This window comes from Ciconia boyciana, chromosome 12 (genome assembly GCF_034638445.1).
Source record: "Ciconia boyciana chromosome 12, ASM3463844v1, whole genome shotgun sequence".
Taxonomy (NCBI): Eukaryota; Metazoa; Chordata; class Aves; order Ciconiiformes; family Ciconiidae; genus Ciconia; species Ciconia boyciana.
The window spans coordinates 9499068-9611373 of record NC_132945.1 but is presented as its reverse complement, the minus strand read 5'-3'; the positions used below and the strand labels follow the sequence as shown (position 1 = coordinate 9611373).

At 47.7% G+C, this 112306-nt stretch overlaps 1 protein-coding gene and 1 long non-coding RNA gene across 4 annotated transcripts; both read right to left on the bottom strand.

Annotated features, from left to right (window-relative positions):
• Positions 1-13786: 13786 nt before the first annotated feature.
• LOC140658604 (uncharacterized) lies at positions 13787-22383 on the bottom strand. Its single transcript, XR_012044789.1, has 3 exons — positions 21808-22383; positions 15302-15639; positions 13787-13952 (listed from the first exon to the last, which is right to left on the bottom strand). It is a non-coding gene; the product is annotated as an uncharacterized lncRNA (long non-coding RNA).
• An 18356-nt stretch (positions 22384-40739) lies between these two features.
• Positions 40740-111718, bottom strand: GPC4 (glypican 4). Of its 3 annotated transcripts, XM_072876930.1 has the most exons (10): positions 101889-102061; positions 101369-101764; positions 79472-79630; positions 64972-65363; positions 54022-54187; positions 48172-48302; positions 47821-47967; positions 47286-47422; positions 44903-45078; positions 40740-43898 (listed from the first exon to the last, which is right to left on the bottom strand). In XM_072876930.1, exons 3-10 carry the CDS (start codon positions 79578-79580, stop codon positions 43690-43692), a joined length of 1467 nt encoding a protein of 488 aa, XP_072733031.1. In that variant the 5' UTR covers positions 79581-79630; positions 101369-101764; positions 101889-102061; the 3' UTR covers positions 40740-43689. The 3 variants fall into 3 exon arrangements, with proteins under 3 accessions (XP_072733031.1, XP_072733029.1, XP_072733030.1); XM_072876928.1 differs by lacking the exons at positions 101369-101764; positions 101889-102061 and adding an exon at positions 111343-111718; XM_072876929.1 differs by lacking the exons at positions 101369-101764; positions 101889-102061 and adding an exon at positions 99801-99897.
• Between the last annotated feature and the right edge of the window lie 588 nt (positions 111719-112306).

The window sequence follows — 112306 nt, the reverse complement described above, 5'->3', positions numbered from 1 at the left end:
GGATTTGAAGTGAAGGCTTCCTTGCTATTCCTCCTGCCATTTAAACACCAAGCAGAGGTACACTGGTAGAGGCAGCCAGAAATAGATCTGAAACTTCAAAAGTGTCAAAATTGAATCCTGATGAACTGGGGATTGAGAGAGAGCCAGCCAGCGCAGCCTGGGTCTCAAAAGTCTGAACACTCACCCAGGGCTTCAGAAAATAAGGTTTAGATAATAAAGTCATCGCTGGCGAATGCCATAACCCTTGTGCTTTGCTGGAGATAGTATTCTCTGCCAAAAGTTTTGGGCTGGATAAACTAATATTTTCTGATGAGAAATTGTTTTGCTGAAAGTTTCTGACTAGCTCCCTGTATCACAGAGCACCCAGATGTGGGATCACAGCCTTTGCCAGATAACACATTTCTGCACTGTGACACTCAGCCCGGGCCAGGCTACAAAAGTTAATTTACTGTAAGTTGCTGATAGTGTCACTGATGGTTTATCATTCCCGGATTGGTATGTCTTTAGCCTGATTTAAACTGGTAACAGCTTGGATTGCATTTTTAATTGTGGTTTGAGTATAGCTGTCTGGTTATTTGTATAGGCAAAAATACTGGCATCCCAATCGGGTCATAAACCATCACTCATCCAGATCATATAGAGGAACAGCTAAAATGCCGTGTATGTTACTGTCACAAGCATCACTCCTAATAATCATGTACTCCGTGAAATATAATTTTTAGGAAGTTGTGTTTAAAAAACAGATTGCGTTTCTGATATGCCCTGCCAACAAGGTATTTAACAGAGCTGCGCTGGCTCTAATGCCCCTCTTTTGCATCCTTTCAGGGACAAGAATAGATACATCACCATCATGACATTAGCAAACATGGAGACTGCAGACACTTCGTGAAATAAATTGGGAATGGCAGGCTAAGTACTTGAATTGACGATGCAGGAGCCACTGGGCCTGTCACACTATTGCTGGGAGAATCGACAGCGAACCTTGCTCTCTTCAGCATTAACGACTGCAGCTTCGTCAGCCGCACGAGCTGGGAGTACAGCTGCAACATCACCTCCACACAGCCCAGGTGAGGCAAAATTAAGAAGCTGCAGCCGTGCCTTGGTGGGTGATCTTACAGAACCCCTGCCACCCTGCTACTCAGCCTGCCGTGTACTTTGCCTGCTACTTTAAATGTGTTTTTTTCTCTCTAAATGCCTCAAATGCGCTGCAGTGTCAACCTGCCAGAGTGCCTTCATGAACAGAATGACCTGCCAGCCAAAGAGCTCTTGACCTGATCTTGGGCTTGATGAAAGAATGGTGGAAAAAAAAGAAAAAGCTTACATTAAGGACTAAAAGTAAAATATATAAAAAGAATGACTTACTTTAAACAAGAAACTGAATAAATAGGCAATCTATTAATGTATTTCTAATCCAGGAGTCAGGAAGAGAGTGGCATTTCAAGATATTATGTGTAAGCTGTGAAAAAGGGTGAACCAGAAGGAAGCACGACCTTGACATTCGGCAGACACAGGCTGTAGATCCAGAGCACAGTCTCCTCCACAAGTGACCCTCACCAGGTCTAACCCATCAGCATGGTGTGCTGTTACCGTACCCACCTTTTCTGCTGCTAGAGGTGCAGGCTCTGAAGTTCACCCAGAAGCACCAACTCTCCGAGTTTCCATGGAGGACGATGCCCCATGGCCATGCAGGAGGCACCTCGGGAAGCACAGACCCACCGGACAAACCATTGCCTGCAAAAGACTGGGCAAAACAACTGAACACTACATGTGTAGTCTGACAATAAGAAGGTGGGAAATGACCAACAGATTTCCCAAGCAAATCACGGCAAACCAATTTGTCAGGATAATTAGCATGGAGGCAAAGGGGAGCGGTAGATGTGATACATCTTGGCTAAGGAAGGCTCTTGACACCATCCCATTTAACTTTCGCATGAGCAAAAAGAGGAAATGGAAGCTAAATGAAAATTTACTGCAGATCTACACTCTCAAAATTATTATTTGCAACTCACCTTCAAACATAGCCCTGTACTGTAGACCGACTTTCTGCTGGCAGGATGGATAGTTCACCTACAAAACTGCAAATGCATGGCTGCATGGGGGCACGTCACTCTGGGCAACAGGATCACGGTTCAAGATGACCTCCCCAGACGGGAGAACTGGCCCAACATCACCATGGTGAAGTTCCATAAAGCCATTTGTGGAATACCACAACCCAACAAGCAGGTTGAGACAGCTCTCTAAAGCTGTCCCTTTTCCTCCTGGAGGAAGAGACAGTGCCTTTCCTTGTGAAACCTTCTTCTGAGCCTGCCTTGAGAGCTTCTCCTTGTACTTAAAACTAAGAGAGTATTTCCAGCAACACCTGGGTTTCATCCGTGCCTCATTTCCAGATGGATAGCACTGTGCCTTGCTCCTGCCCCTGTGCTGCTGCTTCCTGAGGGACCTGGATGCTTACCTTTGTCCCCAAGCTTGGGCTACAAGCCTTTAAGTGACTTTTGCAAGAGAAACCAAGTCCTAAAAAAAAAAAAATCTAAGTTCTTTTCCAAATTTTGACCCTACTTTTAAGTTTTTCCATTTTTAGTGGGTGTATTTTTACCTTTTAGCATGATATTGCCTTTAAAACACCACAAACAACACTTCAATAGATAAATAATTTAAAGAAAAGAAAATAGATGCTTTATCAGAGTACCCAGCTGTTCAGCCATCCGGCAGGGCATGCTAGACTGGGGATAGTCGAGGGCTGCGTGTAGACCTGATTGCCCATTAAAGAGGCACACATTTCACAATGCCGCAATCAAAGCTCTCTGGAGAATTAAGCATTGTGCCCACGTGTAATATGTCAGTTATTTGCCAGCAGGGGAAACACTGTAAGAAGTGAATGAGTTTTACTCTGTTCAGTGACATTACTAATGACTCATGCAGGATTATGGGTAACAAACCTTTGAAATGAGAGGTTGAGTTGTACACTACATTATACATCTGAATTTCATGGTATATTAGTGACAGTGATTGGTAATACAATATGATGGGAAATTGCTAACATCAGAGAGAAGTTAATACGATGCACTGCAATTTCTCAAAGAGTCCCATACTTTTTCTAGCACCACCCATAATCTGCTCATTACAGTTTGGCAAAGAGCAATCGCTCTCGTGGAGTGAGGGGCACCAGCACTCTGACAGCTGGTCATAAATTTGAATAGAAGATATGCAATCTGAAATGTTCATGTTTCCATGGATCGTTACCCAATTGTATCTCCTCTAAGAACCAGGTGATTTTTTAACATCCTGCGACAGTTTGTTTCTGCTGATAATTTCTCTCTCCAGATAAATCTGATGCCAGCTTATGTCTTATAGCATTTCTTCCCCTTCTTATTCTATTAAAATGGTTGATACAGTCTACACGCACGTTAACTAAACATCAGTTAATGGAGCGTGACTAAGAAGAATTAATATATTTACAAAAAGAAATATTTCTAGGCCATTAAAATAAGTGTAAAATTACTCACATAAGGCATTAAAATTACAAACGTGACCATAGATTTATGCTTGCAGACTCTGGCAAACCCTGTGGCCACACGTGTCCCCTCAGTCACTCCTGTTCCAAACAGCATAAGTAAATGTTTAAACTCTTTACTTGACAGTAACCTGGAATATTCTGTGGCTGTTTTACGAGGCCAGTAAATATCCATCTGACCTTCTCCATTTCTAGAAGATTTGGTGTTTCTTGGGGGAAGAGCCTATGAATAGAGGAGTGTCCTGGAGTAATGCCCCTGAAGACCAAACTCCACATATCCATATAGCAGATGCACCAAGAGCATCACTTTCGCAAGGAACTTGAAATGGGGAGTCATTCCCAGGGCAAGGTGGGAACACCAGTCTCCATGCCTTGTCCATACTCACACCAAACCCACCATTGCTGACATTCATTTCTTCTCTTCTGCCTGCATTGGTCGAGGTGGCCACGTGCGAATGTTTCTAGCTATTTCGAGGTTCTTTCTGAGCCCAGCCATCAGTGTGCGGAAACGCTCCAGGTTTAACAGCAAGAATGGCTTGTTTTTATGGTTCATTCATCACTGACACTCACCTGCTGACCTGTAGCAGAAATCTCTGCTCTTATAGTGCCCTGTGGAGCTGAAGGGATGAATAAAGGGTCATTTATAAGCTTCACTACCATCAAGTGCCTCAGTGCTTGCGTGCATCAGACCTGCCTAGGAGCATGGGGCTGATCAAGTAAGATACTGAGGTCAATGGGTCTGGGGCTGAACCAAAGTCACTTTTGCACGGTCACCCAGTCCTCCATGTATCTGCTCTTCTTCTGCCGCTGGTCTGCTCTGTGCATCCACACCTCAATTGACCAAATATCTCCCAGAGCTATTCATGCAAAGTCTCCAGCACAAAGGAGCCTTCATCTCTCCTAGAGGCCCCTGGTGGTACCTTGAGATAGGTAGAAGACAGAGGAATTACACATGCTGCCACTGATACAGCTCAGCTCCCATGCCAAAGCAATGGGTTTAAAGACTGCATTATTTGATTTAATCCTGCTTTTGCTGGAGAAGCTCTTGGAGGGAGGCCCAAAATACTTTGTGTGGCAAGTCCATTGAAAACCATAGCCAAGATCCCATCAGCGGGTAGGACAGGAACTGGATGGTAATTATGATGAGTGAATAGAAGACAGTATCTCCCTCCAGCGTTAAATTCAAGCCCTGACCTTTTCCAACATAATGACTAACTCAACCTTTACATAATAATGTGTGTGATATTTGGAGAGTATAACATATGTGTCATTTTAATTAATTGAACAGAAATAGATTCACAGAAGAAAAATGAATTAACCAATCAGCAATCACCTTTCCATCTATTTGATGTCAGAATAATTAGTTTATTCTCCTAATCTCTTGACCCCTCTAGAAATTGTAACCTTGCTGACCTCCTTGAGAATAGGAACTCATTTGAATAGCACCATAATTGTGCTCTGGGTGCATTATCATCTAGTTTAATTTTTATTAAGGTAATCTTATCCCTTCTTATTACGTCTTTCTCTGAAAGGCTGACCCAAACCCTGGGAAAGACTGCAGGACTTTGCTCAATAACATCAGTGTACTTTGGATCAAGACCATGGCCAGCAGAATCCTTCCTCCTAGAAGATGGGCTGGTTTTGTTAGCTGGAGGATCAGCAATAATTTTACCGCTGTTCTGTCTGCGGACAGCAATATTCAGACATGTGTCCTGACATTGGCAGTTGCAGACTGTTACCAACTAGCAAATGCTTAAACAAGATCGCAATTTGTTCCAGAATGATAAAATGACCCTATGAAGTGAATTACACTGTGAAAAATAAATGTAAAATACTGTGTAGATGCACAAATGATTATTTCATTATCTGGCCAATGTATGAACGACAGATACAAATTGTTCCAATCATAGAGTGATGAAAGAGTAATGAACAATGGGTTCTTGAATGAGCACAGGAAGAAAATAATGAATTGCAGTTTAAATGAAATCAGGAGTCAATGGACTGGATCACAGACTGTCCTTCAGACATAGGAATTCTGCATTAGTTAAACACTGTCACTTGGACAAACGTCCTTTAAGAGGAAGGAAGCTAAATGGGTCAGAGAAAGAGACAAATATGATGAGCCTGGCCTCCGGCTTGCTTTTAGCAAGCTGGACTGGAGCATTCCCATTCCTGTTGCTTTGCCAATTCACACACTGATCTACTAGAAATTAGCAGCTTGCACTCTGCAAAGCTAACAGACCATTTGTACTTTTGCCTTTTCCCTATTTTAACCTTGCTCTTCCTCTACTACTCAATCACTTTAAAACAACATCTGATGAGATCTCTTACACATAATTTGGGCATAGAATGAAGACCAAGACACCAAAAGCTTCTCGGAAAGAAAGTGTCAGTTACGTAGAAATAACATATGTGGCAAAAGCTCCCTTATTTTTTTGTTGGAAAACTTTCTGCGATAGACGGACTTATCTTTTCTTTTGTTCCGTACCAATAAACCAAGAATAAGCCAAGGATTTCTAATGTTATTTTCAAAGAAACATGTCACATTTCCTGTACCATATCTATCCATCACATTGCACGGCATCTTGTTAGATCTGTACTGAAGCTACATTTGTCTCATGAGCGCAGGACATCTGACCATTTTAGCTCGCTGTACAGAATCTCTTTACACTCTATGAAGACATCTTAAAAACCAGCAGAAACTAGCTGGTTTCACAGGCAGGGCTCAAACAGTCTCATAAACCAGCTCACCCTTCCTGCTGCTCTGCCCCTGCCACGGCCAGGGCCCACGCTGTTCCCCAGCATCTGCCCTCCTGCCCCTCACACAATAGCAAGCACAAAAGCCAGAGACAGAGCTTTAAGCCTACATGCCTCAGTAAAGGACATGGTGCTCTGGGCTGGGCATCCCTGAGGGAAGGTCATCTTTCCTCCCCTGGTGCTCAATAGCCTCAACACGTTTGAAAACAAGGAAGTCCCAAATCCACCAAGCGTGAGCACCATCAAAAGCCAGAGAGTGATGGCAAGGTGAAAAGCAGGGGAAAACAGGTTTGAGGTTTGGTTTTTTTTTGCCTTGCGGACAGAAATAAATATTTGTTGGACAAAAAACGAACGGAGAAAGGTGGCATCTCTGCTGTGTAAGTGCCTGAAAGGCCGCCTGCTTCTGCCTAATTCAATGACATCTTCTGTGAAGGGTTTCTCCCCTGCAAGGTCAGGATAAACTTCATGTGCCTGCTATGTACGTGTGAGACAACGTCCATAAAACACTATCCATCGCTATATGTAGGCAGCCTGTCCAGGCAGAATCAGACCACAACCAGCCGTACCACTCATAGCCCCTCACTCTTCCTCTAATCAGATTTATGTTTCAACAGATCCTCATGCTATGAGCATGAGCCTCTCAGCAAACTTCCCTGCAACTCCATAAGAGTGCCCAGGAATGCTGAAACACAGCCCAAGACAACCAGCCCAGCACACCACAGGCAGCGTACAGAGCTATGGGGCACCGTTAATGCATAGAGAGCAGAGGTAAAACACCTTCCTGGGGACCACGCTGAATACCGAGGAAAAAGCATTCCTGATTGACTCAGAGAGGCAGAATTATCCTCACCTGACAGATAAGTATTACAAAACACAATAAGGATTGCAAACTCCGGAGTATTTCAGTTCCTCCCTCACACTAGTTTTTGCCCTGTCCCAGGGGCCTTTCCCATGTGAAAACAACTTACAGCTCTGCCCCTGGTAAGAGCCTCAAAACAAGGGGGCCTCATTCCCCTGGAGTTTGATAAATATCCCCCTACTGAGCCGTTCAGCAGAAAACCCCAGCATTAGAGCCAAAATCAAACTGATCCAATGTGTTGTTATCACTGGCTTGCCATCAGACCTCCTAGCTGATTTTGGGTCTCAGGTCATCTACGGCATAGCATGACATGATCCTTCATGGTCTCCTCCAAGCCAACCTGGTGTCAGCAGTTCATTCAGCCAAGTGAAACTGCAGTTCAAACATCTGGCTCTGAATAGCCACCCAGCCACCACCTCGGATTTGAAACCAAACTGAAAATATTCCCTGGTGCACACCGCAGAGAGCCCCGCTCCTGTCTAACAGTCGGATCACCACCGTGCAAAAATACACGACAGCCTGCCTGGGTGATCAGAGAGGCCTGAGGTGGGCCCTGGCACGTGGAAGGATGCTCCTCACTCCCCCACCCCGGCTCCAGTCCCTGCTGTCCCGTTTGATAATAATCAACACAGCTTTGGTCTCGAAGACGCTTGGGCTTTGAAAGGCTTCAGTCAGGCTGAGTGCTGCTTCAGGATGCAAATAGTGAGCAACAGTGGCAGCACTGGGTTTTAGATGGGAAAACAAAATGCATTAGATAATTTTGGGTAGTCAGTCTAGAGATATGATCTGGCACGGGCTCTGAAGACAACCGGGACAGCCCGGGCACATCGTGTTAATAGTTCGGAGCCCTGAGACAAGGCGAGACCCCAGCTCCCTCGCCCGCAGTGTGTCTGCTGCTGCTGTCAGCTGTCTGCAGGGAGCCCTCGCCCTGCAGTGCGGAGGAGGCAGATCTGCCTTGCCGGCGTTCCCACACACCAGCCCTCTCATCCTGCAAAGCGTGACAGCCCCGAGGTGCTGCAGGAGCTCGCCACAAACCAACCAAAGTGCAAATTACAGAAAGGTACTCCTGTGCTGAAAGGGGTGCGCTCCAGCCCCAGCTCTCTGGTGGCTGAGTCCTGCCTCCCCAGCAGAATAACTGTGTCACCAGAGGATGTCAGCACAGCCTAGGTAGCACCAGAGACATCAGCAGCAAATGCTTAACGCGGGCTAGCAGTGAGCGCCCAGCTCAGACCTGACCCGTATTAAGGCCCACACTCTTTTGGCTTCACTGCTTTTATTATCCCGGTACTTTGATGACACTAGCAGAGGTACCGTCACCTGCGTAGCAGCGCTGTGAGCTGCACGCTCACCCTGCGAAACCGAAGCCGCCTGCCCAGCTGGGCTCTCACACAAACTGTATCCAACGTGCCTCCCTGGTGCGGGGTTCAGGCAGTGCTGCACTTCCAGCAGGACAGTCACAGGTGGGATGGACAAACAGCCAAGTCCCGGAGGCAAGCGGTGCCATCCCGCTGCAGTGCTGAGCTCTGCTGGCTGCACAGACACACTCATCTGAGACAGCGGATGGATCAGAGCATCCCTGCCAGCGTATCTCCGTCAAGGTGCTGCTGCTCACACCGTGCATGCAGCAGCTGCCAGATCTTAACCTGCAACATCTCTACCTGGCACCAAGCAGCATCGCTGCCAGAAAACCTGGGGAAGTGTTGAGTGACACCTGAACACGCCATCCCAGAGCCCACTTCTTATGCTGCTCAGACCTCAGAGTTGAAAGCAAACTGATAAAAACTGTGAGTCCCACAGCCAGCCACTCAATCTGTGCCACCAGCCCCCCTGGCTGGCCAAATTCCCCTGTGTATGGTGCTCACCAGCTTGAGAAACACCTCGACAGGCAGAAGCTGCTTGCCAAAGCGTCAGTCATACCTCTTCACCCCCCTCCATCATTACAGATTTTGGAAATAACCACAAATGCCTCCTTGCTTCGCTAACAGTGAGTGAGGGCTGTAACAGCGGGCTGCCGGGAGCAGCGAGGCGATGGTGTAGGTTGCAAGACTATGCAGGAGGGAGGGGGTGAGCGACAGGAGTCAGCCTCTTCACTAAGAGTAATCCACAGCAGGAAAACCCCTGGAAAACAGTGCACTCTACATCACCCAGAAAAAAGCAAGCCAGAAAAGCCAGTGCACGCGGTGGAGAACACAGCATCGCTTCTGCTGGGCGACACGGGGAGCGGTAAGCACTGGCGATGGGGAGGTTTGCAGGCTGTGCCTTACGAATGTGCCTGGGTACCACAGGGCTCTCTGTGTGTTTGCCTTTGTTGGGCTGGGTTTGCTCCGTCCTTGCCTCGGCGTGCATAGCTGCACAAGTAATGAATGCGCCTATTAAAATCCAGCCAGAACATTTGTCTCTGTAGCTGACAGAGAGGCTTCCACACCTCAGCGATATGCTGCATTTCTTTGTATTTGCTCTGAACGCTCCACACGCTCGGTTCAGCATTTTTAGATTCCAAGGCAGATGCACTGGATTGATTTCTAATGTAACTGTCACAATTAACTATACTTTGTAATGGTCTCAATGCAAACATATGAAGCAGACTTGGAGGCACAGATTTCGCTGTGTTACACCAGGGCTTCCCACATCCTTTATGTGGTTCCAGAGCACAGTGCGTCATTCTGGATTAATAATCGATAAACAGGAGCTTCAATTACCCAGCTGTACATCGAAGGACAAATACACTGTCAGTAAGTGGGCACAGCGTCATTAAAGTCATTACTGGTTACATCGTAGTCACTTGGTTTTCAGTGTTAAAGTTGATTAACCATTTCACTCAAACTTGGCTGGTTACGCAAAAACTTGCGTGGGATTCCAAAGTCTCATCAGAAAAAGAAAAAAAAAAAAGAAATGTGCACTGCTTGCAGTGCTCGACTCCTGGATGAGGAGTCCAGGGTGGCCTTTATCATCCAAAGGGCTGTTAATGCAGAAGTTAGAGATGTTCAGAGTGGGCTTTCAGCACTCGGCATTTCCTGGGTCCTACACCTTTTTTTTTCCCCCTTCTTATCGCTACATTAACACTTTTGTGTTATGGAATATTTATGATGCACACCACATGCTTAATGGATTTCCTCCTTTATTTGCAGCTAGCCAGCATTAACACAAGACTCACAGTATTCAATCTGAAATCCATCAAGGATTCCCAGGCTTAATATCACCACCACTTTTACTGATAAAGGAAATCTGTAAATCAAACTTGCAAAAGCAAAAACAAAGGCTGTATGGGAGCAGCACAAGCAGGTCGACAGCATCCCTCACATTAAAAGCATCTGGAAGTAATCTTCTGTTAATTGAACCAGTTCTAGAGCTGTGAATTACAAAGTAACTCTCTGCCTTAAATCATAGCCATAGTTCCCCAAAATAGATGCCATCACACTGTCACGCATTCCTCTCCCTATTGCCTATCCTGCAACGTGGGGATACATGAGCAAGGTGAGTGGTAAGATGGATTAGAGCTGGCCTTGGGACTCCAGCGGTACCCAAACCACTCATATTTATATCCTCTTGTGGGAGTAAGAAATCAGCTGAAGATCAGGCATGCATTATGGTATATTTGCTTAGATCTCATTTGCTGGGCACGAGCTGCTTGGCCTTGTGCTGTCGGCACAATTAGATGCAGATGAATACTCACCATTCCTCAACCCTGTCATGTCTTAGTGCACCAGCAGACCTCCTCCAAGCGCATGTACGGCGTAAGGGGTGTGTTGCTGGGGACAACGTGGATCATCCACAGCAAGGGAATGCTCTGCCCAGCATGATTGATCAGCTATTGCTGCCGGCTGACGTGATTTCCCAGAGTTCTCTGATGTGTTTGTGTTTATAGAAGTCATTCTTCCCTATCAACATTTTCCCATTATTATCTTCTACACACATACACACAAAAGTTAACCCTGAGCGTTAACAGAAGCAACATATCTTGCTCCTAATGAGACCACTGCAACCCCATATAAATCAATCCAATTGCATGAAGTAACAGCACAACATTTAGTGCCATTTAGCTGCAAGACGTGCACTGAAAATAAACACAAAGGTACAAAGACAAGGTGACGCTTTGCAGGTTCAAAAAAAATAATAATCAGTAGGTGGTACATTCATGAAAGGCCTCTAGAAGCCTTCAAGGCCATACCTTCTTGGATATACATTAGCACAGACCCAACAGGGTCAGCAGAACACCTAAAATTTTTGGGGAGGATCTAACCCTGCATACTTACCCTCTGTTAATGGCAAGTGTCCCTGAGCTGGTGTCTGGAAAGGAACCTCAGCAGAAGCCCCTGTGTGCACCCGCTTCTCCAGCTGCTTAAAGTAAAGTCTCAGCACTGGCAATGGCAAATTTGAGCTCCTCGTATTTCTTCTGTTGTTAGGCTCTGTTTCAGCAAGGAACCTCAGGACACGCCTAACTTCCAGCTACAGCTCTCTCCCTTTGAAGATAATGGGATAATCACACATTTAAAGTTAGATGTCTCTCCCTCTGTTGGTAAAAGGGGTCCTTAATACCTCCAAGTTTAAAGGAAGATCTTGCAATATTTCTATTCATCATCATGCAAAGGGCAGAAGTTGTAGATTTAAGTGTGGAAGGTAATTTCCCCTTCTGCTCTCAGCAACAAAGAGTAGTGCTGTAGGCTTTCCAACAGCCAATCCATTTTGGTACTTCACTGACAAGGTTAAAACAGTCAGAAATATATTGTGCCACACATGGAGCAGAGTTTTTTTTCTCATATGTATCTAATTTCTAACAAGATGTCGGTTAAAGAAAAAGCATTTGACAATCTGAGTTTGTAACCAGTGGCAGAGTCACCAAGTGGGAAGCAGAAGAAATTCAAACACGGGCTAATTTGCTATTTGTCGAGCATTTGATTTCCAATGAAAGGAACACATTCAACAAATCAAAGCGAACCTGACGGTGCAGGAGCAGAGCTGGGGGATGGCACATGGCTCCCAGGGCGCGTTCAGGAGAGAAACAGGGACTAAGGGGATGTCACAGGCTGGAGACAAACTACCCTGAGACAGCTCCACTCTCCTCTGCAAATCCCGGGTGCACAACTGGTCAGAAATGGGATGCCATCAACTCCAAAAGCACATCCCAGACAACTCTAGTTCTGCACTTACCTGGGTGCCTGCAGGTCCTCTCCCCAGAACTAACACTGTCTGCAGCTCACCACCGTTCCTGACGGTGAACGGTACCCAGCCTCTGACTGAATGCAGATGGGAGGCTGAGATAAACTACAAAGGAAACCCGATGTCTAAATCAGCACATGAAAAGAAGCAACCAGAAATAAACAGATTAGTCCGCACTACAGTGTTTCTGCTCAAAAATAGGAAAGGCTGCTGCAAACTTAGACCCAAGGTGAGGGAAAAGCGCTTAGGAAAGCAGAGGGGCTCAGGAGCACCACCCGGAATGGGCCCTGTTGCTCGGTGAAGAAAACACATGCCAGGTTTTGACGAAAAGCAGCTCCAGCAGAAGGTATCTCGGCAGGACGGGCGCCCAGCAGCATGCTGCGAGGAGTCCCCTGTCAGCACCGTGCCTCCCGCATCCAGAGCTTGGCTCCGGCCACGCTGCAGCATCCCACCTGCAAAGCGCAGATAATGCTCCCATGGCCGCCCGCCCTGCGCTTTGAACTCGAGGCTCGTTGCAGCGCAAGCCACCTCGTGCACAGGGACCCTCCGCTGAGCCAGCCCCCAGGGTGCCAGCATCATCACCCTGAGGAGCGGGTACCACCAACTGCGCCTGGACGAGCTGCAACCTGTCCCAGTTCCTGGCTAAACCCATGCCAAGGCTATCCCGCAGGCACTGCCGCTGCACACGGGCGGGCTGGAAACATTCGTCTTCTGGAGAAGACAACACTCAAAATCCCACGGCTTTCTGGCCCCCTCCAGGGGAGCCCGGCTCACACACCTGGGCACATCTTGCACATTCAGCCAAGCTTTTGCGTTGCATTATTAGCCTTTCCAGAAACAACATTTTGAAGCATGGTTCATTTTTTCTTTCCCCTGCCCCTCCAAAGACTAAATAATGGTGGCAGTGGAAACGGATCGGGTCAAAGCGGAAAACATGGTCACTTGATGTGACCTTTGGAAAAAATAGTAGGAAATAGCAGGCTGGGCAGAGTTTGAAATGCCTGGCCCCTTTTTGGCTGCTTGTAGTAATTAGCTCATACAGGGGCAGTGCCCTTGCAGAGCCCTGGCCCTGTGTGTAACGTACACCAGCGAGACAAGGTGCACTGTTGAGAAGGGGAGGAAGATGTGAAGGAGCCTGCTGAATGCATATTGATCCCACAAAGAGTGTTTAAGCTCCACCAGCGAGCGCAGAGCAGGGCATTACCTCCCACCACAAGTGTACCTAGTGCATGCCGGCATCCGGAGGCAGTGGAACGTCCGAGGGAGCGAGCTCAGTCCTGGGGGGGCAAGAAGAGGGGGAAAAAGCGTCAGAAAGGCTCCAGATCTACACAGATGCCAGGGCACAGCAGAGCGTGGCTGGTGCTGCCACCTCCCCAGGGGACTTCCCACACAAAGATGCTCTGGGGAGCGGGGGGAATCACATCAGACGGGGAATGCTCAAGACCACCCCAAGAAATCCTGCCCGCGGGGAGACCACAACCCACCCCACACCTATTGAGCTCGCTGCTCTGGCTGACCATAGGCCTAGCACGGGCAGTGCCGCTGTATCCCAAATATCTTCTGTCCACACTGCTGTCAGCTCTGCTACACATCTCCTGGAAGTCTCCAGGACCCACACACTGGGGATGACTGGACACTGCCTCCGTGGCTTCAAGACTGATGTTGCATCTGTAAGCACAATTTAAGTGTGGGTCAGAAAAATTATATGCAGAACCAGCAATTGCAACACTGAATTTGGACCGGCCTTGGTTGAAATTCAGCAGGTCCACACCATCAGATTTGGCTGGTGTCTGAGACAGACCCCGCCCCCGGCATTTTTAGATGACTTTGTGATAGTCATCTACTTCCCTTTCTACTATTTGCTTTACGCTTGAAAAAAAATGTTATCTCAGGAGTCCTTTGAACATTAAAATTTATGCCATGCATGCTACTGTCTTCAAATATTTAAAAATATTCGAAACGTAAGGACCTTGGCACAGTGCCCAGGATCCTGTCTTTTCGGATAAAAGTTTCAGATAACTGACACTTCCAATTACCATTTCTCCCTGAAGAGGTCATCTCTCTTTCGGCTCCAGAGCAGAGCAGGGGAGGTACCGGAGGTCCCCGAATTTCACAAAAGGTTAAAAAATCTGCACGGTTGCTAATTAAAGCCAACGCACTCTGTGTCTGACCTAGTTCTGCCTTGCTTTCAGGAGGCTTTACCTGAATATCTTTCAAACTACTTAAAAATTAAAATGGTTAATAATGCATCAGAGCCAAACGTTACCCAGGGGCTCACTATGTGGGGAATCTTAGTTTTGCTAGAGGACGGCATCGTTCATAGTCACTGTGAGTAGGGAACACCACCAGCCTGATTCCCTGCCTTTACTCCAACCGTGCGCACCTTTATGTCACTTATTGATGCCCCAAACCTATTTGGGCTGACTTTTGTAAATGTTGAAGAGCGCGCTGGCCGAATCAGGAGGCAGAAATTGGCTGAACTGTTAATCTGGTCCCCAACGCACCCATCTGCATACTCCGCTTCTCCTAAGAAAAACTTCTCCTGTGTATTCCTACACTCTCTGCTATTGCCATCTGCTCCCAATGTTTAATTTCCCGGGGTAAACAGCGGGGCATTGCCGAGCTCAGGAACTAGGGCTTAGAAATTTTCTTTTTGCTTCTGTGCCTTGCATTGACATCAGATGAAATACTTATTCAGGAAAGTTTCATTTTACTATATTTTTTACTTGACTGCCACTTAGTGGCAATGTGCAGTAATAGCTTGGCGAGATACACCGGCAAACCCACAGCCCTGGAAATCAATCTGGTGTTTCAGTGACTCTTCCCAGAGGTGTGGCAGGCTACTTGCTCAATAATTCAGTTTTCACTCAATGCATTTTCCACAGGTTATGAAGAAGGTTACGAAATCCCATCTGCTTTGAAAAAGCACTAAAAACATCAAGGTCATTATGAAGGCAACTTTCATCTCCACAGTGCTTTTCATTCATAACAAGGTTGGTGGTGTCCCCAGAACACACCTAGAAAGGACTTTCAGAGGTCAGGGCTGGAAGTGCTATGATGTCCATCAGCCCCCCGATAGGGCAGATACGGCATCGCAGGTGGGGCTGCTGCTGTTGCATCCCATGAGAAGGGTCTGTCTTCTGTGGGGAAAAAAATACATACAAGTTTCTTGCTGAAAAACCAAACTTCTGGAAAGCAAAGTGAGCCATTTCATACACCCCAGCACCATATCTCATGGGAATTCCCAGCGTGAGGGGAGGACACGTCCAATCTCCTGCTTGCCTGCAGTGTTGCGACTGCTCTTCTGAACCAAAACGGTTGGGTTTTCACGTTTCTGCTGAAATGCCAACATTTCCTAGGGAAAGAGTGGAAATAAATCAAGGCATTGTGATTTTACAGGGGGCAATAACAGCAGCACAGTAATTATCACAACAGGGCAGACTTTTAAAAAGTCAAGTGAGATTTTCAAGAGAGGAAGCTTGCACACTTTCTGCAGAGGCTCTGTGCTCGAAGTCCGGCGCCCCTGAGATGCGGCAACTTTCATTTCCATAAGTTTCATTTCTATCTCCATAATTGCACTGGAGATGTCAAAAAAGAGTATTTCTTTTTTGGTATTATCCATAGAGGTGGAAGAGAAGGGGCTGAAATTACAGCATACTGGAGCCTTCACATTGCAAACGCTTTAAGTTTCTCCTTTTTCTTTTTTTTTTTTTTTTTAACCTGCATTGATTAATGTCGAGACAAATTTCTTGGTGTGAAATAGAGGTAAGTCCTTGTAACCAGACCCTGAACTCAAAGTGGCAGTCACGTTATCTAATTTAAAAAAAAAAAGAAAAAGAAAAAAAAAGTCAGCCAAGCTAAAAAAAGTAATGGTAATACACAAACCTCACCCAAGCCCTCAATTTCACCTCTCACTCTAATCACAGCTCCTGCAGAAGTACAGCCTTGCAAAGTCACCCGAAGGGCTCTCCAGCACCCAGCAAGTACCGCCGCTTGCTGACATCCCTTGCACACGAACCTGGCACACACCGGAGCACTGGCAGCAGCCTTTGCCAAAGGGGGTGGCAATATGTATTGCCTTTTGCTCTCTCATCGAGCAGATAAGAGACACCATAACTCCACTTCCTTGCCGTATCTGAACTCATTTGGAGACCTCATCACACCAGAACCAGGTTGCAGCTCTGCTTTGCCCTGCATAGCTTAAAATGTCATCCCGAGGAGTGGAGGAGAAGCCCCCCCAGCCCATGCACAAAGGCACTCTGGACCTCTAGGTCCTGCTGTCAGCATGCCTGGGGACCCCTCGTCTTGCCCATGGGGAGCACAGCAGCACCCCGACACAGCAGGGTCAGAAATAGATCGAGGAAGCCATTTTTTTGCACTGTGGATTTCTTTGTTATGAATTTTAATGGTACTTCAGATTAGTTCGGCTGCTGAGAGCAGTTTGCATCCCATTTGAACAGCTCTACCTGTGCTGGCATTAAGATGAAATGTTTACTTTTCATACGTCTGCACTGTAAGCTGTGCTGCGGAAATCCAGCTTTTCAAAGCTTGAGCCTGCCTAAGAATTTAGATCCCTTTTCATCCACTTTATCAATTGTCTCCTCGATGAAACATTTTGCCAACATTGCAGATGATTTAAAGGCTCAGGAGCATGTGCCAAGAGACAGCCAGGAGCAGTCTGCCACAGGAACGTCCCCCAGCAAATGCCACAGGACCCTAAGCAGGGCGACTTCGTGCCGTTGCCGTTTCTGTCTGACGGTAAACCGCTGCAGGTGCAGGGACATCCTCATGGTCAACCTGCAGCAGCAGGGAGGCAGGGTCTGCTCTCCTGCTGCCAGCACAGTCTGCTCCCGATGTCCCTCCCCGGGAGGTAACGTTTTGCTCAGTGCACCTCGAAAAGCCCCGTTTCATCTGGCACTCATTGGTGGTCAGCTCATAACCATCCCACCCCCCCAGCCTGGTTGCAGCACGGTGATGCTGGACGAAGAGCTGGGCTCTAGTGGACATTTCCTCTCTGACTCGTGATATAGCACAGAGTAACGTCTAGCAGAGCGATCTGCTGATAAAGGATGAATAAAAAAACAGTCTCCACAGCTTCCATGACTCTGACTTTGCTGGGCTAATTTCCAACATATTTTACTCACTTTGAACCATAAGAAAGACTCGGATGGGCTTGCGTCTTGGCTGGTGCAGACGGCCTCAGCTTCACAGCCAGCCATCCCTAAGAGAAAGCAGGGTAACTAATGGTTTTGCTAACAATTACACGTAGCTTATCAGGTCTAGGAAGAGCCATCTATAACAGGCAGCTGCAGGAGCAGGTAACATTTAGTTCGCTCCTTGACAAGAAAGAGATGATAGTAATAACATGGAATCAAGAAATATAAATGCACACAGTAAAAATTAATCACCCAAGTGGGATAAAACACAAGAAAGTTGTCTGTGGTGGAGATTCAAACTCACAACATTTAAGGCACAACTGGTTATTGGGGGCTCTCTTGATCTAAAGATACTTTGCCTTCTTTGGGAAGATGCTTCAAAACATCCACAGGCCCTGGTGATTTCTGCTTGCCCATACGCAGCGAGGGGCAGAGGCAATGGGACCCCCTGGGAATGCACTTGCAATGCCCATTTCATGCTCCCAATGCAAAGTTCAAGGCACTTTGTAGGTGGGAGAGATTCCCCTCGCCAGCATCCTGGAGCAATGGGCTCGGCAGGACAGCCCTTTTCCCTTTGAGATAATATTTTAGGGGAAATGGGATAACTGCATTTTTGTAAAAAGAGCAGCATTAAAATTCTGCCGTGCTAGCCTTGCCTTGCCCAGGGCAAGTAATTTTTTTGACAGGTGAATAAAATATCATTAGTTTCTCCACTGTCATCAATCATCAAAGTGAAGGCTGGGCGAGTAACCTCTCCAGACAGTCCTGGGGACTGCATTAGCCCCTGGTTTCTAAAGAAGCAGAGAGGGGCCGAGCCGGGAGGCTCCCTTTCTATCTAAATGCATGGGAGGCAGACAGCTAAAACCTCTCCCCAACTCTGACTTTTTTCCCTAAGTGTTAGAAGCTGACAACAGCATAGAAATGGAGATTTCACGTTGTCACTCCAGCCTTGCCCAGCTATTTGTGGCCAGGTAGCCCAAGCTGGGCTATATATTGTATCGCGGCATTGCTGAGAGCAGTGGCATAAGTTAAGGAGAGAGAATGACAAATCTGAAGCTTTTGTCTAAAGGTCACACACTTGATGCTACTTTCGCATTTGTGTGAGTTAATTTACTTTAAAAAAAAAAAAAGAAAAAATCTTCACAACAAAGAAAAATGAACAGAAATCTGTCCCTGAGTCTGCCATGGCCATGAACTTCCAAAGCTATTGTGATTTCAATAGAAGAATAGGAGACACTGCCTTCGAAAATGCCATTGATATTGTAACAGATCATTGCCTAAATAGACCATAACAGCCCCCATTTCAATGGTTACTGAGAAACGCGTTAACCCCTTCCCGTCTGAGCGCCTGCACAATCTCTGCATGACACATCAAAGGAGACACACCAGATAGTATTAATTTCACACCCTTTTTCTCTCTCTGTCAGCTCCTCTGAGCTTCCCCGTCCCTTTCCTTTTCCACACTGCATCAGAGCTAGCCGCAAGGGCAAATCCTTTTAAGTGCAGGCAGAAAACCTGGGGTTAGCGCATTGTCTCACCCCCCCAGGCCCGTTCCCCAAACCACCCAGGAGAAGGCAGAGCCTTCCCCAAAGGTCTCGGGCTCAGTGTCAGTTGAAGTGCCAACACTTTACAAAAAGGATATATATTTTTTTAATATGTTTTAATTCCCAGTGGACCAAGCCCCAAACCCTTCCAACTCTGAAAGGGCGTTTGAGGAAAAATTAAAAAAAAAAAACAAAAAACAAAAAACCCCAATACTACTTTTTTGACCTAGAGCTCTTCTCTTCCAGACCCAGGGAGGCTATTGCAGTAGCCCCCCATTAAGCTCCTCTTTGAGGTTGCTCGTTTAGCTTGTTCTTAAACATTTTGCCATGTCCCACCGCTGGGACCTCCTGAAATACTAAGCTAAACATCTTTCAAAATGTGCCGTGCCTCCTTGTCACCTTGATGTACAGATCCTGGGGAGGCAAAGAATGAACGCAGGTTTCTTTGGAAAAAAGGACTATTTCCATAATGCTCCACATTAATTGAATCTCAGTCATTTAATTCTTTACTAATTGAATCTGGGACCACGTTTGCCCTTACTTAGCACGGGACAGATGCCAGGCTAACCGGCGCTCGCTACGCAGAGCATCCTCCTGGCTTTCCTGCGCCACGCTCTTGGCAAACACCACTCTGGATTTGTGACATGCTTTCATTTCTTCTCAGGCACGTACACATAGGTGTTACCTATATATGTGTATGAATAAATATGAATATAAATAAAGCATGCAAAACCCCCTAATTTCCCCTCTTATTCAGCTGTTCATCTTGAGTTTCGCCAGGCTGATTATTGTCTACTAAACGCTACCCTGTTATACTCCAGCTGTTCGCTGTTTCATGAGTTTAAAAGCTCCTTGCTACAGTGCTGCAGTCTCTTCTCCAGAGGAATATGAGTAAGAAAGACACAAGAAATGCCCCAGCTTTCCACGGGGTGAGGGCACCTGGCCCCGAGCCGTGACTCTTCTGCCTGCTGGAAGCCCATGACCGTGGCCCCAAATCCCTGCTCAGCAGTTTGCCACCCAAAAGCACCATGGGGCCACCAGCCACACAGGTACAGGGACCTTTTCTGGGTTTTCCAGCTGTTACCAGACAGCTTTGATTTAAGAGATAATTGCAAAATGTAAATACACTTTTTGGTGAGTCCTGCAGGCAATGGAGGTCGCGGGGAAGACACCCCTTGGACTGAGGGTTCATTAATCCTGCACAACTCAGGCTCCTCAGGGCCTTCTAGGGAGCTCCTCAGCTCCTTCTGACACCCCAGGGAGAAACTCACCCTGCGTGGAGCCTCCTGCAAGGCCGCAGGGCCCCAGGCACGTCCCCCAAAGGGGCTGGTATGGGATCAAAGCTCTTTGCAGCCAGTCGCAGCTGGACCAGTGGCTGATTTGGGAGGTGCCGCGGGGGCAGCAAGGATGCTCTCGGTGCCTGGCATGGACAAATGCAGCACAGAGACAGGCAGGGATGCTCTCGGTGCCTGGCATGGACAAATGCAGCACAGAGACAGGCAGGGATGCTCTCGGAGCCTGGCACAGGCGAATGCGGCGCAGGGGCAGGCAGGGATGCTCTCGGTGCCTGGCATGGATCAGTGCAGCCCCCACGCTTCAGCCTGCTTCGCTGCTAAGGTCTGAGCGAGGTCAAGAAGACACCAACTAGGATATTATTTGCTTCTCACTTCTGGGGAGAAGGTGGCTGTATTTTCATTTCAACCCCATTATCTATGAGCCTTAATTACTTTTACTTTTCCGGAAGATTCAGAGGCAAATAGCCATAAGAGCCTCCCCTCTCTGCAAACAAAAAGGCAACCAATTCAGAGAGTTGCCACAAAATGACTCCTATAGCCCCCTGTCCTGTTTCATGGAGGCCTTTGGGAGAACCCAGTACAATGAGAAATAAAGCTACACTTTGCAGGGCTTCAGTGGCAATTTCCTCCCCATATGTTTCTCAAGACACTCTCTTAATTTAGTTTGTCTATAATGAATTCTGTCATTATTCCAAACATCCATTCTCATGACCTAGTCTTATAGCATATCACCACCAAGTATCTTTTTTTGGCTATACAATCTCCCTGGGGAACTGAAAATTTTCTCCGTCTGCAGCACAACTATGCTGGGGAGCAGCCTGGAAAACAGATCCGAGATTATTCCTTTCTGTGTCAGTCATTTAAGCCTCTTTGTGTTAAAGTTGACATTTGTCTCGATGCTGTCTCAATAGGCCCCACTGGCTGGGTTTCATTCAGCGCTTTGAGCCGGGGGGGAGAACTTGCCTCTTGTTTTACTTTCAGGCCATTATTGTGCCAAAGCGTGAAGGGAGGGAGCTGAATAACCACAAACAGGTGAGGCGGGGAGAGGCTTTCTGTCTCCGCTCTCAGCTTGCAAGAGCTGAGCTCTTTGGATGCCTTTCAAAGCCAGGAGAAGCCAAAAGCAATAATCCCCACCATGGGAGCAGGCAGGAAGGAAGGGTATCTGGTGTTGGCCAGAGATGTCCCAGCGCAGGGGAAGCGCATTCCCGCCCGGTGACATCGTGGTGAGCCAGGGCAGCCTCGGCGGGGCCAGAAACACAGAATTTGAAAAATGTCCAAGCTCCACACCCACCTTGACTGGAGCTGCAGAGGAGCAGGGCAGCGAGGGATGCTTTTTAAGTCTACGCACGTGAAATGGCTGCTAAGAGTAAGGGGTCTTTTCATTAGCCACCGCTGCCTCTGCCTGCCCCCGTTAGCAATCTGTAGGTGTCAGACAGGCTTTTTGGCAAACCACAATCATTTTTCTTCCCTCCTCCTCCCTACTTTCATTTAATCAGCCTTGCAAAAAGAGCTATTATTTTCGCCTGACCTTCACACGACTGCAGGCTGGCTGGCAGCGGGTGGGTGCCAACAGGAAGCGCAGGGAGCATCCTCCATGCAGGGATCGGACGCGGATCTCCTGCCACGTGCTGTGCCTGCCACTCTTGGCCTTGGCTTCACCACCCGGTGCTTTCATGTGCATGTCTTCAGCACCAAACCGAGAAGGTGGCATTTTCCTGAGGCATCCCAAAAGTGCCCTCTCCAAACTGTAACCGGAGCGTCGCAGAGGTCCCTAGGAGCAGGAAAAGCACATGCATGCTCTTGGAGGCAAACGGGATCAACTGTTATTCTGCGCCCCCAATTCCATCCACCCTTGAATTTCATCAACAGCTCCAGGAGGAAGGTTTGGCTCCTGCAGTCACCCTGTTCAGGGCTCTCCGAGGGGAAAGCTCTCCAAGGCAGGGCAAAGCATCCCTCCTTTGGAGAAGCACAATTAGGCACCTGTAGTAACACCCCAGCAATATCTGCATCCCTGTCCTGGACAGCGTCCTGGCTCTGTCCCAGCCCACACTCACTCGCTTCAGGCTCCACGTCCTGGGGAAGTATAAGATGTTACGCCAGCATCACTCTGTAAAGAGAGAGAGGGAACAAGAGCACGTTGTTTGGTAGCATCAGGCTTTAGCCCCCGCAATTGTGTGAGCTAATCAGCGGTATTACATGCATGACTCTCGTGCAAACTTCAGACATCTCACCCCAAAAGCTCCTGTAACAAGGGATTAGGGAAGAGGCTGGGGAAGTTAAAAACTCTCCACTGGAAACTTGTTTCAAGAAGTTTACAGCCAGCTCCTGTTCAGAAAAGAGGTTGCTTTGTCCATGCTTTACCTCGCGAGCCCAAGGACCGTGCGCGCTTGGGGCGTGCTGCCGAATGGCAAACGCTCTCACCAAACAGCCCTGCGAAGATAAAAGCAACCAGCAGGAACGTGGTACCCCAGGTTGAACCCGTGCCAGGTCGAGGACAAAGCATCTCTACACATCTTGTTCTCTCATGGTGAACGTCCCGGTTTAATTCAGACGGTGGCACAGGCATGCAGGATCCCTCAGTGGCAGCAATACGCCCCAGAAAGCTTTGTGCAATGGAAGCAAGCTCATTCCCTTTAAAATATCCAGGGGCCACAGTCACTGAATAGGGGTATTGGAGGGAATATCCCTGACTAGGCTCAAAGGCATCAACTTCCCCAGCCCAAAATCTAAGTATTGCGTGAAGCAGAATGAATATCCAGGACTTCAGTGAAAAGGGGAACAACATTTTCAAAAAGGAGAAGAAAATATCAGCAGAGGCTGTTTACATCATGGTGATACAACTTCCCTGTAGGAACCATATGGGCAAATAACACCTGTAGGTTTGGTCCGAGCAGATAACTCAAGCAGCGCAGTGCTTATGCTGGCCCATGCAGGTCTCTGGAGGGAAGCCAGTCTTCACTCAGCATCGCTTCTGGTTACACCACAGATCCCAAGCCCTTGGGGATCCTCACTCAGCTCCTTCTTGGCTCCTCTTGTCTTGTCTTTTTGGAGCTTAAGCTCTGTGGGGACAGGGCACCCATAGCACCCCAACCACTGGCACTCGCGGCATGGTTGCACTGTGCATCCATCCCATGAGCAGGCACAGAACACCAGCACTCCCAGACGGGACCTCCGTGTCACAATCGCAATGGGTTTGGAAATGTTTGTGGTAGAAACAGCAATTTCTTTTCTCAGGGCCCAGTTTGGACCGATGCATGAAAGAAAAGGTTTCCCAGCCAACATTAGCTGGCAGAGCTGGTTCGTAATCAGCCAGGACAGATGGGAACACACAATGCCTTGAACCCAATCAAGAAAACATCCCAGGAATGCCTGTTAATGCGAACCTTTAGAGGGGTAAAATGGTCATTCAAATCAGAGTAGGACGATTGATTCCAACCTAAGAGAAAAGCACAAATCAAACTGATTCCTATCAGGGGCGAGGGGGGAACCCAGTTTGATCTGAAGCAAGGCTTGACAGCAGATGAATTCAAATTTTTTCACCTTCCAAGATAAACTAATATAATGGAAATCTGGATCCACAGGCACTGAGGAAAGCTGTATTAGCAAGTCCCATTTGGATATTTTGCAAAGCCAACTGAGGGGTTACACTCAAACTATCGTGGGCATCGCTTTCCTCCCAGGAAGGATCCTTTGCTTCCCTGCTTTACCTGTAAATCGCATTTACCCCCAGGTGTGTCACTGGAGCAGTAAATAAGAGCTGTCCCTTTGGAAGAGCTTGGGCAGCAGCTCTGGTTCATGTGAGAGGTCACCTCCCCTTCTTAAAATTTCCCTCCAATGCAGAATTATAATCTCATGTGTCAGTATGCATTTTGGTTTATAAAACAGGCATGCAACACATCTAGAAGAAAAATTGCACCTGTCAAATGCCCTACCCCATGAAATAAAGCTGTGCAATTTCACTTTTCACCTAGTAAATACCCAAGCGCTCTCCAGAGCGGCCCCTTCCAGTATTCAAATCTGTTTCCATTAATATTAGAAGTTAGGAGGGTTTGGGAGAAAAGGAAGGAATTGATTAAAAGCAGATGGTATTCATTATCTTGCTAATCACAATCCTGCAGGGTTTCTACACAGAAAAAAGAAAAAGAAAAAGCAACATCAAGAAAAGGTCATGCTAGGACTTTTCAAATAAAACATTAGAAAAATAACACTTCCAAGGATTTACTCCCCTCTCATGAGAAAATCAGCTTGTTTCATATCACAGCTCAGCCACGCTGGGAAAATGCCTTTGTGATACAGACATCATTCTCACATTTTGTGCTGGGACTGCGAACCTTTGCCGAATGTCTGAGAAAAAACCTGTTGAAAGGGTCATTACTGTGTGCACCGTCCCACAGCCTCCGGTGGCACTGCTTTACCTCCCAGCCTTTTCTTTTTTCCTAAAGGGAAGTCACAAATAAGCAAATAAAGCAAACAAAACCAAATAGAAATAAAACAAATAAGCAGTTTATTGGCCAGAACCAGCATAGTGGGAAAACCCAAGGATGGATTATGTTGAAGCTGATGGGCTGGAGTTCACTCAGAACAATTTTCTTGGGAGGATTTTTGCTCTTGGTATCTGATCCTGCTCCCATTGAAGTCAATGAAATCGTTGTTATTAACCGTCCATAGCACTGGGAAAGGGAGAGATGCCTATAACAAAGGCCTTGCCACTTTTTCACATTATAAAGTCACCAGATTCAAATGGGTCATATTCAGCTTTGCTTCAGGACAGCAGAACGGGATGCCATTCACGAGGAGGCGGCTTGCGAAAGAAAACCCCAGTGGTATTTTTCAGCTGCAGGAGCACAAGCTTGTTTACCACCACACTCTCCTCTGCCTTTTCAAAACCCACCAGTCCTTCACAAAAACTACCCAGAAGGTGTGTTAAACCAAACCTGCGGGTGCTCCTGCTCACCGCGTGCCCCTGGGTAGCTGGGGCAGGGGCTACCGGTGCCCCCAAGGCAGCAGCATCTCGGAGTGGGTTCAGCAAAGACAGGATGCAAAATCCGGGTAGGATATGCTCAGCCTCTTGGAATGAGAAGCACTAGGAAACCACCAGCAGTTGTAACTGACAATAGACTTTATTCTTTTCCTATGATTTCTTTTTTTAAATAGGAAGCGGTTTTATGACATGCGGCCAAAATGTTCCGCAAGTAGACATGGTGCTATGTAAGCCAAAAAAACTATGTGCTGGTGAGATTTTGTGGTCTTTGGGCTGAGATTCCTAAGGAGCTATTTATATGATAATTTATTTTTTAAACCACAATGACTCAAGACTGCCCTGAATGGCAGCAGATTCATTGTTAACAGTCTTTCCGTGGCATCTTACAAGGTACTAAATAGCTCAGAGACAACCAAGTCCCAAATATGCCTCACCGTCACTCCTGCTCCCCGTCTGGGGATGTACGCCACATCTATGCTGATATTTAGGCTTGACCTAAGGTTTTCATTCAACTATCCCCAGATTCTCCTGCTGTCATTTTCTTACTTTCAGGTCAGTCCTTTTGCGAGGCGAGGCTCTTGCCTGCAACGCATTTCATTTTCAAGAGGGGGTGAAAAAGAGTGAAATGGAAAGAGAGAAAGACAGATGTAGGTCTTGTTTGCAGGCACACATACAAGAAAAACAAGCAGACCTGTGAACAGTTAAACTTAGGAAACCTAGATTTCTGCAGCTTTCATCTGTGGGTTTTCTGAAGGCAACTAACCACGGCTGAGATTCACCCTACGACCTTCTCCCCGAAGGGACCACCTTGACTCCCCCTCCACCACTCTCCTACCTGTTTTTATGAAACTTAGAAAAGCTTAATCTCTTTGGGATACCAATCCATGTGTTAAACAGGGCTGGAATCCGGCAACTGGGTCAAAAGCTTTTCCTTTTTTTACCTAAGCAGTGTTTTCTTACGAAACCAAGTGAAAACCCCAAGGCCATTCCTTGGACACGTGAGGAGGCAGCATGCTATATCTTCATGGAGTAACGGCTGGTCTCTGCATCCCATGTGCATGCGGAGCTGCTGTATATACGTTAGGTAGAGCGTGACTGTGTGGAGCCTGCAATGCCCAGCAGCTGCCGAAATCAGCCCCCGCTGCAGTGAAGAGCACCAGGAGCCGAGCACCATGTCAGGGCTTGGCTCTCATTGGGAAGCGGGTGGTTTGGGAGGCAGGAGACACCTGCACGGCTTCGGACCGGTGAGTGCTGGTCCAGTACTGCATTTAACACCCATCTTTTCAGGCCCAAGCTTTGAGCGCTCCCACCACAGGATAGAAATAAAACCAGAGCAAAGCTGGGGCAGCGTGAGAAACAGCGAGAAGAAAATATGTTACTATAGCATCTCCCAAGGAGCTTGGCAATATTAAGAGCTGTCGTTTCCAACATCCCTGTGACGCAAGAGTTTGCTCCCCAGCCCAGAGGGTTAAAGTCCGACCGTGCCTGCACCAGGGCATTGCAGGTGAGGGCTCACCATTCCCCCGAGCTTTTGTTTGCCCCGTTATCTTGCCTGCAAGTCCAAGTCTCTGTGGTATTTGCGAGAGGAAAGCTGGAAAGCATATATTTCTGGTTAGCACTTATTAAGTAAAAAGATCCCAGATAAAAGAAAGGAATACTGTACCAACGCTGATGCTGCAGAAAGATAAACGGCAGCCTAGAGTCCTCCGGGGCTCTAAGTTATCTAGTTAAATAAAACGCCCCACTCTGCGTGCCGAGAACAAAGCGGGGTATGTGGTCACGGCAGGCTGCGCGGTGACCGCCCGGCGGTGAGCTCAGCGTGACACCCGGCCAAGAGAGACCACCACACCCAAGAGAAGCAAAAACCTCCACGAAACATGATTCTCCTCCATCAGTTTTTGCTTTAATAATTTTGTTTTATTTCCATTTAACTTCCTCGACCTGCAAGCAATGCTGCTGGGTCAATCTTCTATTTGCCCAAAGCCACCAGCCAAAAGCTCCCCCTTCTCTCTCACTCCTTCTCCCTCCATATGTACAGATGTATTTAGAGAAAAAAAAGAAAATACCACAAGACATCTTTCATTTAAACTTCATAGTCAGCATCACACACAACTATTTTGGAAAAGCACAAGGAAATACCCTGCTCCTCATACCTTTGCCACTGGAGCCCATTTCCATCCCTCCCCAGCTGAACATCATGAGCTGCTGGAGTCACACAACGTGCCACGATCCTTTGGGGGAGCCAAACCCCGAGTCACCCGGGTAGAGGTACAGGAAAGGCAAAACATCCCAGTAATGCTCCTGGTCCGGCTGGGCTGGGGACGGGTGCCTGAGCTCAGCAGGCTCCTTGCTGGCCCCAGCTGCAAACCTTTCCACGCATTAGTCTTTCTCCCTCACCCAAGCCACTTGGCTAGATTCAGTCTAGATCTTTAAATAATAATCTTTTGGGCTAGGACCAAATATGGCAAAACTTGAGCCGAAAAGGCCAGCTTTTCAAAGGAAAGCCTGCTTGCCAGGATAGGTGCAGCAGTCACAGAGGGGGGAGGGGCATTTATTCATCGCCCACAGCAGGGCCATCGAAATTCAGCCAGAGGGGGCTTCCTCGGCTGGAAAGACCAGCCAAAACAAATGCCAAACATATTCCTTGCAATATTGCTCAAAAATTTTTTTTTCTTTTTCAAACATGGTGATTTTGGGTCATGGGGGAGGTTTTCTGGCTGATGTGCTTGGGGAGTTTAGCCCTGGGAATCCACCCGCATTACTCCTGTACACGTGGCACAACATAACCACGTTATCCACGCCTGGGGAGAGCGTCCCTGAGCCCCCAGCGCACAGAGCAAAAGAGCAGCCATGGGAACTTCCAGCAGCTCCCTGGGCCTTGGGGAAGCAGCTTTGCAGGAAAGGCTCCAGCTGAGCACACGAGATTGTCCCCAAGACAAAATGCCTTTCTTCTTCTTTTCCCTCCCCTCCTCACTGAGTTGATGGGAAACTGTTTGCAAAACTAGAAATATCCCCTATGGAAAAGTCTGAAAGAATTCAAAAATAGTGAAACAGCTGCATTCTTTAAAAGTCACTGGAGTGGAATTTGATGGAAGGTTAAGATCTCCTCCACAGTGTTTTCTAATGCCTTTAAGAATTTGGTGGCAGAGATCTAATTTTCTGTTAAGTTCCACAAGGAGGTTACGAACAAAATCCATTGAGATAAAACCCACTGTTCAGTACTGCACACTTAAGGTTTTTTCTTTCTTTCTTCCTAGATAATCAAACCTTCACCTAGATACTAAACTGCAGAGGTTTAGCTGTAATTTTAAGATAGAGCTCACACACTGAAAGACAGATCATGTCTCGAGCATATTCTGAAACATACTTTTAGGTATTAATTCTGTTATGAAAGCACTAACATCAGCCCCCAACTTTAGACGGAGCTGGCTCTGCACTTACAACTGAGTTAATCATGCTGATACACATAAAAACTGCAGCGTACCTTCTCCAGGCACACAGCAGCAGGAGCCTCTGACTACTAGTTTGCAAGCTGGACTCACGGGTTTGCTGGTCACTGGGGTAAATTAGGATTTATTACCTCATTTTTGGAGATTGCCTTTAGAAATGGATAGTTTGCAATCAGGCTACTTTTTGTCCTGATTTATTTTAGTGCCAGAAGAGCACAGACCTGCTCTAGCTCCTCCATTCAGAAACCCTACGTATAAGGGTGGGAGGGATGGGGGGGCATGTTGTTTAGCAGCAAATGGACACCATCCCTCAACACAAAATCATCCCTGTAACAAAGACAATGAAGCTTTTTTATAATCCAAGAATGACGCAGTTTTACACTCTTCCAGAATAGCAGAAATGTAACGCATTGCTAAAAATCAGTATAAATAAGCCTGTGCTACTATTCCTGAACAGTGGTGCAAGGAGGCATAATTTGGGATCCTATAAGTTTCTAAGTCTCTACTTGAATTTCTTTTAACTTCTAACGACTGCCTGTGCCTGCAAACATACCCTACATTATTCATATGTGAACTGAGCACCAACCTAAGGTAGTTTATAACCGGGGAAAAGGGCTCAGCTTGAGTAACTGGAGTCATCCCTGGTTTGTCATCACAGGTACCGCAGCAATTACTTTAGATTTCACTAATGGCGTGTCTCATGGAGCCAAAGGAACTGCTCCTAGGACTGGAAAAAAAAACAAAACCCAAAAGCACGCAGCCCAGAAGTATCACATGCTGAATTGCTCAGAGACATGTCAGCGTTGCAAACTGCTCAGCACAGCGGCAAACAGACACGCCACTGACGCAGCAGTGCAGAAGTTACCATCAGTGTGCTCATTACCGTTTTGGTAGTCAATCTCCAACTGATGTTTGAGTTGGAAAGGCCACGGTGAGGATCAGCAATCTGTGGTTCAATGAAGTCCTGGAGCACTGGGAGCTCCCACTGCAAGGGCTGCAAACGCAGCTCTGACCTCCCTGGGCTGCCACCGCGCGCTCCGAGCGTGGGATGCTGGGATGGGGCAAGAGCCGCCGGCAGTAACGCGGGTGGGAGGACGTATCACTGCACAGCATCTGGCCCTGGCTGGGAAAGGCGTTCCTGGGGATTGTCTGAGTTAAATGGGAAGCTTTGGGTCAGACCCTTAGGGAGAGTTTCCAACCTGCTCTTCCAAATGAAGTCACCACGAGGCCCCGCAGCCTCCGAGGCAAGTCTCGGCGAGAGACTTTCTCAAGACGCCAACTGCCTTGATGAGTAATGTGCAGTGAAAGTAGTCAAGCCTGGCAGAGCGAGGGCCAGCTGAATACTTACGCAATTTAAATTGTAAATATGAGTATCTCACTGTTATTTACCTAGCAGATGAACACCACTCGGAGTGACTGATGCAATCATAATATTTGAACACTGGAATCCAGGTTCATGCATATGCATAACTGGCTCCTTTAATAAAGCTGAAAACTTTGACACACTCTTTTACCCTCCTTCTACAATCACTTATGCTTACAGTTGTCTCTAGAATTATGGCCATACATACGCTTCCTAATTCATCCCATCAAGAAGGGCACTACAGATGATGGTGCTTTATTTTCATTGCCTTAAAGATACAGGCTGCACCGCTTGAGGCCTGGTTTTTGCACAGGGAATATAATTGGTTTGACATCACAGGAATCTAATGAGATTTCTTTCCTGAGTGTGCAGTAAAAATGCACATTTCCTGTGCACCTCACAGTCCCCGATACAGATGTTCTGGTTCTCTCAACATGTCACATTACCCAGGTCTGCAGGAATACCAAGGAGTGAATTGCATTTTAGGTTAGTCAAATGAGGCAGGGGCAGCAAATTTATATGCTTTATGATGGCAGATTTTTTGGTTCCTAAGACAATTAGTGTGTTCACTTAAAGGAGGAAAAAAAAATTACAATGCAGCTCAGCATTAAAATATGAACCACCAAGTTTTTGGAGGTTTGCTCAGCAACCCGAGCTTGAGACCCGGCACACGCGGCTGGCTCACGCTAACGGGAGAATTGCCGTAATCCATCAGAAATGGCAACACATTGCACTGGTGGGGCCGTTGGTGCAGAGCAGTAAAGCAGGGGGTTAACGAGAGTGGAGAGTCCCGCAGCAGCACTTTCAGCTCACAGCTATCTTAGTTCTTTGCTGCAGATAAGTTTTATGTCTGTTCCTCTGAGGGGGTAACAGAGACAGCGAAATGACTTGCCAAAGATCATACAAAATATGTCTCATGCAAAACAAGGCATGAAACCAAGAATCGCTGATTGACAGTGCTGCAATGGCCCAAACAACACACTCAGGCCAAGTCCTCCTTCTGGGAAGCTCAACCGAGCACAAATGCTTCATTTTCCAAGAGCAGCTCTGCTCCAAGCCTTGCATCTCCCAGGCAGGAAAGGCAGCCAGCTCCCTCTCCATGGAAACTTAAATACCCAAAGTGGTGTGAGCAGCTCTCCCCACAACCAGCCACTTACTTACATGCAGAGAAGAGGTTTTTTGCAAGTCTGCAGAGCAGCACTGCATCACGAAGTCTCCTGTATCACTAATTTTTAGGAGGTTCTAGTAGGAGTGCAGACCTCGCTGTCCAGGGGGAGATTTATCCTGAATATTTTTCCTGAGCATTTCTGCAACGCCAGCACTGATGATGTAGCCGAGCAGCTTGGAAAGTCTGAGGACACGGATACTTTGAAATGCTAACACAACACAAATAATACTTTTGTTGATCGTTAGATCTATTGGCAGCCACATGCCAGTGCCCTGTACAGACACCCCAGGCAACCGAAGGGAACTCTAAATGAAAAACAAGCTGAGGTCAACCCGCCTGAGCACCCCAGGAGGACACAAGCCAGAGACAGCAGACGTTTCTAGGGGAGCATAGCCCTCGCCGACTGCCATCTGGGAAAGCAGGAACTCAGTTTTACTTGAATGCTACTCAGGATTTTGTTTTCAAGAGAAACTGCAAGGCAGGATACAAACAATGATGCATTTGTACGCAGTGGAGCCTTGGGGCTGGCACTGGCAGGGCAGGAGGTGCTCACAGCCTTGGAGCACAAACACCCAAGAGGGCACCAAGCAGCCCTGGCTGCTCGGGCCCCGCATTGTTCAGCATCGCAGGGCTGCACGGTGGGGTGGACGCCCTGGAGAACTCTCCCTGGGATGGGTTTCATGCTTTCAGGGATACAGCTCTGCTGCAGATCCACCCCAGGCATCCCTCCTGGATTTTATCGACTTGGTTAGCCCTCTGGAAATGGATGTAGGGATAGAAGAGCACACAAATAGCAGCAAGGTACCTTTGGCCCTTAAAAAGCAGCTCAGAGTCCAAGGAGCAAGTGATAGTTTAGGAAGGCTCATAGGTTTACAATTCCTCTAGTTTTGGCATGCTTTTCAGGCATTCAGTGCCAGCTGCCACACGCAAGGAACCAGGTAACAACCGCTCAGGTGCACCCTCTTCCCACAGCTTTCTGTTTGGCTTCAGGGTTACTGATCTCAGCCCAGCACGCACAACCAGGTGAGAAACTGAGACAGAGAGGACGGGTGCAAGGCTCTTGTCGGAGACAGCGAAAGGGAATAGCCTGAACAGGGAAGCAAGAGGTGCTGCTGAACTCCTGATGTATTCAGGTTCCTCCTTAAGGTGCCAATGACCTGGCCTCTCTCATATTTGTCTGACTCACCTGGAGAGTGTGTTGGCAGCAGCAAAGACCATTTCTTGCTGTGTGCTCAGCCAGTGCCCAAAAGTGGGACCCCGGGCCGGACCAGAGCTGCTAAGGATCAGCACAGCCCACACCCTAGTCACACCAACTGCGCCAGCAGCTCTGGGGTGCGCAGGCACCAGCACCCTGGAGCCAGCTTGTGTCAGACGCTGCAGCTGTATCGTGCTCTCCCCAATAAACAGAAGCTTAAAAATAAAAAGTAAAAAATCATAAATCATCATCAACAGCACTACTAATGCGCAGAGTGCACAAGGGCTTGGATCCACGCACATTATGCCTTTTTCTGGATGCTCACCAAGCACTACCCAAAAGGATGCTCTTGGAGTGGGTCGGTGTCGGGGTGCCAGCGTGCCCAGCCAGCGCCGGGGGCTGCAGCCCCTTGCCCGCAGCCCCGCCAAAGCCCACTCCCCGTAGCTAAGTTGGCAATGCCATCTAGTGCATAGAGGCAGAAATAGCACAGTGTCCGCGGGCGGGCAGGCATGCACAGCACCAGATGTGCAGTCCAGATGTGCTCTCAGCCAGGGCGGTGCAGATGGCGATGGCACCAGGCTCCAGCCGTGGTCCCCAGGTACTGGTGCCCCTGGCCGCGCTCACAACCCTTGTGATGCACATTCATGCAGGCTGATACACTGCCTGCCCCGGATTTTTCCCACCCCAAGGGATCCCAGCCTTATCCAGAAATCCCCACTTGCCTTGAGAGGGAGGGGAAATCCTCCCCTTTCCCCAAAGGGTTTCAATTGAATTGTTCCAGCTTCATCAGCCTGTGGTCTTTACGGCCAATATAGCTCAACATTTTGGCTCTCTGGCGTCACTCGAATGTAAAACATCTCCCACAGAAACATTTTTTTTCATGCAAGGCAAAGATTCTCAGTAACAAGAAACATTTTTCTTAGACATGAACAAAGGGTGAGGTTTCTTCAGACAAAGGAACCAAAGGTTTCCTTTTATTGAGAGCATTCTCTGACGCAGACTGAAATCTTTTGCATTTTGGGTTGGGGATTTTTTTCTGAGCGCCCGCTTCTTCCAAAAATATATCTAGGCTGATTATAATTTTCTTCTTGTGCAACTTTTCTGTAATTTCACCAGTGATTTAAAACAATCTTTTTTTAAATGGAAATCATTTGGCTTTTAAAAATATTTTTAACCAGAAAAAGATACATCTTTCACTAAGAATGTGTGACCTCTACAAGCAAAATATTTCAACAGCTATTGAAAACAGATACTTTGTTAAGAAAACGATGAGTTATGAACTTTTTGTTTTGTTGAAAAACAGGTCTATTTCTAGCTCTGTAAGATGCAGCTCTATCTCCAACTGTTTTCCTAAGTTGTTCTTCAACCTGATTTAAAGGAGACAACTTTTTTTTAAAGCTTTCCATTTTTTCCATACCTTTAACAAAACATTTAAGATGACTCTGTTCCTCATTACAAACTCTTCGCCTTTCAAGCGCTTTATACATTTAATAGGCACAAAAAGTCAGAGGAGGGGGGGAAATTGGTCTACCTGGACTTGATTTAGAAATAGAGTTTAATAGATAGACCCGGTCCACCCCACTCGTCACTGCTGAAGGTTACGGGTGTAAAAGCCAGGTTGGCTCCCCACTGTATACTGAATTAGCAGAATGATGTGGAGGTAGAGCAGAGGGAATATTTCACAGTGGCTACTGGTGTGCTCCCAGGGTTAAATCCACCTTGGCCATGCAAGGACCAGCAAAGCCGCTCTGTAGATGAAGCCGTAGGGGCTGGATGAAGCGGGACCCAGTGCAGGTTCAATCCGACTGCTGCTGGAGTCAGCGGGAGCCGCTCCACAGACTTGGAGCTAACTCAGGGCTTAAGTAGGAACTGGAAGGATAAAAGCTTGTGGGATCAGGCCTTAAACCAACAGCTCCCAACTCGGTACAGACTCAGAGAATGTCTAAAATAACCAATATCGTTACAGGCCCACATGTTAAAATAAATGAAAATCAATAATGTTAATAGACATTAATTCATGCTAATAGAATCACTGCTCCAAAAGCAGAGTTAATAAGCCCAACTAGACCACTACCACCGTCTACATATTAAAAAGATCCAAAACATTTAAATATTGACCACATTCCTTTGAAATTAATAGTATTTCCTTTGGATTACGCATTGATCTCGGCTGAGCCGTGCTTGACATCTGGAGCAGTTAAAATAGCAACCTGAACAGCCATAGTCTGCCACTAATTTTGAAAGGAGAAAACCAATTTTAACTTATGTGCTTTCATTAAAACCACTCTGCTGTCTCAGTGCTGGGCTCAGAAGAGGAGGGCCACGAATCCACCGCCTGCAGATTAGCTGAGCCGCAGCTGCTGCCGGCACCCGGAGGTGGCTGCACCACCACGTGCCGGCTTGCCCGAGGTTTACGGAGCTTAGCCCCGGGGCTGCTTACATGGGTCCCCGAAATCCCTGTCTTCCTGGAGGACGGGCACCTTGGGATTCTCACTCCCATGGTAGAGACATCATTTTATTGCTTACATGCATATAAGGAGTTTGTGTTCATTATGGCCAGGACAGTTCCCGTGCTCGGCTCTGTGCCATGGTCCTGCCCACCCCGCAGGGATGTGCAGCCTTGGCACAACCTTCATCACCACAAACTCCTAGGAAGCCTCCTGCATTGCCTCACCCAACCAGCGCGCACGTGGCAGTGGGGCTGGAGGGGGTTTTGGTGTTGGTGGGTTTTTTCCCCCTTTAAGGCTTTTGAAAACCAAAGGATAGAATACATTGCTTCCTCCATCCATCGAGACAGGACAAATATATAGGTTTGCTCATGGTTTTACTCAAGTTTTCCATGCACCTCACAACTGTATAGGTTTAGCAGCTCCTCACAGCTGGGGTTCATGCTTCTTTAATGCTCTAGGTGTGAGCAGCAAGGGCTTGAAACTGAGGAAGGGAGCAAACCCCCCTTGCAGTGCAATAGGGACAAATCCTGCCAGAAGAGGTTTTCCCTTCCAGAAGCCTCAAATTCATTTCTGGTTCCTGCGGCTGCCTGGAGGGTGCAGTGCAAAACCCATGCACAAACCTGGCTCCTGCGCCCTGCTGTCAGCTGCGTCTCCCTCCCATCTGAGCTGCAAATGAGATGCTCTCACCCTGCAGCGGGGTTCAAACGCCACCCTAAGAAGCATGCATTGGGTGAGCACGGCTCTGTCGGGAGGGTGGTCAGCGAGAGCCTCTGCAACGTTTGTTGCAAAGGTGGCCAACAAGAGAGGGAACCTGGGAAACGCTGCCTTCTGATGGAGATTGCACCACGTCACGGAGAAAACCACCACGGTAGCATGGGCCAAAAGGAGCTACCACCAGCCCCTCTTGCGAAAGAAGCTCCTAATACAACACCACGAGGCTGACCTCCATTTAATGTACTTTAAATAACAACAGAGTGAAAGAAAGGACAGGAAGCAAGTGGGCAGCAGAGATGCCGCTCAAGTGCTGCCCAAGGCACTCATCTCCTGTCTCCCTCTCATTTCTAACCATTGTCTGTCAGCTCCACAATGCTGGGAGCTCCTGGATGAGCCTCCGACTCACCCCTGCGCCCTGCCAGCACCAATGTGATGGAGCACACCTTCAAGGAAGGGAGGTTTTGCCCCTTTTCTAATCACCAGTTCGCAGTTAAAGGTGTCCTCCGTGGCAGGGCACGCTTGCACCGGGGAGCCGAAGGGCAGCCCTGCCCACTCATCATCCCACCCGCTACGAGCTCCCCAGGACCTCGCCCCATCCCTCTGGTCTGCACAAGGCTCCCCAACAGCTTCTCCTGCCTGTTATCATCTGTGCAAAGCACAGCCCTCCCCATGTTCTCCATCCGCGCTCCCTCCAGGCAGGCAGCAGCGAGCAGGGGTGTCATGGGGGGGGCTGACAAAAGACCAGCTGAGCTATCTGCTGTATACACATTATCCCTTTTGCTTGGAAGCCAAATGTCAGAATTATTTAGCGTGGAACACACATGGAATAGAACACACCTAATTTATTTGGCTAATTATTTTCAGACAACGAAGCTCCGGAAGACCTTTATCAAAGACAACAGCTTCTTTGTAATACTGACTCTCTTGGCCTCTGGCTAGCCGAGAGCCCTCGCTCTCCCACATAAACACTGATCCCCAACTGTCCCTGCTCAAACCTGAAAATCCCACTGCTATTTTGTAGCAACAAATTCTTATTCAATACTGAAGTGTTTTTGAATGCACAACAAACGAAAGAACTTAATGATGAACAAACAGTGATTATGTATTTTATTTTTTTTCCAAATTTGGATTTTTTTTTTCCTATGGGAAAAGTAAAAGTAGCAAAGCCATGACACACCAGCCAAAGTTCCCACTTGCCCCAAGACACAGAGGTGCTAGAGCCTCATCTCATTCCCCAAGACATTTTACTTGAAGCATCCTCAGGAAAGAAGCATGGCCTATGCTAGTGCATGGGAAATTCAGAGCAAACAACAAAGTAATTTAGGACTGTTTGAGTGAGAGCCACTTTTTCTTTTACTCCACTACCCCATGCATGTATCAGGGTGCCCAGCTCCTCACCTGCAAATAGCGCAGGGCAACCGCTCACCCCCAAAATCAGAGGGGTGGTATCAAGACATATGCATTGAAAGCTGCCTCCAGAGCCCTGCAATACAGGCATAGATTTATTTAGGATTGCAAATACAGCTCTGATACAAATACACTCCATTATGGGGATTTGTACGAAGGCAGTCATAAAAAAAAAAGAAAAAGGAAAAAAAAAAAAAGGCTCTTGGTTGAATCAGAATAGCTTTTCTACTGCAACAACCCAGTTGATACGTATCTGTGACCTCGCCTCCGTAAAAGAGTCCCTGGAAATGCAGATGCACCTCCCGTTAACGTCAGTGCAAAGCCTCCTGCAGACTTAACCGTCCTCAGATCTGCTTCTTGCAAAAGACAGCAAGCGCGTGTGTGGTACTGGCATGGGGGAAATGGCTGAACATGTACAACAATTAGCTTTCAAAATGTAAGATTTCAGCTATTGTTTTAGTTGCCTGTCCCTGGGGATCCTCAGCATTACTGTGTTATTGATGATGCTAAATGGGGTTTTCAACAAAGCTGGTTTGAAGGCTTGTGAATGCCAAAACAGCATTTCAACCCATTAAACTTCACAGACGAAACAATTTCTTCTAAAAATAATCACCAGTTCTTCCCACCAGAAAAAATAAAAGCCTGGCCAATTCCTAACGTGCCAAGTTTTCAGGCTGGCCTGATTTTTACGGCTGAGCTTGTAAAGCTCTGAAGAAAAGCAGGTTTATAATGGAAACACCGACAGAGCCGAGCTGTAGGTGAAGAGCAGCCACCCTACACAATAGGCCTGCCAGCAACCGCCGGCAAATGCATTCCACCTTGCTAATCCTGAATTTTCCTGTTCAGAGGAAAAGATGAGATGTCTTAACTCCTGCTAACATCCTCGCCATTATGTCGATGCAAATACACTCAGAGGCAATTACCAGCCCAGCCAAGGGCCAGCCATTGTGGGGCTGACAATAGCTGGTGGAGCCCTTCGGAGGAGAAACAAATACCCTCAACCTTCTCCAGGATTTTAAGTCTCATTAGTATAAATCAGTAACCCAATTAAGGAGGGGTTTAGCATATTGATTTGCATCAGATTACACGAATTAATGACACACGTGGGGGGGACAATGCGGCAGGACATGCTGGGAAGATGAACAGCTACGCAGGGGGACTGTATTGCCACAGTACATGAAAGAGGGGCATGAGCACTGCAGATTTCATGACGGGGATGAAGCTGCTCCCACTTAGCTCCTACACGGCAGCCGGGGAGACAGAGGCATTACCTGGCTGTTGAAATGGCTAACAACCTGAGGCAGGTTTGCTGATGTAAATTTTAAGAGCTCCTTTTTAAATGAAAACTCCTGCTTTAATGGTTACAGCCAGGTCTGGTTGGGAGTTAAACAGAGATGGCTTCCAGGGGAGACCACCAAGGTCCATGGGTGAGACACATTCCTGCTCTGCTCCTGCTGGGACATGGGGCACACACAAGAGGATCCACCACAAAGAGCAAAGATTTGGGGAAAAGCAGCCAGGGCAGCAAGGAAACACAGGGCAAAGCCAATGGGAGAGGGCTGGAAGGAGCCCTAAAGGGCAGAGGCCAATGAAGCAGAGCAGGTTCAGGGAGGAAAAGCAGCTCCACCAGCTCCCCACCAGCACCCAGCCTACAGCACATGGATAGTAAACAGAGGAAGGCAACACAACATTAGGATGTGCTGTCAGCATCCTCCCAAACCTGCCAGGTTTAGCAAAAGCCTCTCCTCCGTGGCCGCCTGCCCCTTCTGCACCTGGCAGGGTCGCCAGCTCGCGCCAGGCTCCCTAGCCCAAGGGACCACTGAAAAGGATGGTTCCCCCTTCCAGAGAGGGACAAAGGGACAGGCCATGCCCAGGATGTCTTCCCCTCCTCCCAGGGCGGGCAGCCCCTCCTTGCTCCAGTAGTTATAAAAGGGCTCTCAATCCATGTAATCCATTAGATACAAATTACAGCAATTTAAGCACACTTGACCCAGAATTACAGCAAGCCCATAAAGAGCTGTGTCTTCCCAGGCAATTTACACTGTTACAAGCCCTCAAACAAACCACAGCAGAGGATTAAAAAACAACAAGAAAAAAAAGCAAACCGAACCCAGAAAACATGATGCTTGAAACAGCATTATCAAGAAATGAAAACCATTACTGGGGTTGGTTTGTATTCAGGTGGTCCTAAAAATGCCAGTATTGCACAATCTCCAACCAACGTGTGTCTTGCAGCTACCTTAAACCATTAAATCACAGCCACTTGAACGAAGATGCCATGAAGCACAGCACTACGTAACCATTCGGGATGGGGACTGCAACCCCCAGCCCAGGGGACACAGGCAGGAGGGACAGTGCTGACCCAGTGGCTGCTCACCCTCCCGGGGTGGCTCCTGGCTGTGAGTCCCCTCTGTAGCAGCTGAGGTCAACACAGATCCCACCAGCCAGGAGGGTGACTGCAATGTTTGTGCATCAACTTTCACCTCCTTCTATGCATTTATTTATGTATTTGTAAATTACGACTAGCCCTAGATGGCATCCCAAGGAAGAGAAGCAGCAGAGGACGGGCCACCCTCCCACCAGCCCCGCATGTATCACACTATTGACTTATGGACCACTGCAGGCAGGTGGCCACCGGCCATCACATCAGGCACAGACTTGAGGCAGTGACACTCTGCAGTTATCCTAGATACTCAGCCTGCCTTACATGGAAAAATAAAGCCATCAGCATTAAAAAAGAAAAAAAGGTGCAAATGAATTTCTTCCAACAGTCAGAGATGGGTTTATCCAGGTTCGGGTTTCCTGCAGCAGCCATGCCCATCAGCTTCCACACACACAATCCGTGGTCCTCGTGGTCCCCAAGATGCTCCAGGACTGCCTGCGCCAGCAGGACCTGGGTGTCTGCCGCTCCTGGCTGTGGAGATGTGCCGGTGGCACAGGCCTTCCCGGGGACAAGAAGAAACGCTGCAGATCTGTGCCGGCAAGCGAAGGGCGTGAGCAGGGCAGCAGCCCCCGGCGCCAGCTGTCACTGGTCTGGTTGCCGGCGTCACCACGGGGGGACACTGCCACGTTCATACCGGAGGGCTGCACGAAGGTAGGAGGGAAGAGGGTGGCTTTGGGGGGAGGGTGGCAAACAGGGCCAGCAGTTACCGGGGGACACAAGATAATTAAAAGCATCCAAACAGATGGAAAGGATTTGTATGGGCCTTGCTCTGAAATGCCTGACACCAGATGCTGTCACAAGGAAGGAGCCAGGACCACGCCAGAGGTCTTGCCTGGTGCGGCAAGTCTTAGACCCAGCTAAAGCAATTAGAGGATGGTGACGGAAACTTCAGCACCATCAGGTCTAAGAAATGACCCATGTACTGAGAGGTTGCACCTTCCAGAATTAATACACCAACTTGCCCACGAGGACAAAAGCCAGGTTGGCTCAGCTAAGGGGCAGGAGCAGGACCCTGCTCTGGAGCCGCGGGAGGACTCCTCTTGCTGCCCCGGTCATTTGACCCGACTTAGGGCCACACCACCCATCACAGCACAAAACAAGAGCCTCTGATTACAACAATCTCATTTTTTGCTCTCCTTTTCCCCCTTCATTGCTACCAAAAGTGTAATTATGGAGGCTGGTCCACTGGAGAAACCCAGAGCAGCTTGCACGCGCATGCTGTCTGCGAGGCGGTCGCAGCAGGGAGCTGTACGTGTTAGAGCGAGAGAGGCACAGAGCTGTTAAATCAGGTCCTTTCAAGGGCTGTATTGTTTTATTCCGACTCTTTGGGAGACAGCACCACACATGCCACCAAGAACTCCACCCCTCTGGTTCATTTTGCATTTGAAGCTTGTTACCATTGCCATTAATTTCAATTATTAATTCTATGTATGGGATATTTTCTTTAAAACACGGTTGTAATGGCAACAGTTATGTGAAAAAAAAAAAAAAAAAAAGAAATACTTGAAGGAAGGGAACACATGCCTTCCTCAAAGCCAGCAGCATGCCTCATCCCTACCCGTATGGTTTAGTTTACAAGCTCATGTCAGAGAGCCGATTTCACACACAAACACAAAACAAAAGCAGGAACACAATTTCTGATCACCCTACATTGATGTTTACTCTTGTTTCCTGTAGCCCCAGGTGACAAATCTGTCCTTTATATAGCGGAGGATCATTGTGCTATTCACAAAGTCAACTGGACACGTTTAAAACTCACGGCAGGTCTTTGCATTGGTGGCTTGTACCAAACTAAGGAATAATAATTAGTAAGCAACTAGATGTAAAACGATAAATATAAATTCAGTAACGTTTTTTTCTGAGCAGAAACACCCGAAAGCAGGAGAATTTACAAGCAACTTTCTTACATATGAACACTTACGCCAAGAAGGGAGACGTTGGAGAAGTCAGCCCCTCCAAACACAAGGGCTTTTGTTCCACCATTCTCTGAGCTCTGAAGAAGTTTAATTTTTTTTTTTTTTTTTTCTTCATTTAACTTTGCCGGCCTGCCAGCTGGGTATAAGCCAGAAGGGTTATCCAGTCAGACCTTACTGCAATATATTTACAATGGTAGTGCATCTAAGGTTTGTTTATTTCGGGATTAAAATTCAAATGGCTAGAACCATTTAAATAATTAAAGGGCAATCAGAAAATGCCATGAAACCAAACAAATCAGGAAAAAGTCATGGAAACCATCAGCAATATTTAATTCAGAAATTCTCTTTGTTAGGGAACTTAGCTGAAAGAAAACAGCTGGATGTAGTTCAACCCTCTAAATTAAAAACAATCTAACAAGGTCTATAGGGATAACTCTTTCAGCTACATATTGGAGACCAGATTCACTTCTACCAAGTAAATGTAATAGCACTCAAAGCTAGAAAGGAAATTCCTCAGAACTGAGGTAGTTTCTAAGTATCAGCACATTTTCCAATTCCTCGCAAGGCAACTTAGCTATTTACAATCCATTTTTTCCCACACATAAATTTATAACTTTTTCAATTTTATGCTTCCGTGATTTATTTTCTAAAGAAAAATAATCTAGCCAGAATATCCCTACTCTACTAACATCATGTTTTAATAAATAACTGGCTACTTCTAGTAAAATTAAGCCTCCAGGATTGTTTATACCAGCCAAGAATACTCCATCTTTATAGCTTTGCAGAAATTTGGTGTGAAAATAAAGTTGAATATAATGCTGACCCTGAGCTAACAAGTAATTAATGCTTCAATATAAAAATAGAAAATTATCCTTACAACACAAGGGTGGAATAGAGAAAACCCTCTCTCTCTGGATTGCTCTCCTGGCCGGATCCCAGCGCCCAGCCAGACCTAAAGGCTACCTAAAGCAGGAGGAGACGTGCAGAACAATTTTGAGTCTTTCCAAAGACTTTGTTTTCCCTAAACTATTTTAAAAATTATTTCATCTCTTTTCTTAAAAATATACATTTCTTTTATTAATGAGTTGCCGTTCACCACAACACCATTCCAACTGCGACAGCACAGGTAGAGAGAGGAGGGTGTCTTGGGTAGTGCTGAAAAGCTACAGCCGCTGGGCCCCGGCTCCCAGGAGACCAAATACACCGAAAAGGAGGTGTCTTCAGCCCTGCCAGCTCCTGCCTGCTCCTACTCCCATCTGCCTGCAACAGTGCCGCGGGTCGCTGCCTGCCTGCTCCTTCCCTTTTGCCCCCCATTGGAGAGGAAACAAAACTCTTGCAAAAACAAACCCAACACCCCCCCACCTCCCCTCCCACAAAGTATTCCTTAAAAACAAAAAAAAAAATTTAAAAAATTAATCCAGCATCCATCTAACAAATTTGCAGACAAGACACATGTTGGCATTTGGATCTGCGACACAACAAGTTGCTTCCAACCGAACAAGTTTAATGCCTTATTCCCACGGGGGATGCATGTCAGGAACTGACCTACAGGAGTTACAGCTAATTGCAAGGATCCCGGGGAACAAACGACAACTCTTCTTAGTGTCTGCGGAACTGGAATTCTCTGTAGTCTCTTCCAATTTAACCAAACCTCCTGTACAGAAAGTACAACCTGCTCCTGGCATTAATGCCCTATGCAAATGGGGCACTTGGCACACTGACCAGCTCTGCCTTTACCTTCTGTTTTACCGCATAATAAAGACAAATTACTTCCACTTCTTTCCAGATAAGGCAACTAACATATGTGGATAAATGGGAAGTTAACTACATGAAACATGTTTTCTGCTCGTTGGGCAATTATTTTTCCCCCATAAGATAACATGATAAATAAAACCTGCTTCTGTACAGATATTTCTCATTTCAGAAACACATACTTGTTACAGGCCAAGAGAAGACCCTGGGGTTTTTTTGTTTTCGTAAGAAATATGGTAAAATAAAATAAAATAAAATAAAATAAAAAAAAAGAAAAGTGATAAAGACACAAATGCAGAGCTAACTACAGGCTTGTATATACATTTTTGTTATCCACCTCTAACATGGACTCTTGGTGAACGGGACAGACTGGTAGTCCCCGTTCCTGTTATTCCCAGAATAGCAAGGGAAAAAAAAAAAATCCGTATCTTAAAACCAGTGGCAACATAGTAAAAACTGTACACTGTTGTCCATTAACTTAAAAAGCAAAGTCCCTAGATGGTATAAAAGTGAAAGCAGGTGCCTTCTAACTTTGATAATAAAAGTCTTTCCCCCCGCCCTACGCTGCACAATTATCTCCATTGTCTTTGCATGGCCAAGAACAAAATGCTAAGGAGCAAGGCTGCTTGTGATAAACCGCTCCTGGTAGCGGCAGAAGTGTTCACGTTCTTATCGCTCTTGTTGGAGTTCCCAGTGACTTCGGTGGCATTGAACTCAAACTCTGGGGAGCACTGCTGGAGCTCGCAGCCGCTGCCGCTCTCCTCCCCGCTGCTCTCCTCACCTGCGGGAGACAAACACACGCTGTCCTCCTCTGCCGCCTGCAGTGCGATGCTTCACTTGCAGAAGGCAGAGGGGGGGGAAAAGGCAAGCAAGTGGATGTTTCGACATTTATGAGATGTAAGCGCAGGTCCTCTGGTTAGCGTGAGTTCCACGTGCTGTTCGTCACACCCATCCATACTGGTGGATGAAAAGCTGGACATAAGCCAACAATGTGCGCTCGCAGCCCAGAAAGGCAACCGTATCCTGGGCTGCGTAACAAGCAGCGTGGCCAGCAGGTCGAGGGAGGTGATTCTGCCCCTCTGCTCTGCTCTGGTGAGACCCCACCTGCAGTGCTGCGTCCAGCTCTGGAGCCCCCAGCACAGGAAAGACACGGACCTGTTGGAGCAGGTCCAGAGGAGGCCACGACAGTGATCCGAGGGATGGAACACGTCTTCTATGAGGACAGGCTTAGAGAGTTGGGGTTGTTCAGCCTGGAGAAGAGAAGGCTGCGGGGAGACCTTATTGCAGCGTCTCAGTACTTAAAGGGGTTTTATAAGAAAGATCGGGACAGACCCAATCTTTTAGCAGGGCCTGTTGCAATAGGACAAGGGGTAATGGTTTTAAACTAAAAGAGGGTAGATTTAGACTGGATATAAGGAAAAAATTTTTTTTACAATGAGGGTGGTGAAACACTGGAACAGGTTGCCCAGAGAGGTGGTAGATGCCCCATCCCTGGAAACATTCAAGGTCAGGTTGGAAGGAGCTCTGAGCAACCTGATCTAGTTGAAGATGTCCCTGCTCATTGCAGGGCATTGGACGAGATGACCTGTAAAGGTCCCTTCCAACCCAAACTTATGATTCTATAGGAACAACCCTCCTTGCACAGCTTGCCAGAGATGCTGGTTCCCACCCTCTTTACTAACACGCTTACGCATAGCTGAAGCTTAACCAGCTACACTGTGTTAGCATGAAATCCAATTAAAAAGGGAAAAAGAAAAAGCAAAAGGCAAACAACAGCAAACATACTTATGTCAATGAAGTCGACATCGTTCCCACTGTATGCATTCTTCAGCTTGTTGGTCATCACCCGCAGAGCCATGATTTGCCGGCGAATCACCATGTCTGGCTTGGTAATATCAACTTCTACCTCCGGGTTATTCACTTGACTTGCTAAGCCGTTTCCAGTCACCGCAAAGTCGTACCTGACAAAAAAAGGTTCCTGCTGGTACTGGAGCAGCAGCTCGGTGGGGCCCTGCGCTGAAGGGCGAGAGTGTGGGAACTCAGCAATGCCACCCCCATTTCCAGCCTGGGCGATATCCTGAGCCCAACACGATCTTCCCACATGCTAACCATCATGGAGCCCTTCTCTGGCTTCTTACCCCATCTCCCCTCCCTGCAACCTAAGCAGCATATGAAATTAAACACTGTTTGCATATACCCTGTGCCACAAAGGCAGGGGAATGACAATTTTCTCCCCAACTTGAAAAGAGGAGGAAGATCTAGGGTTTATAATAATAATGGCTTACAACAGCATAAATCAGCTCACTGCAGGCAACAGAGCAAAACAAGCTGCTGGGAAGCCCTGATGCCCAGTTAGATGACACTTTCGGGAAAACAATCTTTGGGGCCATAGTTATCCCAGAGAAACCTATAGTAACTGTTGGAGGCAGGAATGTCATTCTGGCTTTGCATAATGCACCTTAACCATCAAGCTGGGGTATTAAATGTGTACTTCTCATGTACTCTGTACCACGCAGACACGAGATGCAATTTCCCTAATAACCCCAGCAGAAGAAAGACCAGTGTTGTTGAAGATGAGATAACATAACCCCACGCATCAAAGCAGAGAAGAGCCGAGCTGCTCAGCCTGAGGAGGTGTGCATGCTCAGGTCTGAACATACATACAGCCTCTTGGTTTAAAAGACAGACTGAGCAACAAAACCCAAAAGAATACATCTCCTGAAACAGGTATTTGGACTATCATATTATAGAGCAGGGATATGACACTTTTTTTTCCTCCTCCAATTAGCTGACTTACAAGAAAAATCACTGTTTAACAGAAGAAAACATTACTTTTGCTTAGTTATGATGCCAACATCAGTATCACGAGAGACAAAAAAGCCTTTAGCACAATCTCCTGATCCTGGAGACCAGGCAGTGAGATATAATCATATGTGTGAAGGGCATGCTCAAACCCTGTCCTACATTTGGGAGGGTTTATTATTATTGCTGTTGTTGTTATAATTTGTGATCAATATTATATGCTGCAAAGAGGTCAGAGAGAGACCAAAGTGTGGAAGACTACTGAACTTTTAGCTTATTGGAGCCACAGAGAAAAGAGTAACAGCAAAGCAAAATATCTTGCACAACCCACATAGGATGGCAGTAAGCGAGGTCCAGCCTCCCCCCGACACCCACTTCTATCGCCTTGCCCAGTGCTGCCAAGTCTCCATCTCCACTGCTTACTGATGCCAGACCTCACACACTGGGCAAATCTGTCGTGAAAAGCCCTGTACAAGCTGCTGATAGACAAGACCTTGGGAGGGCAGAGCCATTTCTTGTCGCAGAGACCCAAATCATCGCCCTGGCCAAGCAAGGCAGTTTCAGGCATACACAAAACAATGCAAAATTTATGTGGTATGGCTCGGTCCCGTGCCCCCAAAATATCAAGGGCAAAAACTGTTATCACTTAGAAAAACTGCTGGAACACCCTGGATTACTTTTTTTTTTTTTAATGGAACATCCTGGATTTTGCTTATTTCCTCAGTAAGCAAACAGAAAAAAAGAAACTTCTATTTCCAAAATAAAAGTTAAACAGTTACATAAACCATATGACAGAAAACCTTTGGCTTATTAATGTGTTGGTAATGCCTTCCTTAGGGGAAAAAAAAGTTTTGTAACTATTTTTCCATAAAAAGCCTGCATGAAAACCACCGGCCCCCTCGTGCCACTGATCCCCGCAGCGGAGAAGTGGACCTGTCACCGGCCCCCACCGCCTTTGCCCTTGCTCAACAAGAAACACCAACTGGGAGCACTGGGGCAACAGTGCTGTCGGACAACACGAGCATCCCTGCTCTGCGGCCGTGATACAGGATTTTGTACAAATCACCTCCCCAAACCCATAGGCAACCAGTAAGAGGTTTAGGTCTGAGTAAAGATGCTGTTATCTAGATATACAGACTCAGTTCTCTCCTTTAAAACAAACCACCACGTAGAGCTTGGACAACCCTTTAGCTTTGCATTCAAACTCTCCCATCTACAAAAAAAAAGGGGTAACGGCAGCAGCCTGTCACAGGGGGAGCTGGGGTCAGTCCCGTAAGAGCAGAGGGCTCAGGGAGAGGAGCCAGCATGCTGGGAAAGGCTGGGGCAAGAGGGAGAGAGTTAACCGGGGGCGGCAGCATCACCAAACCTGCTCTTGGCGCTCCCGTTCCAGCACTCGTTCTCATTGACAGTGCCTACAGACATATTTTCATCGTTGCAAATGTTGCCAGGGAGAGATGACCAAAATTTTTTGGCTTGCTTCAGCTTCTCTTTCACATCAGTAACCTATTAAATAAAAGAAAAAAAGAAACACAGGACATAATCCAGAATACCAAACTCTCATTAAAAGTGAAGCTGGAAAGGTATTTTTTATCACAACAGACGTGTATAGGCCAGATCTTCATGTTGTGTGTTTTGATGGTTGATTTACTTTTTTAATACAAAATTAAACACCGCTCCTCAAACGCATATTACTCATAAGCCAAGCCTTTAAAACAGGCACTTTTCTGACATACAAGCGTTGAGGTAATTCACGTCTAGAGCCATGGGCAGATTACACCCCTCAGAGAGTTTAAGACAGCCAAGGAATATTAAGAAACCCTATAAATTACAAATGGAAAATTATACGCTGCAGTACACGGGTGTGAAGCGCCTGCATGGCACCGGCAGGATGAGGCACTCACCAGTCGGTCCAAGCTTGTGCCAGCGGCTGTAGTCGGCCGCTCCTCTGGGTTGTAGGGTCTAAAACGAGCACTGAAACCGCTTTCGGAGACGGAGCGAGCAGTCCGGCCCTGGGCAAGTGGTTTTGGCTGGCCGCATCCCTGGAAAACCTAGATGAGAGAAGGAAAGGGTTTTACGAAATGGGAGGTCACAAGAGCCTCCCTTCTCCAGGCTCCAACGCAGCCCCTGCCCAAAATAATACATCAGCTTTATATATATTTGAAAGGACATTAAAGAAAAAACCACATTGATGAGAACAGGGAAATAAAATGTATTGCATAAATAAAGCTCGAGTGTCCTCTTGGCCCATTTACCTTCTGAGACACCTGCATGCTGTTCTCCTGCATGTTCATGATTGCATCTGAAATCTTCACATCAATGGGGTCCATGACTGACTCGATGTTGAAGGGACCCTCCAGCCTTTCTGCTACCAGCAGCATCGAATCTAACACAAAGAGAGAAACAAAGGCTTTTAATGGAGGAGCTTCAAGGATAACAGATAACAAGGACAACAGATTGAATGCACAGACATTAACCACCGCAACATTGCTTCTGACCAGTGCACATCTCCAGGAAACATTTTGCTCCATTCCCAGAGCCTACAACTTCACCAGGCACTTACAGGCTGCCAGCACCAAGCCACGGGCTCATATACATCAAAAGCCGCATTAAGCGAGGGAGAGCCATCGCAGCCTGCCAAAAGGCAGCCTGTAATCAGCTCCTCCCATTAGAAGAAGTATTACTAACACCCTCCTCTCCATGCTTGTTTATTAAAGGTTTCCTTGTGTCATTTGTTTTTCAAGACTGCTTTCAAAGCTGAGAAAGAGAAAGCCGCCAGCTTCCTCATGCTGGTCCTGAACGCAAGACACCAACGTGAAAGGGCCCAAGATGACCATTGCTACCATCTCTCCCTTACGGAAAGCTAAAGGCTTTGCCGTGCCTGGGGAAGCCAAGGGATTATACCTTCTGGCATTGCATGGACAATTTGCATGAGGGAGACTGCGTGACACCAGCGTAAATGTTGTGCACTAACGATATACTTGGCACATCCTATGCAAGTGGAGATGGAAAAGTCCCTCAGCCAACACCGGGTCACTCCTCCTGTGCCAACATGCACATCCTCATCAAATACATCACTAAACATAGCAGCTACCAAACTTCCATTACTTCCTCTGGGAAATTATTATTATTATTGGCATTAAGGCTTTCACCCTGCATTGCATTTCAGCCCTCTCTCTGGTTCTCCCCTAGAAGATGCCTCCAGGTACACAACTTGTGCTAAGCACTCTTCTCTTCTTGCCCATCGCGACCTTTATTTAATGTTTGTTTTCACTGCAGTCCCTCAACCCTGGAGCACCCTCTTGGCTGGCCTCCTCTCCTGCATCACTTTGTGATGCTCTGCCACAAACTCATAATTTTCCAGTTGCATTTAATTCTTCAATTTTTCCTAGCCTGTGTGACATGGGAGGCCAGGGCACAACAGCCCCTCTGGCCCTGAGGAAACCCTCTCCCGAGGAGCTCCTCTCCACTCCCAAGGATACGCCTGTTCCCTTCCATTAAGGAGAAATGGGCGTTCCACAGTCCGGCTATTAATTTATCTTGAAAAGTGTTTCTCCTGACATTCATCCTCCTCCTAAGCGCAGAAGGTACTTTCAACAAGCGGAAAACTTCTGCGGGCTCTGGCTACCTGTTAAAGCCCTATAAAAATACTCCACATACTGAACAATTTAGTAATAGCTCTGCCTTAGCGCCTAAGTCATGTTAAACTACGCTAAAAAAAACACAAACTCATTATAAATATACAATTAAGCTATTTGTGTATTTAAATAATAATAGTAATAATAATAAATCCAACACCAAACCCCCCACCTGAATTGCAGACGTCTTCCTAGCCTGTAAATCACTTTTTAAAGGCAACCCAGTATTCCAAAGATTTGCTGGGTGTTAGTCAAGGGTTGAACAGTCGATCAACCCATCCTAAAAACCATGTCAGCTGGGACTCGCGCAGCTCCGCCAAGTCACCAGTGTTTAGGTGGTGAACCCCAGGAGGAGCTGGAGCCCCCAGGAAAGCCCCTCGCCCTGCAGGCACACACCACCAGCATCAATGATGGAGCTGGAATTTAGCCGTCAGGGACTACAAACAGGTCTGAACTAAATGCATTTAAAAAAAAAAAAAAAAAAAAAAAAGAAGAAGGTAATAACAAATGAAACAAAGAGTCTTAGACTGTATTGTGGTAGGCGCCAATAAAGTGATGCTTCAAATCTCTGAGTAATGACTGCTAGCATGAATATACCATTGTGCCGGAGTGGAGAAAAATGCTTTTGATGTGCTACCAAATGGAGACTTTTGTAAACAAGTGGAGCACAACTTAAATGTGTTCATCATTGTCAAAGCTTTTGGGGTTTTTCACGCACATAAAGAACATCCCGGCGCAGTTTGTAGGAAGCCACTCATTTCAAATAAAAATATTATGAATAGACAGATAATAAAACACACAAAATGCATAGTTTAAAAAAAAAAAAATCATTCCATTTTCTAACTGCTTAATTCTCCGAGCAGCCAGGAAAGGCCGCAGATCAATAAAGTGTTTGTGAAAGACTGAAAGGAAACATAAACCCCAATTCTTCTGGCTGTTTGGCGTCTTTGTAAACTTTGAGCCGGGCAGGCCATCCACAAGACCATGGGAATGTAGAGCGAATTGGGTCCTTTGTTAGCAGGGGTGCCATGGCGTTACATGTATCACAGCCCAGGAATGCAGCCTCCGCTTTGACTGCCGATAGAGAAAATGCATTCGGCCTCCAGCAGAGCTGCCAAAGCTGGCGAGAAAAGATAAGGAAAGTAATAATTGCCCTTGGAGAATATATTCAACTGGAGCTCTTCAGGAGCTGGGATAGATACTAGCAAGGAGCACTAAAAGAAATAAACTTTCATTAAAAAGGAAATAAAATAAAAAAAGAGGCGATGGAGGGCTCTACCTCATCCGCGGTTTTGATTTTGGGGGCATCCCGCAAACTTTTACCTCCCACCAGGAGCTGGCTGGTGTCCCCACCAGCAGTCGTGGTGAGCAGCGATTCCCTCTGGCAGCCACGTTTGACATTAATAGGGTTGGCTGGGGTTCAAGATAACGCTCGCACGTCGAGAGGGGAGGCACACTGCACCAAAACCAGAAACGAAGCTTCGGTGCAACTCACTTCCCAAAAAGATTTTCCATTATTGGGAGAGAGGAGTTGATTATAAATATCAATTATTTTGCACCGGCTTTGGTGCAAAATAATTGATATTTATAAGCCACGGTGAGGTGGCTCAGATCTGCTTCACAAAAAAAAGTCTGGCAGAGTGAAAAATGTACCCTGGCCATTTATTACAAACACACAGCATGACAAAGACTGTCTCTCCTCCCCCGTGATGGGGAGATAGAAGTGGATGGGGGGGACACCCACCCCACACCATATAGCACCATCCCTTAAAGACCCTTTTCCTCCTGCATACATCTGTCCTTGCTACTGGCATTGAGACGATCCTTGGCAATTCTTTCGCATTGTGCCACCAATAATCAGAAACCCGCATCTTCAGCCTCACTGTCTGACTTGAAGAACAAAAGGCAGTTTTCAGTCTTAACCCCAAGATCTGATTTAAAAGGGGAGGGAAGGCGGGGGAAGACCTTGACCATTCATTAACAACAATCTTTTTTTTTTTTTTAAAGGAGAAAAAAATTCTTTGCACACGAAGTAGTACTCCAGATATGTATATGGAGCCTGAATTCGCCATCTTTGAGCAGAGTAAACCTTCGTGGGGGGGGGAAAAAAATCATGAAAAGGCACTGGAGATTAACGCTGTTCATTCAGGAAAGCTCCAACCCCCCCCAAATAGCTTGTTTGAAACAAAGTATACCCCTGTCTAATTGGTGTATAATTGTGTCAGGAATAGAGGGCAAAATAATTTAAAGATAGTTAAATGGGAGAACAGAGTACAATTTGGTCATTATTTCATATGCCGCAACTTTAAATGGTAGCCTGCAGAAGTAAGGAAGTATAAAGTCTTCTTGTCTCAAAAAACCTACAAACTTTACATCCCAGTTTGGAAAAGCTTTACATAAGTGACTTACATATAGACCCACTAACACATGCACCCAAATTCATATATACTTGTAGCATTTGTTGCAAGTTCTCCCATTTAACTATCTTTAAATTATTTTGCTAGGTTCAAAATCTGTTTTTGACACGTAATAAATCATTGCCATAACTTAGTACTTAAACCCACGATGCAAAATAGCATCGAGCCCATGCAGGTGGGGGTTTTTTTGTTGTTGTGGGGTGCTTTTGGGGGTATTTTGTTTTATTTATTTATTAATTTATTTATTTAAAATTTTAAACACACACACAGGATATTTGTGACATATGCCCTGCCCCAAACACCAGATCTATTTAATTTAATTTGCCTCAAGTGGCAAATTGAGATAGAAACCAAAATCTGGAACATAACCAGCACCTGTTCAGTTATTAAACTGCCTAAAGAAAGCACAGTTCAAGTTTTCAGTATCCGTACTTCTCTGCAAGAATCAACCTAGAGTGCAAGAACCAAGCAAATACTGCCAATAAATATACTGACGCTTAATACCAAAGTTAACTAATGACTGGGCAAGAAGCCCCTTGGGGAGGAAGCACTGCAAGAAGAAAGCTTTGCTTCCAACCTGGAATCACATTTATTTATTTTGTCTTGTTTAATAATCTTAATTATTGTATGCAGTCCCTGATCAGTCTCGTGTGACAGGGCTTGCTGGCTTCCAGCGACGTTCATTTTTAGCTGCATACCACCTACAGCAATTAGCTGCTTGTGCTTTTGTCTGTTTTCTGGCATTATGACCTTCCCTTTCATGGGATTCCTCTTTTCTACTTGGACTAGATGTTTGCAAGTCTCCTGGCTTTGAGCTATTTCAGCAACAATTGTAGCTGAAATACTTAATATTCTCATGAGAAAGACGGCTGGGAGGAATGGGGGGGAGGGTGTCAGCCTCCCAGAGAATGACTTGGAAACCCAGTTTAGTGTCACATTTAACTCCCTATATAGAATACACAGGCAAAAAAAACGCCTTCTGAAAATAATACCCTGCACACATCCAGTTGGCACGGGCAGCAAAGTGAAAAGCCAGCGCACAAAACACGGGAAAACAAGTTCTAAGATTTAAATCTAGCCTGAAATGCCAATTATCAGCAATTTCCCTTTTTTATCTCACAGCTTAATGAAAGGAAAATCTTTTCTTTCTAACAGTCTTTTTTTTCCACGAGTGGGATGGGAAGAGCACTGCGGCCTTGTCAGTAGCGGCAGAGACTTTACATGTGCGCTTCATCACACATTAACTGGAGTGAAGCGGCTGCTCCCAAAGGATGCTCGTTCACAGATAAATCAAGCCTCCTGGAAAAGGAGCACAAATGAAAACATTTAATATTATCTATTGTCTGTGCTCCCAAAACGTGATGCATCGCTAATTCTACTGAGCCTTGACCCAAGGTAGAATTTAACGTTTCAGTCTAAATTTCATATATCAAATAATACCATTTCTAAGCACGGAAGAGAAATAACAAACAGGAGGAAGATGATGGCAAAAGCACTCGCACAGCGTCACGTAAGGCCTATCAACATTTCAAAAGGATGGTGGCCAAGCGCCAAATAAACTGTTTAAAAACAGATTCAGACACATATCCCATTCAATTTTCTTAATGTAAAATACAGGCCCACAGCTTTTCCCAAAGCTCACCCCAGCTGGCAGGGAGACTCCCAGACTGCTGAGCAAGAAAACTGGCTTCGAGAAGGACAGCTGTACGGTGACAACAATGTATAAGGAGTAGTATGGAAAAAACAGCTTTCACACACGCTTGGCTCCAGCAAGAAGAGACACTCCAAGCCTACAAGCACATGGCAGCTCCATCCTCCTAAAGCTTGCTGCAACAGACGTCACTGGCACAACAAAAGTCTCATTTATTTAGAAATTAATGTAAACTGCAAAAGGTGTGCTGTAAACAAAGACATGGAAGGAAAAGATACCCATCACAAGACACCTAAAACCCCTGCTATAGCTCAGCACAGCCACTCACAAAAGCCATTTAAGGTGGGGGACACAGTATCAGTATATACTCACATGCAGTTTTAACCCATATTGCCTTACCTATAAAGATATTCCACTCTGTGTCCAAGTCCCCTTGGTTGGCCAAGCAGCCTCTCATGACGTTAAAGCAGTAGTTGTAACAGGGCTTCACCGATACCAGACCTCGGCAGTATGGGCAGTACATCATCTTCAGCAGCGCTCGCGTACCCTGCGGCGTGGGGTTCACCTTTACAAGAGAAAAAGGGGAAAGGAGAAGAAAATTAGCTCTTGGTCACTTAAAGCAAAAAATGCCCACACATTTACTCCAGGGCAGGTGGGAACAGAGCTGTGCAGAGGAGAGGCAATAGGGTCAGCCACCGCTGTCTGGTCAGAGCTCCTCGGTACCTGGGGAGCAGATGAAGGAGTTTGGCTCACCTCCTTGGGTGTACCTGCCATTCCAGGGGTCACGGCCAGTCCTCCCCTCTGCAAAACATTATATGCTCCGCAATATACCCAGAGAAAGCTGCCCAGTATTGTGGGACCCCTCCCTGGGCTGCAAGGACAGGCACCCCAAGGGAACATGAAGCATTCGAGATTAGGGAAGGGACTAAAAGGCCACCAAGCCAAAAGGCGTAATGCAAGGCTGTGTTATCCAAGCCCCACTGCAAACACACGCTGAAGAAGACGATGCCAGGATTTCTCAGGAAACAGCGGCCGAGATGGGATGCCTGCCGCTATGCCTCCACCAAACCCGCCGGTTGCTCCGCCGCGGCGCTGCGGCTCGGCTCTTCCTGGACAATCGCCCAGCAGGGCTCTCCGGCAGAGAGACCGGCTCCTTTATCTTACATTCAACTCCTGCAACACAGCATTTACATGACAGACACCCGGGTTCATTTACACTCAGCACCCATCACGCTAAATAACACTGTTCCCCACACCCGAAGGAGGTGGGAGCTACAGCCCCGCAGCTGAGGACAAGCCCAGAGGACCCTGGAAGCCAACATGCAACTGCTGGGCGTGCAAGCGGAGCTATCTGCAGCAGTCACGTCATCCCCTGAGCCCTCGACAGGGCTATTTTCCAAAGTGACTCATGGTCATTCATGTTTGATTCACTCTCTGGCCATGCTTCAAAACACTCACTGAAACCATTTCCACCCAGCCAGTCTGAGGAGCATTAGCTCCAGCACCACGTACTAGTGCCGACCACGTGGTGGGTCTGCCTAAAGCACTAAACAGAGAAGCTCCTTCAAGAGCAAGTTTAAGTGTTAATTAGCCACACATGAAAATTGAAAATTAAGATGTGATCAGAGATATGCTGACAAAATAGAAGCGGTCTCTGGTGTTTTAGCAATGCGCTTGAGACTTCTTGTAAGGCATTTATGGAGAGCACTCTAAATAGGTTATGATCCAAGACCATGCTGAAGGAGGAGACACACACACAGAGCCCTGAGGAAGAGAGAAGTCATTCAACACAAATGGCTGGAGATGTGGATGGCCTCCACATCTCATCTGCTGGGGATCTGGAAACCAATTTCATAGCAGCGAGGATGACAGGACTGAACAGAGATGAATGTACGGGAGGAAGACCTGGCACCACAAGTACGCTGAGGGCCTTACTACTGCGAAGCCCATCACAGCACAAGGGCTACGGAGAAACTGAACGTGATCTTCTGGTGCAAAAACTAGTTGGCAGCACATGAAACTAGGAGGCAACAGATTTTAACAAAAACAAACCAGAAGACAAAAAAACCCACTACATAATCAGGCTGGCTTTGCTAATAACATCAGCAAATTTTTAAACCCTCTTTTCTTAGGAAAAGAGATGACAGATAGAAATCTGTTGTCTTTCTATCAACTCCAAAAAGATCATGGTTTCTCTTCAATGGGCAAGGAAACTGGGTAGAAAGGCAGAAGGACAATTTTCTGCAGTTGATGGAGCTCGGTGCTGGATTTTGGCTGGCCAGCAATGTTCATTCAGACATCAGTTTACCCCTCCTTTGTCATCTTTACCCCTCTTTTGTCCACAAGGAGCCTGTTTGGCTGAGCAAAAAGAAACTCAACGTAGAAAGCTGTTTGCGATAGTGGGGGAATCCAATTCAGATGTTTCAGAGCATACATACATACACACACACACACATATATTTTATATATATATATAAAAAATATATGTATTTCAATATATGTATTCCAAATATATATATATTTGGAAGGTGCAGGGGGAATGGGAGCCCCAGCAGAAAGCTCCCTATTGGGGCAGCGTGGCTTTAAAGCAGAGCTAGTTCACACACTGGAAAGAGCTCAAGCAGCAGAAACCAGCTAAATCAGATGATTTATAGTAGGAAAACTGAAAACAGACAAATGTAAAGGTATCATCTGTCATCTAGATGGTGCAGCCCTTGCATAACAAAAAAGTTGGGGGGGGGGGGGGCGGGGACGACACGGACACGGAATGGTCGGAAAGAGGGAATGAAGCAACACCTAACACCCAGAGACAGAGCTCTGAAGGATGCCCCAGTTTAGTGGTTTAGTTTCTCTGATAAAAATCTCTTCCCATGACACTTGGTAGGTGCCAGGACCTCCATGTCTAGTCCTGAGGCTTATCAGCAGATCCCAGCCATCCTAGCACTGCTGGTCCTCAAAGCAGTGCTCTGCATCCTCCTTGGGAAGAAAATTATGAAAAGGTTGATAGCACCAGCCAGGTGCTACAGCAGTTTGAAGTGGGAGGAGGAGCAGGAGAGTCCCCCAACCCTATCATGGAAAGCTGCAGCTTTATGAAAGGGAGTATGTGGCAGTGTGTTGCAAAAAATCACCCGCACAGCAGTGACCCAGTAGGCACCTTCCCATCTTAGGTTCCCGGCTCGCCCCGCGTGGCTGCAATCCTGCAGCATCTGCCCTGCTTTGATATTTCATAGGGGTTGATCTTCAAGAATCTCAGCAGATGCAGGGGAAACTGAAGCTGCTTTCCCACGTTCCACGGCGGACGACATGGGACGGGCACTTGGATTAGGTCCTTTGAACAAAGACCCAGGATGATTTTAAAAGCAAACGGGATTTTGCTTCCTTCCCTGCGTAGGCTTGCAGCTCTGAGCCCTACACAGAGCTGAGCAAATGGGTCGATGAAAAGACAAACCCCAGCCTGCAGTGACTGCCAAACCGAGCCCTAACTAGTGATGGACATAACCCACAGGGAAGCTGTTAGTTTGCAATACAGTTGCAGGTGAAGAGGAAGACAAAGGGGAAATTCATCAGTCCAGATCTGGCATTTTATGGTGTCAGAAAGCAACAGGAAGGCACAAACAGAGATCAGCTCTAAGAGAGAGTTTCAGGGAAAATTATGAGCAATTACACCTTCTTACAACAGTGATAAATGCTTAACTGCTGCATATCGCTGCAACGAGAACCTTAACCCCTGGCAAGGGGCCCTTACCCAGTCCAGACCAACTCTGGATCTGTCAGAGGGCTGTGCCATATGTTGCACTGGCAATTCTTCACAAGCTTTTAATGTTCGCTCTGCCACGCCAGGTGCAAGCTCTTAAAACACCATTGCATGTAACAGTAAACCCAGATATGCTTTGTTCTGGGGTTGTGTTTATCTTGGAAAGCAACTCAAGTTCACTCCAACTCTACTCTAGAATGACCCTCAAAACCAAAATGATCTCCTTTCTCATAAAGCAGAGTCCCAAAGAAAGCTTTATTTGCTGAAGAGGATTTACTCCAGTACATTTGAGCCCAGGTAGTAGTACGCTGTAGTGCACATACCCTGTAAAAGCTTATAATAGAAGTAAATGCACTCCAATCCCTTCCTTTTATCTTGCGAAATTTATTTCCTTTCCGTGGCGTTCCACACCACTGCAGCAATCCATCACACTGTGGTTTCATCATGTAAATTACAATTTGTCCATGTCTATACGCTTTGTCAAATGTGAAGATTAAAAGCTGCTAACAGATGTGTTTTGGCACCGATCTTCACATTCATATCAAACTTGCTCCTTAAAAACACAGATTTGCACACAATCCACAAAAATTAAGTGAAAAGCAAACAGTTCTGGGCTTTCTGGGCTTAATCCAAACGTTTCATTTCATATTTGTTGAGGTACCCCCAACTTACATTTACTGGTGAAGATACAATCATGTTCTTGTAAAAATGACATGCTCTTGATAAAATAAAATCTGGTTTTTGTTGGTACCTTGTCATATCCATCCCATTTCAGAGTCTCACATAAGGGAAACGGTTTGCCCTATGTCCTTAGCCTTTTCCAACTCGCTGGCAATTGCATCTGGATGCATACATCTGGTAGAAACTTCACCATTAAAGCACACACCTACCAAGTGAAATGCCTTGTTAACAGCCTACCACAAAGCCACCAAAACTCAAGAAAAACCAATCTGTACAAGCAGACAAAGTTCAGAGAAGCAACCAGCTTCTTATTCCCCTCCTTCCCAAGGCAAGGAATAGTTGAGGAAGGATGACAGAGCAACCATGGACGGACCTGTGGGGAGCTCCCACCAGCTGCCAGACAGCCAGACCGCATTTTATTCTCTCATTCCACCCTCAAGTTAACATTAAGAATGTTAATAACAACATTTAAAATCCTGTCAGCTTTAATAACTATTTATAATAACACTGATAACTCAGGCTTTCTTATTTTCCAAGCTTGCACAACAGCAGCGTTGCCATGCCAGCAGCACAGCCACCAGAAAACATAAAAATCCAACAATTTGAAAATAAATGCAGTAAATTACTTTTGATTTATACTGTGTTTTCTTTGCAAAAAACTGAATTAGAGCAATACTGCATAAAGAAGACTGAAGGAGTAGCTTCTCAGTGACATGGAAAGATGATTTCATGACTTCAAAAAACTAACTCCAAAGCTGACTGAAGGACTGTGGGATGCTCCAGGTGAGCAGCCAATTTAGACAAGCGAACTGTCGTCAATTTTTGGGACCAACACAACCTTACTTACATCATTTTTTCCTTCCCTCAATGTTGCGCAAGACCATCATCTTGGCACATGCCGGTCCAGACGTTCAGCTCACTGTGACGCAGAAGATCACTCAGGCGGCTCTTGGTTTGCTTCCCCACCCCAAATACTCCAATTAAAGTGTTTTGGAATTAACTATGCATTTAACCAATTTTGCTGGCATGGTGCAAGCACATGAATAATTTAGAAAGCATCTGGTTCAACCGCAGATTTGGGCCTCCAAGGTCTTGCACAAGGGAGCACATTTAGGAGCGATACTTGGGAACCGCACAGCTCTGTGCCTCGTCAGTATTCGCTACCTGTCTGCTACAGCTTTATCTTGCTGGTTACTGTCACCTCTGTGCGAGGAAAAGTTCAAGAGTACGTTTATACTCGATACCCCAATAGCTTGCTTTTCCCCCTCCCCAGATGTGACACTGCCAGAGAGGAACAGCAGAGCTGCTGAGAATCACACCGCCGGTCACTGACCTGCTCAGTCTTCACATTAACGTCGAAAGGGCAGCGCCCTGTGCTCTTCTTTCCCGCCGGCACCCCCGGCCCCCGCCGGGCAGAGGGGACCTCAGTGCCAAGCAGACGCCTCTTCCACCAAACACTTAGGGAGCGACGCCAGGGTCAGCATCTCCTGCTCTTGGTGTCCTCGGGACCAACGAGCTTTTCAAACAAGTCTTGTTCTCCAAAGCACCTGCCTCTCCCCAACCCAGAGACACAGCAGATAGTCAGGAGGGCTCTGTTTGCTTTAACGAGCAAAACAGCGAGAACATTTATCTTGGCAGCTACACCCAAAAACTTCCTTAGTTATCCCTCACATTGTTTTCAAAATTAGCAGCAGAACCAGAGCGTGTGGGGAGGCAAAGAAAAAAAAAGAAAAAAAGCCCAGTGCACTGAAGTGCTCCTACATGATGCCATCAGCTCCAAACCCACAGCCGCATCCACGCGCGCTCTCAGCACATTAAATCCGCGATGACTGCTGCTTGAGCACGCTTTGAAGGCTATGCCTAGCACAGACCCTCAGATGGCTGGAGCTGAGGCAGATGCAGCCACATTCTTGGCAGGTCTTCTCAGGGTCATCTTTGGCATGGAGAAGTGCTTGGTATTGTTTTCTGCATTGATGTTTGCCCTTGGCACATAGAAGGCAACGTCCTTGTGCACGGCGGCCCCTTGGTCTGGCTCCCTAGCTTGCAACTTGCTGCCTGGACAGCACTGCTTCTTCAGAGGCCCCTCTGCAACACCAAAAGGGCTCCTTGGCTCTTCTGGCTGGTTCTTGGTTGCCCATGAAGCAGCAGCATCTGCCCCCAGTCTCCTCTCAACGCATAGAAGGAACACATTTCACCTCTGTCACTTCCCTGGGAGGGTTTGCTCTTACGCAAAGGGTGCCCAGCTTTGCTGGATATAGGAACATGAACTTCTTCCTGAAGAAGGATTAAGGGCACATTCCCCTCAAGTCAAACCAAGGGCAAGGACCGCACAAAGGGAGATTGGACCTTTGCTCTCTGACTAAACTTTTAGATCCTCAAATGGTAATTACGAGGGGCACAACATTTACTGAAATAGGAGCTCAGTGCCCTAATATTTTTGATTATACAGGCCTTAATTCTTATTCATTCAGTGTTTTATTATTTTAATCACTGCTTCTCCTAAGCTAATGTCTGGTCCACATTCTGCATCCATGCTGAAAAGGGCAGGAGCCACGGTTCAGGAGATGCAGCTGGAGGGAAGGGAGCTCACGCAGGCCAGCGCTAGGTTGGTTTATGCAGGTTCAGTGCTTCATCTTGTGCTCCATGGATGTGTCATTAGAGACGAGGCAGCTCAGAGCAAAGGGGGTTAAAAACTCACCGGGCTCTCGCTCCAGCTTTGGAGCGCCTGCGGGAAGGCAATCACCTGCCCCCTCCACAATTCTCTTCCGTAAATGGTTTGAAGAAAATTCCCTCCTTGGCTGCTATCATCACACTTCATTTGGAAGAAATGCCGATACCAAGGAAGCTGAGCCTCCTCCACCCACCACAAACATCTCCAGCAGCTTCCTCTCGGCTGTTAATGTCTCGTGAGGACAGCAGATGAGGAGGTGGATGTATTCCTCACATGAAGCTGTGCATTATTTCATACGGCTCATATCTGTGCTTCCAAATTAAACACCATTTCCTGCATACAACTTTGAAGCTGCTGCCTTTCCCAGGGTTCCCAAGGATGGGCTGGAAGCCCCTTTCCAGCAGCCCAGCTGTTTTGGTGGCAACTACACCTCGTGTGAATTTCAGCACACAAATGCTTGTTGGGAGGTGATCTGGGAGCCTCCAGAGCTCACAGCAGTTCCTCAAACAATCGGACACATGGGCAAGAGGGAAAAGTGGTAAAAGAACCCTAAAACAACAGTTCATCAGCATAAATCTCCAGGAGGGCTGCAGAAAACTCCCACCACCACTGCAACTGCAGGAGGTCCCATCTGCACATCCGCATCTGCAGCTCTGTGGAGAGACAGCGATGCAAACGTAGGGATTCGATGTCACGCGCTTCGTACTTCATACCCCTCTGCTGCTGACCTCCAGCAAGACCTCCCCTCCCAGCCCTTGGGTCAAGCAGGCTCGTCCCAACCCTACAAAACACTGTCAGGGGGCTCAGTCCTTGGCTTCACCTTCTTCTCCCCCGCAACAGGGACCTCCATCCCATACCTGTAGTTGACTTGCACCCAACAAGACCCTGGGCACTTTGCCCTCAAGGGTGTCATGACCCTCAACCGGGCTGTGGGTTTAATCGCATGTAACTAATTAAGGGCACATCTCTGCAGCTTGAGAACTGCCCAGTTGCAGGTTCTCACCCTTTTTTGGCCGCTCTGGGCTCTGGCTTGTATTTGCTCCTTTTTTTCACCCCTGGCTGGGGCAGGAAATGTCACTGCTGGCAGCAATTTAACCTGGCTGATTTTAGTGCTTGTCGAGGGCTAAGTAGCAAGCGAGTGATTAGGGGATGGGCAGATTTCCGTCTCCCGAAGGCAAGGGCAGGAAGGTCAGAGAGAAAGCACCAGGCGTCAGCAGGCGACAGAGGGAAGCGCTGGAGGCCCCCAGCCCCTCGCAGCCCACCGCAGATGCAGGACCCATCTCTAGCAGGCAGAAACAGCATCCTGCATTTTCTTCTCGGATCTGCTGTTCAGAACGGACCTGCAGAATTCATACTTTTTTGGTCCAAAGGAGGGAATTTGAGGGGTGAAGACTTGAGTATCAAAATTGTGGGTTTTAGACACAGTTTGAAAAAAGTCTGTGCTTTCTCTCCATTGTGTGTTTGGGCAGCAGCACAGGGCTTCTGATCCATCCAATGATGAATTAAAGTTATTTCCTAGTATTCTGGCTCAGAAATCAAGCATACTTGCAGCTTTTCAATATTCTGTCTTCTCTTCCTTCACTCCCAAACTCACACAAGAACAATACCTTTCTAAATGCATCTCCCTAGTGAAGATGTAAAAATGTACAGGATCATTAAAAAGCCATCAAGGTTGTTCTACTGTAAAGTGCTCTTTGCTCTCCTGATAGCACCCCAGGAAAGTAAAAAGCAGCTGGGTCTTGCAGTAGTTTGTATTTCTCCTCCTGAGGATTTTCAATTAAACATTTTTAACTTGCTTGTTACAAAACGCATTAAAAGTAAAACTAATTTGCATTACTTTGGACATTTTTTCATAAAGAAGAATAGAAGATTTATCCCTCAAGTTAATCCCTGGTATAAGCAGTCATCCCACTACAACTCCTGAGTGAAAATAATAAGGAAGCAAAGTCAATAGAGTCATTATATAGAGCTCTGCAAAGCCGAGCTAATCTATTATGTAATGTGGGAAGCCCCCAAAACGCAACCACAAAGCAGCAGGCATAAAAACATCAGCTTTTAAACTCGCATATAGAATTTCACATTGTGTCTTGCAGAAACGTGATGTTAGATTTCCACTGAATGAGACTAAAACACTATAGAAAAGATTATTATTCCTTCCACTGCTGCAACTAAAGCTTAGGTATTCAGCAGCAGGGACTTTTGCTACTACTTCAAAAAGTCAATCTGTTGCAGGATTTCCAGTGCAACTTGTGAAACTGAAGTGGAAAGTGTGGTAACTGTGATCGTCCATGGCGTGTGAGCTATTTTTGCAGCTGAGCGGGTCTCTGGCTAACCTTCCACACTTGAGCAATTAATTCTAGAGTTGAAGGCAACTCTACACTTGAGGATCTTCAAAAGGGAAAGAGAAATCACGATGCCACCTCGGGTTCACGACTCTGATTCGTAACAGATGCGGGGACCATAGCCCTTGTGGTCCCATGTCAAGTCTGGAGACGTTTTGATGAATTCTGAGCAGATGGAGCATAAACACGATCCCTCATCCATGCACGTTTACTGCCTGTCAAATGATTGCATATTCCCGAAAACTGTACTGGGGCTTAGTGGACGGACCTCCCACCCGAATACTTCATCCGCACTCTCCAGCAGTGAAAACCCTTTTTCCCTTTCTTTCCGACCACATTGTTTTTTCTTTCCTACCACAACACTACACAGCCAGAAACAAGAGTCACCAAATTTGAAACCCCAACCAAGGGGTTGGCAGGCTTGGCCAGTGACCCGACATGGAGACACAACGGTTGGCCTCATCCAGCACCGACCCTTCCTCCCACATCTCCTTCCCACCACAGGACAGCATCCCTGAGGCTGGAGGACTTTGTGGTCTCCTAAGAGGGACCCCACACGTCACCCATGGAGACCCAGTGGCACGCAGACATGTCTCACGCGAGAGTCATCACTATTAAACGGGGACTCGAGGTGTCCAAGGACCTAAACCTGCCACTGCTGACTTACAACTTGTTCCTGGAGCCTGGATATATTAGTACAGAATCTCTTTCCTTGCTAACATTCTCTGCCCTATCGCACACATGCAGGCTTATCAGAGGCTGTGTTTCTCATTTCTTTTCAAGAAAAATTAACATGGAAGCAGATTTTTTTTCTTTCCAGAGAGACAGTATTTTAATATTATCCCTGTAAGTCAAAGCAATTTGAATTATTATCTCACTTAACGATGCTGCTTGTGCTGCCTCCAAAATTGCATTCTGCTTCTAAGAGTACCTGAACAGCTATTCTTTTCTGGTTTACTTTTCTTTTTTTTTTTTTTCTTTCCCAGCACTTAGGACGATTCAAACTACTACCTGCCCTTTCAGCCTGGCGTTTTATTACTCTGTAACCAGGTAGAGAGAAACTAAACCTCTCTCTGCCCGATTAAATGATTATACTAAATAAATCTTCTATAGCCCACAGGAAATGAGCTGAGTTTGTTAAAAGGAAATCACTAATATTTGTTATCTCACACAATCACTTTAAGGGGATTGTTGACTACCCCTGTTCCCTATACCATACAACTCAGACTAAGTTACAGACAAATCTCATGTCAAAAAAAAGCCACCCCACTTAAACCTCTCCAAAATGGTTTATAAGAAGAGGTAAAAATTTAAGTGACCAACACATCACAGCTGTTTGACCCCCCCAAAAAGTGACTTTACTATAGAAGTCTGAGGTCTAACTCATGCTGTGTGTCTGGCACCAAGTACAACTGGCTCCTACCCTCTCCATATGGCTCCAGCTTACTGTCATCATAAAAGTACTGTTTGCTCATGCTAACAGCCTCTCCCTCTGCCTGGGAGCAAGGAGCAAATCATCAGCTGCTCCGTAATAGATGCCCACCGCATCCATGACTCGCTGTAATTTGAAGGCAATATTAAGAAGAAGATACAGCCATCACACAAGCAAACATGGTTATTTCCAGTGCAGATGGTATTTAATTTCCTGCTTGTTGCTGTTCCCTAGACAGGAGGACAGCATCAACCTGGGGAACATCTCTGCTACTGGGCTGCAGCACTGTATGGTGGCATCCCCAGAACGTGACTCTACCACGCAACGGTACAGCCTACGTAGATGGAATTTGGTTCCACCTGTGCTCAAGTACCAGCAACACCTTTAGGTACCTCGTCAGGACAACAGGGAAAGACGCTACCTATCACTGATCCATGGGACATGGGAATAATCACAAGACAGAGCTTACCGCGGACACTTTGCTCACGACATCCCTCGCGACGGCAAGGCCCTGCGCAAAGGTGCGGGCGGCCACGAATGCTCGTGTCACTTGTAGCTTGAGCTTCCGTGGCACGTCCCCAAAGGGCTTCAGCTGCTCGGTGTACTTGCTGACGCACTCGAGGTACTCGTCCGTGAAGTGGTACTGGGGGTTGACCAGACGGAACATGCGCTCCAGCAAGCGCGCCCAGAACTCATTGAGCATCTCCTCCAGGTTGACGTTGCCACCCACATAGTACCGCTTCAGCTCCACGAAGAGGTCCTTGAACAGCTCCGAGTTCTGCATGTACAAACGGCCATACGTCCGCACGAACATGTCATTCAACGACTTCTCGGCGTTTTCGAGAAGTTCTTTGAAGAACTCTAGAAAAGAGGAAGAGAAGCCATGGTAAACACCGGCATTGGGTTGTGCGTTCACACACTTCTACAACCACTGCCATTGCTTAACTGGAAAATTTAGCACAATGAGACCATCACCCAAATGAAATGGAAAGTTAAAGGTCTCCCTAAAAATTTTCAAACCATTTATGTATCTCAAAATTCTTGATTACTCTTCAGAAACCAACCCCCCCAACCTCTCTCAAGATCCAAAGACTTGCATGAGTGAAATCTCTTTTGATGCAAACCTGAATTACATGACAAAAGTCAGCAAAACAAAAACGAAAAAAAAAGGCACACCAAAAAAAAGGCCAGTCTCTTATGTTCCCATTCAGCCATCTTAAAAGAAGCAATTTCAAAGCAAAAGACTATCGGAAAGCAAAATGAAAAAAAGTTTGTTTGGGTTTTTTTTGTTGGTGGTGGGGTTTTTTTGTTAAACAGACGTTTTGCGTAAATGGGTCTTTCTTTTCAGTTCTTGTCAATTCATTTTCTGGAATGATCATAAACCAGCCTCAAAAATCAACAAGTTTTAATACATTTTAAAAATAAACCCAAAAATCTACCTGTGGGTTCTTTCTCCCATCTTGCAAGTTTGTCAGCTCTGGGGCAGGGCCTGTCCCTAATTATGTAATTGGTGCTGATTGCAGACAGGGCTTCAGATGTTTGTGGCAGTACAAAAACACCACAATTAAGCCAGAATTTGCTCAAAATCCAAGGGCTAAACACTTGGCACAAGAACGACAAAGAGATTTTTCAGATGACAGTGGACGGATGGGGGCCCTTGGGTTTCATCACTTTCTAAAAGCAAATCCCCACTTCAGTTCACCCCCCGAGCACCAGACAGCCCGTGCCGGAGAGCAGCCACTGCCAAAGCGCCATCACCGCATCTTGGCAGTGCCACATAAGTCTCCGACACCGATAACAAGCTGACCATGTCTGGCACGTCAGATGCATCTGCCAGGTCAATTTAAAGAACATCCCCCGCCAAGACAGTGCCACCAAAGCCTTGGCACGTGGGTCTAAGAAAGACCACCCTACTGCAAAGCCTTTGCCTTGGAGATTTGGAGTAGATGGGTTAAATTAAAAAAAAACATAGGGGAGGGGTCCATTAAACCAAATGCATTTGGGCCATTTTGGAACAAAACTCCATGCTACTTGGCCTTGGGAAGGAGCTAAGGAGAGCAAGGGTAGGTGCCACCAGGACAAACCACCATGTGCCAGCGGTGCTCACGCCGGGCTGCCGCCCGTTTGCTCCAACCCCTCGGGGGACACCCCGGGGCGCGGGCGCAGCCCCTGCACCGCCACGCATGGCGCAGGCAAGGAAGCGTATTATTTTATGCATGCCACCAGCAATTGAGGATTCTGACCTCTGCTTTTCTGTGACTCATATTCAACAAATATTTTTTAATACAACATGCCTCTGTGGTTTTTTTAATCCTCAAAGGAGTAATGTTTAGAGCCAGAAGTTGTTAGAAGGAGCGGGGGGGGGGGCAGATATTTTGGCCCAGTGTGAATTTAAACCTTGTTAAAATGTATTACAAGTATGCTGAAGTTCAGATTTTCGTCTTCAAAGTGCTCCAGTACAAACAAAGCCTAACACAGAAAACATTTTCTGGAAAAACTGAAACATTCTTCAAGTTCCTGACGAACAAAGTCATGGGGCTCTGGGCCTGACATGGCTGTATATAATGCAGCCTCTTAGGAGCACAAAAGAAATGATCCAGGGAAGAAGAGATTGATTTCAAACACCCGACATGTCCTCTGTCCAGTATCAGCAGGAACCTCCACTTTCGTTCCCATGACTGGCATTTCCTCTCCAGGAAGATTTTTTTTCTGTGGAGTTTATACTATAGAGATTAGCTTAGTGTATATTAATTTCTAATTCACTTAATCATTTTGAAGGCTCACTTCCTTCCTTTGCTCAGACCTTTCAGCATAACCAAATAAGTTGTTTATTTAAATACTTTCATGCCAGGCACAAGAGCTGGCAGATGCATCAGTAAACTCTTCAAAAAGAATTAAGATTTTGAAATGATATTGATGGGAAATCTATTAAATACTCCCAACCACCAGTCTAAAGGAACCCAAAGCAATGTTTTAAGCCAGGAAAGTTATCTCAAGTAATACCTCCATATTATCATAACCAATTTATTCTCCTGCCCAAGCTTATTTTATTGGTTACACTCCATAAGTGGAAGTTGAATAAACAGTATCCAGGCTTTACAGCACTTCATCTCTTAGCAATTTTTCATGTGGGCTAGAACCAGGTATATTCATTAATTAACCTGAAAAAAAACTTGCAACCTAATTAGCAGCAAATACCTGTGCACCTGCAGTTTTCCAGCCAGCAGCTTTTCCTTCCCCAAAAGGAAGGTAAATAAAGGAAATGAAAACTTCCCACCAAAACCAGCCACTTCTAAAACCCCAACACAACGCTGCTGAAGGAGGCACCACGTACACGCAAAGCCGTCATTTCTGGTTCGAGCGCCAGCCAGCGTTTTCACAGGCAGAAAACACCCGTTGTCAAATGCCACTTTCCAAATAAGAAGGGGCGGAGGACAGAGGCGGCTGTGTGTCCGCAGCAGTCAGCACCCACCCTCCCGCCCCGCCAAGCCTGCCCGCCAGCACGCGCCTGCATCCCCCAGCCGCACGGGTGGGACACTCTGGTGACTGGCGCCAGTGGCTTGGCCCATGGGTGGCCTCGCCGGCACCTCGAGGCTCCTGGGGCGGCGACGAGGTTGGGCAGGTGGGGAGAAGGGATGCCGAGCACGGCACCGGGGACGAGGGGCCACCTCACGCCAGCACGCAGGGAGGGACCCAGCAGCGGGACGTGCACAGCGACATCTTCCTCCACGCAATGCACAGCACTCTTAACTTGGTCAGCAGCAGGGATTAAATTATTTTTATTAATATATGTATATATATACACCCCCACACACACACGCACACGTTTTACTCTAGCTGTTGGCATATTATAAGTCTGCATACTCAGTTTCTGTCTCCCCATCAAGAAATCAGCTTGGGCACAGTAAGGAACATTAAGCTTTTCTCTGTGCAAATCATGGGCGTAGGTGTCTGCAATGAAGAGAGAAAGCCCAAAAGTCCTTTTTATGACTTAAATGCTAATCTGACTAGTAACTCCCTACATCTAATTAGATATTAATTCTCCCCTTCACAGAAACAAGCTGATTAGCAAACACCAACGTAACCCAGCATTAACCTTGCCACCACAAGAAGAAAAATGGCAGGTTCCTCTCTTAAGTCTTGACTGTTTGCTGGGTAAAATAAATGACCACCTTTCATTTGTATTAGAAGTTGACTTGTTCTCAAACAAAGCAAACACACAAAGGCCTCGGTTGCTTATTTTACAGCACTGTAAAAGCACATTTTACAGCTGTGTTGCAAGCAATCTGTACTCATTAAATTATCACTCTGACAAGCTTCCTGTGAAAAGCTGTCAAACGCAAACATTTTTCACAGACGACAAATCATACTTTGCCGGTGCTCTCCAAGACACTGCTATCCGGAGGGATGGCAGGCTCTCTTTTCCCTACCAGTTATCTTGTTTAAACTCCCAGAACAAGGGCTGGCCCCTCTGTCGACAAACAGGCATAAGCACACACACAACGCCGGGAAGAGCTTCACAAACTGACCCGCGGGAGCAGCACGTGGCTTAGAGGTCTCTCTGGTTATCCTAGCTAAGAGCAGAACATGGAGAGATGTCTGGGTTACACGGAGAGGACAGACCGCAGACGAGGCTCTGGGCTAATGTGGCTCAGCCAGCTCTGGTCCAACCTGATACGGGAGCAAGTCCACACTTTACTACCTCAACCCATCTCAGCTAAGCCCTGCTGATGCAAAGTCATCTTGTCACTCGGGGCGATGCTCAGGAGGACGAGCGCAGGGGTGAGGGTACCAGCGCTGCCGTCTGCAGAGCGCGGCCAAGCTGCCCGCTGGGACCAGAGGCACACCACCTTTCCTAACGCCAGGACGAAACTTCAAAATTTCTCTGTATTGCAAAATAAATCCTGTGGACGCTACGGACTTTGATGCTCAAAGGAAGATGACATTTCCAATGCAATTAACTTTTAGAGATAAAAAAGGCAGTAATCTGCACTCAGGCAATCTACAGCTCTGGGCTCTGTTTATTCTTTTAACCCGTTTGAATTTCAGGGTAGAATTTCAATGCCCAACACTCAGGGAAAGCCTAGAGATGTCATGAAACAGTAAGACGACTAGAAGTGACATATCTGGTATTTCTGCAATAAGAGTCCTGGGAAAAAAATAAATAAATAAATCGCTGCTTTTGAACAAACGCTTCCATAAAAGAGCACAGTGGGAAAACATAACCATAGTTACTTGGTAATTTCTTTTTTTCAGGTAATAAGATGTATTACCTGTTTGCAGCTTGAGGGCAGACCAGCCCTGCCAGTAACCCAGCGCAGGAGAGCACCGCGCCTCCCCAAGGTGCTTGCACATGACATCAGTTTCCACTGCCAGAATAACCCAAAACAACCTTTCTTCCAAATTGCGGATACATGAGCTACTTGAAGAAACACAATCACTCCACTCACTGCAAGGCACAGGGCAAATCCCACCTCTAGACAATACATCCACTTCCTTGGATTTTTGTACCCAGTATTTTTTTTGATCTTGGATTCATAGGTCTCATCTGAAAATAACCTTTTTTTAAGTAAGAAGGGATGCAACATTTTCCTGTTTCTCGTGCTAACGTTTTCAGATATATTAAGAGTAGGATTTTCATACAAGAGGGCTTTTGATGAGGAGAGCCTGCTGATGTAGGGCACAGTCCTACCTATATCAAAGGCAGCTCCTGGAAACTGGATGAACACATCAAAGGGGCACGTTCCCCTTCACCCACAGGCAGGTTTGGCATTTCCCTACGAATGCTGGTGACAAAGGAAGAAGCAGCAAAACTGCCTGGCCTGAGCTGCCTCCTGCCACCACCGGCACCATCTGCCCCTTGGCAGGACCGAAGCACTGGTGTCCTCTGCCCCTCCAGCCATGCCCCAGGCAGGGAGTCCTCAGGGCTGAACCCATGGCCGACCACCACAGGAGTGCAAAGTTTTGCCTTGAATTTCCTGATCTTCAGGAATGAAACACATTTATTTCAGAGAATAATTTCCCGGAGAAAAGCACGGCACTCCACAGCACCCTGCTTGCTCCTCTTCCAGCAACTGCAAAGAGTCAAACCATGAGCAACCCAGGGCTCAGCACCAAAAATTCACAGTTTTTAGAGCAGAGAAAACCTTAACTGCAGAGCAAAAAAGGCAGTCTTATCCAAGAGCTCAGCAAGGCCATTGAGCCAACATGCTCTCTACAGATGCCCATCTGTTGGCCATGTACGGGTGTGCTAGTGTCCTTCCAAAAGCAGACCAGGGCTACCATGCACCTTTCTGCTCCCAAAGGCCGCTGGACATCCTACATTTCCCATGCACCAGGTTTGCTTAGTTTAGAGCTGTGTTTTCAATTGGCCTTATTCTGTTTGAGGTTTCCAAATTAACTACGCAAACAGATACCAGGTAGACATGCAATTACTCAACACACCTTAAAAAACAAATAAAACCAGGCTCAAGCACGCAGAGAGAACATGCTGAATTTTTATGGGCACAATTAATTACTTTCAGATAATTTGCCACCCAGCTTTTCAGATATACTCTTAATATGTTGTCCAGATTATGATTAATTAAGGACCGTCTGTCTTACTGAAACCTTTAATTTGCTTGTCTGTATAGACAATTATGCTTTCTAGTGCGTACAGGAGAACACTGCCACAAGGAGATTAACTATATTTTCCTCATAAAATGGTTTACTCATAAAATGTCCCCAACAGCAAGATGGATTCCCAGACAAATGCTCTTGCCCGAGCCGCGGCCCCGAAGGCTGTGCCGCGGAGGGGCCGGCACCGGCACCATCCCACAGAGACGTGCATCTGTGGATGCAAACTCCACCCTGCAGCTGCTCCTACCATGTGAAGCAAAATTCAATCCAGGCAGATAAAAGGAATTTGGAGGAAAAGAGACAAATGTTTCACAGCTCTTTTCACCTCAAAGGTGAAGCCATCCGTAGCCATGCCACCTACTCCAAAGGAAAAAGAGATTTTTTTTTTTTCTTCTAAATGTGCCTCATTACTTTTAATATGCCTTCACTTCCTTTATTGCATATACCACATTTGTAATTTCCACCAAGGAAAAACAAACCATAGCTTAACAACCTTTTTCCAGAAGTGTTGAGAAACCGATGAATACATAGTGTTAACACATTTATTGAATATGAACTCAGGAAGGGCAGGGCAAATCCACAAGCTGTTTCTCTGTCCTGTTTTCAAACATGTGTTAGCACTTACTGACATGGGAAGAACTCTTCCGCAGAGTTTGAAGAAGTACAGGCTTAAATCATGCCAGTGTCACAGCAACAGACCTGACCTTGGAGAACTGGGAGGCCCAACATCATCTACCCAAACTTTGCTTGATTAGTGAAAGGTTTCAAGACAGTAACAACAACTAGGCTGCAGCCTCATAGGAGAAAAAAGAACCGTCAGAAAAAAAAGGATTTCTAGAACTTCTTGTTTCTTGAGGGCCCAAGAACATGATCTTCATCTGCACCCCAGGGCTGGCAGGAGCCCAGAAGAGCAGGGAAGAAGCTAAAACACAGCATGAGATCACCGCCATCACACTGAGACCGAGCTTGTTAAAAGAATAAGAAGCAACAAAGGAGGGGGGAAAACCAGTATGAGATTGCTGTCTGTGATTCAAGAAGCAAATAGCAGCACAAAGCATCCTGCTACATGTAACAGTCATCCCATGAATTAGGAAAGCAGCAACAGCAGAAATGCCCTTGGTCCCCTCTTGGTCCATCCCACTGTGCTGCATCCCACACAGCAGGACGAGCCCAGCCTTTGCAGCCTCCTCGTCCCCATTTCCAGGGACCGTCACTACTCACGCGTCCCATTCTGGGTCAGCTATAGCGGGTTTCTCCTGCCACTCCCACACTGCCTCCTCCCTGAGCAGCAGGTCCTTCATTCCCAGCTCCTCCATCCTCCTCCTCGTCTCCACAACTCAACAGCCGTCTTCCCCAACGCACCTCCCTTGCCGCTGCTGCTTTTCCCTCCATTTGCTTGCTCTTCCCTCCGCTTCCCCCCCCCAAGTCCAATTTTCACTGCACCCATTCCTCAATCTCAACTGACCTTTCAAACACATTATTATTTCTCAGCTGCTTTAGCCTGCTGACCCAGGTCCATTTGGTACCAACACATCAACTTCCCACCCCAAACAGCAAACATCATCTGCAAAATCTGGAAGCGAGTTCCTTCAGGTTGCCTCCCGCGTAGCCCCATTTGGATGAGCTTTCTGGGACACTCACTAAGGTATTTCACACATACGTATTTTTCCAAGCCTCCCTTCCTACGACTGCTGTTGAAGAGCTTGAGGAGGACCCGTGCTGCTGAACAGTAGGGATGGCTTTCTCATTCCTGTTACCTCAGTTCCCCTCATCTCGTTATATTTGCACGGAGAGCTCTTCCAGCTAGGGCCACCATTTGTTCATCCAGCATGCAAACAGCTGGACACTAAGACATTACAGTACATTTAACACTAACAAAATAGCTCCAGCTCTGCACCCGTGGAATATCACAGCCCCAAGCCCACCACAAGACCCCAAAATACCACCAACCCAACGGGCATCCAGGGAGCAGCTCTCAAGACTACGCAAGCAATAGAGCCCGCACATAGGCTAGGTGACTCCTTTGTGCAGGAAGGAGGAAGAGAGAGTTAATTTTAAACAGACAAACAATAGCTCATTGACTGGTTGACAGCAATTAGTAACCAGAGAGCACCAGGCACGTTTCCTGTAGCCAAGTATAAAGCGCACAGCCCGCATCTTTGCTTTTGGAAAAAAGAAAAACAAAAACAAAAGGGTAAGAGCAGTTTACCTGTGATCTTAACAGCAGAACTGCTTGGACCTGAGATGGCAGAAGACTGTTTGATCCCTCCAAGCCCATACACAAAGCGGTTTTGCCCATTGCTGAAGTCTTTGGTCTGTTACAAAATCTAGTCTCTCTCTCCCTGCCCCCCCCCCGAACCTACAGGGCAGGAGGCTCCCCCTGTGAGATCTCCTCCTTCTGGGATGACTTGACCTCAGGATCTTTCTGAGCCTCCCAAAACAGAGGTCTGGTCCCCCACTGTCAGACAAGCATCACCCTTCTCAATGAACAAGACTAAAAATCACAGTGGTTTATGTACCTCCTTAAAAATCTCCAGGTGGAGAGGAGCCAGTTAAAAGAAAACAAAGAATAAACCAATTTCCACTGTACAGACAGCAGACAACTTGTTTCATTATTGTTGCAGTGAGTGGGAAAGCACAAACAAAAGCCCGCAAGTGGGATTTTCTAAAGGAAGTGTGTTGGTGGTTGCTCCCTCCTGCTTCTCCTACACCACTCCATCCCCACCCTGCGCAAGAACAGGTCTGAAACCAAGTCTGAAGGACTGGCTCTCAGCAACTGCTTCTTCTGCAAAATTTGAGGGACCTTCCCACTGTTTTCTGCCCTGGCTGGTATAAGGTTTGGTGTCATCCCTTTCTGGAGACGGAAGAACGAGGCTGTGCCTTCATCTAGACGTGAGTGGCAGCAGATAGACAAAACCACTGTATTATTCCTACGTTAATGATGCATCGTCATGGGCGCACTCGCCAGAGGACAGGTTGCAATGGTAGAGCTCTCTCCACCACACGGATTTATTCAGAAGCACAAACACCACGTGGCTCTGGCACAGCAAGCATCAAAGGTCCACCGGGTCTCTCCTCTCAGCACTCCTGCTGTGCCACAACACCCGGAGCTGCCTCCTGCGGAGATAAATGTGCTGGCAGCCAGGACTAGCCCCACGGTCCTGGATGCCACGGACACAGGGGACCCTGGCACATGAGCAGGATGAGGCCCCAGGTCTCTGCTCTTGCAGGCAGTTTCCAATAAGAGAGTTAATGCAACATGAAGGTCCCCAAAGGGCAGTTATTTTGGTAAGGCAGAGCGTCCCAATGGTCTGCCAAATTCTAACTATAGGAGCGGTGGGCTGGGCACCTGTGGGGCTCGTCTTTCACCGTTTGCCTCCGCACTGTGCGGGGAGCGGAAAGGAGACCACCGAAAGCTTTCCCTCGTCCCTCCTGTGTCATTCCCGGTTATTAACACTTCCCAGCCACGTGTCCCGCTGTCCCAGCACACCTCCCTACTAGCTCCTACCTGGAGACAGCAGCTGGAAGCCAAGGGTTATCTGAACAATGAAATCTACATTCAGAAATGAGGTTACGGGGGGGGTGGGGGGGGGCAGGGTTCCCCAGTTTCAGCAGTATGGAAGGTATTTGGCCAATGCCCCCCCGACTAGTCACTCAGATGCAGCCACAACCCAGTTACTGGAAGTAATTCATGCACCCCAGAGTAACACAGGGCTCGCACTAAAAGATAAAGGGCCCCCCGGGATGCTTCAAAGATGCAGGCCACGACCGTGCTTTATACCTGTGGCTATTTTGCCCGAGACAGACACGGAGCCCACAAACAGGGGTCCCTCACCACGCAGCAGACAGGTGGGTGCACCACGGTCTCTGGGACACCCGGCCGGCTCCTGCTGCCTGGGTTCGGTTCCTTCCTGCTCATTGTCCCAAAGGGGTTTCGTTTTACACTTCTCTATTTGTTTTATCTTAAATGCTAATGGAAAAGTCAGGGGGAGCGGATCAGAAACGAGACTCTCGACATCTAATAGCTTCCCCGATGCTGGCTCGGGCTGTGCCATTTCGTACAAATCCTTCAGTCACTTGGGCACTGGGAACGCCAAACCTATTGCCAGCCCAGCCCAGGGATGGACCATCCCACGTTCATCTCCTGTACATGTCATTCCTGTACAACAAGGGTTGCAGAAGCTTGCTCGCCTTCCCTAAATCCAGAGCATGCAGAAGAAAGGGACAAGACTTGGTTTACGTGCAACAGCAAAAGCGTTTGTGAAATGCAGGGGCAGGAGAACAAGCAGCCACTTGCTGGACTCAGCCCCACAGGGCAGAGGCTCAGCAGCCCCTCTGCTCATGGGGGCTTCGGGCTCTGTCTGCCCTAATCACTCTGCAACCAGCCTATAAAAAAGTAAAAAAAAAATTGTTTCCCCCCCCCGAAAAGGCCTAGCACAACAGTTACGTCTTATGAGAGATTTAGGAAGTGTCTTTAATAAGAAAAAACTAAAAACATCTTATCTAGGAAGCAAGAGAATAGCAGAAATGCTGAAGAAAAGTTATGGGCTATGTCCTGTCCCTGCTCCAGTTCCTCAAAACAGCTGAGCAACTTCCCCAAAGCACTGCTTGGCTAGCACAGACCCAGGCATGGAAAACTTCAGCCTAAAAGGGCAAAAGAGGTGAAAGCTCAAGTTTAATAAATGGGACCAAGCGTTTATGCAATCTTAATGTCACCATTAATCCTATTAATGTTATTAATCCCTGGGAGAGGGAAGGGGAGGGCACTAACTAGCGAAGATGAGACAAGGCAAAGGAGATTTTAAAACACACACCACCACTACCACCCCTTTTTTTTTTTTTTTAAGCCCTGACTGCTATAACTGCTTCTGTGGCATGAGATGTCATCGCAGTTGCACAGCTTTGTGGCTTTCCCATGGCTGTTATTGTCACGGAGGGAGATGCTTACATGGACAGAGAATCTCACCCACAAATTTCTCAGTGAAGCCCATAAACGTCTATCTGAGATCATGTATGCCAGAAAAACCAGCAAATCTTCACCTTAAAAACTTCTAACAACGGGGAATCTGACAAGTCCCATAGTATTTTTTATTTTATTAAAAAAGCATTTCCCTTACTACTGAAAATATATCCCTTACTGCCACAGTGGGATCGGGCTAGTTGATTAAGAGGAGATAATACATTTCTGTATGGCTTTGGTGTCAGATCAGAGCAACTCTGGCAACGGTTCCAACGGCACACAGCACTCCGAGAACAGCTGATGCGAACGCTCCAAAAGCCACAGGGCACCACAGCCTCCATCCAAAGGACGTGCCACCACTTCGACTGTCCTTCTGCAGCAGCAACTGCTGCAGAGGTCAAGCACATAACGGAGGTAGCAGGGGTTTGCTTCTCCTTTCAGACCTCAATGTCAAGGCTGAGAGATTAGCAGCCAGAGAACCCGCAACAAAGATTTTGAAAGAGCTTGAGCACACAGTTTGCTGCTTGAGCTGCATCCTGGAGCGGCCTTTCACAGCACGGGGATGCATCACCCTGCAAGAGGAGCGTTCGTCCCACTTGATGGGAGACCAGTTAAGTGAAGTGAATTCAGTCTCTGCAATAACTCATCTTGCCTGCTCAGCCCCTCTACACAGTTGTAGCTCAGAGGATTTCTTGTTAAACAGAGGAAGGTGCATGGCTCGTTTTGTGTCAGCTTTATTTTCATTTGAGTGGATTTAGCTACTAGCAGTGAGGCAGCCCTAAAGAGCTGCAAATGCTAAAATCGGAGCATGGGCCCATGCTCTGGAAGGGATCGCGTGCTTTTCAAATCCCATACCTAGAGGTCGGGACAAATGTGTGGGTATTGATCATCTCCCTGTCCTCTAGACTGGGCACGTTACACCACAAAAGGTGGGAAGAATTACATTGGACAAGGAGAACTCAAACGTGCAAGGCAGAACAGACCACAGCTGAGCCGATGACCAAGCACCAGGACCGAAGGAAGGAAACACCACACCACAAGCAGCCGATCACTCAGTAAGAGGCTCTTAAAACCAAACCAACAAAACTACCACAGCACGCTCAGTCATGGCACTCCAAAATTTTTGCAGAAGAGTCTGAGAACCTCAGACAGGAGACTCCCTAACCTGCCCCCACCACCAGCAAGAGTGCTGCTGAAGAGGGGGTGCCTTCAGCCTCCAGGTGACTGGGCTGGAGGGAGAAAGGCAGTCATGATTAAAAGTCTTCCAAGAGGTAAATGATGGAGGATAGTAATCAGTTAATCTCTGCTTCCACCCCAGGTAAGATTAAAAAAATCCCTAAATCATCTTTGTCTGCAGCAAATGAAGACTGAGATCTGATATTAGCAAACGCTCAAAGACGGGGCCATTAGGCTTTGGGACAAGCTGAGGAGGTTGCTAATTCTCCTTCATTAGTTTTGTACAGGGCAGAGAAACACCCTTCAGGGACAGGCTGGGCACAGTAAATCCAGCTTCCAGCAACAGGATCGCACCATCCCCTCCCAGATTTGCCTGTCAAGGACTCCCAGGGCTAAGATCAGGATGAGACCAGCGCAGGGCATGCTGTGAGGGGCTGATGAAGAACCACGTAGCGCAAACAAAACAGCTTGTACAGGGCTCCCTATCAAAGCTCACCCATTTTGAAGCCTTGTGCTTTGACAGGTATCCAGCTCAGCTCAGCTTAGCTTAATATCCCCCTGCCATCATGCAGCCCTGCAGCCATCTCTCACCCTACAAACGGGAAGACACACCTAGCACTACGTCTGCACCACGTCAGGGATGCTAATACAGTGAACCGTGCATGCTCTTTGTTTTCAGTGCTGCATTTCAAAAAGCCTCATTGTTCATTTAAGGTGAAGCAGATGCTGTTCCTCTGGTCTCTTTGAAGGGGCTTATCTATGGGCTGGATTTCATTAAGTGTCTTGTTCTGCATTTAGTAAGCTTGCAAGTCTAGACACTTTGGTTCTCTATCACCCCTTTGGTGTACCAGCAGGTAGAGACAACAGAGGTTAAGAGGGAAATATTTAGCTAGCAGATTTAGATGCTATCAAGATTATTGCATAATTCCACTTTGACTCACTACAATTTCGTACCCAGGGACTTTTTCGCTCTCCCGAGCACCAATCCCTTTTGAAAGAAAGGGACTGATACCTGCTGCAGTAGAGTAGAGGAGGTCCCTGGGAAGTTCAAGGCACAGACTTTGGGATATTAGTAGAAAATCCATGTTGAACCAATGAGTGAACAGGGCAGAAAAAGGTCCAGAGGAGCTGTGCAGTGGAATTGCCCTCTACTACCAGATGGCGATGATGATGTATGAGCAGAACAAAAGTCTCAGCAACCCTGTCCACCTGGCTCTTCAGATATTTCAATGTGCAACTGGGTGTCACCTCATTCCCCCAGCCAACAAGGACAACCCAGGCAGGAGCCTGACGCCCTGCTCCTCCCTCCTGGGGCTGCCCAGGCGCAGGGGCCGCAGTGACCAGGAGCACCGAGGTGCCTGCAGAGCCCCGTGGGAACTGCCACAACCGAGAGCTCAGCAGCAAAACCAAGAGATGCTGCTCAGACCTCAGCCGGGTGCTGTGCCTGATGCTTGGGCACCAACTTCAGCTGTTTGTAAGAGGGATGTACCAAGGCACCTGGTTTCTTCGGAAGAAAGGCACCTGGCTGCAAGGTGGGCAATGCTGGGACGGTGTGTGCCAGCTACCTCCAGAGGGAGTTTCTTCCTGCCTCTCCCATGAGCTGGGCATGCCCTATGGAGACCCAGTCTGACGGGACACCACTGCGGATCCGAGGGCAATGCTGAGACAAGTCATTTGCTTATCAGTCAGCGTCACTTGAGCGACGGGAACTCAACCGAGACTTTGTTCATTTTGCTTCTGACCCTGCATCACACTTGAACCCTCGGCCTCCGCACAAAATCAGCTCTGTACTTATCTGCTGCTCTGCTTAGCCCCAAAGGCTAAGTGAGATGGATACAAACCCTGTTGGTTCACAATATGCTGGGAAAGATCAGCATTTTTGTGGATCAGGGCTGCAAGATATGCGTGTTACAATTACATGCATTGTGGGGATGTACCAGCAAAACTAACTGCAATCTTACATTAAGAGCAAAATGGTTTTTCTAAAGATTAATCAGAAAGATAAATCTCTCTCTTTGGGAAACAAGCAGCCATAATCAGCAAATATTTCTCTCACGGGATTGCAAAACAAGGCATGCTCTGCCCTCCGAGCCATGAGTCATGAACTTCCCCAGCAAAGGGGGAAGCAGAGCCCAACAACTGCATAGAGAACAATAGGATGGGGATTTTTTACATTTTATCCAAAGGAGAGCAAGTTCAAGGTCTCTGCACTTACCATCAAACTTCTTGTATCGGGAACTAAACATGGTTTGTAAGTGATTGCTAAGCTCTACGACGGCGTTTCTGAAGTCTTGTTTACTCTGCTGACTGTACTTCTCCTCCATTTCTTGAGAGCAGCATGTGTAGCCTTGCGAGCAGACTTTCAAGTGGTCACCTGAAAAGCAGAGAAGAAAATATCCCAAGTTAAAAGGATTCTCTACACAAGGGCAAAGAGGTCAGCTTGCAAGGCAGGGGGTGCGAGGACCCGCAGTACCATCTCCTCCAAAGGAGACCCTCCTCTCACTGCAAGCGCTGGACCAGGCATATCAAAACCTGATTCTGTAGAGGAACTTTATAGCAACACATGTAAATACAATGCCTTGTCTTTCTGCAAGAACATTAAAAAGTGTCCTCTTACTTATTCAGTTAATAAACAGAATAAACAGATACTCATCTTGCACAGTATAATTTGAAGAACCAGCAAATTGACCTGTATATACTATGCTATCTCCCGTGAAGTTTTTGCTGAGTATTTTAATTACTTCCAATTAATTCAGTTAATACACAACACAATATCAATGCCAATGGTCCTTTTTGCACTGATAAATCCTTTTTCTTCGCCCCCCCCTCCAATTATCACAGGAGAAGTAATCTCTCTCAGAAACACAGTTATCACTGATATTAAAATATACTTGTTTTATGCAACCGCTCATGAAAAAGCTTTATATTTCCCAGCTCCTAATTTTACAGTTTTCTGTCATCATCCTGGGCAAAATTGGGTGTTTGTTTTGGAGAATTCAAACAGATTTTTCTTCCTTCACCCTGAAAGATAATTCTCTCCTAAAAGACATCTGGCTCAAGCTGAGGAATCATAAAGTACTTCAGTATCTACCGTAGCTTCGTTTCAAAATTTCACAGACAATCTGGGCACAGGATCTGGCCACATATAATCTGCTTTTAGAACATCTTGTTGCAGTGCAGGGTGAAGCTGTCCTCTTCTAGCACTACCAATAAAAGACTGCTGTCAGGTTTGGTGGGCCAAGACAAACTCTTTGCGTAGCAATCCTCAGCTCCAGCTTCTCTGACAGGTCCCACAATGCAGCACCATCACAGGCAAGTGGGCTGATGCTAAGTGGTTCAAAGTTGGGCAAATTGTGCAAATCTTTGTCAATGCTGAAGATATGATCAAAACAAGCAGTCAGGATGAGAAACTCATCCTTCCAAGTCAGATGGTATTTTAAAAGACACAGCCTACATGTAAGCTGCTGCCTTGTCTCCCATTTCACACCCCGTTGCCAAACCTTATCCTTCAGCCCGAGGAAGCAGATGGCGAAGCAAAGGCTCTTCCCTACCTGCTCACCCCCCGGAAGCCACCAACAACCTCCAACCACCACCAAGGTTCAGAGACTCATGGCAAGAGCTGCAAAGGATTTCTCAGCCTCCTGCACAGAAAATTACCTCTTCACGACAGGCTGCACTTACTGAAGAGCCATCCTACCTGCTAGAGCATCGGAAATGGGTTTAGAGAAACAAAAGCAATTTTTGCACAGTGCAAAACAAAGCCTGCCCATGACTAACATGAGCGGTTGCTTCTCTGCCCGCCTTGTGCAAGATCTCGTAACAACATCATTTGTGTAGCTTATGAACCTTTGCATCACTTTGCATGACTTTCTAGCCCAGAAATGTTAGTATCTCTCCTTTCAGACACTTAAGGACCATTTTAAAATAAGACAGAAATATTTTTATATCTATCTATCTATCCATCTATAATTCCTAAGAACCTCTCCTCCTAAATCTATTTTCCTTTTGCGCTACAGGGTTGGTTTGTTTTCCCTGGCATTACAGAGAGACCTTGACCAACAGATAATTCTGCCACAGCTAATTTATTGCCCAAGACCGTCCGCTGCTCTTGAATTACGGAAAGCTCAAAGTCTGTTACGGGAAGCAGCACTGCTTAGGCACAGCCTTCAGAAAACACAGAAAAATCTCGCTATCTCCTTACAGATATATTTTTCTTTCATGGACTCTACTTCTTCCCGTCTCAGAGGAGCACCTCCAGCAGCAAATACACGGCATTAAGGGGTGCAGCACCAAGGGATGCAGCTCCATTTAGCTGGATAAGTCATTTAAAAGAGAGGAAGAGGTGCACCCAGGATTTTTGGATCTTGCCCACCAAATCCATCCTGGAGAGCACCTGGGGACTCCTCTATGAGCCTGCCTTACTACCAAGCATTAAAAAAAAAAAAAGTGCACAAGCACCACTGCTTTATTTCACTTTGAATCTCTTTGCTCTGGTTCCAATACAGGACTAAGGCTCCTTGACAAAACAGGAAACAAATAAACAGCAGCAAAGTGGTAATTACAGCGAGAGTGATAGCTAGTTTCACGGTGTCAAAATAATTCAATTTCAAAAGTGTGGAAACAGGGTGGTGTTTTCTGAATTTCTTATGGGGGGGAGTATGTTGGAAATATTTTACCTGAAATGCACTTCATGATTTCAGTACCGTGATGCATGCCTGCCTTTGGTGGTTACTACTTACATACTTTCTATTCTTTTATCTTGGAGGGGTAAGCCTCTACTTGGCAAATTCAAACCTACTGATAGTGGGATTTCCTTTCCTAGTTACACTTTACAGACACTTCTGAAGTTGTCCACAGATGCCCTGGGATCCCTAAAACAGTGGTTTTAACAACTACTCCAATTTATTTATAATTTTTAAAAAGTCCAATGTATTTCACAAATACAAGTAACGGGTTTATATCTATTTATACTATTAAACTAAAGTTACCATCCCACCTAGTGTTACAAAGCAAAATCATTTTTCTTTGATCCCGCTTGTCCCAGATTTGCATGGTGCCTCCCTGGGACACAAGTGCAAAACCAAGCAAGGAGAACACTACTGATAGTAAACCAAGCTTGCACAGATCCCATTTGGTTGATCATAAAGAAATTATGCTCCAAAATGCAACTCAGACATTCAAAAATTAATGACCAAGCAATCCAATTATGGAAGATATTTCTCAGTCATGTCAGCACTATGCAGCCTTGGCCTGTAATCAAGAATTAGCTCTGTCTGGAGCTGAGAGCTCCAGCTACTCAGTGCTAATCGTAGGAGGATGCACTGTGCTACCCAGTGTTAAAAAACAAAGTTTAGGGCTGTGGGCTGCTTTTCTTGCAGTTTTCTTACGCCACAGTGGGAGATACCAGTGGAAAGTCACTGGAAGACACTGAAGCCCCCATTTTCCCATGGGGAGGGTTGTCTTTAACACCTCCACATCCCTGAGAATATATCCTCGTGTCGTGGTTTAGCCCCAGCCGGCAACTAAGCACCACGCAGCCACTCGCTCACTCCCCCCTGGTGGGATGGGGGAGAGAAACAGAAGAGTAAAAGTAAGAAAATTTGTGGGTTGAAATAAAGACAGTTTAATAGGTAAAGCAAAAGCTGCGCACACAAGCAAAGCAAAGCAAAGCAAGGAATTCATTCACTGCTTCCCGTGGGCAGGCAGGTGTTCAGCCATCTCCAGGAAAGCAGGGCTCCACCACGCGTAATGGTTACTTGGGAAGACAAACGCCATCACTCCAAATGTCCCCCCTTCCTTCTTCTTCCCCAGCTTTATATACTGAGCATGACGTCATGTGGTATGGAATAGCCCTTTGGCCAGTTTGGATCAACTGTCCTGGCTGTGTCCCCTCCCAGCTTCTTCTGCACCTGGCAGAGCATGGGAAGCTGAAAAGTCCTTGACTAGTGCAGCAACAACTAAACCATCTCTGTATTATCAACACTGTTTTCAGCACAAATCCAAAACATAGCCCCATACCAGCCACTATAAAGAAAATTAACTCTATCTCAGCTGAAACCAGGACACCTCGCTTGAGCAAAGCAACAGGCACTGACACGGTTTGTAAGAAATTTCATGTCTAGCCTTTGTTTTAAATCAGCTAGCAGAGCTGATCTGTTCAGCATCCATCCACAGGACTGGTCCCGCTTGCAGGGAGAGCAATGCAACGTCCCAGTGTCCCATCGCCTGCTCGGGTGATGGATCCATCATGCGCCCCTTCGGCGAGCGGCTGCGGTGTTGGGAACTGCTTACACCTCCACAGACAGACCCTGAAGCACGGCACCATCAGACAACAGCTTCAAAACACAACAGTGCTACAACCACAGCATGCAGAGGAATGAAAACGAAGCCTGGAAAGCAGCCACTGCCAGTGGTCCACATGAGCATGGACCAGTTATGCACATGCAAAACACCGACCTAGAGCCAAGACCAAAGACAATGCTCTTCGTTTTTCCAACTGGCAGTGAACTCCTCTAAGGAAAAGGAGTGAAAAATATGAGTATTTAGGCCCACTTAAACAGAGATCTAATGTCTATGTATATTATGTAAAGAACACTCATGGTGTGCGCTCACTGTCAAGGACACATTCGGCAATAATTATTTCCCAAGTTAAAACTCATCAAACAATGCCCATACAAGGCAACTCTTCATCTACTGTTGAGTGTTAAAGGCTCGGCAGCTTTTGTAATTTATCACCATGTGAGCACAGCAAAAATATAACTCTGCCACAGCTTCCTTTCAAGTTAGGCTTTTTATTGAATTGTTTGGCAGGGTGTGCAATCATCACATCAGGGGCTGCATGGCAAAAAGAGCTTAAGTAGCAGAGAATGACTCCAAATGTCTACCGCATATGCACACCATCGCTGCAACTTGTCATGGATTTGCAGCAGATCTTTCCCATGGCCTGTCACAGCAAGACTTTCTCTCTATTTTATATTACATATGAATAAAGAGATAGAAATGAGGGACCAAAATTACAAAAGATGCTTGCTCCTTGGCTAGTTAACAGCACACCTCTGGGGAATGGAGGTGGCGGTTTAAAGATAGAAATGCAATGGTACATGATGTTACCATCTGTACATCCAAGGAAATGTGCTCAGAAAGGTAATCTTGCAAACTTATGATTTAAGCCATTACAGAAATGCCACATTTAGCAAACTCCAGGCACACAGAGTTTCTTCCAAATCAAGTAACTATTTTGCAACGTGTCGGAAAACAAGTTTTCATCGAATGAGTAAGTGCAGTGCAAACTCAGGGGCTCTATGATCTTGAAAAGCAGTTCCCTTCACCGAACAATTTTCCAAGACCTTTTCAAAACGCTGTTTCTGGATGTCTAATATGCCTTCCCAGCCTGCTTCTCCTCGTCTTGACCAAGTTCATACTTTAAGTATACCTAGCTGCAAAACTAGCTAAACTTTCAGGAGTGGTTCACTGGGAGGCTGGGGGGTTATTTCTTTAAAACACTGCTGTACACAGTCTAGCCCTTCATTGCAGTTCAGTAAACAAGCCAAAAGCAGTTTACAGTCCCAGAAGTTACTGTTGGACTTTGCTCCCCTGTGAAAAGGCAGACTGGGGTAAGCTGGGCTGGTGGAGGAGTGGGAGGCAAACACTGCTGGGGGATCGGCGAGCAGGGCCACCATTTCAGCCTCATGCTCTGCCTCTTCCCTCTAGCAAACATCGGCTTGTGTCATCTTTAAAAGAGTTTTATGACTTCCTCTGAACCAACTACCAAAGGAATCCCAGACTGTAATGCTGGGCTCTAATCTGATTTCACACTAGACTTGCCTTCTAATTATCACAGAATATTAGGCTTCCACCCATCATATATAATTGACGTGCTACCGAGGCTTTACAAAACCCCCAACAAAGATGACAAGAAACACTAGCATCACCCCCTGAGCAGAGCTCTGCTGCTCCAGCCCCATGTTAACAAGGGGCGAGAAGAAGAAAGAAAAGCATGAGCTTGTGATCGGCTCCGGCGGAGTCACTGAGACAAGGCTACCGAACTGTCCACCCAATCTGATCACCTTTAACTGTACCCAAAATACCAAAACCTGCCCAGTTTTCCTGACTACAAAATGAGCTGGGGATGGTCAGCACCCCCAGGAATGGCCCATGAGCTCTCGCCCATCTGCAACGGTGCTGCCGTAACCCCTACGGGCTATGGGCAGAACTGCACATCCCACGGCCACAACAGTCCCTGCACCCCAAGGCAAGGCTGGGTCACCCTAATCGCTGCTTTTGCTGCTTTGAGATATTCACTAATGAAGAGAACTACAGAAACGCAGATAGTGTCTTGGCATACAAATATTGCCAGGTGAAATGACACTAAGCTGCAAACACCAAAGGGAGGAAAAAAAGTGACCCTACTGCCTCCTCCCAGACTGTCACACATGCACGCTGCTTGAAGGCATGCTTTTTGCTTGGCATAAGCAGTAAACTTGAATTTTTAGTTGATGGCTCTTATCGGAGTACTTCTTTTTCACCAGGTGGTCAGTCTTCTCCGCTTGCTTTAAAGCGGTGCTGCTGTGGGACTTGTGTTTATTTTACTGGGGAGAATACTCCTGTGGAGATGGTCGCGTGCCAGGAAGGAAGAGATGTAAAACAGTATTGAGGCCCTGCTAACGGAGGCGATGCATCCACAAAGGGCAACAGAGTTAGAAGTTTCTAAGCTCACATCCTGCAAACAATGCAGCACTGCTGGTACCCTCTGGTTGGAGCGGGTCAAACCGGGTCAGGACATTTAGAGCTGTACCTCCCTCAATGCTCCCGAGCGCACGGTGCTACTTCCAGCCCGAACCACTATTTCCAACATGGTCCATGCACTTCCAGGAGAAGTGCTTTGTGCAGCCCCCTCCCTACATCTTCCGCTATCGGACACAAAATGACACACCCCATTTCCAATACGAATCATTTCCCATCCTAAAGGCCACCATCATGCAACCAGATTCAGCTTTCCTTCCTTCCCTCCTCAAAGCATTTGCAATTCTCATTGGGATCTCAAACCCAACAGGCACCAAAAGAGGGCAAGCACCCCACATACCCGAACCCTGGCACAGGGGCTCCAGCCCTTCTACAGCCACAGAAGCCCTGGTCCTGGATTCGACCATCACAGATGCTCGTCCCCACCTGCACCCCTTTTTTCCAGCCACCCGGGAGTTTTTAAGCCAGAAGACATCCTTACATGCAGTCGGCTCCCAAAGCCAACTGGTAGGGTTATGGAAGTACCGCAATTTGGCTGCGTGTGCCAGCGTGCAGCATATTTAACATCCCACTCAATTAGCAACCGTTTTATATAAATTGTTTATTTGCCTTATTAATGTTAAAGCCACTTGTTTCCCCCGTGCTTCCACTTAGGTTATTAATCAATGTGTGTTTCAGTTTTTTGCTGATTACTCTAATGGCACAGAAAAATTCCCCAGACTCACAGAGAAAGCTTATAATATTGAAATGATTTTTTTTTTTTTTTTACAAACTTGTCAAGCAGTCAAAATACACTCTTTGATACCCAAACCAAAGCCCTTTCACCTACGCTTAACAACAGTGAACTATTTTCAGTCGAGCTTTACTGCATCTGTTAACTCAGCTGCTAATCCATCTTGCAGGCACAGGGAACGCCAGCGCACACAATACCTCAGTGACATACCTCCCTTCAACACAACAAATAATCCTAATTATTTCCATAGCGCGTACCTACAGTTACTTAAAATATCGTACACAACCAAGGTCTGTCTGGCTTCTATTTTTCCATTTTGCTTTGTTGACAGCTTCGGGTTCCCAAATTTACTGCCAAGAGGGTCAGGGACCAAAGAGAACAAGAGAGATTTATATCCATGTGTGTACATTAAGCCAAACGCACATTAGGAACGTTAGTTTTTTACTGGAAAGAGCAACTTAGGACACAAAGAGGGCTCTTGCCTTCCACCCGTCCAAGTCCAAATTACTACCGCAAAGCTTGTCTTCCAGCTGATGACACAGCCAGGTCCCTGAAGGACCGGGTCCGGGCAAACGCTGCCCGTTGAGGCCGACCAGAGCAATTCTGGGACACCCCTCCGGGGCGGGGACAGACCAGGAGAGCCCCTCCCATGCTCCCAACGCAGTTCTTCAGCCCCAAACAAGAGACAAAGACCTGCCTCCACTCTCCGCAGCACCCCAGAGAAGCAGCAGCAGTCAACTGAGCCCCCTCCTGCCTGGCTCTACCTTGGAGGTTATGGCAATGGAGAGGATCAAGTGGAGGTCCCCAAGGACCAAACCCAAAAACGCTCTACAGCACACTGCAGCCCGCGACTGCGCCCTTTGCAGGTGATGTCCAAACAAGGAGGATGCGGGATCCCACCTTCAGCGGGGTTTTAAGAGTTCATTTAAAGTTAAAACCCTGCTCACCTGAGGAAAAATACCATCGCCGCTTCATTTCCACAGCACAACCAATAATTTCCTTCCCGACAGGGTGGCCCGAATACTGTGAGGTTTTACACCCTGGAAAAATATGCCATGATAGAGCACGCCTTCGCTCCAACAAACAGGATATTGAGTCAATTAGTGGCACACCAAACACAAACCAGACAGATGAAGATAATGCATTTCTGCAAACATCAAAAGAGAGAGAAACCACACAAAGACCTGAATATACAAATGGGGGGGGGGGGGAGAATACTGCATAATTAAACTTATTATTTAAGCAAACCCGGAGAGTAAAATAGCTCTGGTTAACTAGAGGATTTTCCCTGGCTCTAGCTAAGACAGAAACCTTCAATGAAAACCAAGAGTTGTTTCTTAATTAAAAAACAAAACCAAAAAACCCTACCTGACATCACTGAGCGAGAACTTAGGAAATGCAAATTCTCTTTATTATCACCAAATGCTTTAAGCATGAAATAGTTTTCATAACGTGTCCCTGCCTACGTGCCCTAAGTGAGAGGTGTTACACAATGAACAAGTCATGCTGAAAATTATCTTTGTTTTTTCCACTTCTCTGGTGAGGCGGATGGATACACAAGGCCCACAAGAGACCCATCTCCGGGATGGCTGAGACAGGTAGTGCCCCTGTCCCTCCATCAGCCACCAAAGAACAGTTAGAAAGCCCAACACTTGCTGTCAGTAATTCTAGGTATACGTAAAGGTAAAAATAAAAGTCGTGATTAAAAAAAACCAAAACCACAAAAACTTGCATACAGCCAGCGATCAGACTTCAACAGAAGTTGTCCAGCTTTTACAGGGGTAACCCAAAAAAACCCCACCGAGTATAATTTCATGCAATTAAGGGGGGGACGAGGGAGAGAATCCATTGGGAACAGCAAATATACAGAATTACTGAGGTCTCAGGCACAAGGAACAGTAAATAGAAGAGATCTGGCTGGGAGACAGTTACTTTCTTTGTGAGACTTCTCATTTTTTTCCTCAAATTCCCCATTAAGAAGGCAAAACAAAGCCAAAAAAACTGCCTGTTTGTTTTTTTCCATAAAGCTTTGGGCTATTTGCCAAAAAACCAGCTTTTAACCAAAACGGATTCCACCACAAACACTGTAATTCGAACTGGAACATTTTCCTTTCTTAACAACATTTTCTCCTTCCACTTTCGGCCCCTCTCCTTCTGCCCAGACCCTCTGCCGGGCACCTCCCGGGAGCTCACCGGTGCCGGGAGGCACCGCACACAGGCAGGCAGGAGAAATAGGAGTACGCTGCTGGCAACCACTTTTCCAGTAATTTTATATTTTTTTTCCTCTCTTCCTTTTCAAACAGCTGATTCCAGCGTCAATGCACAAAAACATGTTTCAGAGCCGCACAGTAGTTTCTTGTGAGATGCACCCAGGCATCTCACATCACATCATCTATTTGTGCCAGAAGACCGGTCATCTGCTGGCAAGTCCCAGATTTGGCAGTAGATGACCCTTGAAAGCTTCAGCAATGTTTTGAGGTCATACAGCCCTAGCGATTCTGGGGATCATGCTTTATTTGGAAAAAACCCAAACAAATGACCAAAAACAACTCAAAAGAAGGTGTTCATGGTTTTGTAGAGGCACTCTGTCTAAAAGAGGTCTCCCCAGTTGAGAGCTGCGCAGCCACGGAAAGCCACAGCTCTCCCAAACGGTGGCACCGGCACATTTTAAGGCAGGGACCGCTGTCCCAAGGCACTGGTGCCGTGGCCGTGCGGTCAGCCCCTCCGAACATCCCACCCTTCCGATGCCTCCAGCTACGCAGGGGCTTGACAGAAGTGAAGTTTTCCTCCTTGCAAAAGCAAAAACGAGCATGTACCAACGCACAAAGTGGAGCTACCATTTCCACGTGATAAAAGCTCACCAACAGGAATAAAAGTACTAAGGGCCTGTGAACTGGCAGCTATGACCCAAGCAAAAATTTAAAAAAGCCCCAAAACCTAAAGATGTTTTTAATTCCTCAAATAAGAAACAAAGCTCATGAAATTCAGCCACAATTTCCTGTTTTCGACTTAAAATAAAATTAAAAAAATATCCCAGGCTTTATACAAACAATAATCTAATCTATAAATTGGAACGCAAGAGAGATGTTAATTAACTTCCAGAGAGATTAATTGTCTATTGCAGGATCCAAAATAGGCACTGCGGAACCTGCTGCAATTCTGAGACCAACTTTACACAGAAGGGAAGGAAAAAGGGGGGGACGGGACCAAAAACAAAAAACCCAAACACAAACAAACCCAAACAAAAAACAAACAAACTAACAAAAAAACAAAAAACAAGCCCCAAAAAAATCCCAAACACACAACACCAAGCTGCAAACAACTACTTTGCAGGGCAGTGTACAAATGAATACGCGAATATCTGGAAAGTAGCAGGGTGATGTTTCTCACCCATAAGGACACACTCCTTCACCCTGCCTTGGGTGGTTTTGGGCAGGGAAGACGGCAAGTAGCATGCAGGAGCTCGGCAGAGAGCCAGGGCCACCCGAAAGTCCTAGATGACGTGGACAGGAGGTCTACTTTTGCTTCCCTTGCTTTGACAGCAAAACCCACGCAAGTCCCTTGCTCCCCGCAGCTGCCAATGGCAGGGCTGACTTCCCACCCCACAAAGGCAGCCTGGACTTTGGACCAGAGCACCGACTCCTTATCTCCTTCCTCCTGCTGCCCCGCGTGCCACCGGCCACCCACGCCGCAGCACCCAGTGCCACCAATCCCTGAGAATCCCGCTCAGGGGGGAGCAAAAGTGAGCGAAAGCTCTGCACCGAGGAGAAACACTCCATCTTCTCAATTTGCAAGAGTACCACTTGCCTGGGGGGTTTTTTGGGGCAGGCGTTATGACTTCCGGCAACTGAAAGTATAAACAAAAAGATGAAAAGCTTTAAGGGTTCAGGTGTAGCAAAGTCCAGCTACAATCTAACAGTCAGCTCACGCCAGGAAATGGGGCACCCTCCCGCCTCTGCACATCCCCCTCATCCCCAAAGGCCCCTCACAAGGCAGAAAACCGTGAGCTTTGGACTGCTTCTATAGGGAATGGCTAAAACCCGAGGGCCAAGGAAGAACGAGTTCGCTCAGGCAGGTTGCCCACCCACACCTGCCGAGAGCCACAGGCAAGTGCCGCCGCATGACCCTGCCCAGCAGACCCCACGGCCACCACCGATTCCCCTCCCTTGCCACCAAGGCAAATAACGAGGGGTTTGCCAGGCTGGTAAGTGTCTGACACCAGCATTTAGATGAGAGCAACGGGGTGCAATGTTCTTTTGAGGCCTGGTTTGGAAGGGATCAGTTTTCACCCGGCAGTACGTCACTGCCCAGAGCCGTGCCCGTGCCCCACCTGCCCTTGCCGGTGCACTGCCAGCCCTGAGGGTCCTGCTGGTACCCGCGGGCATCATCCCTCCATCCTGCGGCTGGGCCACATGCAAACTTCACTTTCTTCCAGGCAGGGACAAATCTTCCCCAGAGCACAGAAAGACAATGTGATTAACTCTTTTGGTCTGGCCGCCCAGCTCCCTCAGGTCCCGCTTGATGGATGGTCAGCTCCAGCCAGCATTTCACACCGCTTTGGCTCGCTGAGGATCAACCCTGAGGGCCGTTGCTCCCCAAATCCCCCCTTATTCAAGCCGAGGGATACCCGTGGCCTTCCTGCAAGACCCAAGTAACCAGCCTGACCTACAAGGGGAGGCAAAGTCCCCAAAACACCTCTGACAGCAATCACGCCGTTTCTCAAGACAAACTCACTGGCACGCAAGGTCCCTCAGTAAGAGGCCTCCTACCAGCTCAGCCCCAGGATGAGCGTTCAGCAGTCGCGGGACGTCAGCTCCCTGCACAAAGCGACAGTTGTGCAACGCCAGCAAAAACAGAGCCCAGGCATGGCGAGAATCATTCATTCGTAGGATGTTTCCCACCAACTGCAGACATATTTGCTCCAACAGCCTTGAAGTCTTTAAGGAAGAACTCGACTTTTTTTTCCCCCCCTTTCCCCCATACTATTTTCCATTTCTCCATACAGCAACTAAACCAACCAAAACCTACCCAAGCCCTCCACGAACAGACCCTAACTACCAGACTTTCCCCTTGCAGACCAGAGTCGCTCCCCGCGTGGCCACATCCTGCCGCCCCTCGTAGGACAATTAGCCTTAATCCTCGTTAGTTCTGTACGTTTCCTTTAAATCCTGTTACCGCATTCCTCCGTGCACTCGAGCGCGGCTCAGCCAGCCTCCGCCGCCGCCGCGGTGACCCCACGGTGACGGTGACCCCACGGTGCCTCCCGGCTCCTGACCCGCCGGAGCTGCACTGGTCCCAAAGGGCTGCAACGCTCCCGGACTAATCTATCTTCACTGATTAGTTCTTAATCAGGAAGGCAGACGTGAACGAAGGGTGCAGATGAAAAGAGAAAGGGGGAGGGGGTTAAATAGAAAAAAATAAAGATTTTGTTCAAGGAAAGGTTCCCCTTTGCTGCTTTAGGAGACAACTATGAAAACTTTGTCCAAAAGCAGCGTTTGAAGTCTAGCTGTTTTCATATTTATAATGTTTGAGTCACTCCAGAAAACCTCCGCCAAAGCAGACCAAGTTGGACTACTACATTCATTTATTTTGGAAGTTTATCCAAGCCTTGGTTAAGGATAAACAACATGCCTGGATGTGAAAGAACATCAGAGCTGGGCTGCCGGAGCAGCGGGGAGCTTCCACCCGCTTTGATAGCGCCAAGGCACGAGATGGTATCAGCACAACCCAAAATGTACTTACTCCTTCCTGGAGAGGCACAGTGAAAGCACTGGGAAGTTACTGCTTGTCCTTGGGAGGCATTCTTGCCATACGAATATTATGCAAAGGATTCAGCTTAGAAATCTCAGGCACAATCAAGGCATTTAGACCTGACTCATTAACGGCCAAATGTTAATAGACTGGAGCTGTAATTCCTCTGTCTGGGGGCTTGGGAGGGTTTAAGCCAGATCTGTAGAAAAAAATATATATTACAGCTGCACTATGGATCTGTTACTGAAGGTAGGAAGCACCTTCCAGTCCAAAACACCCTGAAAACCAAAAGTAAAACCAGACTTTATCAGGTCTCCACTGATTCCCAAAGCCACTAAGTGCATCAGTATTCCTAAACCTGTTTCCAGCAGGGGCATGGGAAAAAAAAGTGATTGGTAACATGTCTTAACACTCAGTACTCTTCAACACGCCCAAGGAAAATCCTCCACAAAACAAAAGTTTTACAGAGCGTAACTCTCTCAAGAGCAGCACCTGCATGTCAAGACTGCAAATTAGTCTTTGGAGCCTGCCACCCTTCTTTCAATTTAAAGCTTAAGGCAACACCAACACACAAAAAAACAGGGTCTTTCTTGTGAAAAACTGATCTGAAAACACATGGTAAACATATTGCCAAATTTGAGAGACACCCCGAAAGAGCGACGATGCAAACTTTTGGGACTTCAAATAAACAAATTTGAACTAATCAATCTGGAAAGTCTGTTTTCTATTTGTGGCTTTGGGTTTGCTGTTTTATGTTTCTTTTTTTGTCTTCGCTGTTTGTTTGCTTTCAATTACCCGGGCCCCTCCTTATCCTAACCTCTAAAACTCCCCGCGCCATGCCGACCGGGCGGCGGGTAGCAAGACACCATAGCCGTGCAGTTGCAAATGTGAGCTGGAGAAGGCTCCTTCTTCAAAGCCACTGGTTTTGCTCTCAGATTAACTTTTTTTTGGTGCGTGTCCCCATGGCAAGGGTACAGCATCGGCAGTTTGGCATCCTCTCCTCTGGAGCAGGGACTATTTGCTGTTTCACAGGTCATCAGGAGGTAGCAAGCAAAGCTTACCAGATGTGGGTTTTATCACCTCAAGTGGAACTACTATTTCCTTTATGGGAACCCTGTTTTTTAAGGTTTTATCAGATCACTGCGATTACAAAAGCTTCACTTACATGCTCAAAAGCTCCTATAAAACCTCTAGTTCAAGGTTTATTTGGTCTAGGTGGTTTTCAACTTGGAGGAATGACTTGCAGACACAAGTAATTTGTCCTTTAAGCTTTGACTGACCAGTCACTCAGTGCACTCAAACCGTGCCTGCCTTCTGAGCAAAATTCCATCAACTCACTGACCAAAAGATGTTCTTTTAAGAATACTTTAAAAAAAAAAAAAAAAAAGAGCTTGCAGCAAAAAGGAAGTTTCAATTACTTTGTGAAATCAAGCAGAAAAATTAAGATCCAAGCAAACTTTATTAGCTCTGACAAGCAAATGCTGATGCCTTTGTTTCCGATGTGCGCAAAACTTTTACTAAAGAGGGGTGTGCGTGTATGTTTTTGGGTTTGCTTTTCCCCCCCCCTCTTTTTAAGCCACAGAAACATGCATCCTTTTTTTAAAACGTGCTTTGCTACAACAGGGTTTTGTAAAGGTATTCAAACGAAGGAGCTGGCACAGAGCTATGACAAAGCAGCTGATTCTTCTCTAAGCATCCACTAATATTTCCATGTGTCAATAGTACTTCACAACCACATTTATCTACGTAAAAACCCACATTAATAAGCCCTTCCCCTGCCTGCAGAGCTTGCCAAGCACAGTAATAGTGCAGATAACTTAAGAATTTAAAGCAGGTTAAGAGACTCCAGAAAAAGATACACAAAAGGCCAGATTTCCAAATGCATTTTACATTCACTTTTTTTTTTTCAAGACAGTTTGGCTCCTAGGAAGTATTTCATATTCAGTTTGTGGTCTGTGCTCCAGGGGCGACTGGAGGGGTCTGTGAAGAAAACACACATAGGCAGTGGCCTGAAGCTGGCAATGCAGGGGGCTGTGGTCCCCCTAGAAATTAATTTTTAGAGGGCCCACAAACTAAGACAGTTCAGGAGAGCTACACTATCCACTGCCCCGCTCAGCCCTACGCCGCTTCTGCCGAACAAACCATCTCCTCTGCCAGAAACCCGCGCTGGCTCCCGGCTACCCGCTCCCCGAGGGCGGGTGTGCTGCGAGTTGGCGGGGCAGTTATTTCTCCCCACACACACAAGGACCAAAAAGTCTAATTTGCTTAAAATTCAGTCCAAGAGCAGGTCCTGGGCAGACATAAATGAGACTTCAGTTATAAGCGGAAAGTTTTCCACAAGACATTTTCATAGCAACAGGGAGACCGTGTTGGCACCAAAGGGAAGGCAGAGCACTCACACTGGTCCAACGCTTGCAGCTCCCTGGTTGTCCCCCCAGTTTAGCTCAGCTCAGGATGACCTTCTCAGCCTGGACACAGGCAAAGCCCTTTCCACAGCAAGCCAGACCTACAGCCTGTTCCAGTTTTGGGCCCAGTGTTTCAGCCAGGAACCTCCCATGGCAGGGCAGCTTTCCAGAACAGGAGCCTGGAGGAACCACCGCCATCGACCCAGAGATGCTTCTCCAGAGCATCACAGCCACAACTCAGCTTTGAGTTTATCTGCAGGAACCCACACTACGTCTCACTACATAGCTGCACACTACAAACACCCAGTAAAGCAGCAAGTTTGATGCATGCTGCATTTTTCAGCCCTGCCCCACAAAAGCATGCAAAGGCTTTTCTTGCTTCATCAGGGACCCCAGCAATGCTGCCAACCCCTCGCTCCAGCCTACCTTCCTGGGAAGGAAGGCTACGGGTGATGCTGCTCTGCCCCACGTCTTCCTCTGCTCATGACTGAAGAAACAATCCCCCAATTTCAGCTGGACCAGAAAGAGGCACCAATTAAAGGGGGTTTCAGAAATAATTAGCTCACGTCAATCTGATGCAAACCAGGGTTGGGGAAACAAGCCCAGATGAAGGGCTCTGGGAGGGACGGTCAGCAGAGCTTGATCTCACAGCAACTCTTCCACCACAGCTGGAGGACCAAGGCATGCACATGTGCTTCCCAGCTCACCCCCGCCCAGAGCTGCCAGGGGCTATCAGGATACACGACGGGCTCTCTGAGGCTGTCGGGTCCTGGCTTGCCAGGCCATCAGAAGAAATGCTGCACAGGAAATTAATGAGCAATCTGTGTATATGATATTGTGTGGGGAAGACAAAAAAAAGTAATTAAAAAAATCATATGCTGACGTCTGCAGTAGGACACTACAATTTGACATGACTTTCCAATTTTAAAGGTTAAAAAACGCATATCACATGTTATTGCAAAAGGCAGGAAAGAACATGTTCCTCAAAGGGGATGCCAGCACTGAAAACAGGGAGGTGGGTCAGATTTAAATCTAAACAGGTCCACCGCACATCCATCCTAGGGCCACTGTTTATAAGCAGAGAAAGGCAACTTTATACACAAAGATCGCACATGAGTGGTTCCTGGCTGTTTCCAGAAGAAAAGACGCTTTTCAGCTGAACTTTCTGAGAACTGTTAGTGTAAATAAGACAAACCTCCAAAAACGCACATGGCTGAGCCTGAAGCATTGCACAGAGAAAGGCAAATAAGTGGCACAACTGGCGACAAGGGAAGTCCAGCGCCAAAAAACCCAAGGTGCAACTTTCCCAAGACCTTTGAAACACCCCTGAAATTGGGCCACTGTGCACAGCTAAGAGCCAGGGGAGGGAAGAGAGAAACTGCCGGCGGAAATCCTCCCTTCAGCAAGCGGCACAGCCCTGGGCTTAGCCCCCCCCAAAAAAAGGGGTGCAGACCCCTTCCAAGCCACAGAGAAGCAGGAGGCATCAACCCCAGCTCTGCCTTACCCCGGGCATGGCAGACAGGACGTCCACTGGGAGATGCCACCACGGCAGAGCCCCACGCTGGGGTCACTGCATCCTCACCCGGGGGCATTTACTGGGAGCAACGGCACTGGGACAGGAGCGCAGCCCCCCAGCACCGGTGACGGCCTGAACCATCCCCTACACCTCCCACGTCTCAGCTTTATCTCCCCTTAAACAAATCACCTCAGACCTAAGACCGCAGCTGAGTTTGTAAATAAGATTTTTACCTGAAAAGTGTGCTTTTAAGCCTTTGCCTGCTACTCCCACCAAGCGTTACTTTTTTAACAGCCCAGGCATCTGTTGCAGAAGCCACCCAGCTCACACAAGCAGCGCACTGTGCTCAGCCAGCAAAACGCGACCTACGTCTGAAAACCCATCCCGCTGCTGGAACAGACTCCCAATGTGTTCCCCAGGTCTGGAACCAGCAGCCAGCCAGTATTTGTGGAAAAGGCGAGGCTGAGTAGTTTAACCTACCCTGGAAGAGGTGAGGAGAGGGGTGGGACAGAGGGGAAAAAAGGATTAAGATAAGGGTATCACAAAATTAAGAATTCCTCCTTCTCCCCCCCTCCAGGACACCCTATCTACCCTGCTCGCCTCGGCGCAGCTGTGAACGCTGTGAACACTGGCCTTATCTGCAGGCAGGTTCACACGGGCACTCCTCCTCCTAACGTTAGCATAGATAAATCTCAACATCTTTTCAACAATTTGCAAGCCAGCTTCTGCACTGCCAAGTTTGAGCAAAATCGTCCCAGGAGGGACAGCAGCATCCCAGATGAAGGATGTGGCTGCAGAGGACACTGCCCGCAGGGAGGGCAGGAGGGCACAGGAGGCCATTCAGCCTTTTAAGGCAAGACCATCTTTTTGGTTTCCTTACCCTCCTTCCAAACACGCTTCACCCCGCAGACACATGCCACCTTGGCGCTGCTCCGCGCGGGAACATGGCACCTCTCCTTCCCCACATCTGAGATGGCTTTGCCCATCCCACACGTTGGGTGGCTCCTGCTGCCCACGCAAGCTGAGCCACCCAGGCCCTGCCTCTGCTTTTGCAGAAACCCTTCCCTAGCCTGGAAAGGGACCCGAAGCTTGGCCCTGCCGTGCAGCCAGCAACAGACCCTACACCCACCCAGGAAGGCCTCCTCCCCTCCAGCCAACACAGGGTCACATTTTCTTAGGTATTTTGGAAAACGCAAGTTTGGGCGACCTCAGCCCCAGGTATCACAGAGACTTTCCACCTGCAGACCCGAATTTTGATCCCCTCTCGTGCTCAGCAGCTGGGCTTGTGCAAACAGCTTCGGTGGGGTGGAAAAAACAACACGCCTGGCTGAAAGCACTTTATCATACCGGGGGACAATTGCATCAAGGCTTTTGCTGGCAGGCATCGAAGGGGTTTATTTTGTCTTTTTAAGCACGACCCTGAGCAACCTGGGGGGAGGAACGAGCGCAAACAGGACCTTTGCCATCCCCCTCCCAGGCGGTACCATCCGAAACCCACTGGCAGGAAGGTAAACAGCCCCCGGCATGCCGCGAGCCCCAGGGAAGGGATGGTTGAGTAGAAGGACGGGATATGTTTACCAGTTGTGTTAGTCCTTCCCAAGCAGGGAGAGGGGCTCCCACCCTCCCCACCGCTGCTGCCGTCCCATCCCAGCACCCTCTGTCAGCAAAAACACTCTATAAAAAGTTTGTGGTTAAAAAAAGCCCAGAGGAGAGATGGGCAGTCCCCGCAGCAGGGAGGCATTTAGCAACCCGCAGGCGACACGAAGCGATGCTAGCAGGGCTGAGGCAAGGCTTTAGCGCGGGGGCTGTCGTCAGTGACATTCCTGCATGGGCCGGGTGTCTCCAGTGGACGGCTGCGGCCCCACGGGACGTGGGCTGTGAGCACAGCAGCTTCCCACTGTGGGGATGAACCTGTCCTGTGGATGCACCAGGATAAAACAGGCCAAGAAACACTCGGAGAAGCACCCACAGCAAAGCGGTGAGGGGCCACGCTGGTTCAAATCCACGTGGCCAGGGTACAGCCAAAGGGATAAACACAGGGACAGGGCAAAAAGCACACGGAGGGAAGAGAAGCAGGAGCCAGCAACTCTCCCATGAGAGCCCAAGTGCTGACCACAACCAGGTTTCAGGTCTTTTCAGTGCAGCCAGCCATCAGCATTTCTGTCTACTAGTCAAGTCCTTCCTTATTTTAAACTCTACTCCCTTTTAAAAAAAGAAGGAAAAAAAAGAAAGGAAAAAGCAAAGTTTCCCATCCTCCATCAAAGGGAAAGGCAGGGATGGGAGAAGCATAGCCTTCCAGCCTGGACACCCTGGGACAAAAGTCTGAGCTAACACTCAAGCCTTGAAGCTTCACCCGAGCCCCCAGGTAAGAAAAACATTTTCAAGACTGCCATAGGCTTAGGGACAGTCCTGCTCCTGCTCTCATGCTATTTTCAAACAATGACATTTTTTCCAAAACAAAGTGTTTTGCAATCCTTGAGCAATCCTTTCCTTTTCCAATAAAAAGTGAAATTCTCTTCATTCTCTGCCGGTCGAGACGCACAACCACAGGCACAACCACCAGCTCCCAATCCACCCACCCCACAGACGGCCACGTCAGAGCCCTCTCCCCGGGCTCCCGCGCTGGGCTGGCACCAGGCAGGTCTTGCTGCACCACGAGCTGCTCGCAGAAGATTTAGGAAAGGTTAAACTTTAACTTGAAACTCTTTTACTAAACAGCTTGACTTGTCTTCTGAACCCAGCTCCTGTAATTGAGGGATTTCTCTTACTGTATTTAACTTCCAAGTGTGTTTCTTCTGCTATAAGTTGTTTCCCCAAAACCAAACTGCTCAGTGTCTCAGAATATTAAAATACACATATTACTAAAAAGCCAGAGAGCCAAAGATGACCTGTTTCTCATATCAACATAAATATTTCCAGGTCCTAACAAAGGCACAGAAAAAGTAGCTCTACATCAAAATGTAACTGAAGCCAATAAAGAGATTTGCTCTGAAAAAAATTAATATGAATCAGATCCCAAGGAAGCAGATTTCATGGCACAATCCTCTTATGTTAACTGCCCAGTAGTCTCCCAAACTGCCAGTCCAAAGGCAACATACAGTAAAATTTACATTCTGTGGTCACTCAGACACACATCTGGTGCAAAGGCCCACACTTTAAAATAAAAACCCATTGAAAACATTTCTGGAAGAGCTTCGCAGCTTAAAATCAACACCCAGGAACTAACTGGTCCTGAGCAATTTAACCCCAGAAGACACACGGGCAGTCCCAGCACACATCCCTGGATCCAGCTGGGAGAACACAAGGGGTTAAAACGCGCAGTGGCCTCATGCAGCAGGAGCATGAAGGGCCTATTTAAAAAGAAGAATCAGAAATAAGGAATTTTGCCAGTTTTTACCCCTGATAAATCCGCATTCCAGTCTGTCAGCTATCTTGTTATCCCCAGAGCTGCTGAAGTGTCTTTGGCTGTAACTGTGCATGACTCCGGCTCCGAGTAATGGAAATAAAGTATGTGCATTGCGACTGCAGCATTCCTTTCCCAACCCCAGAAAAAGAAAAGGCAGAGCAGGAGGAGATCCTAGAGCAGCTCAGGGATTTTGTACGGAGAAGTTGGAAAGCTGCTTGCCCCCTACATCGGCCGCCCACCCCACCAAACCTGCTTGGGGAAGGATGCCTAGAAGTTTCAAAGGAGATGCCAAGTTTTGACCGAATACGGCAGCTTTTATTGTCTGCAATAACAAACAAATAAATACTCTTCCAGATTCACAAGTCCAGCTTAGCTGGCAATTTATACCCGGCAAACATTTGGAAGCAGTATTGTAAAATTAAACAAAGCTATCATTTACAGGAAACCCTGCCTCGAGTACAAATTATAGAGTTGTTAAGTTTATCTGGCAATGCCTTGCCCCTGAGTGCTATATAATTATTCCTAAATCTTTCAGGAAAGAATGCAAATATTTTAAAGCCATAATTCATTGACAAGGAGGAAGTCTCCTTTAACCTTTTATGCATATTTTGATACCTAGAAATTAACCCCTACTCGCCACAACTATTTTTCAGTATCCTATTGAGCTGACTGGCGAGCGGGACGGTCCCTGGTTTCGGCAAGGCTGGCCGGGAGTGCCAGGCTCACCTGGCATCCTCACCCACTCGCAGAATGTGTTTTCAAAGCAGCTTTGGGGCTGGTTTGGAGCAGCACCATGCCAGACAGGCTGCTCCCCGTGCGGGAGCCTTCCCGGTAAGGGAGGTTTCAGGCTGCTGAAAAGGCTGGCTGTTCTCACGGGGGTTACGGCAAAAAAGTGGTATAAAGGAGCCTTTAATAAAGTGGAGGGCTGAGTTATGCGGAGTTTTGCTAGCTAGGTGCCTGCCACCGGGATCTCCTCGTCCCTTTGGCAGGCTGGATTCAACAGGGCAGAAACAGCCCTGAGCTCCGTCCCTTTGAGCCTCCTCTACCCACCAAGCCATGGCTCTCCAACCAGCCCCAATTAACTCACATTAATTAGTGGAAGCCATGTGGCCGAGAGCAGTGCCACCTTCCCCAACCCAAAAAAAAAAAGAAAAAAAAAAAAAGAGTTCTGTTTTGCAAAGGAGAAGAAGGTCAACTCATCCTCTGCCCATGCCCTCCCTCCAGCAGCCGAGCCCTTAATCTACCACTGGCAGCAAATCGTTTGGGGTGTATTTCTGAAGAAATGGTCACTTGCAGCCAAAGGGGAGAGGGTGTGCATGCCCCAGGACAGGCAAGCGGCATCTGCAAAGCTACACGTGCAGCCCCGCACCCTCCCAACGGCACCCACTGGGCACCCACTGCACCGCGGGGATCATCCTGCTCCGGAGCAGCCATGCCCTGCCTGCCAGCACTCGGCTCTGCTCTCAGGGCTGCTCTGAAACCATAATGCAGCCGCTATTAAGCTCAAAAGGGGAAAAAAAAAAGAAAAAAAACCACAACCAAACAACACCCAACCTTACCTTTTCAAAAGGTAGTGCTCATGCTATTGTATTCTCCTCCCAGTGACATTATTTATTTAGTAAGAGCTCAGCGGTGGGTGTTATCCCCTGGCACTACCCGGCAGTTTCTCGGCACCGCTGCTCCGACGGCGGGATGCTGCGGGAGGCAGGCGCTGGCAGCCTGTCGTGCAGCAACACCACTGCGCACAATTACTCAGACACGGGAAGCAAACAAGTACTATATCAAGGTCAGGCTGCAGCAGTTAATCCAGTAGCTTTGTATACTCAAACAATATCTGTGATGCACGTCGACCATCACAGATTAGAGCTTCTGACACGGTGGATCTCGGAGGCAAAAGGACTTGGCTTCTTCCTCCCGGTGGAAGCAGGTCAGTGGATTCGCTTCCTTGCCAATGGCTAAAACCAAGAGGTTTTAATACGAAGATGAGCACTGTACTGAGAAATCGCCCAAAATGGATTTAAACCCAACTCCACCAAGATGCTACGATGCCCAAACCGCTACAATGCTCCAAACCGCTACCTGGGTCTTTCAGAAGTTGTCCTGGCGATACAAGTCCCCTTTGCCTCCTCTCCTTTGCAATGACAAGTTGTGAGCTTTCCTCCGCTCCTGGAGCCAGGGAAGGGAGGCTAGGCCAGGCTGAAAGCCCTCGCGCCGCCTCCTCGCCCCGGCGTGAGCCTGACGCCGTGCTCAGGGAACGGGGAGGCAGAAGCCTGTAAAACCGAACCAGCAAGCGATTGCACTAGAAGAAAGCAATCTCATTATGAGAGCTAATGAAAGCAAACCACAATTATTATGTAAACAGCACTGAATCATTAGCAGACACTATCAAAGCCATTTTTCCCCCCACCGAGAAAAAAAGCATACAGTCCTATGGCACCCTCAGCTCCATCTCTGAACCGAGCCAAAACTCAGGAGGAAGCCTGTGTTTTCCTCCAGTCCAAACCAAACCAGCGGCACCGCTCTGATCTCCAATCTGCACACCGGGTTTCTGCCAGCCGCCTGCTCCCGGTGCCTCTGCCCTGGCAGGGGGGCATTCCCGCTGGTGCCACACCACCTCGTCCCACCGGGCACCCTGTGCTCCCCCAAAACTGCCGGCCACCACGCTTTAGAAACCCAAAGGTTGGCAGGTGGGCAAAAAAAATCCACCCCGCACTACTCAGAGCACAGGTAAAGCCCACCTGGGTGCCCACGCGTACCTGGCAGGGGAATTATTTTCCATCAGGCTTATGATTGTGCTGGTTTCTTTGATCACATAAATGCCCTGTCCTCCCATGGGAACGGGCCAAGGAAAGCCAGGGAGGGTGCAGGAGGTTATTCTTCCTCCTTACTGCCATCATGAAAAGTCTCTCCCTATCACAAATTTATTTCTAATAGCACCCGCCAGAGCTAGGTGAAGCTGCTTGCTCTTTAATCTTCCGGGGGCAAAGTTACCTTTAAAACAAACAAGCAAGCAAGCTCCCTTGTAAAGAGGACACTGCCAGCCAGTTGGCTATAAAGACACTCCAACAAGATCCTCGTGCTTGTAGGAGAAGCAAAAAACTGCATTTCAGCCCAGTAAAAATCCTGGCTCCGTCTTTATGTTCCAAGAATGCCGAATCAAAACAGGCTCTGCTCCTTAAAAAGAGGAAAGTACAAAGAAGCAAAAAGTTTGTATTAAAACCCATGTAATCTTTTTAAAACACCATTATTAGAACCTGTAGCACCAGCCAAGAGTGATTTATCACCCCCTGTCATCGCAGCCTGCAACACAGAGCTTTTTATACCAAACTGTCAATGCTACCAAGCTAAAGCCCCGGCTCATAATTTCTTAAAGCTGGCCCTCCGCTGCCAGCAAATCCCCTAGAGCCCCGGGGACGCGGGGCCCAGCGCGCTGCTGCTCCTCCATCAGAGCCGCTGCCGGGGTTCCAGCCACGCGGGGCGACGCGACCCAACGCCGAGCATCCAGCACGGGCTCTGCACGGAGCTTCGAAGCAGGAGGACGTTACGAGTCAACGCAGGTAAACGATTCGCCAAGGGTTGTTTCGGCTTCTTTCAAAAGGAAAGTCAACCGGCCGTAAAGGCTTTAACTACATTTTCCGATGCGAGCACGCCCCTTCGAGGGACGTACCACGAGGTGCCCGGATTTCACGGGGCGAGCGGTCAGAGCTCTCTGAAAACCAGACACCCTCACATTTGGGGTTTTCCTGTGAAGTTGTTACTCTAACACACCCCAAATCACCAGTAATTTCTAGAATAGCACTACAAACCACAAGAGGTTAAACTGACTGCACTTTACTTAAACTAACCTAAGTGTGACCCCTGGAAAGGAACAGCTATTGGATGTCGTGGTTCTGTAGAAACTCAATTACCAAGCCAATTTCCTATGAGCATTTTTAAAAAAAGAAGAAAAAAAAAAAGCAGAAACAATGCTGACAATGTGTAAGGGCCACATATTTTCACCTCCCGAAAGCTGCAGCCTAGCCTGTATAAGAACAGTTCCTATTCCCACAAAAATGTTGAAACATATTTTAAACATTTCATCATTTTTTGCTCCCATCTGAATTTGCTTAAAACCCAGACAATTCTCAACTTCTAAATTGGAAGCATTAAGAGAAATACTCCTTTGAAATCCTTCGCTCAGGGCAGCTCCTCTCTGCTGACCACATACCTCTCCTATACCAAAACCAGCCGAGCGAGGAGTCCCTCACAGGGAACTCACATACGTCCAAGTCCATCAGCCACCGATTGCATAAACCACAGAAAATCTGAGTAGAAAGACTGGAAACGAACAGATTTTTTTTTTCTGTTGCTTAAAAGATGAACAAAAAAAAAGGTATTTCTAAGAGTGCTTTTTTCGGGGGGAGGAGAAATCAGGCAATGCTTTACATTGGGAAAGAGGCACTACGACCCTAATTTCATGTTAAAATCAACATTGGCCAGCCCCTGACGAAGGCCAATCCCACCCAGTAGGTACCCCCACACACACTTTTTAAGCACTGTCTCCGTCCCTTCAAGCACCGCGCTTTGGCAGTGAGGTGACGCGCCGCTGCCCTTGGGGACCACCACTCCTTCCCCATCCCAGCTCGCCCCTCTCCCAGGCCCCACGGGGACACGAGACGTGCCGGACCGCAAGGCAGGAACCAGCGGGGAAGAAGGGCAGAGATGCCTGCACCAGCCAGAGCCGTTTGCAAACAGAAAACGCCATCCTAAGAAAACCACCATAGCCACATCATCGTGGGGGCAAAGCCTGACGACAGCCCACGTGGCTGCCACCAGCCCCACGCACGTAAAGCCTCCAACGCCTCCTCATCAGCTCCCCTCTTCCCAACATGCTGCTTTTATCCAAGCGTCTTTCCCGGACCAGAAAGATGTAAACAAGAGGAAAATCCCCCAGAATAAACATGGTGCTTCCGCTGCAGCCTCCGCGGGGCTGCACAGGCAAAGAAAAACACAGAAGGCCCAAAATCTCTGCTACAAAGGCAAAATAGTTTTATGAAACACTAAGGAAAGTCTTTAACAAACCAGGAAGCAGGTAAGACGGGCTACAGCAAAGTCATTCTCTTTTAATTAAAATGCTTGGCAATTAAAAGAATAATACAAGCAGCAGCTTTCTTCCCGAGATGCACAAATCCCAGTGGACAGCACAAACCGCCCCTTCCAGGGCACCGGAGGGCTTTGCTATGGGGCATCTTGGAGCACACAAGGTAATTTAGGGAGCAAGGGGGAAATTTAAGAGTTTTCCCCGGCCTTTGCATTGCTTAGCAATGGGAGAAGGAAGTTATCTTCATAATCTCAAAAGAAAGAGAAAGCAGGAGGAATGTGAGGAATGCGAGGAGGTTATTGCCCTGGAGACCGGAGCTGGCAGCCCGCTCTCAGCCGCCGGGGAGGAGACGCACACCCTGACCTCTTTGGCTAACAAGAATTTCCTTGCCAAAAAGAAAAAAAAAAAAAAGGCAGAACAAAAGCAGGGAATCGGTCCCAGAGTGTCGTTCCTCTTCTTGGAGGAGGCAAAGGATTTGGAGCAGACGGGATAATCCTGATGCTCCCTCCTGTGGTTTGGGGAGGAGACCAGGAGAGAGATCTCAAGGATTGAGCCCTTGCAACTCAACACACACATGCACATCCATAGAAGTCCCATGGTAAGCACCCCTCTGCTTATCAGGGGAACGGCTATGGGTGGAGGGGATGGGAGGCGAGAACCACACGTCCGACACCTCTCTGGCAGCTGGCAGCCCTTCTCCATCCACACAGGCTCTGGGGCACTGCCAGGGTTGACAACCCATGCAACATAACCAGGACGGTGGGGTCTGCACGAGCCACCAGCCAACATCGCAGAGCAGGCTAAGACCATGGACATCACCACCCCGAATAACCTGGGATCCTTCCAGCCTCCTGACAGAGGTCCCAGCCCTGCTAGGCAGACACTACCTGCGCCTCCAAGACAGAAGATGCTTGCCTGGGACCTTCTCCCATCAGAGCCACCTCACACCCATGGTTTGCACGCAGCAGAGATGCTTCGGCCTAAACTTCCTTGGGTCCGCAGGTATCAAGGATAAATACTGCGGTGTAGGGGAGAGGCAGAGACCCGAGGCCAACCTAGCATCTCGCTGCTGTGCCGGCCTTGCTCCGCTGCCGTTTTAGCAAGAATAAAAAGTCTGTTGACATACGAAAGCCACAGAAGATCTCCCTGAAACTACAAAACAGTACTGAAAACATTGTGCAGCTCAGGCCTCCTGCACAATGTACACACTTCTATTCAGCCTCTTAAAAAACAGCTACATGTCTAAGGAAACATCTGATAATTAAGGCAATTTTAACAATAGATAATAATTTGACTATGAATTGTATGGAATGTAATGACTGCTTATTCTGGCAAAAAAAACAGAACTTTCTATGAAGTGTCTGCCAAGGAAAACGATACTCCCACTCAGCCCAGACCACTGCAAGCAGTTGCTGCTAACCACATGCTTCACGCTGCCGGCTGCTAGGACACGGCGTGCTGCTGCAGTTGAACAAAACCCCGCGCTGCAGATTTACAGAGAGAAAGTAGAGTCCCAGGCAAGCGGCGGCCAGAGCCATGAGTCAGTCAGGGGCCGCCGCCGGCTCTCACCAATGCTCGCCGAGCCACCCGGCCGCCAACTCCGGATGCCGGGGCACTCGCCGGTGGCCTGCGGGCGACTTGCATGCTGCCAGCTCCCCCCTCCCGCTGTTTCCAGTTGCTAAATGACATTAGAAGCAGCTAAAAATACTTCAAGCGATTCTCTCATTTACTTTTCCATGCCAGCACTTGCGTTTGCTGCAAGGACGTTCTCCAACGGTCACTTCCCCACCCACGGGTGGTCAGGCAATTGATCCATTAATGCATGCTGGGCAGGAGAAACCACCCTGCCCGCCAAGGACCACTGCCTTTGCTGGACAAGAGTCTTGCAACAGCTCCACAGCTGGTGGCCAGGTAGCTCCACACCTTCAAACAGACGGTGAGAAGGACCAGGTATTATCTGGTACTTCTTGTACCCCAACGAGCCCAGGAGCTGTCTTGTGCAAACTGACTGCAACAGGCTCAGCAGTGCCAGACAGCACAAGTAACAGAGTCCTGGACGAGATCCAGAAACGGTTTCTCTGTTGGAAGAGGCCACATGGAAGAGAAGCACGTGAAAACTAAAAAAGCATTTGCTGAACTTTATACATAAAACAGCAATGCCAACAAAGCAACTTTCCCAATCGACCATGGTGGCACATCTGGGTGACGCATCGGCAACAGCACCCAGCTGACAACCATAAACATGCTGGGGACGAGTGAGCAGCAGGACATCGGGGCACCCCTGCCAAAGTTACTCTGGGCAAAATCCCATGAGTCAAAAAATCAATGGCCAAGTGATTTCCTCTGTCACGGTGAAAGAACCGCTCTCCATCACTCCCAACAAATGAATGCAGATAGTCCATTGATTTGGTTTAAATAGAGACAAAGATTACACCGAGCATCTTTACTAAGACTGAACACGGAGCACTGCTTGCGCCCAGCTCCCTGCAAAGGCAGGCTCCAGGCTCGCTCTGTGCTCCCCAACAGGGCATCCTCCACTCGAGCCTGCCTCCGAGCCACCATGAAATCAGGACAGCACTGCCAGCGAGGGAAGGCATTACAGTTCTGCAGGAAATTCACAGGTTAACTGATAACACTTTCCACCAACAGGCAAGATTTTTTTTTTCCCTTTTCAGTCCAGGAAAAGAAACATCTATTTCTTCCAATTAGCAGGAAAAAGGAAGGCATTTCCATCCGTTTAACACCTGAGGGCAAGAAGGAGCCTCTTGAAAGAAATGTTGGGGTTTTTTGTTTTTAAATCACAGCCACCTACTGTGGGTCTCCAGATGCCACCAACACCAGCTCGCTTTGCATTTCGTTCTGCAGCTGCACCACACCAGGTGTAAGCAGCCCCTGCAGACAGTCACTCCCAGGGAGTTTTGCTCCATCACCACCACAGTCCCGAGACACGTGGGTTCAATAAGGAATGATAAGTTCCGGGTAGCGTTTGAACAAAGTGAGCAACTACAGGCTGTAGGACCGAGACGTTCCTGAGATGTGCCCTTTCCTCAGGAAACTTTGAAAGTCATCTTAAAACCAGTTACGAGGTGATGCTCTGCCCACACCACCTACTATCTAGACATTATCAAGACTCAAGTTTCACAAACCATCTACATCAGCTCTACACAAGCACTGATCTCTCCAGCAACAGCAGCAAGATTGCATCTCACCACTGACATGAGCTTTGCAACATACATATCACAGAGCTATAGGTGCAGAAGCTACTAAAGATCACTCAGATACAAGGCAGTAGCAAATGGCCATGACTTAAGAAATGCTTCCATGCAGATTTCTAGCAGTACTCTGTCTTTACACCTCTAACACCATGTTAACATAAAAGGAAACAATTTCTGTATGTTCCACACTACAAATAACACATTATACACTTCTTATCAAGCAAGCAATGAGTTGACCAGCTGCGCACTTCTTTCAGAAATGTTTATGTACTTCAGCAAGATATAACCTGCCATTTATGCATATTCGAATTACATCCTAAACCTGGTCTAAACAAATAATAAACTGAACTCCTAGGTAATTATGGACAAGCAATAGCCATTTAATGCAACTGAAATAGCAATGATAGAGACAAAAAGATTGCTGGAATGGGCCCTTTCTTGAAAGAAAAGAAGTTGCACACACCTACTGCTCCAGGAGAAGATAAACGCGGCAAAAAAGTGCACGTGAGATGCTGCTAAACCCCAAATGACTCTTCTGCCCATCCGGTGAGGATGAGTTTCACCTGCTGTCACGCAGCCCAGTGCAGGGGCACATCTGCCCACGCTGCCCGGGTGCTTCACTTTGACAATTCAAAGCCATCGTTTTGTAGGATGGGTAATCCCCACTGTGACAGTAAAGAAGTCACTACACTTACAGAAACTAATTTGCCACAGCTTTTAGGACACCTTTTTGGAAAGTTGCTAGGACGTTTCTGTCTGTGCACTGTGATCTAAAGCAATTCTGCAAGAGAATGGGAGAATAAAGCACAATCCACCAAACCGGTACAAAAATGTAAAGAAGAACGTGATGGACTTCAGACTTGAGTTCATGCCAGTAACAGCTATGTTCCTTACACTACCGCATCAGAATCACAGCCCGTTGAACCCTCTTCAACCTGTTCTCCACCATGATTTGGCAAGCAGAGTGCTACCACGCAAAAATCATCAGTTTCCACCATCACCTCAATGGGATGCTTGCCCAAACACAGAGCGCTTTCCCATATGCATTTATCTCGTTCTCAGTGATTAGCCGGGCTTCCAGGTAAGCGCCTTTCCAATTCACTTGGAAAACACACCGCTATCACCTGAAACACCAACTGAAATCAAAGGTTTGGCAAGTGGTTCATTTTTTCAAGACACAATACACACCGCGGACCTTTCGCCCTGGTGTCAGACCTCAGCCTCCAGCATTGTCACGGGCGCGTTTCCCACCCAGCTCACAGCACACCGGTTCCCCGTGCTGATCCTGCAAAGGCAACGGCAGGTGAAGCACCGCACGCTCAGCAAGTTAAAAACCAGCAGCAGGGCGAGCAGCTACCACCTGCATACATGAGCTGAGAGGCAAGAGAGGGGATCCGGAGCCTCTAAACACAACACACACCAAAACCACGTGAATTTGCAGGGGGAATGTGAAACTGCAGCAGGTGTAGCACCCCACTTGAGGTTTAAGCACAGTCACACTTGAGGTACACCACACTTTAAAGCCATACACATCTCTTTTAAAGACTTCCACCATCCTCTCCGAAACACCCTGCAGAGCAGGATGACATTTAAAACGTAACTTTGCAAGACCTGTTGCTTTCCAAGCAACGCCAGACACAGACTCCCCGCACCCCTGGAACAGCGACATAACTCAGCCGATATTTTCAGCGTGTCATTGCGGAAAGCCCTTCTTTTGTCAAATAATCTTACCTTGCTCATCACATTTCTCTGACCCCTTATTTCAAAAGCACAGGGTCAAACCACCAACTGCTGAGCCCCAAATGGAAGCCCTGTCAGCATGACCTACTCCCAACATCCTCCAAACCTCACAAAGTCATCTTAAACAACAATACATAAAATAAGGACTAGGCCAAACCTTCCGGACATACGAGGAAGCCTGCTCACGTCCTGATCCTACATCGATGAGGGCTGGGCTCAAATCAAATCCAAGCCTATTTATTAGAGACCATTTTACAAAGCAGGGAGTGTGAAGGGGAGAGAGTATTTTAACTGCAACCAGTCAGACGTTTCTCATTAAAATATTTCTTGGAGAAGTAAACGGACCCACAATTTTATTCAAACAGATGTAGGCTAAACGCATATCATTAGTCTGACAATATAAAAGCGCTAAAATCATTTTAGCTTTGTCAGTGAAAAGGATAACGTATACATATCTGGAGGGCACACCAATGGTAAAGATTACCCCCAGCTTCTATCTTAGCCATCTAAAGGTATTTACTTGGGGTCTGTCTGTGTTGTGACAGTGTCCTAGACCGAAATGAATGCCTCTAACACTCCACATTTTTGAGCCATTCAGTCATGCATTTTTGTTATTGTTGAAAGTAGTGCGAAATTGCAGTGCATGAGCTGGAGTCCTTGGTGGTCTCCGAGGATTCCAGCTAAAAAGGCACTTCCTTTGTTCCGTGGAGAATGCGGTCCAGTAGGTCATTCAGAAGGGGAAATAAAAGCAGCGGCCCTGGGAGGGAGATGAAGGACGAAACAAAAAGAATAAAGTGTTTTGGGTGTGAGCACATTAGCTACCATTTCCTACTGCTGCCGGCTGCGAGCACTCCTGTCCCCTGGATGCGCAAGAACCTCGGGATGAAGGCGGAGGGAAGAAAGAAAAAGGGGAAAAAAAAAAAAGAAAAAAGAAACCATTTCTCCGTCCCTTCGCCAGCAGGCCGCCGGGCCAGCGGCACCTGGGGCGGGACGGGGCCGCCCGCCGCCGCGCTCCCCCGCCGGGGAAAAAGGCAGCCCAAGGGCAGGCAGCGCCCGCTCCGCCGCCGCGCAACGCGCCGGCCGAGCGGCGGGGCGCGGAGCCGGCAACAGGCGCGGTCCCGCCCGCCGCCCCGGCACGGGGGGGGGGTGCCGAGCGCGCCGGGCTGCGGGCAGCCGCGCCGGGTCCTACGGCGCGCCCCGGCCAGCCGGGGCGGGATAAGCGCCGAGCTCCGGGGAGGGCAGGCGAAGCGAACCGAGCCGAGCCCAGCCGGGCGCCCCGAGCCGAGCTCCGGGGAGGCGAACCGAGCCGAGCTCCGGGGAGGCGAGGCGGGCAGCGCGCCCCGCTCCGGGCCGGGCCGTGCCCCGCGCTGCGGGGGGGCGCCGGGCCGGGGGGCGCCGGGCCGGGGGGCGCCGGGCCGGGGGGAGCCGGGCGCGCACCCCGCGCTCCGCGGGGCCGGGCCGAGCGCGCACAAAGGCGGCGGCGACGACCGCGACTCACCGCTGATCTCGTGGCTGGGCGCTTCGCTCTGGCTGAAGCCCTTGGCGGCGTAGAGCCTCCGCACTTCGGAGCAACTTTTGGCGCGGGGCTCGGCGGCCAGCAGCAGCGGCAGGCTGAGGGCGGCTAAAGTGCAGAGGAGGGGCGGCAGGCAGCCGCGCCGCCGGGGCATGGTGCGGGCGGGCAGGGGCCGCCGGGGCCGGGCGAGAGCGCCCCGAGGCCGGAGCCGGCTCTCCGCCGAGCCTGCCCCGCCGCGCCGCGCAGGAGCCGCGCCCGCTGCCGTGCACCCCGCTCCGCTGCGGCTCCGCTCCGCTGGCCCGGCGTACGGCGGCGCTCTGCTAACTTGGCCCGGCAGGAAGCACATGGGGTGGTGGTGGTGGAGGAGGAGGAGGAGGAGGAGAAGGAGGGAGGCGGGGAGGGCGGCAGCCAAGCAGGATCGCGCAGGGCCGGGACAAGCCTCTGCAGCCCCCGGGAAAATCAGGAGCTGGGATCCGCCCGCCCAGCGAGGCGGAGCGGAGCCCGGGGCTGCCCGCCCGCCCTCCCCGCCGCCGGCCTGGCCCGGCCCGGCCCGGCCCCGAGCGGGCGCCCCCTCCCCGGGGCGCGCCCCGCTGCGCCCGCCGCCTGCGGGGAGCCCGGCCCGCGCCCGCCGCGCCCGGCTCTGCCCGCAGCCAAGTCCCCGCCAGCCGGGGGACTCCGAGGTCCTCGCCTCCCAGCAGGGCTGGCCCCAGCCCGGAGCCGGCTCTGAGCATCCCCCGGCCGTGGGGAGTTCGCACCGGGCATCCACGCTCCCGTCCAAAGTGCCCCGCAAGGGAAAGCGAAATTCCGTGGTAGGGGTTGGAAAGGGCTGGGTTGGCTGTTCGTCCTTAACTGGAGGTGTAGATGGTTCAGCTCTGCTCCAGGTTTAATAGGTTCACCAAGCTGGCGAATTTTGACATCGCTGTGACAGGTTTGAACTATGTGCATGAAA

Coding starts and splice junctions, on each gene's coding strand:
- GPC4 (XM_072876928.1), bottom strand. CDS start 111,703: ATGTGCTTCCTGCCGGGCCAAGTTAGCAGAGCGCCGCCGTACGCCGGG. Junction 47,968..48,171: donor GCATGCAGGTGTCTCAGAAG/GTAAATGGGCCA, acceptor TCTCTCATCTAG/GTTTTCCAGGGATGCGGCCA. Junction 45,079..47,285: donor AACGGGAGCGCCAAGAGCAG/GTTTGGTGATGC, acceptor TTTTTTTGTCAG/GTACGACTTTGCGGTGACTG.